This window comes from Hemiscyllium ocellatum, chromosome 13 (assembly GCF_020745735.1).
Source record: "Hemiscyllium ocellatum isolate sHemOce1 chromosome 13, sHemOce1.pat.X.cur, whole genome shotgun sequence".
NCBI lineage: Eukaryota > Metazoa > Chordata > Chondrichthyes > Orectolobiformes > Hemiscylliidae > Hemiscyllium > Hemiscyllium ocellatum.
The window spans coordinates 76,390,588-76,534,766 of NC_083413.1; the positions used below are offsets into that span (position 1 = coordinate 76,390,588).

Here is a 144,179-nt window from a genome sequence, read left to right on the forward strand (position 1 = left end):
AGAAACTTACACAGACACAGGGAGAGTGTGCAAACTCCACACAGATAGTCACCCAAGGCTGGAATCAAACCTGGGACCCTGGTGCACCATAATTCTATTAATTTTAAAATACTGATGGAAAAGGACAGACAGAATCTAAAAGTTTAAGTTCTCAATTGGAGAAAGGTGAATTTTAACAGTATTAGGCAAGAACTGTCAAAAGTTGATTGGGGGCAGATGTTTGCAGGTAAAGGGATGGCTGGAAAATGGGAAGCCTTCAAAAATGAGATAACGATAGTCCAGAGACAGTATATTCCTGTTAGGGTGAAAGGAAAGGCTGGTAGGTATAGGGAATGCTGGATGACTAAAGAAATTGAGGGTTTGGTTAAGAAAAAGAAGGAAGCATATGTAAGGTATAGACAAGACAGATCGAGTGAATCCCTAGAAGAGTATAAAGGAAGTAGAAATATACTTAAGAGAGAAATAGGACGGCAAAAAGGGGACATGAGATAGCTTTGGCAAATAGGATTAACAGTATCCAAAGGGATTTTATAAATACATTAAGGACAAAGAGTAACTAGGGAGAGAATAGGGTGTCTCAAAGATCAGCAAAGCAACCCATGTGTGGAGCCACAGGTGATAGGTGGTTACTGTGGAGAGGACATGGGAGATACAGAATGTGGGGAAACAAATGGTGACAACTTAAAAAAATGTCCATATTACAGAGGAAGTAGTGCTGGCTATCTTAAAAAGGATAAAGGTGGATAAATCCCCAGGATGTGATCACATGTACCCTAGGACAATGTGGGAAGCTCAGGAAGTGATTGCAGGGCCCCTTGCTGAGATATTTGTACCATCAGTAGTCACAGGTGAGTTGCCAGTAGACAGGAGGTTGGCTAACATGCTGCCACTGTTTAAGAAGGATGGTAAGGAAAAGCCAAGGAATGATAGACTGGTGAGCCCGACAACAGTGGTGGGCAAGTTGTTGGAGGGAATCCTGAGGGATCGGATTTGCATGTATTTGGAAAGGCAACATGACTTTGTGCATGGAAATCTTGTCTCACAAACTTTAATTGAGTTTCTTTTTGAAGAACTAACCAAGAGGATTGATGAGGGCAGAGCGGTTGACGTGATCTATATGGACTTCAGTAAGGCATTCGACAAGGTTCCTCATGATAGACTGATTAGCAAGATTAGATCACATGGAATACATGGAGAACTAGCCATTTGGATACAGAACTGGCTCAAAGGTAGAAGACAGAGGGTGGTGGTGGAGGTTTGCTTTTCAGACTGGAGGCCGGTGACCAGTGGAGTGCCACAAGGATTGGTGCTGGGTCCACTGCTTTTCATCATTTATATAAACAATTTGGATGTGAACATAGGTGGAATAGTTAGTAAGTTTGCAGATGACAACAAAATCGAAGAAGGTTACCTCAGACTACAACAGAATCTTGATCAGATGGGCCAATGGGCTGAGAAATGGCAGATGGAGTTTAATTTAGGTAAATATGAGATGGAAAGGCAAATCAGGGCAGGACTTATACAGTTAATGGTAAGGTCCTGAGGAGTGTTGCTGAACAAAGAGACCTCGGACTGCAGGTTCATAGTTCTTTGAAAGTAGAGTCTCAGGGAGGTAGGATAATGAAGAAGGTGTTTGGTATGCTTTTCTTTATTGGTCAGAGCATTGAGTATAACCAGGAGTCAGAAGGTCATGATGCGGCTGTACAGGCCATTGGTTAGATCACTTTTGCTTTTAATTCTGGTCTCCTTTCTATCAGAAGGATTTAGAAAAGATTTACAAGGATGTTGCCAGATTTGGAGGGTTTGAGTTATAGAGAGAGGTTGAATAGCTCGGGGTTGTTTTCTCTGGAGCATCAAAGGCTAAGGGGTGATTTTATAGAGATTTATAAAACCATGAGTGACATAGATAACATAAATAGACAAAGTCTTTTCCCTGGGGTGGGGGATCCAGAACTAGAGGGCATAGGTTTAGAGTGAGAGAGGAAACATTTAAAAGGGACCTAAGGGGCAACTTTTCCATGCAAAGGGTGGTGTGTATAGGAACTGAGTCACCAGAGGAAGTGGTGGAGGCTGTACAATTGCAACATTTAAAAGGCATCCAGATGGGTATATGAATAGGAAGGATTCAGAGAGATATGGGTCAAGTGCTGGCAAATGGGACGAGATTAATGTAGGATATCTGGTCAGCATGGACGAATTGGACCAAAGAATTTGTTTCTATGCTGAATTTCTCTATGACTCTCAGGTAGCCTCAACCCTACCTCCTCCTTATTTTAAAGACCGATGTGAATTCTCTCATCCAGATATGATGCTACAGGTCAAACAACATTAAGGAAAACACAATTTATTTATACACTGTGGTTAAAATACAACCAAAGAAGGAGGAATTCAGAATAACTTAACTCGATTGTGCATAATCTTGTCTCACAAACTTTTTAAGTGAGTTTTTTTGAAGAACTAATCAAGAGGATTAATGGGGACAGAGTGGTGGACGTGATCTATATGGACTTCAGGCAGATGTTCGACAAGGTTGCTCGTGGTAGACTGGTTAGCAAGGTTAGGTCGCATGGAATACAGGGAGAACTAGCCAACAGAATAACAGATCCAGTAACTATTACTAATTAGCTGTTCCAATAAAGTAACATCCCATCAGCATACCCTTTGGCAAAACAGGCAGTTCTCCAATCCAGGAGGAAAGCATCGAGAAAGTTCAGAAAGAGTTGCAGCCAGGAGACATTCACTGAAGCTTCTAACTCTGTTGAGACCCCAATAGCTTCTGCTTAAAGCTAAACCTCAAAACTAAAAGGAAACTAGAAAGGCTGGTCTGTGAGGACTGGCCACACCCAGGCAGCCTCTATTCTTCCAACTTTAAAAAAACCCCGAGGACTCACAAGCTGTTTACTCAAGTTGTCTTCAGTAGCTGGCTCAGTACGTCTGCCTTATAACCTCTCTTCAAAAGAAAACCAGGACAAAATAACCTCTTGAAAGCCACAACATCATCATATTAGCATTTTATGAAGTTTTTTTTATCTGTTTGTGGAAATATGAGACACTAATACCCACTTATCTGGATTTCTCTGCACTCAGTTTCAGGATGTGAAATTTTAAATCTTAAGTTGTTTCATGGAGAACAGGACTCCTATTTGATGTTGGATGCCTATCCTCTGCCTGACACTTCACTTTAATAAGGTATTTTATTAAAAGGGTGGATTCTAGAATTTTCTTTTGTCATTGCTTTATCAGTTTGAGCACCATAGCACATTTAATTACAGACTACCTGTGTTTAGTTGAACTGTTTTCACGGTTTTAATTGATATTATTTGATGACAAATGAATCCCTTATGTACCAGATTTCCCAGAATAAATTAATATGTCTGGGATGATTGGTGTTTCCTATGGTTGCTTTCCCTCTTGCGTTAGACTCTATCTGCTTCAGATCCTCATAGATGTATATGACCAATGCTTGAAATAATCATCTCAGAATTGGTTTTACAGACAATGTGTTGATAAAAACATGTAGTAAATACAAAGTAATGACACTATAGCTGATTATATGTCTAACAGAAGGTCCGACATTAGGTAATACCTATGAGAACGAGCATTGTACAGTCACACTCAAGCAGTTAGGTATACCCTATCTTAAGGAAAGGGTAGCTCTCTCAGAAAGGAGGCCTCATGAAGAGAGGAACGAGCAGACAAAGGATTTTGTCAACCAGATGTGAGCTATCATTGAATTCTCACAATTTAAAAGAGAACATTAAGGCATTGTGAATACATTGGCTCTGAGCATTTTAAATTACTGCCAGTCTCCTGCCTTTACCCAGTAACCCCGAACATTGACTAATCATCTCATACTCTCAACAAAATTTCTCTACTAAATTTCCAAAAAATGTATTTTTCTCACTTCTCGTTTGCTTCATTTGTCAAATGATTTAAAGCTGTACCCAGTGGTTCTTGATTTGTTTACAGAGGTAAAGGTTTCTCCCTATATGCTCCATCTGGACCTGCTATGATTTTGAAAACTTCAATCAAATTTCCTGCTAGCCTTCTCCTGTCCCAGGAAAACAGGCCCTATGTCTCCAATCTATCTTTGTAACTGAGGTGTCTTATCCCTTGAGCCATTTTGGTAAACCTCCTCTGCACTCCCTCCAAAGCATTCACACCTTTCCTATAGTACAGAATACAAAGATGAAGTAGCTGAAAGCTAACCAATGAGCTAATCATAACCTCCCTGTTCTTGTGTTTTGTTAATGAAACCTAAATGTTGTATTTGTTCTTAACCACTGTCTTAAATTATTTACACATACACTCAGGTCTATCTGCTCCTGCACACCCTTTAGAAGAGTAGCCTTGACTTTATACTGCCTATTCATGTTCTTTTGGACCAATGTGTATTAGCTCACACTTCTCTGCATTGAATTTAATCTGCAATTTATACATATATAAATATATACTTATATATAGTCTTACAGCATGGAAACAGACCCTTCGGTCCAACTCGTCCATGTTGACCAACTTTCCCAAATTATTAACTGGACCCACTAGCCTGTGTTTGGCCCATATCCCTCCAAACCTTTCCTACTTATATATCTGCCCAACTGTCTTTTAAATATTATAACTGAGCCTGCATCTACCACTTCCTCTGGCAGCTCATTCTACATATGAACTATCCTCTGTAGAAAACATTGCCCCTCAGGTCCCTTTTAAATCTTTCTCCTCTCGGCTGTTCAAAACGTCAATGCGATAATGACCAGACATTTTAATTTTCTGATACTGATTGAGGGATAAAAGGACACTGGAGAGAACTTTGCTCAATTTCTTTACAATTGTGATACTGGACTTTCCCATCTGAAAGATGGCAAGTATATTTAGGAAGTTTGAAGGTCAATTGTGAAGAGGCCAAAGTAACGTGCAGGATATTTCTTAAATGACATGAGGTTGGAAAGTGTAGATATACAAAGAAACTTGGGTGTACTGGTTGGTAAGTCACCAAAGACTAACATGCAGATGCAGCAAGTGATTTAGGAAGACGAACAGAATGTAAACATTTATGACAGAAATATCCATGTACATGAATCATGAAATCTTGCTTCAAGAGCATAGGTAGTTGCTTAGACTGCACCTGGGAGTAGTGTGTGCAGTTTTGGGATCCTTACCTCAGTTAAGATATTGTTACCATGGAGGAAGTGCAACTGAGATTCAAAGACTTGATCCAAGGTAGATGGGGCCGTCCTATGGAGAGACATTGGGTAAACTGGACCTGAATTCTCTAGCGCTTTAAAGAATGAGAGGGTGATCTCACTGAAATTTATAAAATACTTAAAGGGGTAGACAGGATAGAGAAAGGTAACATGTCTCCTCTGGCTGGGGAGTCTAGACCTGGGGAGCCAATTTAAAAATAAGCGAGAGGGGGTTGCATTTCAGAGTTGTGAACTTTCGGAATTCTCTATCAGAGAGCTGTGGGTACTCCGGTCTTTGGGCATGTTAAATTAGGATTCTGTTAGACTTCTGGGGTTGAGTGAGTAAAATGCATTGAAGTTTCCATCAGCCATAGTCCTATTGAATAGCAGGGCAGGCTCAATGGACCAAATGGCCACCTCCTGTTCCTACAAAAATAGCAGGGGAATGGGACTGATTCTACATGAATCGGGTATGGACTTGATGGACCGGAGTGGTCTCTGTCAGTGCTATAACAATTCTGACAGTTCTGAAGTAAAGTTTCAATAAAAGGATAAAACCCGATGGAAACCTTTTACATTTTAAATTCTCAGTTTTGTCCGAGAAAGAAGGCAATTTGTTGAGACTACACTTTAAAAAAAGGATAAATCTCCAATTCTCACCTCTTCACCCTCGAAGAAGAGTGGTCAGTAAACTAGTGAATGACCAATGAAAAGCTGTCCATGCTGTTCACCTCCAGACATCTACAAATAAACTTTAAATCCACTAGTTCCACAACATCTTTCAGCAATCCAGGTCTCGCTACCTGTTAATATTTGCCAGGATATCAAAACCAGGCCCTTTCCAAATCTCCTGGCTCCCAAAATAAGGAATCCAGGAAGAGGCATTAATTAAATCATGGTTGATCTGTTAACAAACTCCATTGACCCAACTCTTCGAATCCACAGACCATAAAACCCTTTCCCAAGAATAAATACCTTTTTTGAACAAAAAGATCGATCAAACTCAGTTTTCAAATAGTTTCATTAGCTTTTTGAGGAGGGCACATGGGAAAATGGATCTGGTTTAAAAACAGGATCAAACTAGTGACAATAAAATGGCAGATCAGGTCAGGCTGGGTTTTAATGGTTACACAGCAAGTGTTTGTTTGGGGGAACTGGGCTTGAAGCCATCTTTAGTTCAATTGGACAGCCCTGCCTGTAACACCTAGGTCTGCATGGTGGCTCAGTGGTTAGTACTGCTGCCTCCCAGTGCTAGGAACATGGGTTCAATTCCTTCCTTGGGTGACTGTCTGTATGGAGTTTGCACATTCACCCAGTGTCTGCATGGGTTTCCTTTTTTAGTCCAAAGACTGGGGGATTTGCCATGCTGAAATTGTCCATAGTGTCTAGAGATGTGCATAAGGGGATTCGCTATGGGCAAAGCAGAGTTACAGGGAGAGGATTGAAAGGTGGTTCTGGGCAGGATGCTCTTTGGAGGGTCAGTGTGGACTCAATAGACCGAATTACCTGCTTCCAGGCTGTCGGGATTCTAACGTAAGATTCAAAAGGTGGGGGTGCATGCGGGCACACCTCTCCCTGCGATTGTCAAACCCCTTCCCTGCCCAGAAGTGCACAAACTTACCAGTGAAGAGCTGGCTGACGTTACTTTATCCAAAGATCAGAGAATTGGACCAGCTAACCAGGCCACCGTCAAGCTGCTTTTCAAGGCATCTGGATTGCAGGCAATCCTTCTCGATCCGATGCACAAATTCAAGTCGCTCTATTTGCACAATACCTTCACAACTTGTCAAAGTCCTTTGGAGGTTCTAAACTGTGCTCCTCGCAGTTTACAATACTCCAAAGTTTTGTATTATCCACTAACTTTGAAATTGTTCTCTGCATGCCAAGATCTCGATTTGTTTTCTCTATGTCAGTAAAAGCAAAGATTCTAAACCAAGATCAGGGAAAACCACCACAAGCCTTTTTCTAGCCTGAAAAGTATCTATTAACCATTACTCTCTATTTCCTATTGCTCCTTACCTTTTTATTCCATGCCTAAACGTTCTCTCATAAGTCTGCCACTGTATTGAAAGCCTTTTGGAAGGCTGTGCTCACCTCATTAATACACTCTGTTAGCTCGTCTGAAAAAATGCCAGCAATCTAATTAGACACAATTTTACCTTAACAAATCCATGCTGTTTCTTCCAAATCAACCCATGTTTTGCCATGTGCTATTAATTCTATTCTGGAGGTTTACCCAGCCCTGAAGTTGAATTATCTGGTCTGTAATTTCTGGTCTGATCTCCAAAATCTTCTCTGAAAAATATAATGTTTGCAATTCCCCAATCCTCTGCCAATATCCCAAAATCCAGGGAAGATTAAAAGTTGTTTTACTGGTGCCTCTGCAATTTTCACTCCCAGTTCTTACATTGTCCTGAGATGCATCTCATTCGGTCTTGGTACCTTATCAACTTTAAGTCATGGCAACTCATCTAATACCTCCATCCTGATCAATTTTAAATCCTTTGAGTAACTGAGTGAGTTTCCTCCTCTGTCAATTTGGCCTGGGCAGCTTCTGCCTGGCAGGTAAAGACAGAAGTAAAATACTAATTTAACACCTCAGATATGCCTCTTGACTCCATGTGAGTCCTTTCTTTAGTCCAAATCCGTACTCCTTCTTTTACTGCCCCTTTCCCTTTATGTTATCTGTGATAAGGTAAGGGCTCATTTTCGCAGAATCACTACAGTGTGGAAACAGGCCATTTAGCCCATCAAGTCCACACCAACCCTCCAAAAAGTGTTCCACATAGGCCCACCCTGCCTTGCAACACTGCGTTTCTCATGGCCAAACCACCTAACCTGCACAGCTTTGCACTGTGATGCGAAACTGGAGTATACGGAGGATATTTACATAGACACGGGGAGAATGTGCAAACTTCACACAGGGAGTTGCACAAGGGTGGAATCGAACCCAGGTCCTTTGTAGTGTAAGGCAGCATTGCTAAGCACTGAGTCACTGTAGTCACTTTTGCTTATTGTATTTGCTTTTTGACCTCCTTTCTGAGGCTTCTGCATCCATCTTGATTCCCAGTTATATTTACTGCCTGACACCTGTCATAAGCGTATATTTTCTTTTTTAAAGTAATAGTGATCCCACTTGTTGTAACTCTGGGATTGCCCTCATTACTGTGAGAGGAAAAGATCGTGTTGACATGCAGATTGCCAATTTTAGTGAGACCAATATTTACCATCAAGTGAGACTAGCCAATGATGACCCCTTAAACATGCCTTGGACAGACTGGAGTAGACATCTCCAGCCCCATTTCAAAGATCATATTTGATCAGGCCATGCTCCTCCAAGGTCTCAGCACTGCTGTCCAGCTACAGTGGAGTTGCACTCATCTGGTTCTACTGTTGTCTACCTACTGCAACATATCTATTATCTCCTCATGGGTACCTTTGATATTCCCAAGGATCTCTCCTTGGCTCATTCCTATTTCATATCTTGTTATCCCTCCACAACCTCATACAAAAACATTAAACACAAAAACAAATCACATAGAAATGTAGGTGCTGGAAATCAGAAATCACAAGTAAAAATCTCAGCAGGTCTGGCAGCATCAGCGGAGAGAAAGCAGAGTTAGTGTTTCAGGTTCAGTGACACTTCTTCAGATGTCAGACACCCAGTGGTGAATGAACAGAGATTTCCTCCAACTAAATATTGGGAAGACCAAAGCCATTACCTTCAGTCCATGGCACTTCACCTCATCCCCCGACTCCATCCCTGTGTGTGTCTGAGGCTGAGCCAGATGGTACACCCCCTTGCTGTCACAGGCAAACCCATAGGATTGGCTTCTAACCACAATGCCTGTACCATTTCCTAATCATCTATTGATGTGATATCACTGAAGAAGAAAATACAGTAATAGACATGTAAACAGGTTGGAAAACATCTGACTAAGGGCACACATTTGTAGCACACAAACATAAGGCTCTACAGCTGTGTTTCTCTAACAAATCTGAAGGATGAGAACACTTTACTACATCATTAAATAAGCTCAACTTACCACTCCTGGTGTGAGATTTTACTTTCCTTTATTATTTTCATGGCTGTTGCCTGTCCTGAATTGCTGTCGAACACAGTGGCTTGCTGGACCATTTCAGAAGGTAGTTAATAGTGAACTACATTAATCTGGGTCTGGAGTCATAGACAGGGCGGACAGGTAAGGACTGTAGACAAACAAAATAGAGACAGGCTTCAGAACAACAGTTTCCCTCTGGAGTTGCTTACTCACAATACTCAGAGAATATTGTATGTTATTGAGTGTAAGCCTCTGGGGAGATTGATTTTTTTTTCAATGCAGATCAACTACATTCTAATAGTATGTATTCACAATGTTTACATTGATACATATGCAGTACAATCAATTCCAAATTGATTATTTCAATCAGTGGCCATATCACCACATGACCTCATCCAGATGGTCATTGACAGCAGTACTTCCTTATGGTTATCCAACACTCTACTGTCCTAATTCATGCCAAGTCCTATTCATCCATCACTACTGTGCTCACTGACCGACACTGGCTTGTGTTCAAGCACAGAGTCAGAGAGTCATAGAGATGTACAGCATGGAAACAAACCCTTTGGTCCAACCCGTCCATGCTGACCAGATATCCCAACCCAACCTAGTTCCACCTGCCAGCACCCAGCCCATAATCCTCCAAACCCTTCCTATTCATGTACCTATCCAGATGTCTTTTAAATGTTGCAATTGTACCAGCCTCCACCACTTCTTCTGGCAGCTCATTCCATACACATACCACCCTCTGCATGATAAAGCTGACCCTTATGCCTCTTTTACATCTTTATCCTCTCGACCTACAACCTCTAGTTCTGGACTCCTCCACCCCATGGATAAGATCTTGTTCTATTTACCCTGTCCATGCCCCTCATGATTTTATATATCGCTATGAGGTCACCCTTCAGCCTCCAACGTTCCAGGGAAAACAGCACCAGCCTATTCAGCCTCTCCCTATAGCTCAAATCCTCCAACCCTGGCAACATCCTTGTAAATCTTTTCTGAACCCTTTCAAGTTTCACAACATCTTTCCGATAAGAAGGAGACCAGAATTGCATGCAATATTCCAACAGTAGCCGAACCAATGTCCTGTACAGCTGCAACATGACCTCCCAACTGCTGTACTCAATACTCTGACCAATAAAGGAAAGCATACTAAACACCTTCTTCACTATCCTATCTACCTGCGACTCCACTATCAAGGAGCTATGAACCTACATTCCAAGGTCTCTTTGTTCAGCAACACTCCCTAGGACCTTATCATTAAGTGTATAAGTCCTGCTAAGATTTGCTTTCCCTAAATGCAGCACCTCACATTTATCTAAATTAAACTCCATCTGCCGTTTCTCAGCCCATTGGCCCATCTGATCAAGATCCCGTTGTAAGCTGAGATAACCTTTCTCACTGTCCACTGCACCTCCAATTTTGATGTCATCTGTAAACTTACTAAATATACCTTTTATGTTCACATCCAAATCATTTATATAAGTGATGAAAAGCAGAGGGCCCAGCACCGATCCTTGTGGCACTCCACTGGTCACAGGCCTCCAGTCTGAAAAGCAACCTACCACCACCACCCTTTGTCTTCTACCTTTGAGCCAATTCTGTATCCAAATGGTTAGTTCTTCCTTTATTCCGTGAGATCTAACCTTGCTAACCAGTTTCCCATGGGGAACGTTGCCCAACGCCTTACTGAAGTTGCTACAGATCACATCTACCGCTCTGCCCTCATCAATCCTCTTTGTGACTTCTTCAAAAATACTCAGTCAAGTTTGTGAGACATGATTTCCTATGTACAAAGACATGTTGACTATCCCTAATTAGTCCTTGCCTTTCCAAAAAAAAGTACATCCTATCCCTCAGGATTCCCTCCAACAACTTGCCCACCACCGACATCAGGCTCACTGGTCTACAGTTTCCTGGCTTGTCCTTACCACCCTTCTTGAATAGTGGCACCACATTTGCCACAGTCTTCCGGCACCTCACCTGTGACTATCAATGATACAAATATTTCACAAATATGTCCCCTTTTGCCCTCCTGATTTCCCTCCTAACTGTATTCCCACTGCCTTTACACTCTAACGATTCACCTGATCTATCCTGTCCATACCTGACATATGCTTCCTTCTTTTTCTTAACCAAACCATCAATTTCTTTCGTCATCCAGCATTCCCTATACCTACCAGCCTTTCCTTTCGCCCTAACAGGATTATACTTTTTCTGGACTCTGGTTATCTCATTTCTGAAGGCTTCCCATTTTCCAGCCGTCCCTTTACCTGCAAACATCTGCACGCAATCAGCTTTTGAAAGATCTTCGGCGAAAGTGAGGACTGCAGATGCTGGAGATTAGAGTCGAGAGTGTGGTGCTGGAAAAGCGCAGCAGGTCAGGCAGCATCTGAGGAGCAGGAGAATCGATGTTTCAGGCAAAAGCCCTTCATCAAGAATGAGGCTGGGGTGGAGAGATAAATGGGAGGGGTGAGGCTGGGGGGAAGGTAGCTGAAAGTGCAATAGGTGGATGGAGGTGGGGGTAATGGTGATAGGTTGGAGGGGAGGGTGGAGCAGATAGGTGGGAAGGAAGATGGACAGATGGGGCATGTCATGAGGGCAGTGCTGAGCTGGAAGGTTGGAACCGGGATAGGGTGGGGGGAGGGGAAATGAGGAAACTGGTGAAATTCATATTGATGCCATGGGGTTGGAGGGTCCCACGCAGAAGTTCAGGCGTTCTTCCTCCAAGCATTGGGTGGTAAGGGATTGGTGATGAAGTGGGAGGGGGAGTTGAAGTGTTCAGCCACAGAGCAGATTGATGAGGGCAGAGCAGTAAACAGGATCTGTGTGGACTTCAGTGGGGCATTCAACAAGTCAGTCATCGTGCTGAGAGTCTGAAGTCACATGTAGGCCAAACCAGACAGTTTTCTGTCCCTAAAGGGCATGAGGGAACCAGTTAGGTTTTTCTGACAGTCAATAATAGGTACACGGTCATCATTAGACTCTTAATTCCAGATTTTTTAATTGAATTCAAATTCCGCCATCTGCCATGTCAGGATTTGAACCCAGGTCCCCAGAACATTAGCCGAGCCTCTGGATTAACAGTCTAGTGATAATACCACGAGGTTGTCACTTCCCCAGCTTGATGGACCAGGTAGTGCCATTTTGAATAATTGGGAGGAGGCACTTTACAATCACCAAAGTCAATGCTGCAGCTCCTCAAGGAGAGCTTCTTAAAGTTGTTGACACATTTTCTTTGTCTTCCCCAGAACACTCACCATTTGAGAGTTGAGAAAACCAAATATAACCAGAGGAGATGTTTTGTCGCACATTCAGTGTGTCATAGTTGATTTTGCAGTAGGTTTAGTTGGAGCTAATTCCTAAAAGGACAGCTGTGTTTATTTGCTTGTTTTATCCTCCCTTTTGAACTCCTTTGAGGCTGCAGTGGAGACAGTGCTGATGGAGTTTCTCCAGCACTCTTATGCATTGCTGATGCACTGACCAGATCTCACTGTGATAGGGACATACAACTGCATTGTAACATGAGACTTTGGTCAAACACTAGCTGCTGAAGTTGGGAGAAGGCTGAGATGGGGAGGTTAATCCAATGTTAGATCTCCTCGTCAATAGATCAGTTGTTCCCTATTTTGATTGGGAGATTAAGTACACATACAGATAGGCTGTTTTATGTGTATTTCCACCATTTTTCAATTTTCAACAGTCATGGCCTGTTTCAAAACAATCTCAAAACTCCCTAATATATAACTTTTGCCTTGTAACGGACTGAAACAAATCACCTGCATGTCTCATTAGTCCTGGGTCTGTCATGAAGGGCTTTTGCCCAAAACGTCGATTTTGCTGCACTTTGGATGCTGCCTGAACTGCTGTGCTCTTCCAGCACCACTGATCCATAAATGTTTGTAGCTGAGCAGTTCCTTGATCATGTTTCACCTTTCTAACGCCTTCCCATTCTACTAAAGTTTTGTGAAGGTTTCACTTGGGTTAATAAAACCCTAGTTGTAGCTTCATATAAAACACTGAAACATCTTTTGTGATTAAAAACTTGATAGTGTTAACTCCATCAAGAGCTTCGTGACACGTAGTGAAAGCCTGTGTTAATGTATACTGCAAAATGGAAAGCAAAAAATAGTTTTTCGCGTGTTTGTCAGAGATGTCCAGCATTTGCAGTATTTTAGCTTTAAGTGAAAAATGAACCTGGGGCCAGATGTAGACTGGAAGGAAGAAAGGACTGCAGTTGCTGGAGATCAGAGTCAAAAAGTGTGGTGCTGGAAAAGCACAGCCGGTCAGGCAGCATCCGAAGAGCAAGAGTCAACATTTCGAGCATAAGCTCTTCATGAAGAGATAATGTTTGAAACATCAACTCCTTGGATGCTGTCTAACCGGCTGTGTTTTTCCAGTGCCACACTTTACGCCAGCTGTAGACTGTAGGAAAATGCCAATTGACTGGTCAGATGGGGGAAACTGTGCAAAGTGGTGTTCAATTTGAACAACTCCAAAGTAAAGTGTTTAGGGAAGGCTAACAAGAAAGGGAATACTCACTGAATGTGAGGATAACATTATGAGGGGTCCAGATAGAGTGGGTAACAAGGCCATCACCCGGGAATGCAGAATTAGGTAAAATGTTGAAAGTTCTGAGGGGTCATTTCACTCACTGCTTAAAGGGTGGTAGAGGCACATTTGAAATCACCTTGGTTATCCACATGAAATGTTATAACCTTCAAAGCTGAGACCAGAAAACCAACCTGGAAAATGAGGTTAAACTGAATGACTCCTTATCCTCTAGTGCAAGCACTGAAAGCCAAATGGCTCCATTCTTTTGTAGGGGTGCTGGTTGGTTTGTGCATCATGCAGAATAACATCAACAATGCAGGTTCAATTCCTGAACTGACTGAGGTTACTCTGAAAGTTCTGCTTTCTTAACCTCAATTCTTGGCTGAAGTGTGGTGACTCCCAGGTTAAAACTCACCACCAATTGTCACTCTCTAATAAGAGAGTAGTTCTGCATTGTAATTTTATGTGATTCTGTGGTTCGTTTTGACTTTGGCCAATTGTTTAAAACCAAACAGCTATCTGTGATACATCTTTGTCAGTTTCCAGTAATGTTAATGAAATGTAAAACTGAAGAGAACTGGTGACCTCTCCCATTTTAAAGATTCTTCTAAAATCAAAATTATTGCTAGTGACTCTCCTGGACCTTTGATGTAGCCCCCTTCAAATGGGAAATTAAGCATCTTTTCCCACCTGGCCTAAGCAAATAACATGCAAATGGTCTTCATTCCAAACAATCTTTCAGAGAATCCATGGCTTTGTATTGTTAAGCGACTTTTGGCTGATTCTGCTGTGCTACAGGAGAGCAGAGCTTCATCAGGAGGCAACATTGACTAGGTCCATGATTGTTTTATTCACCAACATCTCTGCTATTCCCATGCAACTATCTATAGGAACCAAAGCACATGCCCTTGAGTGAAGAGTCAACTACAGTTAAATCAGAATAGAAATGGGATTTATTCTCGGTGAAACTTCAAAAGCACATTTGCCGAAAAACTCTGCTTAGAACGTTTAGGATCAATCACGGTTTCAAAAGTTTAGATAAAATGAATATTAAGGTTATTCAACATTTATATTGTGCAAGGTGAAGATGTGTGGGGCAACATGACCATTACCCTAACTGAAATGTGGTGTGGTGAATGTGGTGAAAGTATAGGTGTGCAGTTTCAGTGATATTCCTCCATGGTCAATGTCCTCTTCATGAAATTATTACTTTTCTCCTGTGCTAGCTCGAGACACACTGCTCAAGTGGGTTAGTGTGTCATCTGACACACCATAAAGAGTCGATTATTCCGCAGTCAAAATCTACAGACACTCCTGCTGTGATGGGGATACTCTTTAAAATTAGATAATTTGCTTTTAATACAGTTATCATTGTCGAAAAGTGTGGTGCTGGAAAAGACCTGCTGCACTTTTCCAGCACCACACTTTTTAACTCTGATCTCCAGCATCTGCAGACCTCAATTCCTCTTTTTTAAGACAGTAATGCAAGGCTATACATGAGAATATCGCTGTCTGAACACACAAGCACTTATCATTCTGACCCAGTGAACATTTACTGCCCCAGCATTTTTGGTTGGTGCTTCTGTAACAGACTCCAACTTGTCATCCCATTTCTTTGTTGCTCCTCACTTCCTAATAGAGACAGCTATAACTGACTTTGACAGAGCAGAGGATCTGTTCTTTCTCTCAAACCTGTGTGGATCTTTGGGCATGGCTAGATCTCAAAAGTTGTCAACACTCTGCTGTTACTGTTAAGCAGAATGAGGAAGGGATGTGTTGTTCCTGGGTCCAGAGATGGCGTCTGTCCATCTATGAATTAAAGGAAAAATCATAGTCCGTCACGCCTGGTGGAGAGACTCTGCGTGGTAAAAGTAATGGGAGCCTGGCAAATAACTCCTGACAGAATGACTGAGAGTTTTAAAAGCAGTGACCCAATTCCCATGCCACCCTTGTCGATTTCTGTGTGTTCCCACGTGAACCTGCATGTTTAAATCTGTCTGGGCAATGCTTGGAACGGAAAGATGAATCTCAATTGCTTCAGTTTCTATTGGGTTAGTGTGCATGGCCAAAGTCAGGGACACAATATTGCAATGGGTAGACAATACACGTGACAAATGATGGAGTTCTAGGTTATGTGTGTTGAAAGGAAATTGGCAACCAAATTAACGTAAGAAATAGATGAAGCAATAGGCCATTTGGCCCCTCAGGTCTGCTCACCCTTTGAGAAGAATATGACTTCTTTGATTGTAACCTCAACTCTATCTTCCTGTATACTCCTCACATCCTTCAACTCTGCAGCCAATCAGGAGCCTATCTAACTCAGACTTAAAACTGGGGTCCTTGCTCCCCTGTTTTCAGGAGAAATGTGAGGTGTTGTATTTTGATAAGAGGAGCAAGGGCACGATTTATACAGTTAATAGTAGGACCCTGGGGAATGTTGTCAAACAGAGAGACATAAGGGCGTAAGTACAAATTTGCATTGCAGGTAGCCAGAGTTGTTAATCAGACATTTAGCTCCTCCATTTAGCACACTGGCCTTCATTGCTCAAACTGTTGCGTACAGGAGTTGGGAGTTGTGCAACTTGCTGATGAGGCCACTTTTGGAGTACAGTTCTGGTGACCTTGGAATAGGAATGGTATTATTAAATAACACATGGTGCAGAAATGATTTACGAGGATGTTGATGGGACTGGAGGATTTGGGTTATAGGGAGAGACTGGATAGGCTGGGATTTTTTCACTGGAGCATAGGGGGTTGAGGGGTGACCTTATGGAGGTTTGTGAAATCATGAGGGGCATAGATAATGTGAATAGCATATGGTCCTTTCCCTAGGGAAGGGGAGTTCAAAACTAGAGGGCATACTTTTAAGAGAAGAAGAGAAAGGTTTGAAGGGGACCTGAGGGGAAACTTGTTCTGACAGTAAGTGGTTTGTATGTGGAATGAACTGCCAAAGGAAGTGGTAGATGCAGGTACAGTTACAACCTTTGAAAGATATTTGGACAGGTAGCTGAATAGGAAAGGTTTAGAGAGCTGTGGGCCAAAAGCAAGCAAGTGAGATTAATTTAGTTTGGGAAACTTGGTTGGCATGGACAAGTTGGGCTGAAGGGTCTGTTTCTGTAACTCTATGACTCTAAGTGAATTCCACAGACTAATGACTCTTTACGAGAGAATATCTGTCAGCATTGCCATCTTAGAGAGGAGACTCCTTAGTTTAGGCACTAGTTCTAGTGTCTGTCATTAGGAGAAACATTCTTTCAGCATCAACCTTGATAAGTCTTCTCAGGACACTATATGTTTCATGATGATCACCTTTCATTTTTTCTAAATTCCAATGCATGTAGGCTTAACCTGCCTAACATTTCTTATGATATTCATTTCTTAAATCAGCCAAGTGAACCTTTTCTGAACAGTGTCTGTCACAAATATAAACTCTCTTAAATAAGGAGACCTAAGCTGTATACAATATGCCATATGCAGTCTCACTAACACTGTATACAACAGTATGAAAATGTCCTGGCTTTCATACTCCAGTTCTCTCACAATAAATGACAGTTAAAATTCCTTTCCAATTGTTTACCATATCTTAACACATTTTTTTGTGATTCGTGTACCAGGGCATCCAGATCTTTCAGACTTGCAGAGCTCTGTAACCTCTCTCCATGTAATTCACACGAATCCCCCCATGATTAACACTATGGGATTACCGTTCACCAGAAACTGATCTGGACTGGGCATATACAAAGGCAGTCAAAGCTAGGAATTAAGCGTAAATGAGTAACTCACCTCCTGCCTCCCAAAAGCCTATCTACAGTGCACAACTCAGGAATCTGTTGAAATACTCCCTATTTGCCTGGATGAGTGCAACTCTGACACCATGCAGAACAAAGCAGCCAGTTTGATCGGTACCATATTCACAAACATTCCAACACCAATTCAGTGACAGTTGTGTCTGCTATCTACAAGATGCACTGTAGAAGTTAGACAAAGATCTTTAAACAGCAACCTCTAAAGTCACAGTCACTACCATCTGGAAGGACAAGGGCAGCAGATACATGGGAACACCACCACCTCAAGATCCCCTCCATCTCACTCACTATCCTGACTTGGAAATATTTAGACATTCCATCCCTGTCAGTAGGTCAAAATTCTGGAATTTCCTCCCTAAATTGCATTGTGGGTCTACCTACAACACATGGACTGCAGCAGTTCAAGAAGGCAGCTCATCATCACCCTCTCCAGGGCGATTAGGGATGGTCGAGCAAATGATGCCCACGTGTCATGAAAGAATAAAAACAACTTCTATTCTTCCTGCCAAACTCGAGAATTCTACAGCAATTCCCAACTGATTGTCCTCTCAGTCAGCCTATCTAGATCCACTTTCAGACTCCTTATGTCTTCCTCACAGCTTTATCTCTGACCTATCTTTACTGACGTCATTTGGATCCTGCATCCAAGTCATTGATATAGATTGTAGATAATTGAGGTCTTAACACTAATTTGGCAGCACTCCATTGGAGCACCCGGGGGAAACCCACGCAGAAAGTGAGGACTGCAGACGCTAGGGATCAGAGCTTAAAAATGTGTTGTTGGAAAAGCGCAGCAGGTCAGGCAGCATCAAAGGAGCAGGAGAATCAACGTTTCGGACATAAGCCCTTCTTCAGAAATGAGGAGGGTGTGCCAAGCAGGCTAAGATAAAAGGTAGGAAGGAGGGACTTGGGGGAGGGGCGTTGGGAATGCGATAGGTGGAAGGAGGTTAAGGTGAGGGTGATAGGCCGGAGTGGGGGTGGGGGCGAAGAGGTCGGGAAGAAGATTGCAGGTCAAGAAGGCGGTGCTGAGTCTGAGGGTTGGGACTGAGAAAAGGTGGAGGGAGAGGAAATGAGGAAGCTGGAGAAATCTTCATTCATCCCTTGTGATTGGAGGGTTCTTAGATGGAAGATGAGTTGCTCTTCCTCCGGATCGAACCGGATCGAACCCGGATCCCTGGCGCTGTGAGCCACCATGCCGCACCCTACTTGTCCCTACTCTACCATATGTTAGCTGACTAATCCTTAATCTATGCAATACCATAGAATTATGTAAAATAACCAGCACAGAAACAGGACTGTCATTCCATCCAACATTTATGAAGAGACTCAAGTTATCTTTCCTGAAGAGTGTAACCTCAATTTCTGGTGTCACCTTTCGAGCATTTTCTCACACTCTCTGCTACCTCTTTCTAATATTTATTATACTGTGTCCAGAACTGTACATGTATATCAAATGTAATGAAACAAAGCTTCTTTACAAATTTTACATTTACCACAGCCTCTGCTGTGGTAGTCATAAATCCTAACCGTGGGTTTACCTGGTTAGATGGCCTTTCTAACCTACATCACTATTTTTAGCAATTTCTGTATTTGTACTGCCAGATTTCTTTATTCCTCTGTCTCTACATGACTTGTTTATTCTGATGTAATAGAGCAAATTCATCAGTGTTGAAATTAATCTACAAAGCAACTTTATTAACGGCTTCTTAATCAGTTGCGGTATCCCACAGTGTTGGTCATCCCAAATTTGTGTCATCTGCATATTTAGACCTTTTAAAATTCCAAAATTGAAATCATTTATATAAATTGTACTCTGAGTAATGAACATGGTGGAACTCCACTTATGAATTTTATTGAATAACTGCCTTTTAGCTCTTTTGTCTCCACTCTGTTATTGTGCTATTTGTCCTCCGACTCTATGTAATCTGGACTCATTCATTTCTGGATTGTGCAGCAATTTACCATTTAGAAGTTAAGGCCACATAAATGTATTGCATTACCCGGTCCAATTTCCCTTTTACCTCTTCAAAATATTTCAATTAAGTCAAATCACTTCTTTCCCTCACGGTGACCATTGCAATAAAATGTTTTAATGTTTAAATTGTTTCTAATTTTTTCTCTGCATGGGTACCCATTACTTTCCCTACTGGCAATATTAAGATGACAAGTCCATAATTCCATGGACATATTCCATTCTCTTTCTTAATCATAGGCATAATAGTCATCTGGCATTAGGCATTCTTTTAATGAATTATTAAACATGTGTAAAAGTGCCTCTGCTATCTCAGAATTCCTACAAAATGCACAGAGTATTATGGGCTTGACAAGAGGGTTTGTTCTCTTTGAGTTTGATTATTTAATATTTCTCTACTTTTTATTTTGAATGCACTGGTATCATTTCTTATCTCATCTTCCTATGTCAAGTGCACCTGATCTCTTGCTCTGGTCAATACCGAAACAAAATAATTATTTAGTGTTTTATGACATTTTGCAATTGCTGCTGTGATTTTATCCTGCCAGTCTCTCAGAAGCCCATTTCATTTCCTGGCCTTCCTTTTGTTATTTATGTGCTGGTGGAATATTTCACTCTCTTGTTTTATGTATGTTTGATAATGTAATTTCATGTTCCACTTTTCTTTACTTATCGGTTTTTACGTTGCTTCTAATCTCTTCTCCCCCTTGTCATGCTACACCTCTGTACTCCTGGTAGGTGTCTTCCTTTCCCTCCTATTCATCTTCCTAATAATTTCCCCGTATGTCCTTCTTCTTCCACAGTATCTCAACAATGTTTAATTCATTATTGTTCATTAGCATAATATGTTTTTCTTGGACTATACCAAACTGTAGTTTAAATATTTCCCATTATTGTCCTTTCAGCTGTTGGTCAATATTGCTGCTGAGTTCAATATTAATCCATATTCTCTTCTCAAACTCTCAATTTAAGTTCATATCCAATGCGTCAGTCTGGGCTGCGTCATTCTTATATTCTTCTAAACCTTTTTATCCAAAACTGTATTACACTATGGTCACTATTTCCCAAATGTTTCCCCACATTAACTTCTCTCATCAGCTCTGGCTTATTAGGTGGAAGTGGGTACTGCAGATTCGAGTCAAGATTAGAGTGGAACTGGAAAAGCACAGCAGCTCAGGCAGCATCCGAGGAGCAGGTCAGTCAATGTTTCGGACAAAAGCCCTTCATCAGGAATGAGGCTTCATTCCTGATGAAGGGCTTTTGCCTGAAACATCAATTTTCCTGCTCCTTGGATGCTGCCTGACCAGCTCTGAGTTTATTCCCTAGTCCTAGATCAAACAGTAAATCCTCCCTTGTTAGGTTAGAAAGAGGTTTTGCACTAGTTGTAGGAACACCATTCCCCATTCCCTTATTTATTTCTTCTAGTCAATTAATTTCAGTGTTTTCAAAATGAGTCACATTTACTATTCAATCTTTGTCCCTTTTCTGTTGATAAATTTGTTCCTTCACTTCCCTTCCACTATTAGATGTGCTGTAGAGAGTACCTTTAGAATGATTGATCCTCGATTATTTTATGTCTCTGTCCACATGAGTTCTCTTTCTGTAGATCTTGATGGTTGCTTCAATTACTTTCACTGCCTTTATGTAATCTCTAAGAAAAGCTACTCCATCCCCATTATCCCCTCTATCTTTATTGCTTTTACCACTAAAGATGAGTGGAGGCAACAGTTATGCCCCATTAGGAGAAAGTGCATTCTGCAGATGCTGGTGAGTCAGAGTCAAATAGTGTGGTGCTGGAAACGCACAGCAGGTCAGGCAGCATCCGAGGAGCAGGAGTGTCAACGATTAGGGTATAAGCCCTTCATCAGGAATTCCATATGCCCGAAACATTGACTCTCCTGCTTATCGGATGCTGCCTGACCCGTTCTGCGTTTCCAGAGCCACACTTTTCAACTCATGCCCCATTCATTTGTTTGTAAACAATATACGTTTTTTAAAAGGAAATCTTTCCACAAAATGTGGTCCATAAATAAAGCATGGCTTAAGGAAGAATTGATTAGGCTTTTGAAAAGGTGCAGGCCTGGATCGTGGAATCTTTAAAGGTTTCATCTATGCTGGGAGATGAGATAAATTGCGTATTTATTTTAAAATATTGTGTTTAGAGCATTCCTGACTGTTTTAAAATACTGCGATTGTCTCAGATGCTGTCAAGACCTGAGCAGAGTTTTCAAAGCAGCTTGCTGGATGACTGTGAAGTCGCTGCAGAAATAGTTTGCATGGTTGAAATAAGGAGATTTAATGTGTAGAAGCGTGTGTTCTCTCTTCATACAAGTATTAAGGTGATGGAAGCTTCAGAAAGTTCAGAGTGCGCTCCTAGAATTACACACTCAGTACTTGAGATATTACAGATCACTGTAAATCATTTTGGAATTGGGGTTAGCGTAGTCAATAAAGTGTGGCACTGGAAAAAGCACAGCAGGTTAGGCAGCATCTGAGGAGCAAGAGAGTTGATATTTTGGACATAGGTCTTTGATCTCACTGAAACATCCTCAGTGAGAAGGAAGCTTTGAACAAACAGATTTTTTTTAAAAATATTGTCGTTACATAGCATCACCCAGACAGGGAACAGCTTCAAGGATGAGCTGTAATTGTAACAACCTGGAGTTAACACAATGTAGTGGAGGCCACACACAATCTCAGGAGGATAAGCCTTCACTTTATACCTTCCAGTTAGCTTCCATGACAAAAAAGCCCACCTACCGGTGGAATATAGTTCCCACAATGGCGGCTCCCTCTCACACCTCTACCCTAGTGGTTGCCCAGTGGGAGCCCTGCAATGCTTTTCTCTGGGAGGCCCATGATGAACAGGCACCTATCCACAGAGAATCAGGCTAGTCGTGTAGTTCTCCATTCCAGTAAGTGCTCCCTGGAGTAGTGGTGGCTGGCAGCCATGCTCTGAGGTCTTCTCCAGGCATCTTCGCTGGTGAGGGAGGTGAGGGTCGCAAGGAAGGGGATTTGGCAATTCAGATGCAAGGTCAGGGGTCCAGGTTTCAGTAAACACCCTCCCTCCTGATTCTGGGTTCATAGATTGGGCACAGGGACCTAGGTTCCTGTGAATAAGGGACCTACCTGGATTTGCAAGCAGCCTTCAGAAGGTGCCGCAGATCCCAGGTATGTCCCAGCTAAGTCCCTGAGTCACCAGCAAATTTTGATTGACTTGGGCGGGGGTGTGGGGGGGTGGGGGGGGGCGCGAGGGGGGGAGTGGGGGTGGGGTAGTTGAATTTAAGTGGCACACGAAGGAACTTCATTGGCCTCCTGACACCAGTGGGTGAGATTCCTATGTCAGGCCTTTCACACAACTCCCTGCCAGACTAAATTGCTGGCCCTCTTCCCAATGCTGAGCATGGGATGTAGATGCTTCAGTCTGACTTCCCCACCATCTTGCACGCCCTGGAAAACTCAGTTCAACTCATTCCACCGAACACCGAAAGAACTGCAGATGATGGCAATCAGAAACAGGAACAGAAATCGCTGGAAAAGCTCAGCAGGCCTGGCAGCATCTGTGGAGAAAAGCCTGAGTTAATGTTTTGGGTTTAATTACCCTTCCTCGGAACTCATTGTATGTGTTCATTCCTAAACCATTTTACTGGAGGCTGCCCAGGAATCAGTAGTAAGTTGAAGCTTATTTGTTGTGCCTCTGATGAACGTTTCACACGTTATGAATGAAGGGTGTGAAGCTGGTTTCCACTTACCTGGATGCAGTCAAGTGAAATCCCTGTCATGAAAGAAACAAAGAAAAACTGAATTCGACAGAATATGCAAAATGCATACTAGGGAATGAGAATTTTGCTGGGATTATGGAATGGCAATTAACAAGGACAAATCTCACGACCAGTTAATTGCATTTTCAATTAAGCAAATAACGCAATTTTATATATACATTTTTCAAAAGCACTTGCTTTTTAAAAATTGCGAGGGGGCAAAGCAGTCTTTGGGTGCCCCTTGGATACCCAAAGCCTGAATGTGAGGTCAGTAACATACCCTTCTGTTTCCAATAGCAAGTTCCTTCAGTGTGTGAATTGTGTCACACTAGGGTGTGAGAAACACCTTGCAATACTCAGGTGAGAATGGGCAGAGCATGTCATGAGTCTGTCCAACCAATCCATTTCAGGCCATAGGCTATCTAATCAGCAAACCTAAAGCAGGTCCATGAACAATTGTCATAAAGATGAAACCAGATGGTAGAACTTAGAACTGTAACAGGTTTAAGATATGGAAGGAGGGGCATTTGCCCGTTGTATTGCATGGCTGAATTAAAACTATCCATCTAATCCCACTTTCCAACTCTTAGGCTGTAGCCATGACTAATCGCAGTGGTTAGGGGAAAATTACTGATTCAGTCAGCCACTAGGCCAACCATGTGACTGCCTGTTGTGATGAAGAGGCTGTAGACCTTCTGTTCTCCATCAGCTGATGAGCCACAGTGGGATAGGAGACATTGAGGTCTGCAGATGCTGGAGATCAGAGTTGACAGTGCATTGCTGGAAAAACGCAGCAGGTCAGGCAGGATCTGAGGAACAGGAAAATCGACGTTTTGGGCCCAAACCCTTCATCAGCGATGAGCCACAGTGGGATACCCAAGGTAAAGCTGAAATAACATTGGAGATAAAACTTCATACCCAACGTGGGCAGTGCATAAGACATCAACAAGTAAAAGCAAATCTTATCAGTAGCATGTAGCACCTTACACTACACCAACCCTTAGGAGATAATGAGGACTGAAGATGCTGGAGAAGTCAGAGTGGATAAAGTATGGCGCTAGAAAAAGCACAGCAGGTCAGGTAGCATCTGAGGAGCAAGAGAATCTACATTTCAGGCTTAATTTTTCATCAAAGGCTTATGTCCAAAACATCAACTCTCTTGCTCCTCAGATGCTGCCTAACCTGCTGTGCTTTTTCCAGTGCCACACTTTATCGACTACGCTAACCCCAATTACAAAATGATTTACAGTGATCTGTAATATCTCAAGTACTGAGTGTGTAATTCTAAGAGCGCACTCTGAACTTTCTGAAGCTTCCATCACCTTAATACCTGTATGAAGAAAGAACACACACTTCTACACATTAAATCTCCTTAATTCAACCATGCAAACTATTTCTGCAGTGACTTCACAGTTGTAGAAGCTGGATTGGATGTGGCAATGGTTACATAGATAATCTATAGTCTGTGGATGCCTTTCAAACATTCACAACTACCTGACAAAACAAATCACTGCTGGTCTCTATCTTAAATGGGAAATGTTTTATTATGCCCACTAATTCTATATTCCCCGAGAAAGTACCTACTCTGTCAGGTCCCCTCAGAATCTTACGAGTTTCAATAAAATCTCCATTGGTTAGCTCATTTGGCTTAATGGCTAGTCTGTGGATTGGATACATGGGGTTTGTTCCTCATGTAACTGAGGTAAACATAGCCTATCCCCTCACCTCACAGCTCTTTACTGTGGTTAGGCAAATAGCTAATTGTCAAGGATTTCTCTTTGAGGCAGAGATCTCAGCGAGTGTAAGATTGCCAGCTCTCAGTTCACTGCGACCCAATCACTCACCAATCAGCAATTCCTATCAATCAGGACTCACATGAAGCATTTATATCCTTCTCTGCAATCTCACATTGTGAGCAGTCCCACAAACCTCACACTCACATCTCACAGCATGAACACACTTGCAACTCAGTCAAACAGATTGCACATTGTTCACTGGCAAGCTGGTCTTTTTCTCACAGAGTGAGGTGACACATAAATGAAGACAGCATCACCTTGAAGCAGAGTGACCAGTTCCTAATATCTCATTAAAGAAAAGGATATAGAGTCACTGAAGTGACTTCAAAAGAGATCCCAGAACCATCAGATTATAGCTAAAAGGGTAGGTGGCAAATCTCTGATTTTATTTTTTCCCTTGGAAAGAATAGATTGAACGATGACCAAATAGAGATCTTTCAAAATTTGAAAGGATTTAATAGAATAGAAAGAATGTTTCTACTCTCGGGGTAATGCAAAGCCAAAGACTATAGTGTGAAATGGTCACCAAGAAATCAAAAGGGAATTCAGAAGAAGTGCCTTTATGCAGAGTGCCAATAATGTGGCACTCGCTGCAGGAAGTTGTTAATACGTATATTATAAATAGGGGAAGTTCAATAAGCTTAAGAGGGAGAAGGGAATGGAGAAAAGCAACTTTAAGTGAGAAACAATGGGTGGAGGCTTGAGTGGAGCATAAGCACAAGCATGGGCTATTAGGCCGAATGTTTTGGTATCTCCCATGTATTTCTACGTAAAGTAGCAATGTCTGCCTCTTAGAAGCCAAAGTCATCTCAATCCCCACTTTGCTGCATGAACATATCTTTTGCACCAATATTCAGCTGCTGAGGCTGGCACTCATTTAGACCCATGAGCCAGAAAAGCAAAGTGACACACCTGGGTGGTGTGGTGGCTCAGTGTTTCGCACTGCTGCCTCACAGTGCCAGGCACACGAGTTCAATTCCACCCTTGGGCAACTGACTGTGCGGAATTTGCATGCTCTCCCTGTGTCTGCATGGGTTTCCCCCAGTTGCTCCAGTGTCCTCCCATAGTCCAAAGATGTGCAGGTTTGGTGGATTGGTCATGCTTAATTGTCCTGTAGTGTCAAAGGATGGATGGATAACATCAAGGGATGTGCAGGATGGGTGGATAAATCAATGGAAATGTAGGCTTATGGATATAGGGTGGGGCTGGGTCTGGGTGGGAGAATCCTTGGAGGGTCAGTGCAGACTCACCTTGGTAAAATGGGAAACAATATAGTCTCTTGGCGTGATACCTCCCTGCAAATTTGGCATTGCCATAGGAGATGACTAGTCACTGTTAAGAAACTGCTTGGAAACTCAAGAAGCACAATTTCCCATTCAGAAAATCCAATGTTGTCCACAATGAAATGTAAATGCTATTTTCTTATTAAAGTAAACAATCTGGTAATTTTGCAAAAGTTTATTGCATGCTGCTGATTTCAAATACACCAGAATACTTTACATTCTGAAGAAGGTCCAGAGTTTCTTGAATATTGATGATGTTAATCTTGGTCATGGACTTCTGATTTTCCAATTTTTTTTCTATCATTGGAATAGCAGAGATACAATTACTGCAAGTCATTGTACTTCTGGTTGCAATTTTAACTCAAATGCCTTTTCACAAACACATACATACCTTCAGCTCTTTCATTGCTTCACTGGTGCTAGTCAAGTAGTGACCCTCATGATCTCTTAAAAAAAGCACAGAGATTGCAGGTGCAAACTTTATCATCCTTACAATAAAGCTCTTGATGCTCTCAGCATTTCCCAGCAGTTTCCATTCACAGTGGGATCTGGAAGAGGGTGATTTGCAAAAGTTATGTTTTCTTGATGGGTCTTGAGGTGACCAGAGCACATTGAGACTTCACGTCACAGTAGGTTTTAAAGCAGCTTGTTTTTTTCTCATTTGTGGGACTTGGGCATCGCTGGCTGTCCAGCATTGATAGCCCATCCTATTTGCTCTTGAGAAGGTGGTGGTGAGCTGCCTTCTTGAATTGATGCACTCCATTTGCTGTGGGTTGACCCACAATGCTGGTAGGGAGGAATTCCAAGATTTTGACCCAACGACTGTGAAAGAACGATGATATATTTCCAAGTCAGGGTGGTGAGTGGCTTGGAGGCAAACTTACAGGTGGTGGTGTTCCCAAGTACCTGCTGCCCTTGTCCTTCAAGATGGAAATGGTTGTGGGTTTGGAAGGTGTTGTCTAAGGATCTTTGGTGAATTTCTGCAGTGTACCTTATAGATAGTACAATCTGCTGCTACTCAGTGCTGGTGGTGGAGTGACTGAATGTACATGTGGTGCTAATGAAACGGGTTGCTTTGTCCTGGATGGTGTCAAGCTTTTTGAATGTTGTTGGAGCTGCATCCATCCGGGCAAGTGAGGAGCATTGCATCACTCTCCTGACTTCTGCCTTGTAGATGATGGATAATCTTTGGGGAGTCAGGAGGTGAGTTACCCACTGCAGTATCCCTAGTCTCTGACCTGCTGTTGTAGCTACTGTGTTTATGTTGTAAGTCCAGTTGTGTTTCTGGTCAATGGTAACCCCAAGGATGTTGACAGTGGGGGATTCAGTAATACCATTTAATGTCAAGGGACGATGGTTAGAGTGTCTCTTACTGGTGATGGTCATTGTCTGGCATTTGTGCGGCATGAATGTTACTTGCCACCTGCCAGCACAACGCTGGATATTGTCCAGATCTTGCTCCATTTGAACATGGACTGCTTCACTATCTGAGGAGTCACGAATGGTGCTGAATACTGTGCAATCATGGGTGACCATCTCCACTTCTGACCTTATGACAGAGGGAAGGTCATTGATGAAGCAGCTGAAGATTGTTGGGCCTCGGACACTACCCTGAGGGACTCCTGCAGAGACGACTGACCCTCCACAACCACAACTATCTTCCTTAGTGCCAAGTATGACTCCAACCAGTAGGGTATTTGCCCCCTGATTCCCATTCATTCCACTTTTGCCAGTGCTCCTTGATATCATACTCAGTCAAATGCAGCCTTGATGTCAAGGGCAGTAACTCTCACCTCACCTGGTGCAATAAAGACAGAGAACTATAATCTGAGACCCGGCCTGGCTCTTGTATATCTGAACGATTTTCAGTAGTTGCAAGTCCTTCTCTAAGAGTTTTGTCTTTGCAGTGATTAGAATGAGATCAACCAGGTAGACCTCATAGAATATGAGTTCCCTGATTGGGGCTGTTAACCTGCTCCAATCAGGGAGCCCAGGCTGACAGATATAAATCAGAGTGTTAGGGGTTCTGTTCACTCTAGGAGTCAGCTCTGAGCTAGCTGGGTCAGTGTCATGCACTGTGCACGTTTAAGTAAAGGGTGGCTTGGTGACAGGATACTGGCCTTCGTGGAGTTAGTTCAGTCTTGAACCATTTTCAACAGTATGGAGGAGTAATAGCCACTACTGGTCTTTTCCCACAAATCTTCAATGCAAGTCTGACAGGAATTGGGGTTGCAGTTGACTGTCACTGAATCGGTGTATTCTGGAGGCAGACGGAGCAGGTTAGTTCCACTCTGAGAGACTCAGGCTGGGCAGCTGCAGCTGTACATCATATGAACCTGAAGGTTAAATGTTTGAACAGCGCTGGGACAAACTGATTGGTGTTGAATTGACTTAGATATCATAATCAGGAGTCAAGTATCCAAGTTGGACGCAAACATTTATGATGCAAATCATAGAATTCTTACAGTGTGGAAACAGGCTCTTCGGCCCAACAATTCCACACCAATCTTCCGAGCAGTAACCCACCCAGGCACATCCCCTTACCCTATTATCCTGGATTTCCCCTGACTAATGCACCTAACCTACACATCCCTGAATACAATGGGCAATTTAGCATGGCTAATTCACCTAATCTGCACATCTTTGGACTGTGGGAGGAAACCAGAGCACCTAGAGAAAACCCACACAGACACCGGAAGAATGCACAAACTCCACACAGACGGGGGCTGGAATCAAACTCGGGTACCTGGCACTGTGAAGCAGCAGTGCTAACCACTGAGCCATTGTGCCACCTCAAATGTAGACAAGAGTATAAAATTACAATGAGCATTTGATTAAGGTAAGTGGCAGATATATTTCAGAATGGGTCAATACCAAGCCATCTACTGTGGAGCAAAACATGGAGTGAGCAGTTTTTGAAAGCCTTAAAGAAACTTGGCACTGCATCCATGGTTGAATCCATAGACAATGGAGAAATTGGAAGTAGGAAATCAAATTGCTCTATAGAAGGATTAATTTCAAATTTTCGTACAGCTTTTGTTGCAGTCTGAGTGCTCCTGAGCCTCCAATGACCACATTCAAGCTCAGCACCTTCTCAGAACTGTGTGAAATAACCTGGTGCAGCCTAAAAGTCTTATCTATTAAGGAGTTTGAGGGTGTCGCTAAGCATTTTGAAATGATTCTGCCCATAAAGTGAGGAGACACAAATTATTATTACTTGTGTGGTCAACCATTTCTCAATTGAACTGCATGGAGAGCTGCATGGAATCTGAAGCAGACAGGCAAGCTTTGACAATGATTCTGCTGGAGCAGTCGAGGTCAGGGCTAGAATTCCAAGCAAAAGAAAGAGAAATACAAGAGAAAAGGTGGGGTAACAGAAAGAAGGAGAGAAGAAAAGAAAAGGCAAGAATTTCAATAAAAAGAGAGAGAAGGAATGAAAGAAGGAGAGAGAATTCCAGCAAGGCAAATGCAGTGTTGGCATTCGTTTGAAAAGAGCTAGAATATGAGAGCAGGGATGTACTACTGTGGCTGTAGAAGGCTCTGGTCAGACTGCATTTAGGATATTGTGAGCAGTTTTGGGCTCCATATCTAAGAAAGGATGTGCTGTCCTTGGACGGGGTCCAGAGGAGGCTTGCAAGAATAATCCTAGGATAAGGGGATTGCCATAAGAAGAGAAGTGAGGACTCTGGGTCTGTACACCATGGAGTTTAGAAGGAGGAGGCGGGGATCTGATTAAAACTTACAGAATACTGAGAGGCCTGGATAGAGTGGACGTAGAGAAGATGTTCTACTAGTAGGAAAGATTAGGACCCCAGGGCACAAACTCAGGGTGAAAGGATAGTCCTTAGGAATTGAGATAAGAACGAATTTCTCCAGCCAGAGGATGGTGAATCTGTGGAATTCATTGCAATAGAAGGCTGTGAGGCATTGATGGTGTTTAAGTCAGCAATAGATAGGTTTGTAATTAATAAGGGAATCAAGAGTTAGAGAGAGAAGACAGGAGAGTGGAATTGAGAAACCTATCAGCCATGATCCAATGGCAGGGCAAACTCAATGGGCTGAATGGCCTGCTCCTATATCTTATGGTCTTATGAAAGAGAGAAAGAGCCAAAACAAAAGCAAGAAAAGGAAGTTGAGGCAGCTCAAGCTGAAGGCCCAAGAGTCTATTATACTCAGTGAAGACACTGCTGTAACGAAAATAGTCCTGGTTCAGGACCTTGTGCTGAATTCTTAAACTGTTCACAACTGTCACCGAAGTTCAGTCAGTGAGGTGTAGAAGTATGCTTTGCTTCATTTGAAATGCAAAGTAGCTCAAATGGCCACAAGAGTATGCATTTCTGATGTGAGGCAAATGACAGGAAAAGCCCATCATGTTTATTCACTGTTATTTGCCAGGCTATGAGACAACCCCAAAATGCTCTCCTGAGTGTACATGAGCAGGGACTGGAGGAGTGACAGCAAAAATTCCAGACTTCTCATAAATATTTTGAGCAAACTTATGTTGAATTCGAAAGGGATAAGCAACTTCTTACTGACCACCGTGCATGAGTATTTAAGCTTAGAACTTAGAGAACCTTAGAGCTGTGTTTTTCCTTGAGAAATTCAAAAGCTTTCTGCCCCATTCCATAAATAAAATCCATAAAAAAGATGCAGTATTCCGAAAGCTTGTGATTTCAAATAAACCTGTTGGACCATAACCAGGTGTCGTGTGATTTCTGACTTTGTGCCAATATAGTAACATACCAAAAACACACTCTTGGCAAATTCAGAAAGCAGATTATCTCACGTGCAATTGTCTCATCAGGCAGAGAACCCCCAGCTTTTGGCTGTAACTAAGAGAGGGTAAAAAAAAGGCTTCCACTTTTTTAAGACCCCACCAGCAGTGGCTGAAAGCTAAACCTAGAATCCCTGGTTCTATGGGAGTTTGACCCCACCCATTCAGGCTGCTTTTATTGTTCAAACTTTTAAAATACCCCAAGACCTCACTAGCTGTTTACTTTATCAGCTTTCCAAGTAGACAGCCTGTCACCTCTGTCTTAAAACTTCTCTTATATAAAAAAAGAACGAAATTACTTCTTAAAGCCTCAGCATTGTCTCACTATGTGTTTATGTTTTGGTCAACTTCTCTGTGTTTTATACACTGTCCAATCTTCTGACCTACCACCTGTCTTTGCATTATTACGACCTTTTTTGTTTAGTTTGATACAATCCTTGTCACAACTAGTTAAATATGGATCAGAGACCGGTCTCTTGTATTTGTCTTACTCATTGGAATTTGTCTATTCTGTATATTGTGAAATATCCACTTAAATATCTGCCACTGCATCCCTGTTGACTGTCCCTTTTATGTTTTAGCCAGTTCTGTTTGCATAGCCTTACAATTGCCCTCAGTTTTAAAAAATGTAATCCTGGACCCAGTCCTCTCTCCCTCAACTTGAATGTAAAATGGAATCATATTATGGTCACTGCAACAAAGAGTTGCCTTCACTATGAGATCATTAATTATCTCATCTGATTGCACAATACATTCTCATCTCTGGTTGGCTTCAGAATATGCTCTTCAAAGGAACTTTCTTACAAACATTGATGAATTCCTCATCTAGGCTATCATTGCCCATCTGATTTTTCTAAGCAATATATTGATTAAAATCTCCCTTGATTATTACTGTTCCTTTCTGACAAGTTTTTATAATTACTTCCTTCATATCCAATGCTTCCATTTGGTGAGAGGCTTGTACGCCACGCATCCAAATAATTTTTTACCTTTATTATTTCTCATTTCTATCCAAACTGTTTCCATATCTTAGCTCTGTGGTCATTCCTCTTCACTGTCCAGATAGCATAATTAATTAAAAGAGCCACCCCTCTGTCTTTTCCTACTTTCCTGTTATTCCTAATTGTCCTGTATCCTTGATTATTCAGATCCCAATCTGTGAAATCTTGCCTCAGTAACAGCTGCTAGTTCATACTATTCATTCCTCCTTGCGGTCTCAGCCCAAGTTTTTTTTTGAATGCTGCAAACAATCATACACAGATCCTTTAGTTTTTATGTATTCATTTTCTTTGTAAATTCTTCCAAAGGTACATTAATGGATTAGGCGATCTTGCCTACCCTGGGGAGACTAAACACAGACGCAGTGACCTGCTTTCTGCAACAGCCATGATCTGTCTGCAAAAATTACCCCAAGCTTCCAGTTGCCCGCCACTTCAACTCCCCACCCTGTTCCAGGACAACATCTCTGTCACAAGATGCTGCAGTGCTCCAGTGAAGCTCAGCACAAGCTGGAAGAACAGCATCTCAATTTCTCCTTGGGGACCTTGCAGCCTACTGGACTCAACATTGGGTTTAACAATTTCAGAGTGTGAACACTTCCATCCTTATCTATTTAATATCTCTTCTACCAAGGTCCTATCATAAAATGGACTTCTTTATGGACAGCCAACTGATTTTCAACTATTAATTGTCCTCATGTCATCTAGGGGCTTATCTTCTTCCCTGGCTTATTATCAATAATCAACTATCAACAATTGAATGCCTGTGCATTTTTTTTATCTCTCTCAGGGCTCCTTCTCCACCTATCTGCTCCCTCCATCACCTCCTCCCACTGCCCTTCCCCATTATCTGCATAAGTATCACTTTTCACAGCTGCTTCTAGTTCTGAAAAGGGGTCACTGGGCTCGAAATGTGAACAATATTTTCTCTCCACAGATGCTGCCAGACCTGCTGAGCTTCTCCAGAATTTCTGTTTTTAATTGTTTCCACTTTTTGATCCCTTGCCCCCATTATTTAGTTCAAAATCCTCTCTACTTCCTTAATTATGCGTTTGATGAGAGTACTGACCCCCAGCACAGAGACTGTCCCATCCATACAGATCCCACTTCCAGCAGGTTTTATCATTGGAAAGTGTTCGGGATGTAATTTGTTGGCCACTTGCCCAGGAAGCCCCTGACTATCAGGCTGGACTGATCTGTCAAATGTGAAGCCAGTTAGAGAAGGTTATAAGTGTGGAAAGTCATTGGTGGCCATGATGGTGCAGATGGAGCCAACTGGGATTGGGGTTGTTGTATACAGTGGGGCAGGGATTGGCAGATGGGGGTGTTCCAATTAGATGGAAAGAATCAGATTGGGGTGAAGTCAAAGGCCTGAGTATCAAGAACAGTCTAGACTCCATGAAAATGGATTGTCAGCAGGAAGGGGTGAACAGAGTGTTGGGGGGACTGTATGATGCACATATTGAGATTTTAGGGGATCAGAGGATTGAGTGGGAAAGAAATTAAAATTGTTGCCTGAGAGTGTAAAATATAAGAGGCATTGTGTTGGAGTTAACATGAGTCAGCATCTGCTTAATTTTTAAAATCAAATGCACTGAAGTAATACCTTTAAAACACTAACCCATTACACAGCACTTCACAAGAGCATTATTAGTCAAATTCTGCATTGAAACATTAGGCATTATTGGGGAAGTTTGGAAGGTTGTACAAAGATTCATGGTTTAAAGGAGGAAAATGGGGTGATGAGACAGAGGGATTTGGTGGAAAAAGTTCAGCGCCTGGGGCCCAGGTAGGTCTTTGACACATTTGCAAATAGTGATAAGATTAAAATCAAATATGCTCAAGTTGCCAGGTTGAGCTGAATAGAGGCATCTCGGAAGGGGATTGATCTGGAGGAGATAACAGAGAAAAGGTGGTCACAAACCATTGCAAAATTTGAAAAAAAAGATGAGAAATGTTAAAATGGAGCTGGGGACAGAAACCACTAAAGGTCAGCAAGCATATGGAGAATCAGTGAGAGGATATGATGCAGGTCATACAGTCATAGAGTTGTACCGCACGGGAACAGACCCTTCGATCCAACTCGTTCACACCGACCAAATGTTCTAAATTAATCTAGTCCCATTTGCCAGCGGTCTGGATCCAAGGCAGAGTTTTGGATGAACTGAAGTTTGTAAAGCATAAAACATGAGAGGGTGGCCAGAAATTCATTAAATCACAGTGCTGGGACAGGGAGTTGGAGGGTATGGTGGCTCAGTGGTTAGCTTCACAGTGCCAGGGACCCGGGTTCGATTCCAGCTTTGCGTGGCTGTCTGTGTGGAGTTTGCGTATTCTACCCTGTCTGTGTAGTTTTCCGCTGGGTGCTCCGGTTTCTCCCCATAGTCCAAAGATGTCCAGGTTAGGTGAATTGGCCATGCTAAATTGGCCATACTGTTCAGGGATTTGTTGGTTAGATACATTAGTCAGGGGAAATGTAAAGTAATGGGGTAGGGGAATGGGTCTGGGTGGGTTATTCTTCGGAGGGTCAACGTGGACTTGTTGGGCCAAATGGCCTGTTTCCACACTGTAGGGATTCTATGATTCCATGAAGTAACCAAGTGTAGGACAGTTGCCCATTATTGTCAGTGATGCTGAGGATGAAAATACTACTGGCACATAGGGAGGCCTACCACAAGGAACACAAATCAGTTCACTGATAGAGGTGAGTGTGAAGATCATGGAGAGGCCCCCCTCCAAGTTCACCTCTAGTGGGGCCTCACATTTCACAGCTACAGACATCATGGCACAGAATAAGGCCATTTGGCCCATTGATTCCAGGTCACTGATCACATAAGTATTGTTAATGCAAACTTAGGAATGGCAGGTCGTGTTACCATTTAGAATATATTACAAATAGCTCACTGAAGCTTTGTTTGGTTTCTTCATACTGTTTGGAGTTCAGATCTGGAAAGGGCTCTACCATGCAATAAAAATGTTTTTTTTGTATTCGGTTGAGGAGTAATACATCTTGATTAATTCAGTAACACCCAGAGCACTGCACTTTTTACTTAACTTCTTGGCAGGCTAGGAAGTGACAATAAAGCAGTGAAGTGGTTTCAACTGAATAATAATAACTGGACAGTTCGAGTTAGCCAGAATCTAGATGATTTACAAAAGATGCTAAAGCATCTGCAAATATGGGTCAATCCACAGCATTTTCTACTCACGTTTTGCATTGTTTTTTTGTCCCATGCCCACTATGTGCCAGTGTATTGGTACGGTATATAGTGGAAAGATTTGTTTTCAATACATCATAGGCTGACTATCAAGCAGTCAGGGTGTTGCAAATATGGTTAATTCACTTTGAACAGTCGGAAGTCACGTGACACCAGGTTGTAGTCCAATAGGTTTATTTGAAACCAGAAGTGTTTGGAGCACTACTCCTTCATTTGACAAAGTAGTGCATCAAATGCTTGTAGTTTCAAATAAGCATGTTGGACTATACCCTGTTGTTGTGTGACTTCTGACTTTGTCAACCTGTAAAATGCCAGCTCCTCCACATTATCACTTCGAACAACGGAAGAAAAATTGATTTGAACATTTCCTTCCAGGTGGCAGGAAGCTTCTGAGAATATATTGCAGGATTCTACTGAAGAATGCAATGCCTGGCTTGACTACATAAAAGAATAAAGAAAAGCTTGCATTTTACAGAACCACCAGACATCTCAATAGGCTTTGCAACCAATTAAATACTTTTCAAGCACTTGTAACGTAAAAGAAAATGCAGCAGCCAATTTACACACACACTCCAATCCATGATGACTGGATAATCTGTTTTCAGAATCTAGTTTGATGAATAATTATCAGCCTGGACACCAAAGACGTTACCATGTTGAATGGCAATTTCCGGGTCAACTGCACTGCCACTGTCCTTGCTGATGGCTCCATTTCTGACTTGGAGGGTGTTCAAGAGGTTGTAGATGCGAAATGTATGTCACCCAGAAACATCAAACGAAGGGGTAGTGCTCCAAATACTTGTGATTTCAAATAAACCTATTGGACTATTACCTGGCGTGGTGTTACTGCTGATTGTTCAAAGTGAATCATTTATATTTGCAACACCTTGACTGTTTGATAGTCTGCCTATGATGTTTTGAATATTCATGCGTAGGGAAGAGAAAAACAACCACCCTGCAGGATGAAGGAGCGTCGCTCCGAAAGCTAGTGCTTCCAATTAAACCTGTTGGACTATAACCTGGAGTTGTGTGATTTTTAACTTTGTACACCCCAGTCCAACACCGGCATCTCCGAATCAGAAATCCTGTAGAATTTCCTCATGAATAGGCAGATCCAAATTATTTACTCTTATATTCCACTCCTTTCCTAACATTTTCTCTCAGCCTGTAACCTGCCTTTGGCTTTTCATTTGATCCTTCTTTGATCATGCAACTGAGTTTCCATCAGCTACAGGCAATGTATTGATAACCAGTTTGTTGTCAGATAAAACTGTGACACTCTCTCTGGTACTTTGTTCAAAACTGGTAATATGCCCATTGCTATATTTATATCTGGATTCCAGAATGTATGCTTGGGGTTTGTTGCTATCCTGGTAGATATTCTTCAAATTCCCTTTGAGCCTATGGTGAGAGAGCTCTTAGTTTGGCACATCTTCCTAAAATGACCAATGTGCTTAAGCAAAGAAAGCATTCTGCAATGTTTTCAGAATATTCTTTATGTCTATGGGTCTTCTTGGTGCCATAGCGTTGGCAGAATTCTATGATGTCTTGCACTTTCTTTCCCAATTATTCCTCCTTCTCTGGTGTTCCTTTTGCCTCCCTGTGCTTAAGGAACTGGGGCTTTCCTGAGTAAAGGTCTTTCTTGACCAATCATTGTTACCTTATCCTGTTTTAAGGACTCAGTTCATTTCACAAGCTGTACTGCCTTTTCCGAGTTGAGATAGCCCCTAGATTGTAATAAGTTCCACTTGGGATTCATAAGCAACATCGACTGTCATGTTGTGGTGAATTAATTCTGCTCTCAGCTCTCCAAACTCACATCCTTCAAAGAACCTGTTGTTGTGACCCTTTCCAGAACCTTATTGCTCTTCAGATTGAAATAGATGGTGAAGGCTTTTAAGATTCCTTCAAATTTATCTCAATGCAATAACATTGTTTCTATAGAGCTAAATAATATGATAAACTGTTCAGCTTCAGACTGAATGTCCAATCTTGAAGCAATGTGACACCTTGAGAGTCTTTTTCTCCAAGGTTTGAGTTTTGGTTTACATCTTCCAAGTGTACAAACCAGCCTGCGTGTGTACGTTTCAGATACTGTATACAGAGGAACCTAGATTATCTGAACGAGATAGGCGGGCACTTTTTCATTCGGATAATTGATTATTTGGTTAATTTATTCAAAGCCTCTCCTCTGAGGCTCAAAGTTTTCTGTTAAGTTCGCTCCCCTTTCAGGAGACTGGCAGGAGCACACCACGCATGAATCCCCGCCCCCCCCCCCCCCCCCCCCTCATCTGCCCCCTGTCCCCTCTCCAGGGCAGACAGACTGGACACCAACAAGACTGCTGCTGCTGCTGCCTTTTGAGGGTGAGTCACACAAGTTTTTACTGCAACTTTTTGACAGGTTCCACCCGTACAGGACAATGTTGGGGAGATTATCTGGGGAAGAGGTGTTTAGGGTATAGAACTCCAGGGAAAGTGTGGGGAGAGAGAGAGTGCAGGCGGTCAGTCATTTGGAGACAGTGCCTGGGCTCCCATTGATGTCCAGGACTGTTCTGGGCAGCATTTCAGTAAGCTGGCTTCACTTTTAGTCGCTGTAAACAAAGAAACGATCAGTATTGGAAACACGTCTTTGGTGTATTGTTTCTATTGGGACTTCGAGATCCCTTGGGATAATCCAATATTCGGATAACTGATATTCGAGGTTCCTCTGTATACTCAAGTAATAGTTGATCTCATGTACAAGTCGATCCCTATTTTTGGCCAAATAATCTAGAATTTTCCACATATCTCGTGTAAAATTTCTTCACAGATAACAGATCAAAATTTATGAGTCAGTGTGGACATCACGTCCCACTCCAGTGTTCCAGTTTGCCGGTTGTTCTGCTTCCCGCCTGGTCTTCCAATCCGCTGGCTGTTATGATCCGCTCTGAGTTTTCAGAATTACCGTAATTCATTGTTTATTTTTCTTTATTCATTTTAGAAATCTGTTGGCTTCTGCTAATGATATGGTATGAATTTTGACAGGCATGAATTTCAGCTCCTCAAAAGTAGTATCCATGTAATAGTCGACCCCATAAATTTAACCTTAAAAAGTAGTCTCAGGCGACTGTCTGTGTGGTGTTTGCACGTTCTCCCCGTGTCTGTGTGGGTTTCCTCCGGATGCTCCGCTTTCCTCCCACAATCCAAAGATGTGCAGGTTAAGTCATTTGGCCATGCTAAATTGCCCATGGCGTTCAGGGATGTGTAGGTTAGGTGCACTTGTCAGGGGTGAATATAGGATAATAGGGCAGGGGAATGGGTCTGGGTGGGTTACTCTTCAGAGGGTCGGCATGGACTTGTTAGGCATAAGGGAACTTTTCCACACTGTAGGAATGTTTGATTCTAGCAAAAAAAAGACTATTACTCGAGCATATATGGTACATTTTTTTTAGGCTTTTAGATAGCCTTGAATTTTTAAATTATCTTTCAAGTGTTTGAAACAACCTTTGCTACACATTTAACACTAAAATAAAACAGTTCCTGGGACCCATTCAGCTCCACTGATGGGAGTTGGCTGGAACTAAGGGAGGGGGGGATTTACAATGAGGGCTGGATGCTGCTTCAAGAACATTTCCTGCCAGTATAAAAGCTGGTGAAGTACAGACTGAGGTTCCAAGATTCAATGTAGATGAGGGTTTGGAAGGTGCTGTTGAAGGATCTTGGGAGAGTTGCTACAGCACATTATGTAGATAAGGATACACACTGGTGCCACTGTGAGGCAGTGATGGAGGGAGTGGAGGTTGAAAGTGGTGGGTGTGGTGCCAATCAAATGGGCTGCTCTGTTCTGGATGGCGTCAAGCTTCTTGAGTGTTCTGGGAGCAGCACTCATCCACCTAATTGGGGAGTATTCCACCACACTCCTTCCCTGTACCTTGTAGAAAATACATTGGAGAGACAAGGGTTGAGCTACTCACTGCAGAAGTCCCAGTCACTGACATGCTCATGTAGCCAAAATATTTTTATAGCTGGTCTAGTTCAGCTTCTGGTCAATGGTTATCTTCTAGATATTGATATCTGAGGGTATTTGGATTGAATGTCAAGGGATGATGGTTAGATTCTCTCTTGTTGGAGATGCTCATTGCCTGGAATGTGATTGTTACTTGCTTTTTAGTAGCCCAGGCCTGGATATTGTCCAAGTCTTGGTGCATACAGACAGGAACTGTTACAGTATCTGAGAAGTCACAAGTGTGATGAACATTATGCAATTATCAGTGAACATCCCTGCTCTGACATATGATGGTGGTAAAGTCATTGGATTTAGTGCAGACTTTCTACAGCAATGTCCCATGGAATAAATTCTATCAGGTTGCAAGTACAAATTTCACAGCTATAGCCTAGACTCCACAAGTTTTCCCCTTTCAGTTCCCAAGATACATGTCATAAAGGCAGGGAAGAAAATGAATACTTCTGGGTATTTCTGCTTTGTCCAGTATCTCAATCAATGTTGACCTCACACTTCCTTCACAGTGACTTGTCACTAAAACGGTCATGTCCCCATTAATGAAATCTGTGTTCAGCTCCTGGGTTAATCCTGTCACGGTTCTTTTTCCCTTTGCCAGTTTCCCATTTTGTTTGTGAACAAAAATTCCAATGCATTTTTGAAAGCGGATGTCCTGGATTTAGATAGCTTTACCAAGTGGCAACAACATCCCAGGGACTTTACATCTGAAGATGCACTGTATTAGACAATTACAATGCTCCATACAATCAACAGTGGGTAGTAACAATGTTGCAGATCACCCAAACTTGAATCAAAATATTGCCACGGAAGACTATTTTGGCTAAGAACCTTCACAGGCAAATTGCTCATCCTTGTTTGACAGGACAGGAATCGGTGTTGGGTCCAATTTGTTTGTCATTTGTATAAATCATTTGGATGAGAATTTAGGAGGCATAATTAGTACGTTTGCAGATGACACCAAAATCGGTGGTATAGTCAATCGTGAAGAAGGTTATTCAAAGATTATAAAGGGATTTTAATCAATGGATTGATGGAGTTTAATTTGGATAAATATGAAATATTGCATTATTGCAAAATAAACAAAGGCAGGACTTTTACAATTAATGGTCAGGCCCTGGGTGGTGTTGTCAAGCAGAGAACCTGTTCAGGAACCCCCTAGGGGTTCAGATTCATAGTGTAGGAGAAAATTACTACAGATGTTGGAATTCGTACTGAAAACAACAAATGCTGGAGATCACAGCAGGTCAGGCAGCATCCATGGAAAGAGAGCAACCTTCGTTTCCAGTCTAGATGACTCTTACCACCACCAAACACATTTTCCTCTCACTCTCCAATCCGCATTTCACAGGGATCATTCCCTCTGGGACACCCTAGTCCATTCATCAACCACTAACACCACCCCCCCCTTCCCACGGCACCTTCCCATGTAACTGCAGAAGATGCAACACCTGCCCCTTCACCACCTCCCTTACCATCCAAGGGCCTAAAACAGTCTTTCCAGGTGAAGCAACATTTCACCTGTATCTCCTCCAGTCTTGTGTATTGTATTTGCTGCACTCAATGTGGCCTACTCTCCATTGGAGAAAACAAACGCAGACTGAGTGACCTCTGTGCATAATCATGACTCTAACCTTTCAGTAGCCAGTTATTTTAATACAGCATCTTACTCGCATGCTCACTTGTCTGTCCTCGGTATGATGCAGCATTCCAGTGAATCACAGCACAAACTGGGGGAACAACATCTCATCTTCAGGCACTTTTCAATCTTCTGGATTTAAGGTTGAATTCAACACCTTCAGATTGAGAACTCATCCGAGCTGTTTCCCTTTTAGCTTTACTTGTTACATTCTCTACCACCATGTTCTCTCTCACCTTCCCCTACCCCTGTGGGACTGTCTATTCTTTCCAATCTGGCAAGTCGACACAGCATTGTTCTGCCATTCACACATTCCAATCACTCAATCTGAACTATCAACATCCTTCCTCCTCCAGCACCCTGCACTCCACACCCCTCCAACTATAGCATAAATGCTGTCCCCGCCACACTTCACTTCAGCTCTAATGAAGAGTCATTGACACTCGAAACTTTAGCTTGCTTCCTCTCCGTGGATGCTGCCTGATCCACTGTGATCTCCAGCATTTGTTGCTTTTTGGTTCAACCACATAGTTCTTTGAAAGTGGGATCACAGGTAAACGGGGTGATTAAGAAAGCATTTAGCACGCTTGCCTTCACTGCTCAGACCACGAGTATTGAAACTGGGACTTCATGTTGAGGCTGTACAGGACATTGGTGAGGCTACTTTTGGAGTACTGTGTATCGTTCTGGTTGCCATGCTATAGGAAGGATATTATTAAATTGGAGATGGTTCAGAAAAGATTTACTGGGATGTTGCCAAAATTGGAGGGGTTGAATTACAAGGAGAGGCTGGATGAGGAGTGACCTTGTGGAGGTTTATAAAGTCATGAGGAGCATAGATAAAGTGAGTAGCAAAGGTCTTAGCTATAGGCTGGAGGAGTTCAAAACTAGGGGTATCTTTTTAAGGTGAGAGGAGAAAGATTTAAAAGGAACCTGAGGGGCAACATCCTCATGCAGAGTATGGTTCGTACATGGAATGAACTGCCAGAGGAAGTGGTAGATGCAGGTGTAGTTACAACATTTAAAAGACATTTAGACAGGTACATGAATAGGAAAGGTCTAGAGAGATATGGACCAAATGCAGGCAAATGGGATCAGTTTAGTTTGAGAAACTTGGTCAGCATGGACGATTTGGACAGAAGGTTTTAGGAATGGCTCCAAAGGATAAATGAGCTAAAAAAAAAGGGAGAGTTTTAGAAAGGGAGCTAAAATGTCTACATATATAGCTGCTGATGGTCAGAGTAGGGGAAGTGTTGGTGAACAAAGAGACCTTGGAGTGCAGGTTCATAGCTCCTTGAAAGTGGAGTCACAGGTAGATAGGATAGTGAAGAAGGCATTTGGTATGTTTTCCTTTATTGGTCAGAATATTGAGTACAGGAGTTGGGAGGTCATGTTGCGGCTGTACAGGACATTGGTTAGGCCACTGTTGGAATATTGCATGCAATTCTGGTCTCCTTCCTATCAGAAAGATATTGTGAAATTTGAAAGGATTCAGAAAAGATTTACAAGGATGTTGCCAGGGTTAGAAGACTTGAGCTACAGGGAGAGGTTGAACAGGCTGGGGCTATTTTCCCTGGAGTGTCAGAGGCTAAGGGGTGACCTCATAGAGGTTTATAAAATCATGAGGGGCATGGATAGGATAAATAGCCAAAGTCTCTTTCCTAGCGTGGGGGAGTCCAGAACTAGAAGGCATAGATTTAGGGTGAGACAGGAAAGATATAAAAGAGACCTAAGGGGCAACGTTTTCAAACAGAAGGCGGTGCATATATGGAATGAGCTGCCAGAGGAAGTGGTGGAGGCTGGTACAATTGCAACATTTAAAAGGCATTTGGATGGGTATATGAATAGGAAGGGTTTGGAGGGATATGGGCTGGGTGCTGACAGGTGGGACTAGATTCGGGTGGGATATCTGGTCGGCATGGACGGGTTGGAGCGAAGGGTCTGTTTCCGCGCCGTACATCTCTATGACTCTAAGTAAAGCAGGGCAGAGTCAGAGGAAAGCAGAGTTTTCGGATGGTTGCTGAGTGTTACAGAGATGGACAGAATGCTATGGAGGGATTATAACATAAAGTTAAAATTGTATGATTTAAAGTGATTAGAAGCCTATCCACATCACAGCAAGCATAGTGTTAATGGCAATGTATTCCTTCACAACAGTTGGGCAGCTGATGTTTGGATAAAGTTTTTGGAGGATGGCAGGTTATCTAGGAGAACATTGGAATAGTCATGAATGTGGGTTTCAGCAGCAATTCAGCTGAGGCAGGATTGAGCAAAGCAATATGATAAAGTATGATATTTGCAGTAGAAACTATCTGGGTTTGGGATCAAACAGAAAATCAAAGTTGCGAATGTGAGTTCACCACGAGAAAATGGCCAGTGAGGGAGTAGGAACTGGTGGAAGGAATAGCAATGGCTCTGTACTTCACAATAATAAATCTTAAAGAAATAGTTAAGATGAGGAAGTCATGTTGAAACAGGGCAAGAGGATGTGGGTTGTGAGTAATTCTAGGAAGTGGTAGAGTTGGCAGGGTAGAATCTAGAAATGTAAAAAAGCAATTAAATAGAAAAGTCCGTTCTCTACAGTGACTCGATAATCACATTTTAACAATGAACAGAATTCCACAATCGGATATCATTCTCACAGTTAAAACCCACAACTGACCACTCACTATTTATAAAAACACCACTGTTGAAATATATTTATCTAAATTCACATCTTACCAAAACAATTCCTGCAGCCCCTTTTAAACTCATGAGCTCTACCACCATGAAGAAAGACAACAGCAGCACCAACAACCCCTGCAAGTTCCTTTCCATGTTACACATTATCCTCACTTGGAACTATATCAACATTCCTTCATTTTCTGGGTTAAAATCCTGGAACTCCCTCCCTAACAGCACTAAGGATATCCCTGCAACACAAGGGCTGCAGTTGTTCAAGAAGCTAAATGGTCCCCACTTTCTCCAGGACAATTAGGCATGGGCAATAAATGTTGACCTAGTCTGTGATGCCCACATCTAGAGAAAGAATAAAATAAAATTTTTATGCCTTAATGACTTTGAGACTTCTTTTTATTTCAAAGGCTTCTGGAAGAAGGGAAGAGACTTTCAAACAGGATAAAGGTGAATATGAAACAGCTATCTGCCTTCCCACTGCACTCAATACACAGATCATAAGCAGCAAATACTGTATATGCTAGCAACACAACAACATTATTGAAGGTTCTTAGTTGTTGGGTCAAACTATTCAGTTGAATGCAGGCTTCAGACACAATATCAAAACCTCAAGCAAAAATGTAGCAAAGGTATTGGAAGAAGCAAAAGATAACTAATGATTAAATGATGTGTTGTTGAGTAAATACATAATGAGAAAGTATGCATAGCTATTGCTCAAGTCTTTATTCTGGAAAAGAAAACTTTGAGTAAAGCTTTGGGTCATTCTGAAGAACATTGCCAAATCTGTCCCATCACACCACATAGTGGCCATAGGAGGAACAACATAGTCACACAGAAACATAGAAAATAGGTGCAGGAGTAGGCCATTCGGCCCTTCAAGCCTGCACCACCATTCAATATGATCATGCAATTTCAGTATCCTACTCCGCTTTCTCTCCGTACCTCTTCATCTCTTTAGCTGCAAAGGCCGCATCCATCTCCCTCGTGAATATATCTAACAAACTGGCCCCAACAGCTTCCTGTGCGAGAGAATTCCACAGGTTCACAACTCTCTGAGTGAAGAAATTCTTCCTCGTTTCAGTCCTGAATGGCTTACCCCTGTGACCCCTAGTCCTGGGCGTCCCCAACACCAGGACCACCACAACCTCATGTGGCCTGTCTGGTATCAGGACTTTATATGTCTCTATGAGAGCCCTCTCATTCTTCTAACTTACAGTGAGTACAAGTCCAGCTGATCCAGTTCCAAATAGAAGAATCCTATTTAAATAGATAGGACTCAGCATTCAAGATGTGGACATAATTATTGGTCAAAAATCCATAGTCACTGTTGTTATGGTATGTGATGGGTTGTATCATTTCTAAAAACATAGACAAACAACCTGCTGTTACAAAGTGGAGAGACATCCCAATGTGACTGAAGGGGCCTCATCAGGGGGATTAAAGACTGAAAAAAGGAGTGATGGGGCTGGGCAAAAGCTTTGCTAAAGAAGTGCATTTTAAACAAAAAGACACAAAATAGGAGGAGTAGGCCCTTCAAGCCTGCTTCACCATTCAACATGATCAGGCCTGATCTTCTGACTCAGCACCCTGCCCCTGCTTCCATTCAGTTTGAACCCTTTAGCCCAAAGAACTATTTCTAACTCCTTCTTGAACACATTCAGTGCTTTGGCTGCTTTTTGTGGCACAGGATTCCAGAGACTCGCTGTTGTCTGGGTGAAACCGTTTCTCCTCATCTCAGTCCTCAATGGCCCAGTCCGTACCCTTAAACTGCGACCCCAGGTTCTTCTCGGAAGAGAGAAATGGAGGACGTGGGGGATGGGGGTAGATGGTTTGTGCAAATAATTCCAGACGTTAGGGCCAAGTAACCCCAAAACTCCAACCATCACTGGTGTGTTTGAGGAGATGTGAAGCCAGAGTCAGAGCATTACTAAATTGTGTGGTGTTAGGCAGGATGGATCCTCAGAGGGAGATATGACGGAAGCCATGACAGACTTAAATATGAGGATGATCATTTTAAATTTGAGTCATTTAGGAAACCAGAAGTCAACTTTATTTTGTGAAGGAACGAAGTGAAGAGTGAGTGGGATTTGGTGTGAAATAGGTTAGGATTTCTGGTAATTTTAATAAACTTGTTTATGTAAGTGGAGAATGAGAAGCTAGGGTAGAGAATTGAAATAATCATGATACAGCAGTGAATAATGAGGGTTCCGTCAGCTGACGGGCAGAGGAGAGTTGAGCACAACACACACAAAGAACTGCAGATGCCAGAAATCAGAAACAAGGTCAGAAGTTGCTAATGAAACTCAACAGGTGGGGCAGTATCTATGGAGAGGAATCAGAGTTAATGTTTGGGGCCAGTGACCCTTCTTCAGAACCTGCCCTCTTCACATCCAGAGAAACCACTTCCTCACTCTGGAAAATGAAGAACAAAGTGAAGCCATCTTTAATTTTTTTCAAAAATGACATTAAAGAGTGAAATCAGGAAGAACTTTTTCATTCAAAAGGCAATGGAAATCTGGTTTTCTCCCTCCCAAAACGATCATAGATACTGGGGACACCTAGACCTTAGGACTGGCAGGAATAGATTTTTGTCAGGTAAGGAAGCAGTTAAATGGAGTTGATTTGCAAATCAGTCAAGTGAGTGGTAAAGCAGGCTGAAGGGGCTGAATAGTCTCTTCGTCCTAATTTTCTCATGTTTCAATCCTCAGCACTGTCCTTGATAGTGTCATCCTCAAACCTAGTTATAGTACATTCACTTCCCTCATCCGAGTGATCAGTGTACGTTGTAAATGATTGTGACCCCAACACTGATCCCTGTTAAACTCCACTGTGCCATCCTGAAAAAGTCCCCCTTATACTGACTGATTAATAAATAGAAAACAATCTCCTATCCGTGCCAATATACTACCCCTGAACTATAGGCTCTTATTAGAATGCAGGACAAGCTAGGCAATTATTGCTCCATCAGGCTACTCTGATCATTAGCACAGTGTTGGAAGGTATTGTCAATGGTGCTATCAAATGGTACTGACCCTGCGATAAACTCCTTAGCAATGTGCAACCGTCCAGCTCCTGGCATCATTACAGCCAATCATGAACAAAAGAGCTGATTTCTAGAAGTGACGAAAGATTGACCGTCTTTGAGAATAAGACAGCATTTGACCTTTTAATCCCTATCACTTAGAAAGATAAAGGCAGAATATCTAAGAGAACATCACAAATTGTAAGTTGTCCTCCAGGTCACACAGCACCTTGACTCGAACTATATTTCTGTCGCTGTATTGTCACAAGGTCAAAATCTTGGAACCCACTTCATAACTTCACTGTGAGAGTAGCCACACCAAGTGGGTGACAATGGTGTTAAAGCAGCTCATCACCTTCTCGGGACAATTAAGAATGGGCAACGAATGCTCGTTTACCCAGCAATCCTCACAATACATGAAAGAATTCACAAAATAAATCCTGACATTTTTCCTTTGTCCCCTCGCAAGCACTCTCAACGTAGTAGCCAGAACTGGACCCAATACTTTATTGATGGCCCAACCAAAGTGCTATAAAGATTCAGTATATTATCCCCGCTTTTCTACTCAGTACCTCTATTTATGAAGACTCAGAACCCAACAGCTTTGCCTCATGATTGTGTCATTACAAAATTACATTTTTAGAAGGAAGGCTAAGTTGTCATAATGGGCACAAAATGCTACAAAATGTCTCCCCGAAGTCTTAGAACTGTACTGTCAATTCCCCGCAGCCAGAAAGAGCAGGCAGGCTGATGTGTTATATCAGCAATAATCATAAGGGGAGACATTGAGAGTTCAATTCGCTCCTGACAATACTATGGATCCTTCTAAAGAAACGAGAATTTAAAATGTTCTGAGAGAAACATGACTGGAAATTCCAAAGTAATTGACTTTGCTTTGTGGAACAATGATTCATCAAAGTTACACACAGCAGCAATCTTTTGGCCTGAGTGGAACAGATAATGAGGCACCATTTTGGCAGAACTGTAAGAGGAGCTTTGGTAGGCAATATCAGAGGGAGAAAGGTTTTCAACAGGGAGGTGGACGAAAGTTACCCAGCTAAAGGACTGCTGCACTAAACCAGGTTAAAAAGGGTCACAACCTGCAGTACTGTCACAAAGTGAAATAAACGGCTTCCCTGCCTGTCAGAGGGCATTCTGCTCAATCTAACTGTGGGACAAACACCTAAATATGCAACTACAGAAGCTCGATGCTGACTTAAGGTTCTCAACTCTTTCACCTTGGACAGAGCATTTTCAAGCAAGTGACAGGTTTCTAGAAATGACAAACAAATCTTTGTGTTTTTGTATGTATCTTCGAACCCTATCACCTTTTAATCTTTGTATTTGGACCTTAGCCAATAACTGCAATACCTTTTACTTTGTAATTTTCAGCAATGGTTGTGTATATAATTCAATTTTTATTATGCTTAAGATTAAATCTTTGCTGGTTATTTTTAAAACGGAACATTGAAAGAAAACTAAGATAACGTTAAACTAGCTATACAAATTCATGATTCATGGACCACTGTGCGGACACACCCTGTGTGAACATGATGTTTGCTAATTATTCTCAATCTGTTCTTGTACCTATATGAACCCAAAGATCCCTCTGTCCCTGTACTCTCTTCAAACTATGTCATTAAGTCTATAATAAAACAGAAAGTGCTGAATCTATTCAGCAGGTCAAGCAGGATCTGTACAGAGACACAAACAGTCTTAACATTTTGTATCGAATGTAACAGTTCTTCCTTCAGAAAATTGCACCAATATTCTTTCTGGGTATTTCTTTCTGCCAAATGCATTACCTACACATGTCTGCGTTATATATTTGACAACATTACATATAGGAACACGTTTTAGATCAAGTGAAACTGTTTTTATTGGAAACATCAGCGTGATTTATTTTTCAAACTTCAATTCACCTTATAATATTAGTCATGTAAAAAAGTAAGAGTGAAAATCATAATTAGTGTTCCATACAAAGAGCCAACATTAAGAGATTTCTCGTTACAGCATCTACCTGCACAATCTCAGAGTTGTTGAGACAGGGTTTTGAATCAAGACAAGACAACCCACCCTTATTCTGTTTCTTTGGCCTTGGCTGTAGGACGGGGAGAATATTACAATAATAAATAAATAAAATAATAATAAGGTGTTCAATGCTGAAAGTTTGAGGTAGTGATAATGTAAAGAGGAAGGGGTTTCTGGCATAATGAGGTAGGTAGTGGGTTCTTTAGCTGTGGACATCTACTGTCCAGGTTCCCACCAAAAGAGAAAAGTCACAAAAGGACTTTGGAACTGTATCTGAGTCTGAGAACGGACACAGAACTGGACCAGCACCTGTACCGAGATCATCAGAACATCATCCAGTAGGTAATGGAGTTTGGTCATTGATCAAATCTAATGAAAAGGTGAGATGGGAAAGGATTGAGGACAGTATTACACACTGACAGGGAATTCACTTCAAAAAAAACATAGTCCTTTGCTCGTGAGGTGCTAAGGAAATGTAAAATATTTAAATAAATGCAAGCTCTTTATTCTTACCTGTAAATCAAACATCTTTTCTTTCAAAAATGTTGAAAGTTTTGTGTGAGTCAAGGGGGAGGGAAATGGTTCATTCAGAACCTTCAGTGTCACTGTCCCAAATCTTGTCAAGGGCAGAGTAAGAATGGTCTCCACTCTGTATTAACAATGTACCTCTATTCCCCCATAATGTCTCATTGAGTGCACTGACATAAAATAATACAGCTACTATTTACTTAAGAAACCAAAGCAAGTTGTGTTAGTCTGGTGGGGTACAGAACTAATAACCCAAGGTTTTACATTGGAATCATACCTTGGCAGGCTGCAATGCTGATTTCTGATAGGTTGTAGATGTTTCGAATTAACCTGATCAGATTTATTAGGATGTACCTCTGGGGCAGGTAAGACTTGAATCCAGACCTCCTGCCTCAAAGGAACTACTATATCACAAGCAGCCTCGATAGGTTGTAGATTCATTAAAAAAAATGAAGAATGACAATGAAAAAGAAAGGGGAGGTGAGGTCCTAGTGGTATTATCACTGGACTGTTAATCCAGAGACCCAGGTAATGTTCTGGGGACTCGGGTACAGATAATGCCATAACCAGATGGTGGAATGTGAATTTGATAAAATTTTGGAGTTAAGAGTCTTCTAATGACCATGAATCTATTGTCAACTTTTGGGGGAAAAACCATCCGAATCCCTTATGTCCTTTAGGGAAAGGAACTGCCATCCTTACCTGGTCAGCCCGACATGTGATTCTAGACCCACAGCAATGTGGCTGACTCTTAACTGCCCTCTGGGCAATTAGGGATGGGTAATAAATGCTGGCCTGGTGATCAAAGCCATCCATCCTGAATGAATTTTTTAAAAATCCTAATTGGTTCACTGCAGTGCTTCAAGGAGAGGAACATGCATCTTGTACATGTCTGTCCTACATGTAATACAAGTTCCATAATAAATGTTTGCCTCTCAGTGCCCAAAAAGCAACTAGGCATGAGTAATAAATATGGCCTATTCAGTCCCGTCCACATCCCTGAACAAAATCAAATGACTGAGACATTCCACAACGGGTACTGGGTTGGGAAGGAGCAGCAAGGGGTTGTATTGGTACACCCAGCACAAAACGTGAAGGTCAATTATTGATAGGCACTCTGGTGCATTTCTGTTTCTCATTCCACCAGGTCTTTTATGCTGAATTAGAAGTTGGCATGAAACTGCCTGGTCTCTTGGAGCTTTCCAGCTACCAGATGGAGGAGACTTTCCTTCTGTCAGGCTGGGTCAGAAACAAACTAGTGTCCAAATGGGAAAAGTAACAACTGAAATGATTCCACCGTCCACTAAACAGAAGGCTGCAAGAGCTCTGGAACAGTGTGACTTTTAAACGACTCACCAATTCAAATAACACTGGGATTTATTTACAAATCTGGTATTTGGATTTCATGGAATCACATTGGCATACTGAAAGCCCAATTACACCAGAGTGTATATTTCTGCTGAGTCTTCTACCAAAACTGGGGCCAAAACTGTTAAGATATGAGGCTTAGTTATACATCTAGGATTTGTATTGCTTTCAATATCAAAGGTCACAATGTGATTAAATTGATTAAAGGATTTGAAGAGAATTGATATTCTCCCTGGAAAGGAAGTCCAGAATTTGGGGCTTAAAGTTAGAGCTGGACTAGTATCAGAAAGAGCATCGCACCAAACATGCCTGAGGCAAACCTGCAATTCATTCCTCAATTAGGGGTCAATTACCAACTTCAAAAGTGGGAAAGACATATTTCTGTTAGGCAAGGATTTGGAACCAAAGTGGGTGGCTGGAGTTACCATACAGATCAACCAAAACCTAATTGAATGACCATATGGTTTAGAGAGGAGTTGAATGTCAATCAGAGAGTTGGAGGCATGTACACCAACGAGTTTGGGGTTGAGTGCATCACGTGCGCTGATATCAAGCCACTGAGACCAACACATCACAAGTTTGAGCTCCAAGATTGCGTTGATTATTGGTTAAACAGCTCACATTCAATACAGAATGTCTAGACTGGATCTGGGAGGTGTAGGGGACAGAGTGGATCAGTAAATGTTAATTATTAATTGCTAAAGAGAAAGATCAGGCTCAGTTGTTATACTACAGTTAATGAGCTAGGCAACAGTTGCAAAATTAGGCTATGATGTGCTGAGTGATGTACTGTCTGAAAGATATACAGAGCGGCACACATAATCTGTAAATATCAAATCTATGTCTTCCAATCTCAAAATCCTAAAAGTTCCCCACATTACGTTTCCAGAGTCAAAAAGGGTGAAGAATTTTCTTTGTGTTGTGACAAAGTGAGTGCATTCGTTGATCAGTGAGCATTACCTAACACTTAATTTAGAGGCGTAGCCATTTTAAGGGACAGAATCCTAAACTCCTTTGGAATGTGCAAAGTGAATGTAGGCTATGTCCATTAAACAGTTCAACACATTGTGTCCATTGAAATCCTTGAAGGTCCAGAATCAGATTCAGTCTAACTCCATAAACAGTATATCCCCGTGAACTTTTCATTTCATATTAAATTCTTTAAATACTTGTCCTGTCTCTTCCTAATTTAGAAGATACCGGTACTGTCAGGACTAGTCTCCAATATTCTGTCCAGTACTCAATCTCTCTTGATCAATGCAATTAGAAAAAATTCCCTGATATCATGAAGTTGTTTGTCCAACAGTTTGTATCGGTTTGCAGTCTGGATTCTCCTCCCGTGTCAGTGCTTGATATTGGCCGAGTAATGGCTCTGACTGAGGCAGAACCTGCACAACATGGCAATACTCGTGACTGAAATCTTCTTCACTCATGACGTCTACTTGAAGGTTATCAAAGCTCTGTAAGGGGAACGTAACACAAAAAGAGCACTTCATTACATTCTTGACTCTTCCTTTCCTTGTCTTAAATTATTCCACGTCCACCAGGCACACCTTTCTCCCAGTCTGGACCAAAACACTGCACAGTGACTGTTACTGCTGCTCTGGGTGAGATTTTTGACCTCCTCGCAAAAGTCAGGGGTATGTGCACGTGGGGAAGAGGCAACCACTCATATCACTTTAATCATTTAATGAGTTGTTCCAACAAGTGTGTGAAGATGGGATAGAGAAGGCGTTTGGTATGCTTTCCTTTATTGCTCAGAGTATTGAGTACAAGAGTTGGAAGGTCATGCTGTGGCTATACAGGACATTGGTTAGGCCACTGTTGGAATATTGCGTACAATTCTGGTCTCCTTCCTATTGGAAAGATGCTGTGAAACTTGGAAGGGTTCAGAAAAGATTTACAAGGATGTTGCCAGGGTTGGAGGATTTCAGCTACAGGGAGAGGCTGAACAGGCTGGGGCTGTTTTCCCTGGAGCATCGGAGGCTGACGGATAACCTGATAGAGATTTACAAAATCATGAGGGGCATGGATCGGGTAAATAGACAAAGGCTCTTCCCTGGTGTGGGCGAGTCCAGAACTAGAGGTCATAGGTTTAGGGTGAGAGGGGAAAGATATGAAAGAGACCTAATAGGCAACCTTTTCACACAGAGGTTGTATGGAGTGAGCTGCCAGAGGAAGTGATGGAGGCTGGTACAATTGCAACATTTAAAAGGCATTTGGGTGGGTATATGAATATATTTGGGTGGGTTTGGAGGGTTATGGGCCAGGTGCTAGCAGGTGGGAGTAGATTGGTATGGGATATCTGGTCGGCATGGACAGGTTGGACCGAAGGGTCTGTTTCCATGATGTACATCTCTATGACTCTAAGATGGTCAGATGTATGTTTGGTTTGTGGGCAGGGGGTCCAATTATTTCTCTGCAGCAACTTCCCTAAGGACTGCACCTCAGTGTGAAGGCTTTCAGTGACCCATACCCTGAGAGCTATGCTGACAAAAATATAATTCCTGGTTGGGGATAGCAGTTGGAAGTTTGTCTAGATTGTATATTCATCCATTAGCCCTCCAGGGTGGGATCAGTTGAGTCAGACTGACAAGCTGTCCCCTTTGAGATGCCTTTTTTGTTTCAGAAACATCCAGCAAAGAAAGTTGTTCCTGTTACAAATTGGCAAATATCAGCCGTGGAGTGTGTGCAGTGGACGCAACGCACAGTTGAACTCCAATAAAATATTTTGTTCTTGCAAGGCAGCAGTGAGTGAAATGGGTTTCCTCGCATTCTACTAGACACAGGAGAATCCTCCTAAGTTGTTGCAGTGTAAAGTGGACTCTCAATGCCAACCATGAAGGACCTGAAATTTCACAGAGTTGAAATATTGAAAAGTTCTTAGTTTTCTGTGGCCAAGTGACACATTGGAAAACTGGTATATTGAGAGCTCAGGTCTGTTTGATGCACAGCACTTTACCTCTAACATGTATCTCGGAGGTTAATGATACAGGCTTTCAGATGCTGGCCTGAGTGCCCTTCCTCTTTCTGTATGATGTCCCACATCTGGTTCAAGAAAATCTATTCCACTTCTGTTAAAAATTGACCCATTCACAAATGTTAAGGACATGATACCAAAGTGGAATTAACTTGCACATGAAATTTGAATTGTCCAAATTGTGCTTCCATCTTGCTTCCTGTCTAACTTACTGCCTCTATGATTTGATTGTTCTCAGTGCATTTATTCATGATCAGATGGTTTTATAGATGGATATTTAAAGTTTTCATCTTCCTTTCTAAATTCCAGTATTGCCTTGCTGGCAACAACATCATGCCTGTAAAGCTTCTCCTGTCTGACACTCCTCCAAGGTTTCTGTCTTCCTCCAACTCTGACTTACTGTTCATTCTTGACTTCACCATTTGGCAGCCTTGCCTTCAGCAATCTGGACTTAAAACTCTGGGATTCCCTCATCCATCCCTTCTGCTTCTCCAGCTCTGTCCCTACCTTCAAAATGTTCCTTAAAATCCATCATCTTCGGTCCACTTGCCTTATTGTTTCCTTCCTTACCTCATTGTTTCAGTACAAATGCCTACCTGTCAATTGTTTTGGGACATTGTATTATGTTCGACTCCCATCCTGTGAGCCCATCACATCACAGAATCTCAAACCAAGCTGATCACTTGCAGAGAAATTCATTGAGTATTTATAAGTGCAGGATATGGGAGCTGTATACAAGGGAATGAATGTGATAGGCACTTACTGGAATGGAAGGAGTTGAAATTTTGGGAAGCCATGCAGAATGGGTTCGACAGAAGAGCTTCCACGTGAGATACAGGGAGATTATTAGAATGAGGACCCCAAGGAGTAACACTGTAGTCACTGTTGTAAGGATCTCCTCAGATGTGGAATCTGGAAATATACAGTCAAAATCAGATCGACACTAATTAATAAGTACTTGGGTATCAAGAGTAATGAAAATGGATGAATGGAATTAAGGTATAGATTAGTCAGCATCTAAACAAGCTAATTAAGAGGCTGGACTGTCTAATAGTTCTCCTGACTTTAAGTTTACAGATTTCATCTCACGTCATTGACAGGCTAATAATTCTGTGCAGACTGAGTAGCAAGCTCAGTTGAAAAATCAGCCAAATGAAAGGGATTAGCCTTTTCTTGAATTCATTCACAGGATGTGGGGATCACTGGTTCAGCTAGCATTTATTGTCCATCCCTAATTATTTTGGGGAAGTAATGGTGAGTATCCTTTTGGAACCAATACGGTGCTCAGAGTCCTATTAGGGAATGAGCTCTAGAATTCTGACCCAGCAGCAGTGAAGGATAGCGATGCAGTTACAAGGCAGGATGGTGTGTGGCCTGGAGGGAGGTTTGTGGGTCATGATGGTGTTCCCATGTAGCTGCTGCCCTGGGTCTTCTCACAATAGAATTGCATTTGAAATTTCTTGCCCAAAGAAGCATTACTGAGTTGCTCCCTGTAACTGGTACCTAATGCTACCTTAGTAATAGAGGAAGTGAGGGCTGATAGGTGCTGAATGCCATTGAGCTTCTTGACTGTTGTTGGAGTTGCACTCATTAATGTGAAGGAGGAGTATTCCAAAACTCTCCTGATTTGTGCTTTGAAGGCTATTGGAGAATAACTTCAATCGGTGGGGAAATTTCCAAAAGCAATTTCTGAGGATAAAATTAACAGTCACTTGTTAAAATATGAATTGATTCAGAGAGCCATCATAGATTTGTTAAGGGAAAATTGTGTCTAATTAACTTGCTAGCATGTTTTTTGATGAAGTAACATAGAGGAATGGGAGGAGAAGGTTGTTGGTGATGTGGAGGTGCCTGTGTTAGACTGGGATGTAGAAAGTTAAAAATAACAACACCAGAACTGAAGCCAACATGGTCATTCTAAAAAAATGAGAGACGTAACAAACAATCCAGGTCTTTTTCAATATGTAATTTCAGTTACAACACACTGTAAAGCTTTGCTATAAATTCTATGTCTTACGATCTTATACGCCACAACCATCTGATGAAAGAGCAGCACTCCGAAAGCTAGTGCTTCCAAATAAACCTATTGGGCTATAACCCGATGTTTAACATCATGTGGTACACATAGACTTTCAAAAGACACTCGAATCAGACTAGTGAGAAAAGTTATAGATCACAGAATAAACCCGATGCCTCATTTCTTTTGCCTAGAAACCTTTGATGTAGCAAAATAAAATATTGGAAGCTGTTATGGCTATTTCTCAGTCAATTAAAATGAACTCACCATCATTGACTAACTTGCATACTGGGTCACTATAGTTACTGAATTTGTTGTATTCTGGAATGAAAAGTTGTGCTTGAAAACAATACAGGACCCCCTTCTGCAGGACGATATTGTAAGGATTCTGGTCCATGGAAGTATTCATAATCTGAAATTGAACACAAAAACAGGAATAGGGCAAGTAAATCATGTTCTTCAGTTAAAAAAGCCATAGTCATAGAGCTCAACTTAGAGACCAGCCATGGGTCATTCAAGCCTCGCCATCATTTCTGCCATTCAATTCAATCATAGCTGATCCATTACTCCAAATCCATTTTCTCAAGTGAGCTTCATGTCCTTTGATGGTGGTAACAGAGTGAGCCAAGAGTGGTAGTGAGAGGTTGGGTGAAGAACAGCTGAGGGGTAGGCCTACGTGGACTGCAGCCAAGGTCAATTAGGGGTGAGTGATCATTAGAGAGGTGTGGAACAGATCAGTGAGGGGAGGAGCTACATCTATGATGGTAGAAGTCAGAAGCAGTGAGGACAGGAGTTGCAAACAGTGAGGGGAAGAGTCACGATCAGTGAGGGAGGAGTCAGGAACATGTAGGGGAGGGGTCAGGAACAGTGAGGGGAGGGGTCAGGAACAGTGAGGGGAGGGGTCAGGAAAAATGGACAGGAGCAGTTTGCTGGGCTTTGGTGAGGATAAGAGAGACGGATGTGAAGAGTAGAACTAGGGGCACTCGTGAAAGGTAAAGATAGGAGCTTCTGTGAGTAGTGAAATCAGGAGTTTATCTGATGGAAGCAGAATCGGTAGAGCCTGGAATAAATAAAATGATCAATTATCACGTAATTTGAGTGGTAACCATAGCATATTGTGCCAAATACTGCTGGAGAATTAATGATGTTTTATAATGTCCATAATTATTAGTGTGCAAATCAGCCAGCAGATTAAAGCCTATGATTAAATTCTTTGTGATATGCTTGTAGAATTTATGTATTAACTGATAGTTAAAATTCACAACAGAAATTTCACTCTGGTGGTGAAGTGTTAAAAGCTCTTTAACAAAGTGATCATTGTTAATGGAAGGTAAATCAGCCTGTGTGGGCCAAGCAGAGAGCAATTTAAAATGTTGAGCTACATTCCTGCAAATAACAACAACTTAGATTTATTTAGTTCCATATAATGCTTAAATGTATGTTACACCAGTGAGACACATAAAGAGGTATGAGGCCAGTGACCAAAAGCTTGGTCAAAGACATAGGTTTTAAGAAGCCTCTTAAAGGAGCAAAGAGACATGGACAAGGAAAAGTAGAGAATTCCTCAAGACTTTAGCAAATGATGGCACTGCCACCAATAGTGAAGTGATTAAAAGTAGGGATGTGCAAGTGGTCAGAACTAGTTCAGAACATATATCCCAGAGATCCCAAATCCCATATATATTAAAACTGAGATGTTGCTCTACTGTGAACGAATGTAGGACTACACACATGGGGTGATGGATGAAAGGAATTGGGTGTATGTTGGGACAAGGACGGTAAAACATTTGAAAACCTCAAGGTTAGAGAGTGTCAAGCGGGAGAAACTAGCTAAGAGTGCATAAGGAGTGCATTACGATATTAAACGTCAAGAAGTCTTAAAGACATGAGTGAAGATGTGGTGAAGTGGGGAGATAGATATCACACACATTGAAATACGTTAGCTCGATGATGCTGTTTTTGGAAACACTTTTTGAGGTAAGATACAACAGACTAAAGATTGCAAACCCCCTGAGTCAACCAAGGAGAGACTGTTGGAGTCAGTGCTAGGGAGTGGCATCTGCGGCAGGAACTGAGGACAATGGTTTTGACCTTCCAAATATTTAGTTGTTAGAAATTTCTGCTCATCGAATATTGGGTTTCAGGGCAGCAGTGTGAAATTTGGAGGCAGTAAAGAGGGCAGCGAGGTGGATCGCACAAGGAAACGGATGTTGAATTTTCAGATGTTGTTGTTTGGGGGCTAACATGTGACTATGAAGTGGGAGGGGGTCGAGAACTGATCCTCGGAGGGTGCCAGGGTGAATAGCGGAGGAACAGGAAGCAAAGCCATTCCAGTTGGTCTTCTAGTGGTAATTCAATAGATATGTAGTGAACCAGGTGAGAGCAGACCCAGCCAGCTGGACCACAATACTGAAGGATCATGGATTCATCAACTGTGTTAAAGGCTGCAGACAGGCTGTGGAGGACAAGCAAGGAAAATCTAGCTCCGTCTCACTAAAGACATTGGTGATTTTCAGAAGAGTCACTTTGGTAGATGGGACAGAGCAGATATCTAAATAAAGAGATGAAAACTCAGATTTCCAGGAAAATGGGAACCAATCTGGGATGCAACAACACATTCAAGGATTTCAGAGTGGAAAGAGCATTGAAAAATGGGACAGTAGCAGGGTAGAGAGGGGCAAGGGTGATTACTTTGAAAAGAGGAATGATAGCAGCAATTAAGGGCTAGGGCACTAAATTGTTGGTAGATATTTTTAAAATATGTAATTTAAAATGTTTACTTTTATAAATTTTCCCTTCAGTCTTGTTTCTTTCTCCCTTCCTGTTAATTAACTCATTTCTCATTTCACTTACATTCACCCTGTTACCTTCTCCGATATTTCCCTGTTTTGTTATATTTCATTCCACGTGGAAAAACATTCGATCCCATCGTTCACTACTCCAAGGTATCCCATTGCTTTCACTGTTCCCTTATCCACTCATACGTACAGCAGATTACAACACAAACGATTTCCAAACTCAAGAATGCAGGCAGAAATATTAATGCTGTATTCTACATTCTGACTCCCATGAGGTTCATTCCTATGTTTCACATTGTATCTGATCCCAGGAAGTTGCTTACCTGATGCTCCACACCTTTCTCCCAGTAATAAATACGAGCATTAACGTTCTTCTTTACATCACTGACATCAATGGTTTGCAAACCACCGTTACTTTTCACCGTCAGCCTCGGTGTTGTGAGGTTAGCTGTAAAATGGAAGAGGTGCATTTACATAAGCACTCTTCACAACCACTGGACATCTCAAAACACATTATCTGTACAGCCAGTAATGTATTTTTAAAAATGCCAACACTGTTGTAAGTAGTATAGCAACCAATATGGACACAAATAACTGATAAACAGAAATGTAAAAATGACCAGATAATCTGGTTTATGTGATGCTTATTGAGGGATAAATATTTGCCAGGACAGCAGGGGGATCTCCTTTGATCTTCTTTAACACAGTGCCATGGGATTAATTACATCCACTCAAGCTAGGACCTAGGCCTTCAGTTTAATGTCTCATTGAAACCGCAACACTCTGACAGTGCCATCATCCCTCAGTATTGCACTGGAGTATCAGTCTAGATTAGATTGGAGAGGTGCTGGAAAAGCACAGCAGGTCAGGCAGCATCTGAGAAGCAGGAAAAATCGATGTTTTGGGCAAAAGCCCTTCATCATCTTTCCTGATGAAGGGCTTTTGCCCGAAACGTCTATTTTCCTGCTCCTCGGATGCTGCCTGACCTGCTGTGCTTTTCCAGCACCTCTTGAATCTAGCTCTGATTTCCAGCATCTGCAGTCCTCACTTTTGCCGATCAGCCTAGATTTTTTTTTCTCAAGCTCTGTAATGGCTTTGAGTGACTCTGAGATGGCATGGGGCTACCAACTGAACTGTTATTTATTGGTTAAGAAACCTGACATGTCGAGAATTCCAAATGTATTGTTTCATTATTCATCCAAAAATGCTGACTCTTTGTAGAGATGTAGTCCCATAGACACTGCCTCCTGCTGGATGATAATGCGCCCTTGCTGGGGTACCAAAAGACAAAATTTAACGTTGACAGATCAAACCATAAACCTAACTCCTTCATGATCTTTACCAAAGGGGCCTGCAACATTAGTGGTTATTCGGTTTTTGATAAGGATGATCAATGAATAGCATGCGTTGACAGAAACATGTAGGTCCATAAACAGCATCTAGATGCCAATAAATTTGATTTTGTATGAACTGAAATTTGGGCCCCTTCGTTTAAGGGGTAACTTGATAGTTGCAGAATAAATACATTTGATCAATTTCTAAGGATGAGGTGGGAGAGATGGGTTAGTTACTTGTGCTCATCAGTCCTTTCTCACAATGAGTCAGAAAGTTATCAATGCAAGCCACAATTAAAGAACTTAAGGATACACATAGACTGGCATGGCAAAGCAGGGCTGCAGCTGTGCTGTCCTCCTGTCTGATACAAAGAGGGTCTGGTTTCGTTTTGAGTCCAGTAATGTCTTCTTTAGCCTTGAGGTATTGCCTCTGTTTCGCTGTAGACAGATGCTGCCACACCAGAGTTTCTCCAACATTTTTTATTTCAGATTTCCAGCGTCTGTAGAATGTTGCGTTTGTTATTACCCTATCAGAATCGAGTCATGAAACCAAGGCCATGTGTCCTCGCTCAGTTGGCTAATGACGAAGAGGATCTTGTTTTAGATTTCTCCCTTAAGTAACATCATTCTATATTGCTGTGCTAAGCTGTATTGTTCCCTTCAAATTAAGTTCCAGGCCTCAAAATGCCATGGGCAAACATTGGCATTTGACTGAAAGTTGTTGGCATCGATGCTGTATATTATTAGACATGCCCACACAAAAAGATGCTGCCTAATATTGCTTAACCATGTTACTAGTGTTGCTGTTGAAACAGAACGATTAGAGTTCACTGCATGGGATACTTACTCTCCTTACGATTGAAGAGTTTGCTGAGGTTCGCCCATTTGGAAGTGATGTTCCCAAGTTCTGCCCGTACCTTCAGGTCATAATCCACATCTGATGCTATATCCATCGTGACATCACAAGATGTTTCAGTCATGCCAGAACATTCCGAGATCGCCACCCAAGTCTTCTTGTGATTTCTCTCAAACTCACTGAAACAGGGTCGGAGGAAGTACAATAAATGTCACATTAAATCTGCAAGGGTCTGGTCCCAACTGCTCCACACTCATCACTACCTTTGTTTCCACACATTGCACATTTACCTTAACTACAGAATGGCAAGGAAGCTGCTCAGAGAAGCAGCTTTGGCTTTCCCCAAGTCAGCAGCCATTTCAAGCTCTCCATATCTGTGCAAAACCAGCTACCATTGACCTCGGGCTCTTGTTCCCAATTATTATTCGTGTCATGGGACTCCATATTTGTGAATTTCTGATGAAGTTCATACTGAGGCTGTTTTTCCCCATTCATCTAATTACTTTCCAGTATACGCTACATAAGGTTCAAGCAGAGAGAAAATCAAAGTCAAGACCTACTGATAATAACTGGGGAAGGATGATCACATGGAATTCTTTTCAGAAGAGGCACGACTTTGAGTAATGAGAAGTGGGCTGCCATGAAGTAGTGGGATTGCAAGTTATTGCAAAATAAGACTTGTAAACTACATTACAATGTAAGTACCACTATATATTTCCTCTGAGATGGTACCTGGTCTAAACTACATGATTACAGATTGTAACAGACGGACTAGCTCCTTCAAGGGGCAGTCATATATACCCTAGTGGGCAGACTATCCCAAAGCTCCCCACAGAGTCATATAGCACAGAAACAGACTCTTCAGGACAGCTCTTCCGCACCAACCAGATATCCTGAACTGATCTAGTCCCATTTGCCAGCATTTGGTCCATATTTCTGATTTTGTCCTATTCATATACCTTTCCAGATGCCTTTTAAATGTTGTAATTGTACCAGCCTCCACCACTTCCTCTGACAGCTCGTTCCATACAAGTACCACCCACTGCATGAAAATGATCCCTCTCAGGTTCATTTTTCCCCTCACCTTAAACCTATGCCCTCTAATTTTGGACTTCCCTACCCTGGGAAAAAGACCTTGGATATTCACTCTATCCATACCAGTCACTATTTTATTGACGTCTAGAAGGTCACCCTCGATCTCCTATGCTCCAAGGAAATAAGCTCTTTCAAGCTGACCATCTTATACTGCAGGTATGAGCCCTACTCAGGCATGTGAGCATGTAGGAGTTTGTGAATTGAAGACCCCTGATATCTGGAATTCTGGCTGAAGAAATTTCTGACTGAATTCTGACTGAGGAAGTTAAAAATCACACAACACCAGGTTATAGTCCAACAGGTTTAATTGGAAGCACAAGCTTTCGGAGCGACGCTCCTTCATCAGGTGGTTGTGGAGCAGTGCTTTGAAAGCTAGTGCTTCTAATTAAACCTGTTGGACTATAACCTGCTGTTGTGTGATTTTAACTGTGTTCCCCCCGAATCCAACACCAGCATCTCCAAATCCTGACTGAGGAAAGTTCTCACAAAGTAGGACTATAGGAAAAAGCAGGGTTCTGAGGATAGCTAGACTAATTGGCTGCCTTCCGTATTATTGAGTCAATGATGTACTGAGCATTGAGAGGGTGACAACACTCAACTAGCTTTGAGATCATGATGATCGTCTCTCATTGTTACAGAATTGTTGGAATTCACTGTGGCCCAGTGAGGTATTGGGATCAGACGGTGGTGCAGAAGGAACTGTATAACTTTAACTGTAAAGGCTTTAACTCAACTCCGTAAACTCCCCATTCGCTGCCCAAGATAATCTTCACCAGCTACTCATTACTGTCTTGTGCTTCACATTTCATGGAAATCTTATTTAAGAGTGGACTGCGAGAATTTTTAGGTTCAGCAAATTGCCTTAACAATGAACAAATGTGATCCTTTTAGGAAAACAATTTTTAAAAACTCATCTACTGCCCATCTTCAATCCATCTGTGGAACTATGTTTAAAGGTCTCCTCCTCTGAAGGGTGGCACAGTGGTTAGCACTGCTGCCTCACAGCACCAGGGACCTGGGTTTGATTCCAGCCTCAGGTGACTGACTATGTGGAATTTGTACATTCTATCTGTGTCTGCATGGGTTTTCTCTGGGTGCTCTGGTTTCCTCCCACAAACCAAAGATGTGTTGGTCGGATGAACTGGCTATGCTAAGTTGACCTCAGTGTTCAGGGACTTATAGGTTAGGTGTGTTAGTCAGGGGAATGGATCTGGATGTGTTAATCCCTGGAGGGTCAGTATGGACTTGTTGGGCCAAATGGCCTGTTTTCACACTTTATGGATTCTATGATTCTTTTCATCCAACTTCCCAGCACCTTACTTTACAAATCAATCTGATTTACAAAAGATGGTACCTGCATTTTTATAGTACCTTTCATAATTTCAGTTCATTATTTTACAGTCATTGACGTGTCTTTGAGATGTGGTAATTATGGTAACGCAGCAGGCTCCTATAAACAGCAATGTGATAATGACGATCAGACTTGCTTTAATCATGTTGGCTGAAGGGTAAGTCTGGGGCATGCCCACATGCTCTTTACTGTAGTAGCTGAAATCCACACTACAGGGTAAACAGTTTAGTATCTCATCTGAAAGACCACCGTATGTAATACTGCAGCACCCACTTAGCACTGCACTGGTGTGTGAGCCGAGATGTAAATGTTGAAGTCTCCCTGGATTGGATCCTGATGCCTTAATCTCTTAACTTTAAGATAGGCGTATTCTGAGTGGCAGTTGACATTAGATTAGATTAGATTAGACTTACAGTGTGGAAACAGGCCCTTCGGCCCAACAAGTCCACACCGACCCGCCGAAGCGCAACCCACCCATACCCCTACATTTACCCCTTACCTAACACTACGGGCAATTTAGCATGGCCAATTCACCTGACCCGCACATCTTTGGATTGTGGGAGGAAACCGGAGCACCCGGAGGAAACCCACGCAGACACGGGGAGAACGTGCAAACTCCACACAGTCAGTCGCCTGAGGCGGGAATTGAACCCGGGTCTCAGGCGCTGTGAGGCAGCAGTGCTAACCACTGTGCCACCGTCCCGCCCACCGTGACATGATTATGGAATGTCAATATATAGTTAAAGAAACACCCTATCTTCTTCCTTTCCTCCTCAATGTTAACTTGTATTTCTTCAAACCTGACAGTTGCAATTAGCAACCTCAACCTTACTTTTTGAAGTATATAAGCCTGGCAAGCAGGTGCAGTTGCTCCTGAAATGAGATGACAGCTGTTTCTGAATCTAGAGGGCAGTGTTGTCATGGCTGGTCAGAGGATAAAACACCATCACAGCCACCAGTGGGCACTGTAAGCCCAAGAGCAGTGGACTTTCTTTGCAGATACATCTTTCAGTGGAGCAGGTGAGCAAGCAGTCTTTATCTTACAACTGGGCTATTAGGGCTTGGAGTGGTAGTATCCCTACCTCTGGCCCAGAAGGCATATGTTCAAAACCATCTGCTTGAATGGTGTGTCAAGAGATGTTAGAACACGTCGATCAAAAATATCTACAACTGGGCACTCCCTTTATTCTCCTTAGCCTCTGCTTTTCCCATATACAAGCATGCAACAATACAATTTTTAAGTTGTGATTTCTCACATTCATAAATATTGTGCAGATATTACACTTTTATTCTTTGTTTCTCATGGTTAAAGTTTGTTTTCAGATAAGAGAATCTTCTCAAAACCATCCTTTCCCCCCAACCACTCCCCTGTCTTTTTCTGTTCTTACGCTCCTTCTTTACCTCTATCTTTGCTTATACTCTTCACTCCAATATGATGAGAATGACCACATACCATGGCCAGACAATGACATGGAAGTTTCTAGGTCATGAAATGGTGCTACATAAATGCAAGTTCTTTCCACTTGGCTGAGGAGGAATGTAGGGTCAGGGGTTAAGGGTGAAGTGTTAGTCAGAGGGTAAATACTTCCTGTCAGATTGTTGGGATGGGTCAATATTCAGCTTGCGAGGGTTTTTGAGTTGAGGTGTTTATTAGGTTGGGAGGAGAAACAGTCATATTCAGTGGACTTCAGTGGCTAATCCCAGAGTTAGAACAGATTTTAACCAACGTAACATTCCAAGGTCCAGGACTATATGGTGAGGAATGCACTGAAGCTTGGTGCAGCTGCCGTCAAGGGGCAGTGGGAAAACACCACCATCTGAGGTCCTCCTGCTGAAGTTAATGGGGATCCGTTCAGTTAGTGGACCTTCTAGTGCCTCAAATGCATGGAAACTTTAGTTTGGTTCAAGTCAGAGATGCCTTTAGTTAGCTTGAATTGAGCCAAAGCCCAATGTGTATTGTTTCGTTGATATGGGTCTATACAGGAGTGAACGGCATTTGGGGTAAATGTAGGAGTATGGGTCTGGGTAGTATACGCTTCAGCGGGTCGGTGTGGACTTGTTGGGCTGAAGGGCCTGTTTCCACACTGTAAGTAATCTAATCTAATTTGTGACTATATTTATATATACACACATTTATATATAGAGAGAGACTTTAATGGATAAAGTTTATTTTTCAAATATAAAGAAAAAACATTTCCAGGATATGTGTCTACGTAAGTCCAAATCTCTGATCTTGAACACAACATTGATTGATTGTGTCAATCTGGCTCCTAGCCAACACCAATCAGACCACTAGAAGTTTAAATTCTGGACAGTTTAAACTCCAGAAGCATCCACTCCCTCCATCAAAAACACTCAATAGCAGTAAGGTGTGCTATCTACAAGATGCACTTCAGAAATTCACCAAAGACCTTCAGCCAGCACCCTCAAAATCCACGACCAGTTCCATTTCAAAGGACAAGGGCAGCAGATATATAAGAATACCACCAGCTACAAGTTCCTCTCCAAGCCACTGGCCATCCTGACTTGGAAACAGATCACCATTCCTTCAGTGTCACGGAGTCAAAATCCTGGAAATCCCTCCCTGAAAAGCATTGTGGGTCAACCTACATGATGTGGGCTGCAGTGGTTCATGGCGGCAACTCACCATCACCACCACCTTCTCAAGGGACAGGTGGTGAAATGCTGGCAAGTCAGCAATGCCCATGTCCCAAGAGTATATAAAAAAGAATGACAGCATTTGTGCTACATCAGGGCTGTTCATAAGGTGCCGATGTACAACAGAGACTTCAGTTCGGATTTTACATCCTGGAAACACACAACCTATATTTCTCTTTTTCTGTAACCTGGTGAAATCACAGACTCGCTGTCCACCACCATTCTGGTTAACGTTACTCCTTGTGATTATGCATTGGTTCTCCTCCACCATCCTAAGTCCTTTTGACCCCTGTGCAATATGAATTGTACTGCTCTGCTGCCAGTCACTTAGGCTGATCCCTACCTGACTCCAAGTCAAAGAATGTCCAATGCTTCGCTCTACTGCAATGAGTCTTCCATTGCCATTGACTCCCTCAGTGTTTTTTTATATATTAAACTGCAGTCAGTGAATGTGTCACTTTGTTTTCTATGTGGTGAACCTACAACTAGTAACAGCTGCAAATGTGTTGCTGGTCAAAGCACAGCAGGTTAGGCAGCATCTCAGGAATAGAGAATTCGACGTTTCGAGCATAAGCCCTTCATCAGGAATAAGAGAGAGAGAGCCAAGCAGGCTGAGATAAAAGGTAGGGAGGAGGGACTAGGGGGAGGGGCGATGGAGGTGGGATAGGTGGAAGGAGGTCAAGGTGAGGGTGATAGGCCGGAGTGGGGTGGGGGCGGAGAGGTCAGGAAGAGGATTGCAGGTTAGGAGGGCGGTGCTGAGTTGAGGGAACCGACTGAGACAAGGTGGGGGGAGGGGAAATGAGGAAGCTGGAGAAATCTGAATTCATACCTTGTGGTTGGAGGGTTCCCAGGCGGAAGATGAGGCGCTCCTCCTCCAGCCGTCGTGTAGTTGTGTTCTGCCGGTGGAGGAGTCCAAGGACCTGCATGTCCTCGGTGGAGTGGGAGGGGGAGTTAAAGTGTTGAGCCACGGGGTGATTGGGTTGGTTGGTTCGGGCGGCCCAGAGGTGTTCTCTGAAGCGTTCCGCAAGTAAGCGGCCTGTCTCACCAATATAGAGGAGGCCACATCGGGTGCAGCGGATGCAATAGATGATGTGTGTGGAGGTACAGGTGAACTTGTGGCGGATATGGAAGGATCCCTTGGGGCCTTGGAGGGAAGTGAGTGTGGAGGTGTGGGCGCAAGTTTTACATTTCCTGCGGTTGCAGGGGAAGGTGCCGGGGGTGGAGGTTGGGTTGGTGGGGGGTGTGGATCTGACAAGGGAGTCACGAAGGGAGTGGTCCTTGCGGAACGCTGATAGGGGAGGGGAGGGAAATATATCCTTGGTGGTGGGGTCCGTTTGGAGGTGGCGGAAATGGCGGCGGATAATACGTTGTATGCGCAGGTTGGTGGGGTGGTAGGTGAGAACCAGTGGGGTTCTGTCTTGGTGGCGGTTGGAGGAGCGGGGCTCAAGGGCGGAGGAGCGGGAAGTGGAGGAGATGCGGTGGAGGGCATCGTCGATCACGTCTGGGGGGAATCTGCGGTCCTTGAAGAAGGAGGCCATCTGGGTTGTGCGGTGTTGGAATTGGTCCTCCTGGGAGCAGATGCGGCGGAGACGAAGGAATTGGGAATATGGGATGGCGTTTTTACAGGGGGCAGGGTGGGAGGAGGTGTAGTCCAGGTAGCTGTGGGAGTCAGTCGGTTTATAATAGATGTCTGTGTTGAGTCGGTCGCCCGAGATAGAAATGGAAAGGTCTAGGAAGGGGAGGGAGGAGTCTGAGACAGTCCAGGTGAATTTCAGGTCGGGATGGAAGGTGTTAGTAAAGTTGATGAACTGTTCAACCTCCTCGTGGGAGCACGAGGCAGCGCCGATACAGTCATCGATGTAGCGGAGGAAAAGGTGGGGGGTGGTGCCAGTGTAGTTGCGGAAGATGGACTGTTCCACATATCCTACGAAGAGGCAGGCATAGCTGGGGCCCATGCGGGTGCCCATGGCAACTCCTTTAGTTTGGAGGAAGTGGGAGGATTGAAAAGAGAAGTTATTCAGGGTGAGGACCAGTTCAGTCAGTCGAAGGAGGGTGTCAGTGGAAGGGTACTGGTTAGTGCGGCGGGAAAGGAAGAAGCGGAGGGCTTTGAGTCCTTCGTGATGGGGGATGGAGGTGTACAGGGACTGGATGTCCATAGTGAAAATAAGGCGTTGGGGACCGGGGAAGCGAAAATCCTGGAGGAGGTGGAGGGCGTGGGTGGTGTCCCGAACGTAGGTGGGGAGTTCTTGGACTAAAGGGGACAGGACCGTGTCGAGGTATTGGGAGATGAGTTCGGTGGGGCAGGAGCAGGCTGAGACAATGGGTCGGCCGGGGCAGGCAGGTTTGTGGATTTTGGGCAGGAGGTAGAAACGGGCGGTGCGGGGTTGTGGGACTATGAGGTTGGAGGCGGTGGATGGGAGATCCCCTGAGGTGATGAGGTCCTGGATGGTCTGGGAGATGATGGTTTGGTGGTGGGAGGTGGGGTCGTGGTCAAGGGGGCGATAAGAGGAGGCGTCCGCGAGCTTTTGGCTTCAGCGGTATAAAGGTCGGTGCGCCCAACTACTACCGCGCCTCCCTTGTCTGCGGGTTTGATGGTGAGGTTGGGATTGGAGCGGAGGGAGTGGAGGGCTTTTTGCGGAACAGTCCATCTTCCGCAACTACACTGGCACCACCCCCCACCTTTTCCTCCGCTACATCGATGACTGTATCGGCGCTGCCTCGTGCTCCCACGAGGAGGTTGAACAGTTCATCAACTTTACTAACACCTTCCATCCCGACCTGAAATTCACCTGGACTGTCTCAGACTCCTCCCTCCCCTTCCTAGACCTTTCCATTTCTATCTCGGGCGACCGACTCAACACAGACATCTATTATAAACCGACTGACTCCCACAGCTACCTGGACTACACCTCCTCCCACCCTGCCCCCTGTAAAAACGCCATCCCATATTCCCAATTCCTTCGTCTCCGCCGCATCTGCTCCCAGGAGGACCAATTCCAACACCGCACAACCCAGATGGCCTCCTTCTTCAAGGACCGCAGATTCCCCCCAGACGTGATCGACGATGCCCTCCACCGCATCTCCTCCACTTCCCGCTCCTCCGCCCTTGAGCCCCGCTCCTCCAACCGCCACCAAGACAGAACCCCACTGGTTCTCACCTACCACCCCACCAACCTGCGCATACAACGTATTATCCGCCGCCATTTCCGCCACCTCCAAACGGACCCCACCACCAAGGATATATTTCCCTCCCCTCCCCTATCAGCGTTCCGCAAGGACCACTCCCTTCGTGACTCCCTTGTCAGATCCACACCCCCCACCAACCCAACCTCCACCCCCGGCACCTTCCCCTGCAACCGCAGGAAATGTAAAACTTGCGCCCACACCTCCACACTCACTTCCCTCCAAGGCCCCAAGGGATCCTTCCATATCCGCCACAAGTTCACCTGTACCTCCACACACATCATCTATTGCATCCGCTGCACCCGATGTGGCCTCCTCTATATTGGTGAGACAGGCCGCTTACTTGCGGAACGCTTCAGAGAACACCTCTGGGCCGCCCGAACCAACCAACCCAATCACCCCGTGGCTCAACACTTTAACTCCCCCTCCCACTCCACCGAGGACATGCAGGTCCTTGGACTCCTCCACCGGCAGAACACAACTACACGACGGCTGGAGGAGGAGCGCCTCATCTTCCGCCTGGGAACCCTCCAACCACAAGGTATGAATTCAGATTTCTCCAGCTTCCTCATTTCCCCTCCCCCCACCTTGTCTCAGTCGGTTCCCTCAACTCAGCACCGCCCTCCTAACCTGCAATCCTCTTCCTGACCTCTCCGCCCCCACCCCACTCCGGCCTATCACCCTCACCTTGACCTCCTTCCACCTATCCCACCTCCATCGCCCCTCCCCCTAGTCCCTCCTCCCTACCTTTTATCTCAGCCTGCTTGGCTCTCTCTCTCTTATTCCTGATGAAGGGCTTATGCTCGAAACGTCGAATTCTCTATTCCTGAGATGCTGCCTAACCTGCTGTGCTTTGACCAGCAACACATTTGCAGCTGTGATCTCCAGCATCTGCAGACCTCATTTTTTACTCTACAACTAGTAACACCCAATTTGAAATCTTACTAAACACATTTCACAAAGAAACATCCCACCCGTCAATTCTGGATCCAGGTCCGAGGAGTGAAAGTATTTCATCAATACATTGCGTAATTTAGCAAGCAAAGTGTTTAAAACTAACCCTGAAGTAAAATTAAGCCCAGCAATCTATTCCACAGACAATCGAATGAAGAAAGAAACATGTTCATTCATTCAGCATCTTTCGTAATCACTTTACAGCCAGTAAAGTCCTTTTCCTTTTCGACATACTAGATTCCTACATGCTTGATATTAACCAATCTTCTTTCAGTTTCTGTCCAGGATTTCTTTCAATTTCCGTTTAGCTTGCCTCTGCTCTCTCAACACCTCTGACTGTGTCGAACTTTAACTATCAACTCCACTTACTGGTTCGCAATGTGACATTAATTTAATTTATCCTGATCAAAGACCCTGCCTCCCTTTGCTGTATCAGGGGGTTCAGTAATACCAGCAAAGCTTCTGACTCATTATGACTTATTCCTTCTTTGTGACTTTCAATATGGACTGTCAGAGGAATTTGGACATTTCTCATGCTCTCTTGACACTGACAGGATATTACTCTAATCTTTAATAGATACGTGAATGCATCTAGGAGAAAGTGAGGACTGCAGATGCTGGAGATCAGAGCTGAAAATGTGTTGCTGGAAAAGCGCAGCAGGTCAGGCAGCATCCAAGCAGCCTTGGATGTGAATGCATCTAGTCTCATTACAATAGCTCCAATAGTTCTCTTTAAATCCTTGACATTTTTCAACATAGCCTTCTGACCAGCACTGAACTAAGTTGGGTGAAATGAAGGTATCGGAGTGTGTTTCATACCATTCTTACTGAGAAAGATTTTTAACAACTCTGATGTAAACTAAGGACCCATTGCCAGAAACTTAATTATTCAGTAACCCATAAAGAGTAAACCAACGTCTCGAAACTTCAATAGTTTTGGTAGTTGTGCTACTGGGCACAGACTCAGCAGTGATCTACTTGCTACAGATATTGACCAACATAAGGTACAGTCTTTCCTTTCCAAATCTAAAAATTGAAATGTATCTGGTCCCAGGATGTTCTAAGCATTGAATGAAAGAAACCTTTGTTAGATTACTGCTCATTCTAAGACACAATTGGTAACTTTTCACCAAGTCTTCAATACCTCGATCTAGATTGGATACCAAAAATAGCTTCTTGCTACTGGTTTCATACAGACAATGCCTGGGTGTTTTTGATGAAATCACTCTTTAGTCTTAAACCCACAGGGAATAAACTTGACCTACACTCAGTTTATTTGTTTGTGTGAAATACTCCTGCGAGTTCTCATTATCCCACACGTTAGGTCAATCATTCGTGACATAATTAAGCACTTCACTGAACACCACACCCTTGTGAGTCTCTTCAAATGATTTCTCTGGCGCACATTGAAATTTCATTTGTAAATGTAAAGTCACTGACATATTCACAGGAAATCTACAAAGAACATCCAATTTTATGAGATCTAATGATTTATGAGATTACATTGATGAACGCTCAAAACCAACATCCATCTTTGAGGCCACGTTGCCACTCGGGATAGAAGACCCTTCTTTGAACCAACAGTGAGTGATCAAAGAGGCTTGGTGGTCAGGGAACAAAATGAATTTGATCCTGTGGAAGTATTTAGAATTAGAATTAGAGTTGGAATTAGAATTAGGTTGAAAGTATTTGTGCAATTCCTTAATGCCATTTAAGATTCCCAGCGTCTCAACTTTGGAACAATTTTGCTTCGAGTTTGTTAAGGTGCACAAAATCGAAGTACAGGCTTGCTCATACCATCTTCCAATCTATGAGATAACTCCACACCTAAACCTGTGGTGAGGCACCACAATCTAAAACAAAACATTTTTTTTTACAAAAAAAAAGTGTAGTGGATCAAACCAACACCACTAGCCCAGTCCTCTAATCACTTCAGCGTGTTTTTTTGACTTTCCACAGATCACTCATTCTTTTCAAACATTGGGCAATAGATACAGGGAAGACTATCTGCTAAAGTAAACTCATCTATTTAAAATGGCAGGGGGAAGGGAAACTAACCAGTGACACAGAAGGGAGGGAAACAAGGGCAAAAATAAAGGACAGACGAAGAAATAAGAAAATTGATAGGGAGAGAATTCAAGAACAAGAATCAAACAAGGCCACATTGCAACATAATGCAAACAGAACTAAGAATGTTAAAAAGACAATCCTTAAGGTTTTGTGGATCAATTCGCAAATTAGTTAATATAATGGAGGTGTGGCTACTGGATGACCAGGGTGGGAACTGAATATCCAGGGGCATTAAGTTTTTAGAAAGGACGGACAAACAGGCAGAAGAGGTGAGTAGCATTGCTGGTTAATGAGGACATTGATGCTACGGCGAGGAAGACAATAACTCTGTTAAAAAGTGTACAAAGTTAAAAATCACACAACACCAGGTTATAGTCCAACAGGTTTAATTGGAAGCACTAGCTTTCGGAGCGCTGCTCCTTCATCAGGTGGTTGTGGAGTCCAACCACCTGATGAAGGAGCGACGCTCCGAAAGCTAGTGCTTCCGATTAAACCTACTGGACTATAACCTGGTATTGTGTGATTTTTTTTTAAACCTTGTACACCCCAGTCCAACACCAACATCTCCAAGTCTGTTAAATGGAATCTAATGGATAGAGCTTAAAAATATTAAGAGGCAGAAAACGATAGTACGGGTTCCATACAGACCCCAAACTGTAGTGGTAATATTTGGAAGGCATTAAACAGGAAATAAGGGAGGCAAATAATTAAAGTACAGCTGTAATTATGGGCAACGTTAATACGCAAATGGATTGGGCAAAACAAATCAGTAACGATACTGTTGAGGAGGAATTCCTGCAGAGTGCTGGAGATGGTTTTCTGGATCAATATGTTGAGGAATCAGCTAAAGAACATGCCAGCCTAGACTGGGTGTAATAAGAAAGTAATAATTGGGAACTAAACTGTATGAGGCTTCTCGGTGAAGAGTGGCCATGACATGATAGAATTCTTCATTAAGGTGGAAAGGGATGCAATTGATTTGGAGGCTAGGGCCCTGAATTTAAATAAAGGAAACTATACTGGTATGGGAGACAAGCTAGCCACGATGAATTTGGGAAGTTTCTTTATAAGATATTCTAAAGTACGGTTTTAGATAAGTGTAATAAATCCCAATTTATCAATCATGAGAGGGTTGGAAAGTCAAACGGTAAAGGTTCTAAAGTGACTTAGATCTGTTATTTAGTTGGGCAAGAAGATGGCTGATAGAGGATAATGTGGGTTGTGAAAAAAGTGTACACTTTGGTGGAAAGAATGGAAAAGCAGAAATACTTTCTAAAAGGTGAGAGACTAGTAAATGTTGCACTTCAGTTGGATTAAGAACATAAACGTCCAAGTACAGCAAGCAATTACAAAGCCAGATGGTGTATTGATCTAAACCACAAGGAAGTTCAGATATAAGAGTTAGGAAGCTTCTTGCAATTAGTCGGAGCTTGATTGAAACCACACCTGGACTAGTGTGCACAGTTTTGCTGAAGAAAGAATAGATATTTTCTTAACTTATTTATAGGTGTCATGACACACCTCTAGAACAGGAGAGACTTGAATCCAGGTCTCATGCTTCAGAGGTTGGGACACTACCACTGGACTCTAAGAGCCATAAAGGAGGAATAAATATTGTTAAATCAATGCATGTAGGTGTGTTATGACATACATACACACACACACACACACACACACACACACACACACACTCATAATCCACATCCAGCTGTGGTTCCCAGTTCTGTGTCACGCCACCCTTTATGGTCATCTTCCAGCTCCATCCTTGAACTCTAACACACACAAAATGTTGGAGAAACTCACCAGTTTTCGCAGCATCTGTGGAGAGGGCAACAGAGTTAACATTTCAAGTTCCCTTCCAATAAAGAATCAAACTGGAATTGAAATGCTAACTCTAAATCCCTCTCCAAGGAGGTTATCAGAGCTATTGAGTTCCCTCCAGATATCTCCTGTGTTGGTTTCAGATTTCCAGCATTTTGCTTTTATATAATGACATATTGCTGGAATAGGTGGGATTCGAACCCAGGCCTTTGAGCCCACAAGTAGGGGCATCATTAGAGTATCAAAATATACTTGTTTTAAAGAGGGTACAATAAAAGTTCATTAAATTAATTCGCTGAATGACCGAGGTGGGAGAGAGTTCAAAATGAGGAGAGACTGAGTAAATTGTGTTCTCTGGAATTTACAAGAATGAGACATTAAAACATACTGAACACGTTACAACATCTATTATTATCAGAGGGTTTGACAGGGTGAATATTGACGTCAAATTCCCCTGTCTTGAGAGTCTAGAGCGAGGGATTGTAGTCCAATGTTCCAGAGTCTGTCATTTAAGACTCAGATAAGGAGAAATTCTTTCCCTCAGATAACTGTAAATCTTTGGAATTCTCCACCCAAGAGTTCATGGATGCTCTGCCATTGAACTTAGTCAAGACTAACATTGACAGATTGTTAGGAACTAAGGGAAACAAAGTGGGAGAGAGCAGGAAGGTGAAATTGATGAAAACATTCGGCCATGATCTTACTGAATTTTGGAGCAGGCTCATTGGACTTTGTGACCTGCTCTGGCTCCTATTACTTGTTAAGTGATGGTTACAATAGAGGGAAAACAGGACAGCCAATGTGCGCAAAGAAAGATCCAACAAACAGCAATAGGTAAACTGCTCCTCAACATCATCACAAAGACAGATTAAAGGACAAATATTAGTCAAGGTTCCAAGAGTGCGTACAAATTCCAATCAAAAGACTTGGGTCCATAATTTAGTCTGCACTCCAATCCATTTATGAAGGAAATGCTGCACTGTCAGAGGCATTGTCTTTGGAAATGATGTTAAACTAAGGCAACAATGGCCAATTCCGATGGATGTGAAAGGTTGCATGGCACTAGTTTGAAGTCAAACTTGGTATATTTCAATGAATATCACTAGAACAGGGTTACATCACACCATTACATTGCTATCTGTGGGATTTTATTGTGTGCACATTGGTTACTGCATTTCTTCTTTTACAACCATATATCATTTGCTGTTAATAGGGTTTCCAACTGTGACCATAAATGTATCCCTCGAGGTTTTGTCACATGACTTGGCCAATTAGTAGGCCAACACATCCATCCTTGTGGTTTAATGACTTTCAATACAAACTGGAAATGAAAAAGCCTCATTACCCTGTTGGACGATGGTGAAATGCCAGCCACCCATTTTCAATAATGGTGAGGAGAGATGTTCAAAGGAGGATACAAACAGAAATGCAATCCTTTATAATGTCCCTGTGACTTTTCTCCAGTGTTACACACAGCAGCGTGCTGGAGGTCGACCTTCAGTTCCTGGAGACTCCAGACTAACCGTGGAGGATTGGCGACTCTTTCTGTCACAAGCGTCCGAGTCAATGCAAGTCCTTTAATTCTGTAAATGCTAAAAGGGATAACTCATGGACCTTTCACACAATCACTCACTCATTTGGTATCGTACGTACCCTTGAAACTTTACTGAGTAACTGATCTCTCCCACAGGAACTCTCACAGGGCTCCACCTCAGGATGTGCCTCATGTTGGTCGAATTTACAAATACGTTCTTGGGCTTTGGCAGTTTTTCAAGGCCTACAGGTTCAAGAGGCAAGTAATCAAATCCACTTGAAACATACACAAAACATGCAGATTATAATGTTAATGAAAATTTGTAACCATATCCCTTCGTACATTTGTCGAGAGGATGAAGGGAACCTAACATGTAAAGACTGGCTGGAAACTGTTCCCATGTGCCATTCGGGATTTGGACATTGTATCTGCAACTGTTAGTGAACACAAACTCTGCACCTGGTTCCACATGGGGGCTAAGTGCCAGTATCACATTGCTAAACAGGATAGATTTCAAATAGATCCAGCAATCCAAGACTGGGCATGCATGAGGCATCATGGGCCAGAAGCAGCAGAATTGTACTCCAGTACAATCTATAACCTCATGGCTCAGCATATCTCCCTGCTCAACTGTTACTGCCAAACTGGGTACAAATGTTGGTTCATTGAAGAGCACACAAGGGCAAGCTAGGAGCTACACCAGGCATACCTAACACTGAAGTAGAGTGTGGGGTGCTGAAAAAGCACAGCAGGTCAGGCAGCATCCAAGGAGCAGGAGAATCGATGTTTCGGGCAAAAGGCCTTTCATCACCCGACTCTTGACTCTAATCTCCAGCCCTCACTTTTGCCATAACCAACAGTGAAGCTAATACATAGAACTACTTGCATCCAAAAATCAGAAGTAACATGCAATAGAAAGGGCTAAGTGATCCCACAACCAATTAATCAGAGTTCGGCTCTGCAGTCCTGCAACTCTCCAAGACTCATCAAGATTAGACTTACAGTGTGGAAACAGGCCCTTCGGCCCAACAAGTCCACACCGACCCGCCGAAGCACAACCCACCCATACCCCTACATTTACCCCTTACCTAACACTACGGGCAATTTAGCTTGGCCAATTCACCTAACCCGCACATCTTTGGACTGTGGGAGGAAACCGGAGCACCCGGAGGAAACCCACACAGACACAGGGAGAACGTGCAAACTCCACATAGTCAGTCGCCTGAGTCGGGAATTGAACCCAGGTCTACAGGCGCTGTGAGGCAGCAGTGCTAACCACTGTGCCACCGTGCCGCCCATCAACAGTTTCCAAAACCATGAGCTTTATAACCTTGAAGAACAAAGGCAGCAGGTCCATGGGAACAGTAACAACTCCAAGCATTCCTCCAAGTCACACTGCTCTGCTTTGAAATTATATTACTCTTCCTTTATTGCCATTCAGTCAAAATCCTGTAACTCCTACTCCATGATACAGTGCAACGCAACAGACTTGTGATAAAAGTTACAGCTCATGGTATAAAAGGGAGTAGCAACTTGGATACATATTTATTGAGTGATAGGAAACTGAGAATAATGGTCAATGGATTTTATTTTATTGGGTTGGAAGGGGCTTGTTGTGGAGTTCCCCAGGACCTTTGCTTTTCATTTGCTTTATATTAATGATCCGGGCCTTGGTGTGGAGGAGATATTAACTTGGAAGAAATGTAAAATATGAGGAGGACAGAATTAAACACCACAAGTTGAAAAGCTGAAAAGTAGGAATGGACGCACTGACTGCAGATGAGCAGAGAAGTATGTGATAGGATAAATAGACAAAGTCTCTTCCCTGGGGTCGGGGAGTCCAGAACTAGAGGGCATAGGTTTAGGGTGAGAGGGGAAAGATATAGAAGAGACCTAAGGGGCAACTTTTTCACACAGAGGGTGATATGTGTATGGAATGAGTTGCCTGAGGATGTGGTGGAGGCTGGTACAATTGCAACATTTAAGGGGCATTTGGATGGGTATATGAATAGGAAGGGTTTGGAGGGATATGGGCCGGGTGCTGGCAGGTAGAACTAGATTGGGTTGGGATATCTGGTCGGCATGGACGGGTTGGACCAAAGGGTTTGTTTCCGTGCTGTACATCTCTATGACTCTAGGTGTCACACTTGGTCAGAAGAGCATTGAAAGATTGTATGAAATAAGGGGTACAACTCTAAAGGGGATGCAGGAGCAGAGCGACCTGGGTGTTTATTTGCAGTGAAGGTAACAGTTGGAGAGAGGAGTTAGAATCATAGTCATAGCCATAAACGACTACAGCACAGAAAAAGGCTATTCAGCCCAAGGAGTCTGCGCCAATCAAAAACAACCAGCTAACTATTGTAAGGCTATTTTCCAGCATTTCACCCACAGCCTTCGATACTGCTTTACCGCTTGTGTATCTGTAAATATTTAATTGTTATGAGAGCTTCTGCTTCTATCACCCTCAAAGGCAGTGAGTTCCCGTTTCCCACCATACTCTGGGGAGGAAAAATTCCTCACATCCTTCCTAAACATCCTACCCCTTACCTTAATCTGTGCCCCCTAGCCATTGATCCTCTGTGTATAAATTTACACATCTCAATCATGTCCCCTCTTCAGTCTCCTGGAAAACAACCCCAGCCTATCCAATCCCATGTCGTAACAAACTCTCCAGTCTAGGTAATATCCTGGTGAACCCACTCTGCACCCTCTATAGTGCTATCACATCCTTCCTATCATGTGGATTCCCGAGGTGCATACACTCCTCTAGGTTTGTGGCCTAATCAACTTTTTTTTATATAGTTCTAGTACAACCTCATTGACCTTACTCCATGCCTTGGCTAATAAAGGCAGATATACTAGGTGACATCTTAACCACTTTATCCCCTTGTGTCAACAACTTAAAGTCCCTCTGATCCTTGGTACTTCCCAGGCTCCTACTGTTCATCATGCAATCCCTTGTCATGACTTAATAAAGTGTACAGTATTCTCAGTGGTATTAATATGGGGAAAGATCAATAAGATGATATTGAACTTATAGAAGACAAGTATTAGACACCAGCTGGAGGAATGTGTGCAGTTCCAGACACCAGCTTTAAGCAAAAGTGTGAATGCACTGTACAGTGTGCAGAAGTGATTTTCAAGAATCATTCCATGGATAAGAAACTTCAGTTATAAGGATAGATTAATGAGTTTGGGATTATCCTCCTTGGACAGAGGAAGGTTGAGAGGAGATCTGATAGAGGTTTTCAAGTTGTTGTTGAGGAGCAGAGAACATGAAGCATGATGAGATGGCTGTGGTTGTAAAAAGGGAGCAAGGGGAGCCCCAGTAAGCTGGCAAGGTTCCATTTGATCTTGCAACCTGCATTTTACGATACAGTAAAATAGTAACATGACACGTGTCGTATGGATGGATTGGGAAGATCAATTGCCTTCAGGCTTATGGTTCCCAAAACTCTCCATCACTGGCATATTCATTCGCTCAAGTCTGGGACTACTGATAGAGATTGATAGCTATGATTAGTCAACCACTCCATTATTGCAGTATCATGTGACTACCAGGATAATAGAAGGCACACTAAGTGCACCCTGGTCTTCTTTTCATCTCACAATTCCAATTGTCCTAAGTCCTTGAATTGCTATTTCTAAGGCCAGACCCAATAGTTTAGGGACCTTCATGGATAATTTATCAATAAATTAGTGTCTAGTTAATCAATTAGATATAAGGGAGTAAATTTTATATTAAATAAAGAGGGAGATTTGTAATTAAAGGTTTCCTGATATTTTTTAAATTAAATCTTATCTGTATGTCCCAGATGTTAAGTTAAACCTTTATATTGTGTAACATATAAAATAAAGTGACATGAGCATAAAGGAAGGAATTGATTGACAGAAACATTAAAAAAGTGATAATGGGAATAGGAGTAGGCCATTCGAGTCTACTCTTCATTTTAATATGATCATCCAACTCAGTACACTGTTCTCCATTTCATCACATGACCTTTGATACTTGAGCCATAAGAGCAATCCCTCTTGAAAATATTCAATGTTTTGGCTTCAACTGCTGCCCATGATAGAGAATTCCATAGACTTATCATTCTCCAGGTGAAGAAATTGACCTGATCTCAGTCCTAGAAGACTTACTCTGTATCCTTAGACTGTGACCTCTTGGTTTGGACTTTCTGACCATTGTTCCTTCCTTCTTATTGTTACTCTGTCTAATTCTGTTAGAATTTGAGAGGTTTTGATGAGATTCACCCTCCTTATTCTCCAAAACCCCAGTGAATATAGTTCTAGCCAGTCTCTCTTCATCCTGCAGTCCTACCATCCCAAGAATCAGTCTGGTAAATGCTTACTGCACGCCCTCCCTAGTCAGAACATCTGTCCCCAGATAAAGAGACCCAAACTACACACAATACTCCAGGCGTGGCCCACTAAAATTGCAGGAAGACATCCCTGCTCCTGTACTCAAATCGTCTCACCATGAAGGCCAAGATACCATTTGCCTTCTTCACTATCTGCTGCACGTGGTGTTTATCTGCGTGTTGGGTTTATTTCTCATAACCTAGTAAATAGTCTCATAAACAGAAGCATAACAGTACACAACAGTGTCTTGGAATGCTTTTCCTGTTACATGAGGCAATTTCAGGATGCTTTCCATTTCCTAAAAGAAGCATGTGAGGATGAGTCACCAGCTGAAGGAGCTCGAGCTCTGGACTTCAGAATTTCAATAGAAGCTGGTATCACCGCAGTATATACATGGTAAAAGGTTTGCATACATGGCCACCACACAGTTGAGTGCAGGCAGGCAAAAGCAGAATGGGTGAGTGCTGGCAGCTAAGGAGGACAGATGGGTAGTAAAAGAGTACCCTGACTGCAGCTCAATCTCAAAATGGAATACTGGGGGCAGGAAGTGAGGCATTGATTTCCACTCAGAAATCCACAATCCACAAAAGGCCCTGACCTAGCTGACCCGTCATTTCAGCCTGTTACTGCCCCACTGCAGTTATACCTTCCCGCTTGACTGTGTTTTCTCTCCCTTCATCCAGACTTTTTCTAACTATATTCTTGATTTCTCTGCATCAGGTTCACAATGTAGAGTTTCCTGGCCTTGGCCATGTCCTCTTCATCACGGATTTGCAACCGGTCTATATGTCCATCTCCAATCTGGATGATCCGAAGGCTCTCCATTTCTTCCTCGAAAGGACAGCCGAACAGTCTCTATCCATTAGCACCATCCTCCTTCACATAACTTTAAAAAAATTCTCCTCTCACTTTCTCCAAATTAAAAGGTGGTGATCTGGCCACCAGTTAGGTCTTTCTCTTTGTGGGGTACGTGGAACATTCCTTTTCCAACAGTTCTTTCTCCAGTAAATTGATGACATCGTCAGTACTCCTGTCTGAAATTTGAAAAATTAATCAATTTTAATCCTAATTTTCATCCTTCTCTCCCTTAACTTCATCCATCTCGGACTTCTCCCTTCCCTTTCTTCACTTCTCTGTTGCCATTCCTGAGAATAGACTGTCCACCAATATCCATCAGAGGCCTGTCAAATCCCAGTTACCTTGACTATATTTCCTCACACCCTGCTTCCTACAAGATTCTATTCCATTTCCTGTTGCATCTATTCCAGTGACACCACATTCCAAAGGGCACTTTAATGATAAGTCTTCATTTTTCCTCAATCAAGGATTTCCTCCTACCGTGGCAGGCCCTCAGCCATATGCAACCCATTTCCTGCACTTTTGCCCCTTCCCTTCCTACCTCTCCCAGAACAAAATGATTGGGCTCCCCCCCACCCCACCCTCACTTTCTACCCCAACAAGCGTTGCATTCAAAGGATCATCCTTTGGCCTTCCTGACACCTCCAGCAAGATACCATGACCAAACAAATTTTCCCTTCTCCTCCCCTGTCATCATTCTGCAGAGTCCATTGCCTCTATGACACTCTGGGCCACCCCTTTGTCATTCCCCTCACTTCTTCAATATATCATTTTACCTTCTAATGTAAATGCAGAAGGTGTGACACCTTTACCTCCTCCCTCTTCATCCAAGGCCACAAACACACCTTCCAGGTGAAGCAGTGATTTTCTTGTACTGATGCCTCCTTTTCAGTGTCAAGACCCAATGCAAACTGGGTGACCATTTTGGAGAACATCTAGCTCTGGCCACAAGCATGACTCTAACCTTCCAGCTTCTAGCCATTTCAATACACCATCTTGTGCACACACTAACATTTCTATCCTGGATCTGCTGCAGTCTTCCAGTGAAGCCCAGTACAAGTGGAGGAAAGCATCTCACTTTCTGCTTCAGCACATCACAGCCTTCAGGACTCAACACTGAGTTCAACAACTTCAGACCACAAATACTCTACTCAATTTTGGATTACTACCCCTTGCCCACCATTCCATGCTGTCTTGCAATAGATTTAACCTTTTCTTTTAACAGCTTCCATTAACAACTACTGTTAACACCTACTCTTCACCATATCCCTCCTTACTCCCAATAGCACTCCCCTTGCCTCTTACTCTGGGCACTTCCACCATTTGTTCCACTTGCTCCTCTTCCCCCAACAGCATAAAAAAACACCACTTTTTCAGCTCCATTCACTTGCCAATAAGAGTCATATTGGACTCAAAATGTTAATTCTGTTTCTCTCTGCACAGATGCTGCTAGACCTGCTGAGTTTCTCCAATAACTTTTGTTTCTCGTATTTGAGAAAATAGTTGAACTGGGTATTAAATATTCCTGGATCCAAGCGTACCAGAAGAGAAGACCTGGGGGCAATTAAGGATAAATTAGTGTTGGATATCTTGAGTTCCCAAGGCCAGAATCTATTTAATTAGAATTGAAAAACCATTGAGGTACCATTATATGGTTGGGTATATTCCACAGGCCATCAACCTGTGGGCAAGAGTTATTGAAGTACATTTGTAGTGCATTTGCAGAATTGCACAGAAATATAGAGCATTGTTTTGGATGGCTGTAGTTGTCTAAGATAGACTGCAATAATAATAAGAAGAGAAAGACAGCAGCCTTCTTGAAGCATGTTCAGAACGTTTTACATCAGTAGCTCCCAACTCAACAAAGAGGAAGATTTCACTGGATCTGGTTCTGGATAGCGAGTTTGGTCTAGTGTTAGAAATCTATTAAAGCAGCGTTCTTTTTCTGTTCTGACTACACATGCACTAACCTTCGTAATTTTCCTACAGTATGATAAGTTATTGAGGGCTTTTGGAAATCAATTGTTTTGAGGTCTAGTGTTCTCTACTACCTCTTTTTACCTTTCTTTGTATGAGTGAGAGAATGCCATTTGGACATTAGATTTTACCTTCTTTCAGCTTTGCCAGTTTGTCAATTCTTTCCTCCCATTGTTTCAAAGATATTAGATCTGTTTGGATTAGATTACTTACAGTGTGGAAATAGGCCCTGCAGCCCAACAAGTCCACACCCACCCGCCGAAGTGCAACCCACCCATACATTTACCCCTTATCTAACACTACGGGCAATTTAGCATGGCCAATTCACCTGAATCCGCACATCTTTGGACTGTGGGAGGAAATCGGAGCACCCGGAGGGAACCCCCGCAGACACGGGGAGAACGTGCAAACTCCACACAGTCAGTCGCCTGAGTCGGGAATTGAACCCCAGTCTCTGGTGCTGTGAGGCAACAGTGCTGACCAATGCGCCACCGTGCTGCCATATTATTAATGTTTGTTTTAAGATCATCCTCTAGTGAAGTGTCTAGTTCTTTATCTTCCTTCTCAGAAATGGGGGTCAACTAGTTACTCAAGATTTGCGTCTTTTCTCTTTCCTTACTTTGATTTTCCTTTTAACACTTTAAGGTCGAACACTGAGTATTTCCTTTAACTTCCTTGCTAATTAGATTTCTTAATCCCCCTTTGCCTTTTTGATTGTTTTTGAGTCCTCTGTATTCCTTTTAACTCTCCTTCCTGTTGCTACCTAAATCCTTCTTATATGCCAAATAAAAACTGAAAGAATTTCAAAATGCTGTAAATCAGAAACGACAAAAAAAAAGAGAGACTGCTGGAAAAGCTCAGCAGGTCTAGTAGCTGCTGTGGACAGAAATCAGAGCTAACGTTTTGGCTGAGTATTCCTTCTTCAGAACAGTCCTGAGGAAGGGTCACTCAACCTGAAACATCGAACATAGTAAAGTACAGCACAGAACAGGCTGAAACTTAAACTCTGATTTGTCTCCACATTAGCTGCTAGACCTGCTGAACTTTTCCAGCAGTCTCTATTTTTGTTTCACTTTGTACATGCCTTTCTCTTTAGATTCAATATTTTCATGAATCACTTATCCAAAAGGCCCCAATATTTATTTGATTCCATAATTTCTCCTTCTTAATATAATGTTTCTCTTCTATTCTATTAATGATCCCTTTTAAATATTTACCTGATGCATTGTTTTTCAAGATTGGCTCATTTAACTTCTTAAGATGCTCAAAATTTGCTGTTTTCCAGTCGATTACCCTCATTTTATTCCAACTTGCATCACTCTTGGCCTGAATCTTCCGATTTCTGATGTTGTTATAGTTTCAAACCAAAACATTTTGCAATCTCACTTCTTTTACCTGTTCTAACTCATTACCTATAACAAGACCTAGCAGTGTTTCTTTTCTTGTTGACTTATCACATATTAAGTAAGAGGAGTCCTGAATGCACTTTAAAAATAATCCTTTAAATGCTATATCAGCAGTATTCAGTTGCCACTCCTGTGTTCTCTGAAATCATGCTTTTATCACCTCTAGTATATGCAGATCCTCTCTACAAATTATTGTCTCCAGTTATAGAGTCATGCAGCATGGAAACAGAGCCTTTGGTCCAACTTGTCCCTGGTGACCACACATCTCAATCTGACATTGTCCCATTTGCCAGCATTTGGCCAATATCCCTCTAAATGCTTCCTATTCATGTACCCATCCAGAACCTTTCAAATGTTGTAATGATACCCTCCTCCACCACGTGTGTTATTTTAAAGATTGCATATCAAACAAGGCCAACTTTCATTCCACGCTCTATTTGATCTCTGGCCATCCACGTTACTCTTATTCTCTCCTATAGTTATTTTCACGGATTCTTTGTCTTGTTAGGTTTCAATATTTCTTAAATTTCTCTATCCCACTCATCCCCCATTATTATTTGGGAGTCTTAATTACAGCTCCAGTTATTCTTTCCGCTAGGACCTTGATTGGAACTGGTGGAGCTCTTCCCAGTGATATAGCTTCTCCTTGCCCCAGTACTGCAGCCAATGTCCCATAAATATAAAATTGCTCTCCCCACATCAGTCCTTTAGCTATGTGTTTACAAATTTAGCAATAACTCCTGGTAGTGAAGAGGTCCTTTTAAGGGACTAATCACATTGTATCATTAGTTCTTAAATAGAGAAGGTGGAGTCACAGGTAGACAGGATAGTGAAGGCGGCATTTGGTACGCTTGCCTTTATTGGTCAGTGTATTGAACATAGGAGTTGGGATGTCACAGTGCAGCTGTACAGGACATTGGTTAGGCCACTTTTGGAATACTGCATTCAGTACTGGTCTCCCAGCTATAGGAAAAACGTTGAGAAATTTGAAAGGGTGCAGAAAAAAGGGTGTAAGAACATTGAACATTACAAGAACATTGCCAGGGTTGGAGGGTTTGAGTTATATGGAGAATAGGCTGGCACTGTTTTCCCGGGAGCTTTGAAGGTTAAGGGTGACTTTATAGAAATTTATAAAATCAAAAAGAGGCTTGGATAGAGTAAATAGCCAAGATATTTCCCCTAGGGTAGATGAATCCAAAACCAGGAGGGCATAGGTTTAACGTGGGAGGGGAAATATATTTCATACCAACAGAAGCAGGAGTAAGCCATTTGGCCCATCGAGCCCGCTCTGCTATTTAGATCATGGCTGTTCGAAAAAGGATCTAAGGGGCACCTTTTTCATATAGAGGGTGGTGTATATATGGAATAAGCTGCCAGAGGAAGTGGTGGAGGCTGGTACAATTGCAACATTTAAAAGGCATCTGGATGGGTATATGAATAGGAAGGCAAAATTATTGGGAAGAATAATTTAAATAGAACTTTTAAATAGCACAATGCCATGTCCAAAACTAAAATGTTTTTGACTTGTTAAGATTTTCTGTTTAGGATGTTGTGCTACTTCATCAATGAGAAGGGGTTAAGATTATATTTAGCATAAAACAAACTGCATGACTGTTTTAACAATGCTTTCGGGAGGCTTATTAAAATTTAAGTTGGTCTAATTTCCAAGTACTGCACAACCACTAGTTCCATTTCCAAAGAATAAACACGGTCACATGAATATTCTTGGTTCTATTTCTAATACATTGCCCATAGCTTCGTGCAAGAGAATAGGAATCTATTTAATGCATGTTAATGGATGGAGCTCTGAAGAAGTCTATATATGTCGTTAAATAGATAAATAATAGAGAGAGATAGATAAATAAATAAACAGAATAGGGAGCCCACGTTACTGGAAAGGGACAAGTCTTAACAGGATAGAGAAACAGAGGGATCTTAGAGTGTAAATATATCAATCACAAAAAGTTATGTTGCTGATTAGCAAGGCCATTTAAAAGAAAAACAAGCCAAGTACAAGGCTTCATTTTGTGGGAGTGAATTGAAGAATTAAGAACAGGAATAGGCCATCCAGCCTCTTGGGGCTCACCCGGTTAAGCAAATAAAAAAAATCCCGGCCGATCTGATTACCCCACTTTCCTGCCAACCCCAATGGTTTTTTCTTCCACAGCGTTTCAAGAATCTTTTCTCCCACTGCCCGAAAATTATTCAGAGTATTGGACCCCTCTGTCTTTCCAGGAAGACAAACTCACAATCCGCCGTCAAAAGATACATCTCCTCATCTCTGTCTTAAAACGGGTGAGCACTTATTTTAAACCAGGGCTCATTAGTTCTAGATTGGCCCACAACAGGAAACTTTTACTCCACATCCACCCTTTTGAGACCTCTGAGGATCTTGTATGTTTCATTCAAATTGCCCGGAGGACTGTGTAGCGTGGATCTTGCAACTTCTCCTGGGTTTCAGACTTATTTCTAGATTTCTTATCGTTATTACATTTCAGTAGCAGGAAATTTTTATTTTGATTCATTTTTAGTTATTTTATACATGAACAAGATAGGTTTAGAGGGATGTTGGGACTGGTTTAGTTTAAGAATATAATCAGCATGGACTGGCTGGACTGAAAGGTCTGGTTCTGCACTCTATGACTCCACCCTCTCGGATTCCAGCGGATACAAACCAACCCTGTCCAACCTTTCCTCATAAAGCAGCCTGCCCATTCCAGGTCTTAGTCTAGTAAACATTCCTCGAACTGTTCACAATGCATGTATATTCAAGGAGACGATGAATGCTGTACACAGTACTTTTGATGTAGAATCATCAGTACCGTATACTGTATAACTGAACTTCCCTACTTTTGTATTTTATCCTCCTCACAATAAGTGATAACATTCTATTAGTTTTCTGAATTACTTGCAGCCCCTGTATACTAACCTTTGATGATTCATACACAAACATATCCAGATCCCTCTGCATCGGAGCTCTGCAATTGCTCACTATTTATAGAATATGCTTTTTCCATTTTTTTCCTCACAAGATACACAATTTCACACCTTCCCACATTACACTTCATTTGCCAGATCTTTGCCCATTCATGTAACTTATGTGTATCCCCTCGTTACTTCTCAAGTCCTCCTCACAACCTATTTTCCTATTTATATTTGTTTCATTAGCAAATTTGACAACTGTTTCCTCATTCAAGTCATTTAAGTAAATTGCATAATGTTGAGGCCTCAGGACTGATTCTGTGGCACACATTACATCTTACCGATCAGAAAATAAGACTTTTCTGCTTACTTTCTGCTTCCTGTTAGCTAACCAAGTCATTAGCCACATTCTGGGTACAACTCCCTCTAAGTCACTGCCACTCAACGCCCAGTGTAGCCCAACATCTTATCATTGTTTAATGAGGGACCATCATATACTGGAAAACTTTCAAATGCCGCAAATGATTCAGCAACAGAAAACAAACATTTGTCTTTCAGAAGAGAGATAGACTGTAAATTTGCAAGTGCTTGAAAGGTAGGCAGTCAGTGAATGGTCACTGCACCTAGGTCTCATCTACTGGAGTCAATGTAATTCTTTCTGGCTTGTAGCATTCAACATTGCTGTTCTCTTATCATGCAGAAGCGATGTTTCTTCTATTCAATCTCCTCATCCTTCTCCCCAGAAAGTTGCTCCCACTCTCTCAGCTCCATCATCCTCTATCATACACTCTCCTTACTGGCTCTAGTTCTACCGAGCACAGCATGCTTGGATTATGCAGCACGCTCTGTCCAAAGTGAACTGGAAGTCCTGCACTCAACTCTCAGCCAAGCTGAAGAAACCTCACTTTCAGGAGGACTCCTGACTGCTCCACCACGGCCCTGGTTGAAGAAAGGGCCGCTCTGTATCTGCCTCGTTCATGGAACCACATAACTTTTCAGGTTACCTGCAATTATTATTTCTGCTTCACAGAGATGACTATCTTCCATCTGCTAAGACCCTCAATAACAATGGTCAAGACTACTTGTCACCAGCAAGTGCACTTCCTGTGCATTTCCCAGGCAAAACGCTACAATCACATATTGTCAACCTGCACTGCATAAGCACAGGATGGATAACATTGCTCCTTAAAGGGCCTCCTGTCACTCACAAGTAGAATCTACACAACGGGTCAGAAGATAAAACTCACCCCGCATGATCTGGGTGGCGTTGCAGCCATTTTCCAATTGGAGATCATATTTATGTATCAAGTGAATTTGGCCAGAAACACAGGTCATTTTTGGTACAAGGAATAATAGGCTCAACCTGATGACCAAGAACCCTACCCTTAACCTCCATATCCCTCACTTCCTAGCACTTTTTAGACACCCCATCAGAGGGTAGCTCTTCTCACCCAGTAACCAGCCATGTAAGGGCTTCCGGCCTCTCAAACACAGCAGGAAAACGAGAGATCTCAAGAATCTAATAATTGTGGCAGCTCCCAGGTTAGAATTAGAATTAGATTTTATTGATGTGTGCACTCAAGTATAGAGATACAGGAGTACAGTGAAAAGTGTACGCAAAGTCGCCATTCTCCAGCACCAAATTAGTTAACAAAAACCAGAATTGGAAAAAAAAACACAATAGCAGAAATAAAAGAAACAGATCCAAAAGGAAAGAAAAAGTATTCAGATCTAAAAGAAAGAAAAACGCCGATCTCAGTAAAGGTGTAGGAAACATTCAACTTCTGATGCAGGCACCTGGCCTCGCCAAGGCCTGAAGTCTCCAAACGCAGGGTGGAGCTTTGCCACTGCTGCCCTCTACTGTCAGGAGGAGTCACAAACTTGCTGCTGCTGTGCCTGCCACCACCAGGGGGTTGTTGTAATTCCATTGTCCCACTCTCACTGCTGTGGCTATGCCGATGACCCCACCGCATAAGGCTTTAAAGAAACAAAAATGACAAAGAAAAGAAGACCTAAGATGGTCACAGATGAATTGTACATTTAGGTGAGCTGATAGCCGAGTGGTATTACCACTAGACAATTAATCCAGAAACTCAGTTACTATCCTAGGAACCTGGATTCAAATCCCACCATAGCAGATAGGAATGGCCAATATATTTTGGCCTAGTCAGAGACACCCGTGAGTGAATTAAAAACAAAGGACATTGATGGAATGGCCACCATTTCAGTTGATGAACTCACCTTCACGTGATATGTTGCTCTCAAGGTAATGTGTGTCTAGTCTGTAGCGCCCGGTGTTGGGTAGAGCCTCCTGACTGGGCTCTTGTCATAGGGAAGCAAGGTGAAGGGTCTGATCAGGCACAAATGACATCAGTAGCAGTCTTAATATATTTCTGGGTGACTCATTTGAGACAGGACTCCAATGGTTCTTGGCAGTCGCATTAAAGATGGGACATTGAAATTTCTGCATGAGTACTGAAATCTTGTGCTCTCACTTTACCTAAGAAAGGCATTGTTGCATCTAAGAGCATATTGGTGAATTCTTACAGTTCAAGGTGAGGGAGGATCAGCTCTGTGCAGAGATCTTGCAGTATCTCTGCGTTTTGTGACCCCCAGGTGCCACTTTTCAGGTTACCGGTGATTATTATTTCTGCTTCACAGAGATGACTATCTCCCATCTGATATGACCCCCGATAACAATCGTCATGACTACTTGTCACCAGCATGTGCACTTCCTGTGCACTTCCCAGGCAGAATGCTACAAGCACAGGGTGGATAACATTGCTCCTTAAAGGGTCTCCTGTCACACATAAGTGGAACCTGTGTAACAGGACAGAAGCTAAAACTCACTCCACATGCTCTGGGTGGCGTTGCAGCCATTTTCCAATTGGAGATCATATTTACAAGTCAAGTGAATTTGGCCAGAAACACAGATCATTTTTGGTACAAAGAGTAATAGGCTCAACCTGATGATCAAGAACCCCACGCTTAACCTCCATGTCCCTTTCTTCCTGGCACTTCTTGGACACCCCATCACAAGCACCTTCCACATGCCCCCTGGAGTTAGGGCTGCAACTCCCTCCGTACGCTCCAAGCCTACAGTTTACTCCTACTCTCTATCTCGGTGATCACAATCCCACTCTCAGTGGTGATGTATGCCACTAACAGCTCACCATTCTCTCCCCTCAGGATTCTCTTCCTCTTGAAATGTTGAATTTCTCCTCCACTATCCTGGTCCCTTCAGCATCTCAGCTCACTGCCTCCAATCCCCAGCACTGAACTCCTCCACTTCCCTACCACAGCCATGTCCCCTGATAACTCCCATTGATTTTCATTCTGCTCACTCCCAGACTGGTCATGGCCCACCCTGAGTGGCTTGGACAGATATCTGAGTCTTTCTTTCTCAAATTACAACTCCTGAATGTTCCTGCTTCTCAGTGGCCTATTTGAAAGCAGTGCTGTTGTCAGTTAACTGACTCGGAGCCATGGAGCTTGTACACATTTACATCCTTGTAAGTTTGATTTTTCAGAATGTTAGTTCCCTGTATGCATTTGACTGTCAACAATCTCCATGGTATTCAAAGCGCTATTGCCAATAATGATAAGCTGCCCTTAAGTAAACATTTTAATAAATATTTCTTCCTGGAAATTTTTGAGAAGAGTTGTAGCTCAGGTTGATAAGTATGTACGTTAGCTCCCTGAGCTAATAAACGGAGAGATGGGACACTGTGCTTCACTGGAGACTCTCACTAGTGAGATTACCTGATATGGTGATGAAACATCTGAAAACAAACCTCCAAGCTCAGTGAGCTAACTTACATACATATCTCTTCCTGCTTGATAATTGACTCAACTAATTATTCTCCAACAAGACTCTGATAAGAACACTGTCGGATGAACCCAAACTTCAATTCCTCATCCCAGCTTCCTCCACAGTTCATCTTTCCTCTCCTGAGGGCATTAAAATTGCTAGTATTCAGAGTTCCAAACTATCTCCTCTAAATTATCTTCTTAAATCTGAGCCTATGAAATGCATGTTTTCGGCCTCTTTGATCCTTCAACCACTACAAGTTGGTTTATGGAGGACCTTTAATGTAATCAAGACCGATAGGAGAGGCATGAAACATAATATCAAGCGTCCAATCCAATCTTCATCCTGTTGACAGTTCATGGCCAAAGTCACATACGGAGACAAAGACAACAGCAAATAAGGACAGAAAATGGAGAGAGGGAACAACAGAATAGTACAGAGATTGGAGAACTAAGTATAGGATAGTGGGTGCATTGGGGTGGAGTTGGCCATGGATGGGAGGTCTGTACGATGGTCCACTCTGTCCATATTCTAAGGTTCAGTCTTTCATTGTCTCTATAATGTTAACTGGTTGGTTTCCCTTATTTACACAATAAATCTGCACATTGTCATTGTTGGGTAGTTCAAATTCATTATTTACATGATACACATCACAATACTGCATGCAACTTCTCCACCAGTCTCCAGCCGGAAGAGTGCTCTCCTTACATCGTGACTATATCAGTTTCATCTTGACGTGAAATCCTTGCTCTACATTCAGCAAAGTGGATTGCAACAGAGAAAGTGGGACAGATGGAGACAGAATACGAGGACAGAGAGTGGGAAGAAACGAAAGAATAATTAAATCAGCCAAAGAGAAAGGGAAGACCTGCATTTGTATCCGACCTTTCACAACCTCAGGACATCTGAGAGCATTTCTTGGGTCATGAATTATTATGGCATCGAGGTCAAAGAAATGAGAAAAAGTGGCTTTCAACAGAAAGAAAGGGAACAGAGGAACTTCACACAGTGAAGGAGAGGGATGGAACTGGTGAATTAAACATGACAGTACTGAGAGCAAAGTGCAAATGTGAAAGTGGCCAAGGAACCAAAGGTGGGTGATGGGGATAAAGGATGGGTGGATGGGGTTTAGCATAAAGCAGAGAAAACATAGTGGTGGAGTGTTCCATTAAACCTAACAGCAGAAGACTGAGAAATGTCTTCACTCCCCTGTCGGTATGGAAGCAAACCAGTCAAATGGAAAAATGTATGTCCCAGGCAACACCGCCTTTGCACTTGCCTGCACCAATGCTGTCGGTTGTCCAACAAAGTGGACTTCCTGCTTGACCCAGTGGAATCCCATTTAGAATCTTTTAGAAAATAAGGAAGATTTTCTAGGCCATGGAGCTGGGAGATGGGAGTAATGTGCTGGGATTGTGGAGGGCAGTGGTTGATGTGGGGGCTGGGGAAATCATAATGGCCTTGTGGTATGTGAGGTGATGGCCTAGTGGTATTATTGCTTGACTATTAATCCAAAGGCCCAGAAAATGATTCAGGAACCCAGAGTCAAATGCTGCTCCAAAATCAATAAAAATCTGGAATTAAGAGCCTAATATTGACCGTGAAATGATTGCTGGGGTAGACCCATTTGGGTGACTAATGCCCTTTAGCTCCAAACTCTCAGTAGATTAGATGACTTACAGTGTGGAAACAGGCCCTTTGGCCCAACAAGTCCACACTGACCTTCCGAAGAGCAACCCAGCCAGACCCATTCCCCTACATTTACCCCTTCACCTAACACTACAGGCAATTTAGCATGGCCAATTCACCTAACCTGCACATCTTTGGACTGCGGGAGGAAACCGGAGCACCCGGAGGAAACCCACGCAGACACAGAGAGAATGTGCAAACTCCACACAGACAGTTGCCCAAGGCGGGAATTGAACCCGGGTCTCTGGCGCTGTGAGGCAGCAGTGCTAACCACTGTGCCACCATGCCGCCCAGTAATACTGGTAGATGAAGGGCTTTTGCCCGAAACATCGATTTTCTTGCTTCTTGGATGCTATTCCAGCACCACACTAATCCCCATGCCCAGTAATATGGTTGACTTCTAACATCCTTTAAACATCCTTCTAACATTCTAACTGCAGATGCTGGAAACCAGATTCTGGATTAGTGATGCTGGAAGAGCACAGCAGTTCAGGCAGCATCCTCGGATGCTGCCTGAACTGCTGTGCTCTTCCAGCACCACTAATCCAGATTCTAACATCCTTCTAACAGCCCTGTTGGCAAATAGGAATGTGCAACAAATGCTGGTCCAATGATGCCCACACCCTTGAATGAACAAAAATAAACAGTACCAGCAAGTTTAATGGCAAAAACTCAGCATCAAACAAATATTGCTCAAGATTTCAATGTGGAATCTTAATCTTTCCAGATAGATAAACTAAAGTGGGCGAATGGCCTCTCACATTGGTATCTCAAGAGCACTTCCCAAATCTGAGAGCTCTGACATCTGGAAGAACAAGGTTAAATGAACTTGTAAGAACACACCCAGCTCCAATTCACACACCGTCCTCGCTTGGAAATATACTGCCTTTACACTTCAATGGCATTAGATCAAAGATATTGGATTTCCCTGCCCAAAGGCACTGTGGGCCTACTCTCACCAATCACAGTTTAGTATTTTAAGAAGGCAGCTCTGCCATCACATTCTTAAGAGAAATTAGGAATGATCAACAGATTCTGGCCCAGCCTGCAACAGTGACATCCTGCAAGTGAATAGAAGAAGAATATAAGTTGCTCTCATGCCGTGCACGTGGCTGTCAACTAGCTGGTCAACATGCCAGATCAAACAGGACCTTCTAGCCACTATGTGAGATGATAGCATTGCCATTGATTTTTGGCCCACCTCATGTCGCTAACATTAAATAAATGTAATAGTTGTCAAATTCTTCCTGGCAATTTGTGAAATCGAGCAGCATTTAACAACTAGCTGCTGGCAATCTCCAGAATCGTGTTGACAGGTAAGGTGTGATAAAGCCTTTTCTCTGTAAGGGCAAAAAGCACTGGTGATTTACATTATTACCTTCATCCCATTCAGGTTGCTTTCAGAAGCAGACTATTGTGTGGACTTTATTCAAGTGCATTTATTTATTTAATTTCATCATCTTTGAGAACATCCCCAAAGCCCTATACAGCCGAGTACTTTTGCAGCACACAGTCACTGTAGAAAGCATAGCAGCTAATTTGTGCACATTATCCATAAGCAGTGATGTGATAATGGCCAGATATCCTGTATTTTTGTTTGGAATGGAGATTGAAGGATAAAGTTTGGGAGAAGATTTGTAGCTCGGGTGCTCGTTGTTGTGGTTCTGTTCGCCGAGCTGGGAAGTTGTGTTGCAGATGTTTCGTCCCCTGTCTTAGGTGACATCCTCAGTACTTGGAAGCCTCCTGTGAAGCGCTTCTGTGATGTTTCCTCCGGCATTTATAGTGGTTTGTCTCTGCCGCTTCCGGTTGTCAGTTCCAGCTGTCCGCTGCAGTGACCGGTATATTGGGTCCAGGTCGATGTGTTTGTTGATAGAATCTGTGGATGAGTGCCATGCCTCTAGGAATTCCCCGGCTGTTCTCTGTTTGGCTTGTCCAATAATAGTAGTGTTGTCTGAGTCGAATTGCTAGTCATCTGCGTGTGTGGCTACTAAGGATAGCTGGTCATGTCGTTTCGTGGCTAGTTGGTGTTCATGGATGTGGATCGTTAGCTGTCTTCCTGTTTGTCCTATGTAGTGTTTTGTGCAGTCCTTGCATGGGATTTTGTACACTACATTGGTTTTGCTCATGCTGGGTATCGGGTCCTTCGTTCTGGTGAGTTGTTGTTTGAGAGTGGCTGTTGGTTTGTGTGCTGTTATGAGTCCTAGTGGTCAAAAGAGGAAGAAGAACACCTATACAATGTATTCGCCAAAAACAGATACCCGCGCAATTTAATCAATAGAGAACAGCCTAAGGGAGAGACAATGGATGGAGGACATGCCACAACCCAAAGGACTAGCCACACTACCATACATCAAGAGCATTTCCGAACTGACAGCCAGACTACTGCAATCACTAGGACTCATAACAGCACACAAACCAACAGCCACTCTCAGACAACAACTCACCAGAACGAAGGACCCGATACACAGCATGAGCAAAACCAATGTAGTGTACAAAGTCCCACGCAAGGACTGCACAAAACACTACATAGGACAAACAGGAAGACAGCTAATGATCTGCATCCATGAACACCAACTAGCCACAAAACGACACGACCAGCCACACGCAGATGACAAGCAACATGAATTCGACTGGGACAACACTACTATTATAGGATAAGCCAAACAGAGAACAGCCAGGGAATTCCTAGAGGCATGGCACTCATCCACAGATTCTATCAACAAAAACATCGACCTGGACCGGATATACCGGCCACTGCAGCGGACAGCTGGAACTGACAGAGACAAACCGCTATAAATGCCGGAGGAAACAACATAGAAGCGCTTCACAGGAGGCTCCCAAGCACTGAGGATGTCACCTAGACAGGGGACGAAACGTCTGCAACACAAATTCCCAGCTCGGTGAACAGAACCACAGCATTGAAGGACAAGCATTGATTGACCAGGGAGAACTTCCTCCTCCTCTTTAAAACTGTTACCATGGATTCACATGGGTGCACCTAAGAAAGCAGACAGCCTCACAGTTTAACATCTTAGCCAAAAGGACTCATCTCTGATAGTGCAGCACAGCTGAGATTTTAAGTGTAGGCCTGCAGAGTCAGATTGGAACCCCCAACCATCAGATACAGAGGTAAGTGCACTATCCACCGGACCAAAGCTAGCACCAGAACGTACAAGAACTACCTATATTTTCTATCTTAAAATAGTTCCTTTCACACAAGCTACTAATGCCAACAAGAAATTTTGGTAAGGCTGCAGTTGTTTCCCTCACAAACTGGACTGGATAATGGAGAGGGTGAGACAGAAGGAAAGAGTCAAGGAGGAAGGCTGAATAAGCAAACCTGGTCAATTTCGTTCCATACCCTTCCTATCTTTACATGCAACCCATTGCTTTGCACAACCTGTAAAGCAAGGAAGCTTTTTAAACAGTTCCTCAAATGGATTTCCCTTTATTTCAACATGTGGTCATGTTTTATTTTTCAAACTAATCAGGGCAAGACATCAGAAGAGGAACGGTGTTTCTGCCCATGCCAATGACACGCAACTAGTCAGCTGTAAAGATACAACCCTATCTCTGGCCGATCGACGGCCCTTAGATACAACTTCTCACCAATACCCAAGGCCTGTGTTGCTGTCACATCTTCACTCTCTGAGAGTCAGCTCCAAGTGATTTCTTACCAACTGCAACAATTACCTCGTAATGATTAATACCATAGTGCAGTTGTCATATTTACAAAGAAGACAGGATACTCTGTGCTTGCACTCATGAGATGGCAATCCCAATCACTCAATCATCAAGCTAATCCGTGTTGGGCTGGATCGGGTCCCTGTCCAACTGAAAATAAAATTCAATACAAAAAGCAAAATACGGTAGATGCTGGAAATCAACCTCTCTAAGCAATTTCCTCTCTAAGCATACTCAAATAATACTGAAACAGACGATCAACTCATTGCAGCTCAGGAGATCTTGCTGTGCTCAAACGGATTAGTGTCTTTCATGAATTACAGCACTAGCTAGAATTTAAAACAATAAATTGGTCAGAAAGCATTTTGGGGCAGTAAATGGTTGTGACAGGTGCTATAAAAATGCAAGCTCTTTCTTTTGTGAACATCTTTAATTTCTGAAACCCCTTAAAAGACTTATCAAAGTGCATTTTGTTTAAATAGGATTTCAGCTGCCATCCCATATATCTCTCTCACTGGCCTACTGCACAAATTTGCTGACAGCTATTTAGGAGGAAAAGCTGCACGGGTCTGGCAGAGGAATCAGGCAGCGTTTCAGGTCCAGTGACCCTTCCTCAGAACTGAAGATATCAAGGAAAATGTTGTGTTTTATGAGAGGGGGAGGGGGGAGAAGTAAATGATAGGTGGAGTTACAGCCTAAAAAAGACAGAACAGTTGAACAGACATAGAAGTGAAAAACAATCAGCCTAGGAGAATTAATAGCTAATTAATAGCCTCTAATAGTCCCCATTTAGTAGCTAACAGTGAGGTGTGTGTAATAGCAGAACATGTGGATACAAGGCCTGGTGTGTGTGGGTGTGTGTTGGGGGTAAGACGTGGGACAACGTGCCTCAAGTCCTCAAATTATTGAGTTTGTTATTAAGAACAGAAAGCTGTGGAGTTTCCAAGCAGAAAATGAGGTGCTGTTCTTCCAATTTCTGCTGAGCTTTGCAGGGAACACTGCAGCAAGCCAGAGACAGAGATGTTGGCCAGGGAACAGGGTAAGGTGTTGAAGTAGCAGGCAACTGGAAGCTCAGGCTCTTTTCGGTGCATAGAACGTAGGTGCTCTGCGAAATGATCACCCAATCTATGCTTCATTTCCTCAATATACAGGAGACCACATTGTGAGCAGTGAATGCAATAGACTAGATTGAGTGAAGTGCATGTAAAGCACAGATTCACCTGGTGGTTGCGTTTGGGCTCTTAGGTATCAAGGAGAGAGATTGTAAACAGGCAGGTGTTACACTTTCTGTGGTTGCGGGGTAAGGTGTCATGGGGAAGTGGGTGCTGGGGGAAGTGAAGAAGGAGTGAACCAGAGTGTCCAGGAGGAAGTGGTCCTTGTGGAAGGCTGACCAAGGAGGGGAAGGGAATAGGTGTCTGGTGGTGACATCCCACTGGAGGTGGCAGAAATGGTAGCTAATGATTCTCTGGATGCGGATGCTGGTGGAATGGTAAATGAGGACAAGGGAGACCCTATTCGCTGTTGTGGGAGGATTGAGAGGGGTTGAGGGCTAAAGTGTGGGAGATGAGTTAGAGCACTATGGTCAACGACAATGTTCGGGAATCCTCGGTTGAGGAAGAAAGTGGATATTTCGAATGTCCCCTTGTTGACGTTGGCACCATCAGAATAGATGCAATAAAGACAGAGGAACTGGGAGAATGGAATTGAGTCTTAACAGGAAGCACGGCATGAGGATGTATGCTCATGGTAACTGCGGGAATTGGTTAGTTTGTATTGGATCTTGGTGGCCAGTCTATCCCAGAAATTGAAACAAGGAAGAGAAAGGAGGAGTCAGGGATGGACTGGATGAAGGTGAGAACCGGGTGAAAACTGCAAGTGAAATTGACAAACTTTTCCAATTCCGGGTGAGAGTAAAGCAGCACTGATGATATCATTGATATACTGGAGAAAGCTTTGTGGCTGGGGACCGAATAGAATTGGGCCACCTTCTTTTAGCAAATCGTTTTCCCAGACTGATCACTCTTTTATCTGTCCAACTGTTCTCCTCTCTCCTTGGGCTCTATTCCTCAACTATCGTATACTCTTACTTTCTACCCCAATCCTATCTTTTTCCTAGGTACCAACAGTTCTGAGGAAGAGGCACTGGAGCCATGCTGTTAATTTGGATTTCTCTCCACAGATGCTGCCAGATCTATTAAACTTCTCCAACAATTTCTGTTTTGTATCTGATTTCCAGCATCCGTAGTACTTTTGGTTTTTACTTATTTATAAAAAGGTGCGGGACATATCTTTCTATTAAGCTTGTCGATCCCAGGGGTGATAATGTCAATGTGCAGACACATGACTTCACTGCACAATGTTTAACTCACAATACATCCTCAGGGCATATCACTGTTTATTGGTTCACAAACACAGGGACATGTTTCTGTACACTTTGTCAACAGACAGACGCATTCTAAATTAACAGGAATGTGTATATTGTTCCCTATCGGTACGTTACCTAATAATTAAATATTGCAAACAACAAATACACAATGCTGCAAGCCCAAGATATCTGAATATTACTTGTTCATACACTCGCGAGATCTGTCTGATTGCCAGAACACACACATTTCCTCATATTTGTCTTTACAGCATCTGCTCCTTTCAAATCGGTTTGTGCCAAAACAATTCACATAACCAGAAGCAGAAAATACCATCTACCAAAACTATTGCCCTTAATACATTTCAAGGAAAGAGATTTTGGCAGTACAGGGACTGAGGAAGGGTTGAGTTTAGAACTTTCCTCAACTTCTCATAATCATTTTTAATTTTTTGTTCTTTATCTCTTTGTCCATTCACTTCTCCAGCTGTGTATGTTTTTTGGTGTTCTTACGGATATTTGCCACTGAGGGAATGCAATGAAGCTTCAGCAGATGATTGAAGCTTAGGCCAACATGTCATCCCATCAGGAGGGATTGTGAGATTGTGTTTGCATTCTCTATAGTTTAGAAGTATGAAAGGTCGTCTTATTGGAGTGTACACAATTCTTTCAGGTTTCAATGGGGTGGATACAGGAAGGATGGCTAAGGCTGGTGGATCTAGAAGTAGGATTTACAGTCTAAAGATTAAAAGGGAGGCCAGTAGGACCAGAATAAGGAGGCACCTCTCTGCTCAGGTGCATGGTGAGTCTTTGGAATTCTGTATCCTAGAAGCTTGTAGGACATCAGGCATTGAGTTCATTCTAAGCGGACAGTGATACAATTTCTACATATTAAAGAGATCAAGAAAAATCTGGGATAGTGTGGAAAATTGGCATTGAGATAAGAGATGAGCAATGATCTAATTGAATAATGGAGTGGGTTCAAAGGGCACAATAGAAGCCTCTTGCTCCTATTCTTATGCTCCACCGTCTCATACAAATTTTACCATCTGGAAGCTCTGTTTTCAGCAGCATTGCACTGGAATCGCTGTGACATTTCTGTGGCTCACTGAGGAGGGATAGCGCCACTGCATGAGTATATCACAGGAAGCTGCCTAATTCACAACAACGATAGATAGAGCGACACAAATTTGATGGACAGGAGGGATGCAGGTTTGGCGCTGGGCACATTGAGGGTCTCCTACTCAGTTTCAGGAGAGAAATAAAGTGAACGGGAGGTAAAACAAATTAAGATGCAGGCTACTGGACAGAATGTTGCACCAGTTGCTAAGCCCAAGGATTCTGAAGACACAACATCCACGACCATATGTTTTGTGCAAATTAGAATCAGATATAGACCTTTCGGCCTTTCAAGCTTACTCTACCATCCATTAAGAACATGGCTGTTTTACTTATATTCAAATACATCTGCACCTACATCTCTGCGGTGATGTGTGACCATCAAAGTGAGCTGGCATAACACTATGGGGATCATGGACACAACATTCCCCCTTGTCTTTCCCCCAGACTGTAAAACCCAAGAGTTAGCAACAACAGGAATTTCTACCTGACCTTTAACATTGTAAAACATCCCAAAATGATTCACAGTTCAGCCATGACAGAAGATTGGACGATGACATAAGACCTTGGCTAAAGAGGTTGGGGATTGAAGAAATCATAAAGGGGGTGGGGGAGAAAGAGAGAGAGAGCCAAATACTTTAAAAAGAAAATTCCACAGCGAGGTGTGTAGGCAGCCAAAGGCACCAGTAATTATAAGTCAGGAATGTGCAAAAGTTGTCATTTTCAGGTGAGGTGTTAAACCCAAAGTTGGCCTGCCCTTTCCACTTACATGGACGTGATCCCACGACCTCATTTCTCCCTGGTCACTGGGCCAGTATCCAGCTCTCAATCAGCACCGGAAAACCAGATCATGTGGTCGTTATCACATAACTGTGTGTTAATCCTTGCCGTGTGGAAATTGGCTGCTATATTTCCTACACCGCAGCAGTGAACACGTTGAAAAAAAAGTACTTAATTGGCTTTAAAACGCTTTAGGACATAGTGAAATCATGAAAGGCGCTGTATCAAGGCCTTTTTTTAAAAAAAAATCATATTTGGCCAATTCTTCTGGAAAATTGGTTGCAGCTCTGGTGATTCTGTGCATTGGGTGCAATCCCCTTCAAGGAATTAATGATGTACCCTCAAAATACCTCTCTCGTGTGACAGAGGAAGCGTCCATTGCAAGATGGTTCATTTGCACCTTCAGTTGCAAGAATACTACTCTGTTTAACTTCAGGCAGCGCGTAAAGAATTTCACGAAATTCAGTGAAACGATATCTTGAGCTTTGAAACAGTTGGTTTGAAAGATTGCTTCCAGTTTGAGGGTGGCTTTTTACGCGTCTCCTCGGTCACCTGCTTCACAGAAGAGGGATTTCAGTTGCCTCCCACTAACTTCTGAATTCTCTGAGAAGCCCCGAGAGAGTGCAGTGACCCTGAGCGCTGTCGATCAGCAGCCAGGGTGTAATTCAATCCCTCACACCCCATGCACTTACCTCTCCCTGGCGTTGAAACGAGAAAGGCTGATGTGAACATGACATTCAGAAACTGCCTTAAAACCATCCTGAAATAAGTTCTTCCCTTTTGCCACGCATTTTCCTCTTTGATCTCTGTCGCTGTTCGCGGTCTCAGTTTGAGAAACATACCACGGTGCTGTATTCCGGTTGTGCCAGTCTCGGGGACTTCTGTTTATCAAGCTTTGTCTTGTTTCATGTTGCAGAACATGACTGCGGTTGGGGGGGGGGGAAATGCAACTGGGAGGACGTTATGCAAATATCTTGAGGGAAGGCGAGCAAAAGTGTTTCTCCGTAAGTTGCTTTAATACTTGGTAACTGCTGCAAGTCGCCCTTTGTTGCTGCTCGTTAGAAGTAAATAAAAACTTGCATTTATATAGCGCTGCTTACAATCTCAGAGTGTTTTACAGACAATTAAGTACCTTTTGAAGTTATCATCCCAGTTGCAAGATAGAACATAGGACTGGACAGCACAGGAATCGGCCCCTCAGCCCACCATGTTGTGCCAAACATGACGCCAAATGAAACCTAATCCATATCACACCAATTGCAGAAAGTGAACAATCTTTCCAGCACTGCTTGGGGGGTCTAAGGAACAGGCATGTTTTCTCCAGGACAAATATGTTTACCTGTTTAATTGCTTTTCTCCCCTCACAACCACGATCTCATTCCCTCAAATACCACCTTGCCCCTCCAATCTGCTTGTGTCCTCCTGACATATCCCCTCCAACTCTAACAAGACCTCTCAATCACCACTAAATTCCTTGTACTCTGAGTTCTCACTGCCTCCCTTGTGCCATGGGTTTTCCTGCCTGGCAAGTAGGCAACTGCCATTCAGTGGGGGTACTTCAAATAGGAAAAACAGCAGAAAAGGCTCAAAAGCCATCCTGCAGTTAAAACAATGGCAATTCAGGAAACTTAGAATTCCACTTTCTTCTCCCTAACTCCAAATACCCTATTCTGATCATACAACCTTATAAACCTTTGAGCGGTGCTGTAATGGCTTCCGTCTTCTGGAACTGATCCTCTGTTTACAAGTTGGGCTTCCTCAGTCCTTACCAAGCAAACGCTAAGACTCTAGGACTGCCAAAATAAGTAAGGAGTGATACAAACCATCTGATTGTCCAGACCTGGAATATGCACATGTGCACAGGATCCTTACATTATGAATGCGACAAATAAAACTGAAGTGATCCAAGTAGTAAGTAAATAGAAAGGCAAATGGAATTTTGTCTTTTGTCACTAGGGGGTTGGAGTTTAAAAATATAGAAGTCTTGTTACACCTGTACAGTTGGTGAGGCCACCTGCAGTACTGTGCGCAGTTTTGGTCCCCATATCGAAGAAAAAAAATACAATGGGATTGGAGGCCGTTCAAAAGAGATTCACTAGACTGACTTCTCGGATGAAAGAGTTGACTTATCAAGGACAGCTAAATAGATTAGGCCTTTATTCATTATGTAAAAAATGAGGTCTGCAGATGCTGGAGATCACAGCTGAAAATGTGTTGCTGGTTAAAGCACAGCAGGTTAGGCAGCATCCAAGGAATAGGAAATTCGACGTTTCGGGCCCGAAACGTCGAATTTCCTATTCCTTGGATGCTGCCTAACCTGCTGTGCTTTAACCAGCAACACATTTTCAGCTTTATTCATTATGGTTTAGAAGAATGAGAGGTGAGGTTATTGAATCTGAGGGGGCTTGACAGGGTAGATGTTGAAAAGGTGTTTTCATTGTTGGGAGAGGCATGAACTAGGAGGCACAGTTACTGAATAAGGGGACATGCATTTAAAACTGAAGTGTGAGGAATGTCTGCTCTCAGAGGGTTATGAACATTTATATTTCTCCAACTAGATCAGCAACTATTTAAAGAGGAGGTGATAGATTTATGAAATAGCAGGGAGTTGAGGGCCGTGAGGTGCTGGCATTAAAGAGGAGTTGATGTCTGAGGCAGATCAACCATGATTTGGTTGAATGGTGGGGCGTGTTTGAGGGACCAGATGGCCTATTCTTATGCTCTTAAAGACATACCAGGTGATTTTGAACAGGTCAGTGTTACATTCTTGTGCAAAGATTTGGAATGGGAATCTCTCCAGTAAAGGAGGGTGGAAGCTAGACTGATTGTATTGTCTAAAATATGGAATGAAGTGGGGAGAAATAACAGAAACAAAAACCTGGTGCCCTCTTGCAATGACAATACATGGTATAACCATCCTCACAAAATATAAAGCCCTTTTGTTTCCAAGACAATCTTTTGTCCCAGAATAATCTCACAATGGAACATGTGACCATAAGAAATAGCCAGAATCCTATCACTTAAAAACCTCTGGACCCAGGTAAAATATTTCTTGATTGACAGCTCTGGCTCACTGATTGATCTGTCCATTGACAAGGTTTAGTTTTAAAAGCTAAAGAGCTTTCAAAAGTTTCCAGTTTTTGCTGTTGATTCTTGAAAGAGTCATGATGATTGCCATTTTACTGGCTTATAGTGAAAGGCATTTTATAAGATAGTGTAATCTGTAAAGGAAACACTTAAACTTTTTTAACACATCCTATTGTCTCTATAGGGTTCATTAGTCCTAAGCAGCAAGTGAATGGGTATGCAGTGCCATAGCTTGGCCCAGCAGAGTAGTCGGAGGAGCATGGCTTGGCATAGAAGGTATGACGGGTGGGCGGAAGGATTAGGTGGTGTGGATAGAGCATGGGAAGTGTTTGCAGGTCAGAGTGTGTGCAGGCCCTATTCCTGAAAAGACAGGTGATGTAGAAATGTTATATGACTTTAAGGCAGAGATAGAGGGATCTTTGATTACTGGGGAGAATGAAAGACTTTTGGGGAAATTCAGGAATGTAAAACTGAAGTTGAGTTCTGACAAAGGGTCACTCAACCTGAAACTATGGCGTCTTTCCACAGATGCTGCCAGACCTGCTGAGCTTTTCCAGCCACTTCTGTTATTGTTGCAGGAAGATTTACAAGAATGTTGCCAGGGTTGGAGGTTTTGAGCTATGGGGAGAGGCTGAACAGGCTGGGGCTGTTTTTCCTGGAGCTTCAGAGGCTATGGGGTGACCTTATGGCGTTTTATAAAATCATGAGGGACATGGATAGGGTAAATAGACAAGGTCTTTTCCCTGAGGTGTGGGAGTCCACAACTGGAAGGCATAGGTTTAGGGTGAGAGGGAAATGATTTAAAGGGGACCTGAGGGACATCTTTTTCACTCAGAGGGTGGTACGTGAATGAGCTGCCAGAGGAAGTGGTGGAGACTAGTACAATCACAATATTTAAAAGGCATCTGGATGTTTGTATGAATAGGAAAGGTTTAGAGGGATATGAGCCAAATGCTGACAAATGGGACTAGATTAGGTTAGGATATCTGGTCAGCATGGACAAGTTGGACCGCAGGTTTTGTTTCTGCGCTGTACATCTCTTTGACTCTATGAATGTAAAGTTAAACGTTAAAATCAGATCAGCCATGATCTTATTGAATAATGGAGCAGGTTTGAAGAGCTGAGCAGCCTCCCTGTTGTTCCTTGATTGTATGTTTGTATCTTACTGTTCTTATTATAACTGGGACAATGTACCTCGGCACTGAGATGGGTCCCTTGAACAGCCCGCCTGCACATCTGGCAACACCTGCCACCACTTTTAAATCATTCCCGGGGCATTGGGCCCAACAGTGGGTAGCACCCTTACCCAAAAATTGACATCGTTCCTCTGAAATCACTTTTCTCTTGTCCCAGGCCCTGCTGAGCCAGGAACTTTCCCAACTCCCACTAACTACCCAGCTGAAAAGTTGGAAATCCAGCTGGTAATTTCTGAAGTAGAGTTAGCATGCACCAGCTTCCAACTTCAAAGCAAGCGTGTTAATAAGTAAGCTAATGATAGCAAACTAATCAGTGCCCTCAACACATCCTAGTCTCTTTTGAAGTGTGTCAAACTGAACGTGACCCCAGTTCCGCTGGACGTAGTCTCACTGCTGCTTCGAAGGTTTGTGCATTTACACATGATATAATGATTGGCGCCTGTAAGCTGGACTGACGTTCCAGAGCAGTATGGAGGGAATGCCACCCCTGTTAAGGGACTATCCTTCAATAAGACTAAACTAAGGCTGCAGCTGCACCATCCAGAGCTTCATATGGGGACCTAAGATCCTGTGACACTTAAGAACAGCAGGGTGTTGCCTCATTCAACATTTCTACATGAACTATTAAGCACCAATGATTATAGAGGTTTTGCTGGTACAAAATAATGACTGCGGCACTTAATTGGAGCACAGTCCTCAAATACTTTTAGAGTTTCAACAACAACAACAAGGGAAGCTGGGATTGTTCTCCTTAAAGCAGATAAAATCAAGAAAGTAAAAGACAACATCTTTAAGGGGATATTGATTTCACTGGCAGAAGTTTCAGGAAGCAATGTTCACAGTAGTAAGTTAATTGGCAGAAAATGCAGGATGTAAATGAAAATAATTATTTTCTTATATCATGACATGAAATGCATCGCATGGCAGGGTGATGAAAGTAAATTCAGTTTTAACATGTAAATGTGACTGAATATACACATGAAAAAGAAAATAGTTCTAACCTGGGGAAAACAAACAGAAGGGATGGATTGATTAGATAGCTCTTTCAAAGGGTAAACCTGGGCATGATCAGTCAAATGGCATCCTACTGTAATGTATGATTCACTGATTCTCTGAGCGATATGAACTGATAAGCAGGGGGAAGGAGTTGGTGAACATGGGGTGGCTAGGGAAGGTATATCCGAAGGAGGAACATGGGTAGAGTACAAAATGGTTTAGCAAATAGTGCGGTAAAGGGAAGGGGAGACTGTGCAAGAGGTCAGATCGTAAAAAGACCTCAGCGCTGTGAGAGGAAACCATACAATTGCAAAAGGTCAGAGACATAGGCCATTAAACACAAAGTTGAGAATTTTAAGGGTGAAGTGCTGGGGGACTGAGAACCAGTGTAGATCAGCAACGATTGGAGCTGAACGTGGTGACCAACATGAACTCCAGAGTTTTGGTTTAGCTGAGTGACAGTACATAAGGAATGGAATACTCACCAAGGGAACAAGGGAATACTTGAGTCCAACAGTGACAAAGACATGGGAGATAGTTGGGCTGAGGCAGGGACAAAGAGAATGTGAGACCAAACAACCAGACAAAAGTTATGGTCAGTCTTACTCAATTTTGAGAATTTGCCAGTTAAGTATTGTAGAGTAATATGAACCTGTAGATTACAACCCACGAAGATCCCTATCCCAATAACAGAAATAGCTGGGGAAACTCAGCATGATGAGAATAGGATGGGAGGAATGAGTGAACAATAAATGGAGATGGAGCCCAGAGAGAAAAACAGTTGGCCAGACAAAGTGTGGCATGGTGGGTCAGCGGTTAGCACTGCTGCCTCACAGCACCAGGGTCCCAGGTTCAATTCCAGCCTCAGGTGACTGTCTGTGTGGAGTTTGCACATTCTCCCTGTGTCTGTGTTGGTTTCCTCCCACAGTCCAAAGATGGCTTTTTTTTCATCCAAAGATTTGCAGGTCAAGTGAATTGGCCATGCAAAATTGCTCGTAGCATTAGTCAGAGGGAACGGGTCTGGGTGGGTTACTCTTTAGAGGATCGGTGTGGACTGGTTGGGCCAAAGGGCCTGTCCACACTCTAGGATCTAATCTAATCAAGAAATAAGTAAGGGTCAGCCTGGGAGAATCAAGAGCTGCTAATGGGGACCATTGGTGGCTCACAATGGATTGTTTGTGGTAGCAGCCCATATGATGAATACCACCCACCACATGAAAAGCAGATACTCATGTGACTCAGTCAATGTTGTCTATCTCATGTGCTGCAGGCAAGGATACTCCGAGGTGTGGTATATTGGTGAGACCATGCAGAAGCTATGACAATGGATGAATAGACACTATACAACAATCGTCAGACAGGAATGTTCCCTCCCAGTGGGGAGGATAATTCAGCAGTCAAATACATCAGCCTCCAACCTTCGAGTAAGCATCCTCCCAAGGCAGCCTTCGAGATACACAACAACACAGAATTACTGAGCAGAAACTGATAGCCAAGCTCACGCCTTGTCGCACTACATCCAACCCCACCACACTGTTCTGTATCTGTAAAATCTTCCTTACTGTTCTGTTTTGACCATCACCTTGTTATGATTTCTCTACCTTAATTGGTTTGTACAGTTTTGGATTACTTATTACTTTGGTTCGACCCTCAACATGTGACTCTAAACCTATTATGTTATTTCAGTCATTTGGAATTTGTCTCCCACACTTACCCCTTACCTAACACTACAGGCAATTTAGCATGGCCAATTCACCTGACCCGCACATCTTTGTGACTGTGGGAGGAAACCGGAGCAAACCCATGCAGACACGGGGAGAACATGCAAACTCCACACAGTCGGTCGCCTGAGGCGGGAATTGAACCCAGGTCTCTGGCGCTGTGAGGCAGCAGTGCTAACCACTGTGCCACCATGCCGCCTGTAGAGACCTATTATTGGGCCTGTTGACACTCCACTCCCACCATTTGTATGATCTTTTGATCTCTCTGCCCATGATCTCTTTGCCTATGAACTTGTGTCAGTGTGCATCTCTCTCACTTCACCTGAGAAAGGGGCTACGCTCCAAAAGCTTGTGATTTCAAATAAACCTGTTGGATTATAACCTGGTGTCATGTGACTTCTGAGTTTGTCCACCGCAGCCTGGGCACCTCTGATGACAAGGTCTGGTGTAGGCTAAGAATATGGGAGAAGGTGCTCAGGTCCTAAAATTATTGAACATGATATTGAGTTCAAAAGGCCATAGAGTTTCAAAGTGAGGTGCTGTTCTTCCAGCTTGCACTGAACTTTTCTGGAGCACTGCAGCAAGCCTGAGACAGAGTTGTTGGCCAAGGAACATGGCGGTGTGTTGAAGTCGCAGGGAATAGGAAGCTCAGGGTCATTTTTGAGGACAGAGTGTGGGTGTTCTGCAAAGTGGTCATCCAGTCTGTGTCTTCTTCTCTCCTGTACAGAAAGGATCACGTTGTGAGCAGCGAATACAGTAGACTGGAATGTGTGCTTGGGCCCTTAGATAGTGGGCAGGGAGGAAGTAAACGTACAAGTTTTGCACCTTCTGTGATTGCATGGGAAGGTGCCATGGGGCAGCGGGAGATGCTGGGAGTGGAGGAGGCGTATCCCAGACAGAATGATCCCTGCAGTAGGCTGACAAAGGAGGGGAGGGGAATATATGTCTGGTGGTGGCATCCTGCTGGGGATGGCTGAAGTGGTGGCTAATGATCCTCTGGATGTGGATATTGGTGGGACAAGGGGGGGTGGTGGTGCTATTATAGGTGTTATTGGAGGGAAGAGAAGGTGTGAGGTCTGAAGTGTGGGTCAGACATGGCTGAGGGCCTTTCAACCACGGTGATGGGGAATCCTCGTTGGAGGTAGACAGTGGACATTTTGGAGGGCCCCTTTTAGAAGCTGGCATGTCAGAACAGATGCAAAAGAGACGAAGAAACTGGGAGAATGGAATAGAGTCTTTATATGAAGCAGAGTGTGAGGATATATATTCAAGGTAACTGTGGGAGTCAGTGGGTTTGTTGTAGATGTTGGTGTCATTGCAGAAGACCCTCATTCTTTCTACAAAATGACCCTGAGCTTCTTGTTGCCTGCTACTTCAACACAACACTGCGTTCACATGCCAACATTTCTGTCTTGGACTTTGGTTTAAGTGGCATTTGTGTCAAGGCTTTTACAGCTTCTTGTCATTGCAGAGCCTCCACTGCAAACCATATCTTTCCTCATTAACTATCTGCTCTGCCCCTTATCACATCCCATTCCCAGAATGACTTGCCTCTGACCAGACATTCACTGAAAGACCAGCATCTGCTTCACCTTTAAAAGGCCTCTGTGTACCCACTCAATCATTGGGAATCCAACGTTGCCCCTCACTGGCACAGCAGCTTCAAGACATGCGGCTCATGGCATGTAGCCAACATGGCTGGCGCCCCCTCACATATACAAGCTCCACTCTCTCTCTCTGTTCAACCAATTACATGTCCTCAATTACACCCTGTCTAGACTCCCCAAGTCATCACTACCCTGTCCGCACTGCACATGGTAGATCTACAGCTTTTCATTGTCCAGTAGGGCAATATCACATCCAGAGTCAAAGGTTGTGGTGCTGGAAAATCACAGAAGGTCATGCAGCATCCAAGGAGCAGGAGAGTCGACGTTTCGAGCATAAGCTCTTCACCAGGAATGACATTCGAAACGTCGACTCTCCTACTCCTCGGATGCTGCCTGACCAGCTGTGATTTTCAGCATCATACCTTCTTGACTCTGATTTCCAGCATCTGCAGTCCTCACTTTCTCTAAACATCACATCCAGGCAAACAATCAAACAATTTATTTATTTAAGACCATAAGACCATAAGACATAGGAGTGGAAGTAAGGCCATTCGGCCCATCGAGTCTACACCGCCATTCAATCATGGCTGATGGGCATTTCAACTCCACTTACCAGCGTTCTCCCCGTAGCCCTTAATTCCTTAATTTGTAGCTAACAAAAGCAAAACAAAATGAATAGAGCTTGCAGTTGATGTCCCGGTGTTGGCATGGTGACCAATGACTATTAAACATTTCATGTTGATCTCCTGCACCTGCTGGAAGCGAGGGTCAATGTGTTTCTATCTGGCATGTGGAACGCAATGCAGCTGATCTGTCATGCACAAGGGGACCTTCACCCTCCACAATGTCCTTGTCATCTCCTTCCCAGAAGACTGCTCCTTCCCCCCACTTCCTCAGCATCTTTCACATCATCGTATTGACTGCTCCAATTTTGCAAAGCACAGTCCACCAGGATAATGGGGCACTCTCTAAGCAGACTTTCATGGAGGCCCCACTCACCCCTAACCCCAGACTAGTCCATGCAATGGATCCACATCTTTTGGAACCACATTGTGTCCTCCATCTTGGACCTGGTCACTTGGGGTGAAGATGTCACTCTGATCAGTGCAGAGATGAGGAGGAACTCTTTTCTCTCAGACAGTAGTGAATCTGTGGAATTCTTTACCACAGAAGGCTATTGAATATTTTCAAGGTTAAATAGACAGATCTTTAATCAATAAGGGAATCGAGTGTTATAGCGTAAAGGCAGGAAAGTAAAGTTGAGCCTTATCAAATCAGCCATGATCTCATTGAATGGCGGAGCAGACTCAATGGGCAGAATGGTCTACTTCTGCTCCTACATTTTATAATCTTATAGACTGCATTTGCAAAGTACTTCATTGGCTGTGGAGGGCTGATGGCTGTAAAAGGTGCTACATAAATGTAGTAATGATATGGAGATGCCGTGTTGGACTGGGGTGTACAAAGTTAAAACCACACAACACCAGGTTATATTCCAACAGGTTTAACTGGAAGCACTAGCTTTCGGAGCACCTCTCCTTCATCAAGTGCTCCTTCACCACCTGATGAAGGAGCATCGCTCCGAAAGCTAGTGCTTCCAGTTAAACCTGTTGGAATATAACCTGGTGGTCTGTGATTTTTAACAAACTACATAATCGTAAGTTGCTCCTTTTTTCAAAATTTCAACTGTTTTCATGTAAACCTCACAGCCTGAGCACCAAGGATTCTTTCCCTGGTTTACTTTTGCGCTTCCAACATTTTCTGTTTTTATTGTGAATTTATCAGGGTTCTTTTTGCCTTGGTCCATCAAATGCGGCCATGAGAATGGAATGATTGCTGTGGTTGAACAGATAGTTTAAGAGCAGAGGTTATGCAGGTTGGGTCTATACTCAATGGAATTTATGTGAGCGTATCATATTTAGCCACAAAGTTCTGATGGGTCTTGGCAGCGTAGGTTCAGAGAGGATGCCACACCTCATGTGGGAATCTAGAACTATGTATCACAGTTGGATAGTAAGGATGAAGAGAAAGTTCTTTTCTCAGGGAACCATTAGTTATTGGAACCTTTTTCCCCAGTAGGCAGTGAAGGCTGGGTCAGCGAATATATCCAACAGATCTTTGAGCTACTGTACAAGTGAGCAAAGAGAGGACTGACCCGGAAGTGGAGCTAAGGCCACAATCAGATCCACTAAGATCTGTTGGCAGAAAAGGCTTGAGGGAATTCCTGTTCCAATTTCTTCTGATCATAGGTCATCATTAGATGCAAAGTAAGTCAGCAGAGTCTGGTAACCAATATTGTAAATTGCTGTGGTTCTGTTCGCCGAGCTGGGAATTTGTGTTGCAGATGTTTTGTCCCCTGTCTAGGTGACATCCTCAGTGCTTGGAAGCCTCCTGTGAAGCGCTTCTGTGATGTTTCCTCCGGCATTTGTAGTGGTTTGAATCTGCCGCTTCCGGTTGTCAGTTCCAGCTGTCCGCTGCAGTGGCCGGTATATTAGGTCCAGGTCGATGTGCTCATTGATTGAATCTGTGGATGAGTGCCATGCCTCTAGGAATTCCCTGGATGTTCTCTGTTTGGCTTGTCCTATAATAGTAGTGTTGTCCCAGTCGAATTCATGTTGCTTGTCATTTGCGTGTGTGGCTACTAAGGATAGTTGGTCGTGTCATTTCGTGGCCAGTTGGTGTTCATGGATGCGAATCGTTAGCTGTCTTCCTGTTTGTCTTATGTAGTGTTTTGTGCAGTCCTTGCATGGGATTTTGTACACTACATTGGTTTTGCTCATGCTGGGTATCGGGTCCTTCGTTCTGGTGAGTTCTCTGAGAGTGGCTGTTGGTTTGTGTGCTGTTATGAGTCCTAGTGGTCGCAGTAGTCTGGCTGTCAGTTCGGACAGAACCACAACAACGAGCACCCGAGCTACAAATCTTCTCCCAAACTTTGAATATTGTAAATGCTCTATAAACAAGTAATATAAAACAAAGAGCTGTGAATTCTGGAGATCAGACAAAAACAGAAACTGCTGGAAAAACTCAGCAGCTGTGGGGCAGGGGCGTTGGGGAATGCCGAATTAACATTTCAAGTCTGTGGCTCCTCAGAAGGGTCACTGGACTTCAACTGCTCGCTCTGCTTTCTCTCCACAGATGCTGCCAGACTTGCTGAGTCTCTCCGGGAATTTCTGTTTCTGCTAAGAAACAGGGAGAAAAGTGAGGACTGCAGATGTTGGAGATCAGAGTCGAAGAGTGTGGTGCTGGAAAAGCACAGCCGGTCAGGCAGCAACCGAGGAGCAGGAGAGTTGACGTTTCGAGCACAAGCGCTTCATCAGGAAAGAAACAGCAATACTTCGAAACTAACATACTAGTCACACTTGGAGCACTGATCTGACTCATACAAAACAAGTTCAAGCAATTCTGTGCCATTGGCAGGTTTTTCTGGTTTTTCCTACGAGAATGTTGTGTGGCTGAACCATACACCACTGAAGATCATCAATCAGCCTTCAGCTGGTCTCACCTTGGTGGGAACTGAACACATAGATTGCTGGAGGCATTCATACACAGCCTTCCAACCATTTCTAGTAGTCACACATGTCCAAACTGCACTTATTCCCCAATCTCCATTTCCTTTATAATTATAACCAAAATCTTTAAAGTAAATGGAGAAAGATACATCTTCTTAAAAATTATTTCTACTATTTTTTTCACAAGCAGGAGATTAAAACCATAATTCTCGTAGATTCGAGGATAATCCTGGATGGGTTCATTTAAGCTTAGTGACTAAATGCCAGGCAGCCACTGTGATCCATTTATTAATCTGATAAATTTTCATGGCGATTGTCACTCTCGTATCTTCTTGTGTCTGACACAAAACTACAGCTCACACTGACACAGAACAATAAACTAGCAGTAGCCCAGCACAGAGGCCATCTTTAGGGCCTCTACATTTGATAAGATCTTGACTGCCTGGTGCTTTGTAAAGAGCTTGGAAACTGCTCACATTAGGCCTAATGTGCATATACTATAGAAAATAGCCTTGTCTAAACTCCCTGACGCATGAAGAGGGTGTGAATGAGCACAAGCAAGGGGGGCAGATGTTTCTATTGTTCTCTTTCAGAGCTCCTCAGCAAACTAGCTTGACAGGTCAGGCAAGAGTGTGTCACTGTGTGGTTTGATATTAAAAAACATTCCTTTCCTTCGATTCAGCATGCAGTCCAGAGCTGCAATTAAGCCTCACTCCTGCATACATGCAAACTTACATTCATTACACATATTACATACACACACACACACACACACACACACACACACACACATATATACATAATACAATGCTCATTTTGCTTTTGTGCCCCTTCTTTGCAGCTGTAACTTTGTGCTCCTCGCTCTGTTCAATCACCCCATGATCTTTGTATGGTGTGATCTGCCTGTACTGCGCACAAACCAAAACATTTCCCTGTACCTAGTTACATGTTACAAAAGTAAATCAAATCGACACCCCCATCTACATTAACAGAATGGGTCGAGAACGTCAAGTTCCTGGGAGTGACGATAATCAACAGCCTGTCCTGGACTTCCCACGGAGATGTGACAGTCAAGAAGGCACAACAACACCTCTTCTTCCTCAGGCCACTCAGGAAATTCAGCATGTCCATTCAGACCCTCCCCAACTTTTACAGCTGCACTATTGAAAGCATACTGTCTAGGTGCATTGCAGCCTGGTACAGCAACTGCTCTGCCCAGGATCATAAGAAACTACAGAAAGTGGTGTGCACAACCCAAACCATCACAGAAGCCAACCTCCCATCAATGGACACCGTTTACACTTCTTGCTGCTGCAGACATGCTGCCAACATCATCAAAGACCCCTCCCACTCCGGTGATACTGTTTTCCAGTCAGACCCCCAATTAGGCTGCTGAACTGACTCTAACTTCAAATCTAACGTTGATCTTACTAATGCTGATCTTGCTATGCACATCTCCTGTGCAGCCATAACCTTGTAGGCCTCGCTCTGTCTGAGCACTGTATGATCTATATGTCTCCGTTTGTTATGATCTGCCTGTACTGTTCACAAAATAAAGTTTTTCACTGTACTTCAGTACATGTGACTATGATAAATCAAACCAAATCAAATCAAAGAATATGCTGGAAAAACAGAGCAAGTCTGACAGCATCTGTGCAGGGAAGAAAACGAGTTAACACCTTGTGGCTGGTGTGATTCTTTTTCAGAACTTTGCTTTTACCGGACAAGTGTATTTTTGGGCCTGTATGCTGCTGCTACTATTTCGAGCCAAAAAGGAGTTGCTTGATTAATAGTTGCACATGAAGACCACGCTGCTTTAAGTGACTAGGATGGAAGTGACACACAGAATATTTTGTATGTAAGTATGTTTCCAGATTTTGGACTTTATCAGTAGTTTCGATCACAAGTTCTGTAAAATGATATTAGCTAGCATGAACCTTGCAGTGGCCATTTTAGATAATATTGTTATTGCGTTTTTACACAGAGGATGGTCATGCGTGGAATGATTTTCCTGAGGATGAGGATACAGTTACTACATTTAAAAGACGCTTAGATATGTACATGAATAGGAAAGGTTTGGAGGGATATGGGCCAGGACAAAGCAGGTGGGACCAGTTTAGTTTGGGATTATGTTCAACATGTTCTGGTTGGACCGAAGGTTGGACTTTCAATGCATTATCTGGGCCAACATGGCACCTATTAGAGTCATAGAGATGTACAGCATGGAAACAGACCCTTCAGTCCAACTTGTCCAAGCTAACCAGATATCCCAACCCAATCTAATCCCACCTGCCAGCACCCAGCCAATATCCCTCCAAACCCTTCCTATTCATATACCCATCCAAATGCCTTTTAAATGTTGCAATTGTACCAGCCTCTACCACTTCCTCTGGCAGCTCATTCCATACACGTGCCACCCTCTGTGTGAAAATGTTGCCCTTTAGGTCTCTTATAAATCTTTCCCCTCTCACCCTATACCTATACCCCTCTAGTTCTGGACTCCCACACCCCAGGGAAAATACTTTGTCTATTTACCCTATCCATGCCCCTCATGATTTTATAAACCTCTATAAGGTCACCCCTCAGCCTCCGACACTCCAGGGAAAACAGCCCCAGCCTATTTAGACTCTCCCTGTAGCTTAAATCCTCCAACCCTGGCAACATCCTTGTAAATCCTTTCTGAACCCTTTCAAGTTTCACAACATCTTTCTGATAGGAAGGAGACCATAATTGCACACAACATTCTAACAGTGACCTAACCAATGTCCGGTACAGTAGCAACATGACCTCCCAACTCCTGTACTCAATACTCTGACCAATAAAGGAAAGCATACCAAACACCTTCTTCACTATTCTATCTACCTGTGAATCCACTTTCAAGGAGCTATGAACCTGCACTCCAAGGTCTCCTTGTTCAGCAACATTCCAAGGACCTTACCATTATGTGTATAAGTCCTACTAAGATTTGCTTTCCCTGAATGCAGCACCTCGCATTTATCTGAATTAAACTCCATCTGCCACTTCTCAGCCCATTGGCCCATCCGATCAAGATCCCGTTGTAATCTGAGGTAACCTTCTTCACTGTCCACTACACCTCCAATTTTGGTGTCATCTGCAAACTTACTAACTGTATCTCTTATGCTCGCATCCAAATCATTTATATAATTGACGAAATGTAGTGCACCCAGCACCGATCTTTGTGGCACTCCACTGGTCACAGGCCTCCAGTCTGAAAATCAACCCTCCACCACCACCCTCTGTCTTCTATCTTTAAGCCAATTCTGTATCCAAATGGCTAGTTCTCCCTGTATTCCATGAGATCTAACTTTGCTAATCAGTCTCCCATGGGGAACCTTGTTGAACGCCTTGCTGAAATCCATATAAATAAGATCTACCGCTCTGTCCTCATCAATCCTCTTTGTTACTTCTTCAAAAAACTCAATCAAGTTTGTGAGACATGATTTCCCACACAAAAAGCCATGTTGACTATTCGTAATCAGTCATTGCTTTTCCAAATACATGTACATCCTGTCCCTTAGGATTCCATCCCAACAACCTGCCCACCACTGACGTCAGGCTCACTGGTCTATAATTCCCTGGCTTGTCCTTACCACCCTTCCTAAATAGTGGCACCACGTTAGCCAACCTCCAGTCTTCCGGCATCTCACCTGTGACTATCGACGCACAAATATTTCAATAAGCAGCCTAGCAATCACTTCCCTAGCTTCCCACAGAGTTCTAGGGTACACCTGATCAGGTCCTGAGGATTTATCCACCTTTATGCGTTTCAAGACATCCAGCACTTCCTCCTCTGTAATGTGGACATTTTTCAAGATGTCCCCATCTATTTGATGTTAAAGTTCACTTCAGAATGTAACTTTAAGAAAGTTCTGGAATTTACATATGAAAGAACTGAAACCGACATGCCTATTCTAAAAGATGAGAGACTTAACAAACAATCCAGTTCTTTTCAATATATAATTTCAGTTACATCACCCCATAAACTTTTGCTATAAATTTTGTGTCCTATGATCTTATACTCCACAACCACTTGATGAAGGAGCAGCGCTCCGAAAGCTAGCATTTCCAAATACAGTAAACCTGTTGGACTATAACCTGGTGTTGTGTGATTTTTAACTTGGTCCACCCCAGTCCAACACCGGCATCTCCACATCATGACTCAAGGTTGGAATACAGGTAGACTCTAACCTCACACCTTTAACGCATTGTCTGTGCGGAGATGTCATTTTTTTCAATAAAACCTTAAGTTATCTTGGGAATGTGACTTGAAAGTAGTTCTGGGGTTTACATGTTAATCAATTGAACCCATTCTTAGTGATTAAAGATTTAACAACAATCTAGGTGGTTCAATACATCGCATCAGTTATGACACTTTGCTCTTTTACTATAAATTCTGTGTCCCATAATCTTGCCCCATTAGCTACCTGACGAAGGAACAGGGCTGTGAAAGCTTGTACTACAAATAAACCTAATGGACTCTAACCTGGTGTGTGATATTTAAGTTCGCCCACCCCAGCCCAACACCGGCACCTCCACATCATTTCTAATATTAAGCAAAGTTTAAAAGGAACAATATGCAAACAGTAAATGTGCACAGGGAATCCATAAATATTTAGTTCAGCTGCCAAAATTTCAGATCAGAGTCTTTTGCAACTGAAGGAAATAATTTATTTGCCTGGTTGAATGCGAACAAGATAATTTATAACAGTAAGAAATGAAAGCATTGTATTGTAGAACATTGTCTAATAAATGGAATACCTGTTCCAATAGACTCTGCTCTTCAGTCTCATTCTGTCTGTCGTGACAGAATGAGCCAATGCTGAGCTAGACTGTTCAAGACCTTGGCAACCTCATTATCCCTGAGCTGTTCTCTCAACACCATGCTTGCTCTATTACCAACTTCAAGACTCAATAATTCCAAAGCTCTGCAAGCTGGCTTCCCATTTTGAACTGTTCATAAACTTTGCTTCAAAACTTGAAGAAGAACATGAGAAATAGAAGTAGGAATAGACTATTCAGTCCTCTGAGCCTGCTTTGCTATTCAAAGAATACACATTTTGATAAATCCATACTGACTCCATCTAATTGTACCGTTATTTTCTAAGTGTTCTATTATCACATTCTTTATTATAGATCCTAGCCTTTTCCCAATGATTGATGTTGAGTTAACAGGTGTATAGTTTCCTTTTTCTTCCTTCCATTTTTTCTTAAATTGTGGGGTTTCATTTGCAACTTTTTAAACTTCAGGGATCATTCCAGAGTCTATACAATTCAATACTCCAGGATGTAGATCATCAGGTCTAAGGGATTTATTTACTTCCAGTTCTATTAATTTCTCAAGGACTACTTTTTTTTTAATAGCAGCAATATCTTGTACTTCCTCATTAACACTAGACCCTCAATTATCCATTATTTCGGGAAGGTCCTCTGGGAAGTTCAGGTACTAAGTATTTGCTTAGTTTTTTTCTGCCATTTTCTTATTTCCCTTGCAAATTCTCATGGCTGATTGTATGAGCCCACATTTGTTTTTGCTAATCTATCTCCTTTTCACTTACCAGAAGATGCTTTTATAGTTATAATGTTTCTCGCCATGATTCTCATATTCAATTGCCCACTTTGATTGAACATCATCACCTTCTATCATATTATGATGACTTTTTTTCCCCAATTGCCCCTCTACAACAAGGTTGTTCAGTTATCACGCACAATGCAAATTTGCCTGTAATGTGATTGACGAATTGATGATTAGATTAGATTCCCTACAGCGTGGAAACAGGCCCTTCGGCCCAACAAGTCCACACCGACCCTCTGAAGAGTAACCCACCCAGATCCATTTGCCTCTGACTAATGCACCTTACACTATGGGCAATTGAGCATGGCCAATTCACCTGACCTGCACATCTTTGGACTGTGGGAGGAAACCAGAGCACCCGGAGGACACGGGGAGAATGTACAAACTCCACACAGACGGTCGCCCGAGGCTGGAATTGAACCTGCGACCCTGATGCTATGAGGCAGCAGGGCTAACCACTGAATTGGGGACACTGTTTCCACAGTGCAAACTTTAAAAATGTGCGTTGACTGTACATCGCCAACACTTTAATTGCTGTTTCTAAAGTGCAATTTTTCTATATCACAGTGTTGCACAAGAATGTAATCATCGCATTATAGAAGAACTGAGTGCATATCATTGATCTAAAATAGCCTAGTCTCTATTTACCTGTCGTTCCTAAATGTACTGCTCTAGAAAACCATCTTGCATTTTGCTTTCAGAAAGAAAATGTCCCTAACCTCCCTGTAAACATTGATGTGTGTGATCCGCAAGGCCATTGAGCTCTCTGATTAAGCTTGACACAGTAAACAATGATGAGGCAAGGCGAAGTTAAGCCAATGTAATGTGAGACATTTACAAAAGAACTTGCGTTTCAAAAGCAGCCATTAGGATGATTCTAATCACCCATTCACTAAATCAGGAAGCTGGAGTCAATCTGTCTTCCACAACTGTTTATTTACATTTCAGAGATCAATACTAACTTTAAGCTGGAGACAGTGGCTCTCTCCCATTTCCCAGAGTCATAGAGTCATACAGCACAGAAACAGACCCTTCAGTCCAACTCATTCATGCTGACCAAGTTTCTCAAACTAAACTAGTCCCATTTGCCTGCTTTTGGCCCATATCCCTCCAAAGGTGGCCTCACCAATGTCCGGTACAACCACAGCATGCCATTCCAACTCCATTACTCAATGGCTGGAGCAATGAAGGCTTGTGTGCCAAATGCCTTCTTTACCACTCGCTTTGCCTGTGACTCAACTTTCAATGAACTATGTACCTGAACCTCTAGATCTCTCTGTGTTTTACAAGACTCCCTGGGGACCAGTCTTTCATTTTAAACAAGCCACCACCAAACTACCTGTTTGACGAATTACGCAAATAACAATATACAAGCATTGTTGGTGCAACAATAACAATATAGGAGGGAAGGAACTAAATTTAAATGGAGTTTGAGGAGGAAGTAAGGCATTGCAGCCCCCCTTGCCTACATCTCTCTAAAGGCCTCAAGGGTGTGAGTCAACTTCCTTTCTAAAATCACCTGGACAGGAACCTAGAATAACCAGCCTTTAAAAAATGATCCAGTGAAGTGCTTCTCTCTCACACCCTTCCATAGGATTCCAGGTGGATGCTGGAACGTAATACTAAACAGCAACACAGGAAGAAGAGTAGGTCATTCAAGCTCTCAAACCTGCTCCATCAGTCATTTAGCTTGTGGCTGATTTATAACTGCTGCATCCACACTGTCACATCTCTATTAACTCACACACCCTGGTTAGATTATGGTTCAACCTTCTAAACTCAAAGAAATGTAAGCTAAATTTATGTAACCTTCTTGCATAATTTAACCCTTCAGTCCCTGCTTTGTTTTTAGTGAATCTCCACTGTATCTACACGCCAAAGTCAATGTACCTTTCCAGAACCTTGTTGCCCAGAACTGAACAAATTGCACTAGATTGGATTGATCAAGGATCAGCACAACTGAAGCATAACACTTTTGAAATCTGATCACCTGGTGCTATTGGGTTTTTAATGACTTTCTGTACCTGTAAATAATGTTTTGGATTATTTGTAGGGATATATCTCCTCCCCATTATTTTCTAGTCACTCAGTAGAAAACATTTCAATTTGCCTTTCTCAGATCCAGTATGGATAATTTCACCCTTACCTCACTGAATGTCATCTGCCGCAGTTCAGCCACTTATATAAGGTCCAACACATTACCATTCGCTGTAAAAAAGTGTTCTTTCTTACGTGCTGTCTTGTATCTCTTGCCCAAAACCTTAAATATGTTTCCCCCTGTTCCATCAGTTAATAAGATCTCATTTCCTTTGTCCACTTCATCCACACCTGTCATGAACTTGTACTGCACTGTCAAATCTTTCTTTTGCTCCAAGGAGGACAACGTCAGTTCCTTCATGCTAACCTTGTCACTTTAGAATGAAAGCAACAGCAGAAATAAGAGAAAGATCAAACTTGTACAACATTTTTCATGAGTCACAGGTAGACAGGGTGGTGAAGAAAGCTTTTGGCGTGCTTGCTTTCATCAGTCAGAGCATTGAGCGTAGGAGTTGGGACATCTTGTTGCAGTTGTATAAAACATTGGTAAGGTCACATTTGCAGCTCTGGTTGCCCTACTATGGAAAGGATATTATTAAACTGCAAAGAGTTCAGAAAGAATTTACTAAAATGCTATCTGGAAGGTTTGAGTTATAAGTAGAGGCTGGGACTTTTTTCCCTGGAGCATAGGAGATTTGAGGAGTGACCTTACGGAGGTCAATAGAATCATTGGAGGCATAGATAAGGTAGATAGCCAATAGCTTTTCCTTCTGGTAGGGGTGTCTAAAAACTAGAGGGCATCGGTTGAAGGTGAGAGGGGAGAGCATCCAGATGGGTAACCTTTTCACGCAAAGGTTGATGAATGTCTGGAATGGGGTGCCGGAGGCAATGGTATAGGCGAGTACAATTTGGTCATTGAAGAAACATTTGGACACGTACATCGATGGGATTGATATAGAGGGCTATGGACCAAACACAGACAATGGGACTAGATTAATTGTGAAAACTGGGCAAGTTGGGCCAAAGAGCCTGTTTCCATGCTGTAAACCTGTATGATTCCAAGACTATGATCAGGACATCTCAAACCATTTTCTAGGCAATGAAATACTTCAGAAGTGTAGTCACTACGGTAGGAAAGGAAGACAGGTGCCAAAGTTCACAGGACAACATGATAATGAGCAAGTAATTTGTTTTAGTAATGCTGATTGAAGAATAAATATTGACCAGGAGTAATTGGTCTTCATTGAAGAGTGGATGGGGATATTGTATATCCACCTGAGTGGACAAACAGGGTCTTGGTTCAATTTGTTACCAAGAAATCATAGAATTCCTCCAGTGTGGAAACAGGCCATTCAGCCCAACAAGTCCACACCGACCGTCCAAAGAGTATCCCACTGAGATCTGTTCCCACCCATATTACTCTATATTTCCCCTGACTAATGCACCTAACCTAACATGCCTGAACACTATGGGCAATTTAGCATGGCCAATTCACCTGACCTGCACATCTTTGGACTGTGGAAGGAAACTGGAGCACCCAGAAGAAACGCACGCAGACACGGGGAGAATGTGCAAACTCCACACAGTCGCTTGAGGCTGAAATTGAACCCGGGTCCATGTCGCTGTGAGGAGCAGTGCTAACCACTGAGCCACCGGAATGGCAGCTCAGGCGGTAGGTTACATGATGATGTCTTTTGATGGGACTTGAGACCATAGTCTCTGACTCAGTGGTGACAGTGACAGTCAGCTTTGGCTGAACCACAATGGGACTGTACAGTCATTCCTCAGTGTTCCTGGGGGTTGTTTCCTGAGAATGATGAAGTTCGCAAGTCTGTAACTCATTGAAATGTAGATCAAAAATAGGTTGAAATGGCTGATATGAGAGCTTTATCTGTTGAATTTTGTTGCACTTATGTTTTGGTGCAGATGGGCAAATTTGTGATTCATGATTTTGCAGATACAGAGGATTTGCTGTAAAATCATAAATAGTGTGGGTAGTATGGTGGCTCAGTGGTTAGCACTGCTCCCTCACAGTGCCAGGGACCCAGGTTTCATTCCACCCTCTGGCAACTGGCTGTGTGCAGTTTGCACATTTGCCCTTTGTCAGCATGGGTTTCCTCTGGGTGATCTGGTTTCTTCCCACAGTCAAAAGATATGTAGGTTAGGTGGATTAGCCATGGGAAATGCAGGGTTACAGGGATAGGGTAGGGGGTTTGGTCTGGGTGGGATGCTGTGTGAAGGATTGGTGTGGACTCAATGAGCTGAATAGCCTGCTTTCACACTGTAGGGATTCTATGAAGATCATGGAGTTTCAGACAACATAAAAAGACTGGCAAATGAAAAAGGCACTTGGCTGATGTAGCTTAATGCTGATATACTTCACGTGACACACTTTAGGCGAGATGACACAGGGGACAGTTTTGTCGAAATGGAACTATATCAAGGGGATGCAAATGCAAATTTACAAAACTGAATTGACAATGCAATTACGAAATGTATGACGTACTTGGCTTTATAAATAAGGGCACAATATAAACTTGTTAAACTTTTACAAATCCCTGATATGGTCTCAGTCTGGAAGATGATGTTAACTTCTGTACATCATAATGTAGGAGGATTGCTAGCAGCTTAGAAAATGTACAGTAGAGGTTGTTAGGAATGACAGACTTGAACGATGTGGAGAAGATGGGATTGTTCCTCTTTAGCAAAGAATATTAAGTGAAACTTAACAGAAATATTCAAGATTATGAGATGGTTTAATAGAGCAAATATGGACAGAATGTTTCCTCTGCTATGTGGGAGCAGTAACCAAAGGTTATCGGTTTAAAATAATTGGGAAAAGATTTACAGGGGAAATAGCTGGAAACGTTTTTGCACTGAGAGCTATTGTATTCTGGAATGAGCTAAGGTGGTCAAAGCAGAAATCTATTGGAATCTTTAGTTATCTCCTTGAGGAGAACTAAATTATGGAGTAATTTTTGATTTGATTTGTTATTGTCACATGTACCTCGATAAGGTGAAAAGTTTTGTTTTACGTGCAGAAAAGGCAGATCAGACCATACAAAATGCATAAGGGTAATAGAAGAGGGCAAATGTTAGTGCTGCAGAGAAGGTGCATGAAGTGCGAGATCAACATTAAATTAAAATTTGAGAGGATGTTCGGAAGTCTGATAACAGTGGGGAGGAAACTGCTCTTGAATCTGTTGGTACGTGCAGTTAAGCTTTTGTATTTTCTGCCTGATGGAAGAGGTTGCAAGAGATTATAAGCAGGGTGGGAAAGGTCTTTGATTATGGTGGCTGCCTTCCTGAGGCAGTAGAAAGTATAGGTGGAGTCAATGGATGGAACGTTAGCTTGCATGATAGATTGGGTTGTGTTGACATCTCTCTGTAGTTTCTTATGGTCCTGGGCAGAGCAGTTGCCATACCAAGCCACGATGCATCCAGATAGGATGCTTTCTGTGATGCATCTATAAAAATTGGCAAGAGTCTTTATGGACATGCTGAAGTTCCTTCACCTCCTGAGGAAGTAGAGGCATGATTGTGCTTTCTTGACCATTGCCTAAATGTGGGTGGACCAAGACTGAATTAGTCAGCAAAAACTGAATTAGTCAGTTCTTTCAAAGGGCTAGAATTGGCATGATGTACGAGTGTGGTGCTGGAAAAGCACAGCAAGTCAGGCAGCATCAGAGAAGCAGGAGAGTCAACGTTTTGGGCAAGTGCCCTTCATCAGGACCTCCTTTTGTGTGGTAAGGCTCTATGAAAGGAAATCTGACTTATCCCTGAAGTAGCATGACAAAACAGGGAGCAGCCAGTTTTACAACCTTTCCTTCCTGGACAAAGAGCCTGGATGTCCTGTACCGTTAATGGAAGCAAAGTCAAATTGGGAGATGTTCAGACATACTAATCTAAACATAAACTAAATCATTTTTTATCAACCTCTTTTATCAAGTTGCGACACACCCCTGTGGCCGTTACATCCTGAGGTGAGACTTGAACCCAAAACATCTGGGCCCCGCATTGTGATGTACACCCTTGCGTTGTTGTTGACTGAATCAACAAACTAATTACTTGTAAAGTGTTCATCCACATGACTACTAGTTCATAACAATGAATGAATTAAAAAGGGAGCAATTCTCCGTTCTCAGTGAGGACTGGCACAAACAACAAGTGAGTCTGGAGTTTACAGATTACAAGACAAAGCTGGTAAGCATCAGTGCAGCTTCAGTGATAAAACCAGAAACATCCTCAATATTATCCAAATCCATCTGCAGCTTCTAAATGAGAGGCATGCAGCAACATCCCATCCCCACCCCCCAGTGCCTCAGGAAAAGAAAGCATTTAACAGACAGGAGGAGGAACAAATTAATGTTGGCTGAAACCAGCTTGAAACGTTTACATCGAGGAAGCAGCTGTTCAAGGAAGGACCCACAGAACAACCCAGTTTCCCACTTTATTTTCCCAGTAAAGAGCCCAGCCCACTTGCAGTGTGTAGTCTGTAAATAACAACCAGACTGCGTGGGATGGATCAGCTGGACCGTGCAAGCCAAGTCATGTTTTACTAACATTGCATTCACATTGTGCAACCAGGAAGATAAAAATTAGGTGAACGTTTACAGAAGACAGTTCATGGAGGGAACAACCTCCCAATGATTCAAACTGTCATAGAAAATCGTTAAATTAAAAGCCTTAAGTACTTTGGTGACAATATGTTTCAGTTTAGATTCTCTGGGTAAGGTTAAAAAAAGTTACACTTATATCATGCTTATTTCATTCTGAAAACATCCCAAAGCATTCAATAGTTAAACACTAGTTTTGAAGTGAATTTGTCACATCACTGAAAGCAATGCTAAACTGTCTTGTCAGCAAATACTGGAAGGGAAATGGAAGAGCAAATTGGTGCTATATACAGGAAGGTGCAAATACTGCAGTATAGTGATCATGTGAGACTTGAATTATCCTGAACCAGATTAGGTTAGTAACAACGTACTATATAGGACAAAGAGTCATAGAGTCCTATAGCACAGGAACAGGCCCTTTGGCCCACACTGGTCCATGTCAACCATTATGTCCATCCACGCTAACCCCATTTCCCTGCACTTGGCCCATATCCTTCTAAACCTTTTCCTTCCCTGTATACTTCCACTGGCAGCTCATTCCAACTACATACCACTCTCTGTGTAAAAACGTTGCCCATCAGGATTCCTTTTATTCTTTCCCCTCTAATCTTAAACTGATGCCCTTTAGTCCTTGATTCCCCAACCCTGGGAAAAAGATTGAATACATCCACCCTATCCACGCCTCTCATGATCTTCTACACCTCTATAAGGTCCCCCTCAGTCTGCTATGCTCTAGAGAAAAAAATCCCAGTTTGTACAACCTCTCCCTGTAACTCAGACCATTGAGTCCAGGAAACATCCTTGTAAATTTCTTCTGCAATCTTTCCAGTTTAATAACGTCCTTCCTATAACAAAGTGATCAAAACTGAACACAATACTCTAAGTGCGGCCTCACCAACGTCCTGTATAACTGGAACATAACTTCCCAACTTTTATACTCAGTGCCCTGACTGATGAAGGCCAGTGTGTCAAAAGCCTTCTTCACTGCCCTGTCTACTTGTGACTCCACTTTCAGAGAACCGTGCACCTGAACTCCAAGATCCCTCTACTGCATTACATTCTTCAGGGACCTACCATTCACCATTAAAGTCCTACCTTGATTTGACTTTCCAAAATGCAAGACCTCACACCTATCTCTATTAAACTCGATTTGCTGTTTCTCGGCCCACTTCCCCAGCTGATCAAGGTCCTGCTGCAATTTCTGATAATCTTCCTCACTGTCCACAATACCACTTATTTTAGTGTCATCAGCAAACTTACTAATCATGCCTTGTACATTCTCATCCAAATCATTGATACAGATAACAAACAGTAATGGGCCCAGCCACCAACCCCTGAGGCACTCCACTAGTCACAGGCCTCCACTATCCTTCCACTATCACCCTCTGCTTCCTACCATCAAGCCAAATGTGTATCCAATTTGCCAGCTCCCCCTGGATTCCATGCAATCTAACCTTCCAGAGCAGCCTACCATGTGGAAGTTTATCAGAGACCGTCCTGAAATTCATATAGACTATGTCTACTGCCCTACTCTCAACCTTCCTGGTCACTTCAAAGAGTTCTAACAAATTTGTGAGGCATGATCTCCCACTCACAAAGCCATGCTGACTACTCCTAAGCAAGCTGTGTCTTTTCAAGTGCATGTATATCTTATCTCTCAGTATCTTCTCAAGTAACTTACGGATGTTAAGCTTACTGGTCTATAGTTCCCAGGCTTGTTCTTGCAGTCCTTCTTGAATAATGGCCCAATATTCCAGGACCTCAAGAACAAGAGCAAGAAGAATCTCTGAAATGAGCACAAGACAATCTTCTTAATCAGTATAAGTCTAACTCAGCAAGGAATGAAGAAATGTTGGATCTAAATCTGGGACATGAGTTGGTGGCAACTGGAGCACTGTTCAATTAGGGAGCATATGGGGAAAAGTGATCTTTACATAATCTGACTTTGAATAATTACGGAAATGATAAGGCCAATCAGGCCTAAAGATAGATGTGTTAAAATGGGTCTTGCCCAGATTGAGTGGAATCAAAACCTGGTAGAAAAAAATGGTAATTAAACACAGTGAGCAACAAAATAAGACACAGATTCCACTACACAGTAGACACATTCTCATAGTAGTAAAGTTGGAATGGATGATAAAAAGTATCAAGATTAAAAGGAGAAGAGATGCGTATGACAACTGTAATGTGCTAGAGAACCAAGTGAGATGTAGAAGGTAGAGAGGGGATATAAAAAGTTAAGAAGAGAAGAGAGAGGGTGAGAATAGATTAACAGCATAAAAGGGAATCTAAAAGGACTTCTGTAAATAGGGAGGTTAACATAAAATCAATGGCATAATTTTTAAAAGGCTGGAGGGATAGAAGGACTATAGAGTATAAGTTTAAAAGTCTTTAAAAGATGCAGAATAAGTTGAGATGGCTATTTAGGAACAAACATGTGGGACCCTTCATGTGATTAATGGAGCCACAGTGCATAAAAGAAAAGATGTAATGCAAACCTTTATAAAACAATGGATACATCCCCTGTCTAGGTGACATCCTCAGTGCTTGGGAGCCTCCTGTGAAGCGCTTCTGTGATGTTTCCTTCGGCATTTGTAGTGGTTTGTCTCTGCCTCTTCCGCTTGTCAGTTCCAGCTGTCCATTGCAGTAGAATCTGTGGATGAGTGCCATGCCCCTAGGAATTCCCTGGCTGTTCTCTGTTTGGCTTGTCCTATAATAGTCGTATTGTCCCAGTCGAATTCATGTTGCTTGTCATCTGCGTGTGTGTCTACTAAGGATAGCTGGTCATGTCGTTTCGTGACTAGTTGGTGTTCATGGATGCGGATCGTTAGCTGTCTTCCTGTTTGTCCTATGTAGTGTTTTGTGCAGTCCTTGCATGGGATTTTGTACACTACATTGGTTTTGCTCCTGCTGGGTATCGGGTCCTTCGTTCTGGTGAGTTGTTGTCTAAGAGTGGTTGTTGGTTTGTGTGCTGTTATGAGTCCTAGTGGTCGCAGCAGTCTGGCTCTCAGTTCAGAAATGCTCTTGATGTATGGTAGTGTGGCTAGTCCTTTGGGTTGCGGCGTGTCCTCGTTCCGTTGTCTTTCCCTGAGGCATCTGTTGATGAAATTGCGCGGGTATCCGTTTTTGGCGAATACATTGTATAGGTGTTCTTCTTCCTCTTTTTGCATTTCTGGTGTACTGCAGTGTGTTGTGGCCCTTTTGAACAGTGTCTTGATGCAACTACAACCCCAGGGACGCCAAGACAGCAGACTTCCTAGCAGCACTAGAATACACACTCAGGAACAATGGACTGACAGGAGAGACACAACAAACAGTGAGACAAAGTATTGGACCCCTGATAACAAGGAAAAGACAAACACATACCTCAACACCATGGAGAGGGAAGCACTAAAATCCCTAAGAAATGATAAGAACATGATCATACTACCAGCAGGCAAAGGCAGAATGACGGTCATCCTGGACAAAGCAGACTACATCCAAAAAGCGCAGAGACCAACACCTACCAAAAGAGGGAGTTTGACCCCACCCCACAGCTCACCAATAGGATATACAATACACTGAGGAACCTACAAAAAAACAGACAGATAACCAGGTCTGACCTACAGAGAATGAAACCTGAAAGCAACAACACTCCCAAATTCTCTGGACTACCTAAAGTGCACAAACCAGACATCCCACTCAGATCCATAGTATCACTACCAGGGACACCATCACACAAACTGGCTAAAGAGCTACAATAGAAACTGAAACACCTGATCAGCGGATCCAGACACTCTATACAATTAACACAGGAATTCTGGGACATCATCAGAAATATAGACATAGACAAGGAAGAAACAATGGTCTCATTCGATGTAACGGCACTGTTCACTTCTATCGACAAAACCCTAGCCAGAGAAACAATAGCCAATCTGCTGGACATACAGAACAGACAACAGGACGGGGAACCTATCAACAAAGGCAGCATACTCAAACTACTGGACCTGTGCCTCACAACACACTTCACATTCAACAACCAAATATATGAACAAATCAACGGCACACTCATGGGCTCACCCATCTCTGGACTCATAGAAGAAGCAGTAATGCAAAGATTAGAATAAACAGTCTTACCGCAAATTCAACCCAAACTCTGGGTCAGATATGTGGATGACACCTTTGTAATCATTAAAAACACAGAAATAGAGAACACACACTGGATCATTAACGCCACACTCACAGGAATCGGATTCACTAGGAGAGGAAGAAAAGGACAACCAGCTCCCATTCCTAGACGTGATGGTACAGAGAACACCGAACGGAGAATTCACCACAAAGGTATACAGGAAAGCCACACACACAGACCAAGTCCTAAACTACGAAAGCAACCACCCCAACACACACAAAAGAAGTTGCATCAAGACACTATTCAAAAGGGCCACAACACACTGCAGTACACCAGAACTGCAAAAAGAGGAAGAAGAACACCTATACAATGTATTCGCCAAAAACAGATACCCGCGCAATTTCATCAACAGATGCCTAAGGGAAAGACAACGGAACGAGGACACGCCGCAACCCAAAGGACTAGCCACACTACCATACATCAAGAGCATTTCCGAACTGACAGCTAGACTGCTGCAACCACTAGGACTCATAACAGCACACAAACCAACAGCCACTCTCACACAACAATTCACCAGAACGAAGGACCTGATACCCAGCAGGAGCAAAACCAATGTAGTGTACAAAATCCCATGCAAGGACTGCACAAAACACTACATAGGACAAACAGGAAGACAGCTAATGATCTGCATCCATGAACACCAACTAGCCACGAAACGACACGACCAGCTATCCTTAGTAGCCACACACGCAGATGAGTTCGACTGGGACTACACTATTATTATAGGACAAGCCAAACAGAGAACAGCCAGGGAATTCCTAGAGGCATGGCACTCATCGACAGATTCAATCAATAAGCACATCGACCTGGACCCAATATACCGACCACTGCAATGGATAGCTGGAACTGACCACCGGAAGCGGCAGATTCAAACCACTACAAATGGCGGAGGAAAGATCACAGAAGCGCTTCACAGGAGACTCCCAAGCACTGAGGATGTCACCTAGACAGGGGACGAAACGTCTGCAACACAAATTCCCAGCTCGGCAAACAGAACCATAACAACGAGCCCCCAAGCTACAAATCTTCTCCCAAACGTTGAACAATGGATACACTTCGGCTGGAGTATTGTGTCCAGTTTTGGGTTCCACACTTGGAGAAACATTTCAGGCCCTTAGAAAAGGTAAAGAAGAAATTTATCTGGATGGTAGCAATGAAGTGGGCTTTCACTTGTGTGGAGAGGCTTGGAGAAGTTGATTTTGTTCTCCTTACAGGTGCAGAATAATTAAGAAGTGAGTTAACTGAGCTGTTCAAATTCTAAACTGTTTTGATACAAGAAATAAGGGGACATCTTTTTCCAGTGGCTGAAGCTTTGATTACTAGGGACATGGAGTTAAAGTGATTCGAGCAAGAAAAAGAGGGGTTATTTTATGTAGCAGGTTGTTATGATCCAGAATGCGTTGCTTGAAAGGGTGGTGGAAGCAGATTCAATGGTAGCATTCAGAAGAGAGTTGGCTAACTATCTGAAGTGATGATTTGGAGGTTCAGTTAAACCTGTTGGACTATAACCTGGTGTTGTGTGATTTTTAACCTTGTACACCCCAGTCCAACACCAGCATCTCCAAATCATGACTACTATCGACACCACTAACCGTCGGTGAAAGAGGAGAGCACCTCCAAGAGGATCGCACATATCGACACAGACATCAAGTTTCTACGGAATTAAACCTGTTGGACTATAACCTGGTGTTGTGTGATTTTTATCTGAAGCGAAAAAGTGACAGCGGCTCTTGAGAAAGAGCAGGCGCTTGGAACACTTCCAGCATTGAGCCAGTATATAATGGGCTGACTGATCTCCTTCTGAAACATTCTATGGTAAGACCATAAAATTCCATTTTTATTACAGGCAGTCATAGGTGAGAATTGAGAGATAAGAAAGTTCCACAGTCTGGAACAAAATAAACACTTCAATTCACACCAATGCATTGTTCACAGCCATTAAATCTTCTATAAGACGTGGAATTCCTATGGAGAATGTCAGTGCAGATAAATGGAGTGTTACGGAGCTTTATGCACAGAGACGTTCTGGTAAATGAGCAGACAGAACACTTTAGAATCTTATTCTGAAGATGGTGTCTCAAAACGAGATAAAGTCTTACCTAGACTGGAACTGTGAACCTGAGGCTGAATTGCAAGGATGTGACCAGCTTGAGGCATATGTAGATCTCGGCAAATGTCAGTTCCAACAAAACTCATCCATTATATTTGCCAAAGCCAGAGGAACTTGTGTTTATAAAGTGTCTTCGACAGGAGGTTAAAATCCCATGGCACTTTACTGAAGAGCAGTCAAAATTTGACACTGAACCATTTAAGCAGTTATTAGTACAGGTGGCCAAAAACGTGGTCTAGGCTTTAAGGAGCAGCTTGAAGGAGGAGAGTTAGGTACAGAGACTGGGAAGATTGGGGCAGAATTTCAAAGTTGAGAGCTTGAACAGCTGATGGGCACAGTGGAGTGTAGGAAATCAGGCTGCACAATATGCCACAGTTTGAAGAATGTGATGTTCTCAGGAGGCTATAGAACTGGCGGAGCTACAGAGGTAGAGAGGGGCAAGGAGCACAAGAGCTGCACAGTGTCTTAATTTGAGATATATGACGAGGTATAGTCGTGTGGACATTCTAAGTGTATATAGTGAATATAGGTACATACTTCTCACAGAATTGAGTTATGACAGTTAAAGTCTAAACATCACTTTGTTTAAAAAATTGATGGCTGTGAGGAGTGTTCCTGTTAAACTGTTCACAAGCTCAGGGACATCCTGGGAGAGAAGTGAAAAGAAAGTACTTTAAACAACTTTCAAGGTGCTTCCCATTGAAAATAAAATTTTACTGCACACAACATTTTAAACATGACACTGCTTATTAGTTTCCAAAAATTGCAATATTGCCAGTAGTTCGAAACAGAGAAACATGATTTGGTTATTTAGCCCCTTGAGCCTGATCTGCCACTCCTGGCTCATTTGCATCTCCCTCAATTTCATTGGATAAAAGTGATCAATTTCAACAATTTACCTGTCCTTTTGTCGTGAGAATTTTCACATTTCAAACACAATTTGTGTTTAAAACTTTAAAACTTCACTTTGGAAAGTTGCAGCTGAAATCATTAGGCTCTGTCCACGATCCTAGACTCCTTAACTAGCAAACTATTGTCAACGTACCTTATCTGCTGCCCTTTGTATCTTGAAAACATTTTGAACAAATCGCCACTTAACCTTTTACGTGCCAGAGAACACAACCTCAGGCTCTATGAGGTAACAAGAAGTGTCAACAAAGAGGGGATTTATCCGCCTTTACCCGTTTCAAGACATCCAACACTTCCTCCTCTGTAATATGGACATTTTACAAGATGTCACCATCTATTTCCCTACAGTCTATATCTTTCATATCCTTTTCCACAGTAAATACTGATGCAAAATTCTCATTTAGCATCTCCCCCATTCTCAACGGCCACACACAAAGGCCGCCTTGCTGATCTGTGAGGGGAGAAAGTGAGGACTGCAGATGCTGGAGATCAGAGCTGTAAATGTATTGGTGGAAAAGCGCAGCAGGTCAGGCAGCATCCAAGGAGCAAGAGAATTGACGTTTCGGGCATGAGCCCTTCATTCCTGAACAAGGACTCATGCCCGAACGTCGATTCTCCTGCTCCTTGGATGCTGCCTGACCTGCTGCGCTTATCCAGCAACACATTTTCAGCTCTGATCTTTGAGGGGCCCTATTCTCTCCCTGGTTACCCTTTTGTCCTTAATATATTTGTAAAAGCCCTTAATTCTATTTGCCAAAGCTATCTCATGTCTCCTTTTTGCCCTCCTGATTTCCCTTTTAAGTATACTCTTACTTCCTTTATACTCTTTTAAGGATTCGCTCGATCTGTCCTGTCTATACCTGACATATGCTTCCTTCGTTTTCTTAACCAAACCCTCAATTTTTTAGTCATCCTGCATTCCCTATACCTATCAGCCTTTCCTTTCATAAGAGGAATATACTTTCTCTGAATTCTTGTTATTTCATTTCTGAAGGCTTCCCATTTTCCAGCTGTCCCTTTACCTGCGAACATCTGCCCCCAATCAGCTTTCGAAAGTTCTTGCCTAATACTGTCAAAATTGGCCTTTCTCCAATTTATAACTTCAACTTTTAAATCTGGTCTATCCTTTTCCGTTATTATTTTAAATCTAGTAGAATTATGGTCACTCACCCCAAAGTGCTCCCCCACTGACACCTCAGTCACCTACCCTGCCTTATTTTCCAAAAGTAGGTCAAGTTTTGCATCTTCTCTAATAGTACACCCACATACTGAATCAGAAAATTGTCTTGTACACACTTAACAAATGCCTCTCAATCTAAATCCATAACACTATGGCAGTATCCCAGTCTATGTTTGGAAAGTTAAAATCCCCTACCATAACCACACTATTATTCTTACAGATAGCTGAGACCTCCTTACAAATTTGTTTCTCAATTTCTCCTGACTATTAGGGGCTCTATAATACAATCCCAATCAGGTTAACGTCCCTTTCTTATTTCTCAGTTCCACCCAAATAACTTCCCTGGATGTATTTCCGGGAATATCCTCCCTCAGCACAGCTGTAATTTTATCCCTTATCAAAAATGCCACTCCCCCCATGCCTTCTCTTGCCTCCCTTTCTATCCTTCTTGTAGAATTTGTATTCTGGAACATTAAACTGCCAGTCCTGCCCATCAATTTTTTACATATTTTAACAATCTTCCCTTGTTGAACAGTGCAAAGGGTTAATAATGAGAGCACACAGACATAAAGTAATTTGCAAAATACCAAAATACCAAAATACCACATATTGTTTCACACGGCAAGTAGTTAAAGTCTGGAACTCACTGCCTGGAAGTTTAGGGGAGGGAGTTTCACTTAAGGCATTCAAGAGTGCATTCGATGAATATTTAAATAAAACAGTATTCAGGGTTTGAGGGTAAACTCAGGAGAATGGCATTGAGTGACGATGCTTATTCAGAGACTAGGTGCAGGTACAATGGGCTGAATAGCTTTTTTCTGCACCGTAAGAATTCGAAGACCACAACATTAACAAGGCCTTCCATACCAATCTATGACTGAAGGTTGACTGTTCTGACTCAGGAGTAGGGAACCTAGGTATTTTCTAACCAACCTGTTCAGAGATGCTGTTACACACACCTGGAGCAGGTGAGACTTGAACCTGGGTTGTTCAGGCTGGGGTAAGTACTTTTCCACTGTGCCATAACAGCCCCTTAGAAGCAGGGATACTACCATTAAACCAATTCACTTTGGGTGTAAGATGTTATATTTAAATGCCTTAATTGGTGGTGGAACCCTCTTGATGTTCTACCTCAAGGCTAGGAGGCCTAAGTTCAAGCCATACCAACTCCATAATGTGTATAATTCATTATCTATGAACAGGTTGATTAGAAAACATCTTAATTGTTTCTGGCTGTTCTCCCTGAGTCTACAAAGCAACCTCCATCTCATGTGGTCCAGCTCAGCATGACGATTGCATCCCCACACAATACATTTATCCAACATAGGAGCAGAGTGATAGACTGATTCCAGGGCTCATCTGCTTTAGTCTGCTTTCCTTCGCTGTTTTCTCCCGTTTCTTGTTTTTACTTTTTCTGTTTTCCTTCATTTTCTTTTCTTTAAAGCCTGGAGAGTGGCGGGTGAGGAAAGAGGTCTCTGGCAGGATGAATCAGACACAGTTCCACCCCTGCCCAGGGTACTTCGGTGAGCAAGGAGCAGGTCCTGAGCTGACTACCCCGGCCTGGGCTCACAGGCTGAGCTTAGGCTTCAGGCTTGCGGCTAGGCCCGGGGGCCTGAAAGAGCAGAAGCATTGACAAAAGGGACGACGGAAGGCCCTGATGACCAATGACCTGTAGCATCTGGACGAGCGTCGGATGGGGAACAGGAGATGTGGAACTCTCTCATACTCAGGCCCACAGCTCCAGCTTAGATATAGCGGTTACAGGATGGCAGCGGTGGAGGCCCATAACTGAGACCCCGGAGTCCCTTAGGGAGACGCAGGAGCCCATTTCCCAGACCCAGCTGACGTCAAGCAGCGACCGGTGGAGCAGCGGAGGAGGAACAAGAAGGAGAAGGAAAATGAACTCTATTGCAGTAAAATCTTGCATTAAAGTCAGTGTTTCAAGATGGTACATGTAACCTGCGAGAAAAACACTTTTCGCGGTGTTTTTGTATACATGTGACAATAAGTTTAATCTAATCAACAGTTTAATTCCAAGATAACCCTTTTGGTATGTGTTCAATTGCTCTAAATAACCTCAGGGTAATCACTTGGAATGTGCCTATTACCAATAACTATGTTGAAACAGCTGACAGCTGGTCTAGTTTGGAGTCTGGAGCACTGCTATTGGGTATACTGGCAGAGCAATTAGTGAGTCCTATCTGTATACGGGTAGCACACCAGCTACCCAGGAGCCCCAAGGGGCAGCGAGAAAACCCCTCACGCTAAGGCTGCAAATAAACTGAGCTGTTTGGCCATATATGCTTACCACCCTGCCTCGATGATTTAAAGATCCACCTTACCTTGACTTCTCCTGACATAGCAGAGCGAACATGGTTTTTGGCCATAGGGACTGTGTCCAGGACATTATCAGTGATTTTGTAGGAATTTTGCTTCAATACTTACAGAAACAGATGCTAGCTGTCCTCCCATATTTTTCCCAGGTGGCCGTAAAGAAGATGGACAATTGTCCTCCCACGCAGAGGACAATTGTGACACTTAAGATGCTGGTTAAGGGCATCTAGAGGTAAAAGATCCTGAAAGGGAAGAGATCTTGGCCTGCCTTCCATGATATCTCAACTGTAGATGGTGAAGCAGGCTACTGAGTGGGTTCTGGCAGAAGTTTCATTTTCACAAGTCTTCAGTTAAAGCAGGGATTAGCCAGTGAGCGAGGTAGGAACTGAACATTTCACAACATTAATGGCCCATTAATTTGTGTTTTTACAGATGTAGGGGATCTAATTCATGTGTATACATGACTTGGACTTCACCCTGATCCAATTCATGATTTGGCCAACCAGACACACGTGTACATTTTAAATAATATGGACCTGTGCAGAGCTCGTGAACACATAAGTGAGTTTGAATCAGTTCATAGACTGATTCAGGTCCATCAATTAGAAAACCACCTCAGCCTATACAGCAAATGGCTACTGAATCTTTCCCTTCCCTCTCCCAGAATTGTCTTCCATGTTGTTTCTGCTACAACTTTTGCTGTAACTGCTGAAGTCAGGAGCTGGCAGAAATAGTTCCGCTCAGCAAGCTTTCTCAGAGGGTTTCTGTAAAGAAAATGTTGCTTTGTGAAGCTTCTCAATAGTGACAACCATTGGGAAAAAAAACGTTGACAGCATTTTCATTTATTGGCCAATTTTATTTGTTCCTTATCTCTCCAGAAGGCATTGCCCTGGTAAAGTTCTACAGGCACCACTGTCATCATCAGCGACAGCCATTATTCACGGTTGACCTCTACATAGGGTCACATGTTGCTGCTATGGGACTTTGTGTGACAGAGCAGAACAACTGTTGACCCAGAGATCTTTGTATTCATGGCGGGGGAGGATGTTCCTGAGGTAATGAGACCCAGATTTTCTTCTTTTGCATTCCTTCTCTGCCACCACTCTGCCTCATAATTCTGGCATGTAGGCTGAAAATGTGGTGTACCTTGAGGGGCAAATTGTCGCCATTTTGGTCCTGGAGCTCCTGCCAGTCATTAACGTCAATGTTGTCATTCTTCAAGGAGAGTTTCCGAGAGAGGACAGCTAGTGTCTGCTTCTGTAAGTACTAAAGCAAAATTCCTGCTTCAATGCTTACAAAAGTCCTTGACTTCTTACCTTGATTTCTCCTGACATAGCAGAGCGAACATGGTTTTTGGCCATAGGGACAGTGTCCAGGACATTATCAGTGATTTTGTAGGAATTTTGCTTCAATACTTACAGAAACAGATGCTAGCTGTCCTCCCATATTTTTCCCAGGTGGCCGTAAAGAAGATGGACAATTGTCCTCCCACGCAAAGGACAATTGTGACACTTAAGATGCTGGTTCAGGGCCTCCTTGCTATGCCATTGGCATTGCAACAATGGCAGGAGGGCCATATGTTGTGTGGGAAGACAGCCTGGAAAATTCTGGCAGACTCAAGGAACTTGGCACTTGGAGGGAACCTCCCCAACAACAGTGGCTATCCGTGCAACAAACTGTCCTTACCAATTTGACTGACTGGCTCTCTTAATTGGTTGGGAGGATAGCCTGCAATTCATATTATACACTTCCTCCAAATGCAGAACGCAGCATTGACCAGTGTCCCCTGTGGCATAGCTGAGACTGTTAAGCTGCCAGTCCTCTGATAGGGAGGGGAGAATGGCAGCCATCCTCTAGAGGACTGGCAGTCCCAACGGCAACTAATCATTTGTTAGACCGCAGAGAAATGAAGCTGGGGTTCCACAAAGACACTTCCAACCTATTAGAGCCATAGAGTCATAGACTCCGACACCACTGGTCCGTGCCAACCAAAATGTCCATCCACGCTAACTCCAATTTCCCTGCAATTTGAGCATATCCTTCTAAACCTTTCCTATCTGTGGGTTTGTCCAAATGCTTTTTAAATGTTGCTAATGTACCCACCTCAACCACTTCTGCTGGCAACTCATGCAATATATGTACCACCCTCTGTGTAAAAAAATTGCCCCTCAAGTTCCTTTTTATTCTTTCCCCTCTAACCTTAAACTGGTGTCCTCTAGCTCTTGATTCCCCAAACCTGGGAAAAAGACTGAGTGCATTCGCTCTATCTATGCCTCTCAGCATCTTATACACTTGTATAAGCACCCTCCCCCCTCAGTCTCCTACACGTTAAAGAAACAAGTTCTGGCTTGTCCAACTTCTCTCAATAACTCAGTCCCTTGAGTCCTGACAAGACCCTTGTAATGGATGTTGGGATCTCTGACACAATGAGAATATTCAGCCCAATGTGTGGAGATTGACAGGGTGAGAAACAAAGTTTAAAAGCCTTGATCTTCCTGCTAACAACAATTTGAGTGTCAAGTGGAACTGACATTCAAAAGGATAAGAGGGGCAATGCAAGAAAACATTTAGAATGAATACAAAAACATTTCTATGTTTTGAAGGGTACGTGTGAGTCAAACCAAGCATCCAACATGAAAATAAAACAAGATTTAAAATGTCAAGATTTGTTTGGCTTCCTGCAAAACTGCTGACAGGTTAGGCGAACAAAATATTTTAGATAATATCGCCTCACATGAATGAAGTGCTACCCACATTTGCGTCAACTTTGTACAAAGAGAGGATTTCTATTTATCCAGCACTTTTCAGGACCTCTGGTTCTTCCCACACTGCCTGACAGCTCATAAGGTACATTTGTAGAATGGGGCGGCCAATCTGAACACAGCAATATTCCAAAAACAAATGTCACGTCATCTGCTTTAGTGGCATTTATTGAAGGAGCAATATTGGCCAGGATGAGAATCTCCTTGGCCTGCCATAAAATAGTGCCATGGATTCTTTTGGATTCACCAAGATGGGAGTCACTTTAATGTTTCCTCCTACTGCAGCATCTACTGCTCAACACACCGTCCACGTTACGTTTGCATCTCAACCAAGATTTTGTGGTCAGGTTCTGTCATGTGACTTAAGCACGTAATATTCTGACTTAGAGGCAAGAGTACTACCACTAGAGGGCAGAATTATTTAACCATAAGGAGACAATCATGCTGCAGGAATAACACCCCCTGGGGAATTGCCAGTGCTATTTTGGAGGGTCTGTCCTTCTCTTCGATAATGTTGAGCAGCTGTGACTGTCGTTGATAACTTACTAATCAGAACTGCTGTAGGACTTGTAGCACATAAGAATATAAAATAGGTGTAAATATCAGCCATCTGGCCTGCGCCCACACCACGAGCCTCACTTCCATCCAAGGCCCCAAGGGATCCTTCCACATCTGTCAGAAATTTACCTGTGCCTCTACCAATATCACTATGACCCCAAGGCGTCATGCTTTAAGATATTAGGAGGAAGGTATAGAGGAGACGTCAGAGGTAGGTTCTTTACACAGAGAGTTGTGAATGTATGGAATGCGTTGCCAACGGTGGTGGTGGAAGCAGAGTCATTAGGGACACTTAAGCGACTGCTGGACATGCACATGGACAGCAATGAATTGAGGGGTGCGTAGGTTAGGTTATTTTATTTTAAATTAGGAATAATCCTTGGCACAACATCGTGGGCCAAAGGGCCTGTTCTGTGCTATACTTTTCTAAGTTCTATGTTCTACGTTCTAATGTCACCTACTGCATCCGTTGCACACGGTGTGGTCTGTCTACATTGGGGAGACAGGACGCCTTCTTGCAGATCATTTCAAACAACATCTCTGGGACACCTGCACCCACCAACCCCACCGTCCTGTGGCTAAACACTTCAGCTCCCCCTCCCACTCCATCAAGGACATGCAGGTCCTGGGCCTCCTCCACTGCCAAACTGTTACCACCTGACACTTGGAGGAGGAACGTCTCATATTCCGCCTTGGGACCCTGCAACTACACAGGATCAATGTGGATTCCAACAGCTTCCTCATTTCCCCTCCCCCCACATTATCCCAGTCCCAAGCCTCCACTCGGCACCCCTCCAGACCTGTCCAGCATTCGCCCCCCCCCCGACCTATCACCTTCTCCCCCACCTCTAACCACCTATCGCATTCCCAGCTACCTTCCCCCAAACCCGACACCCCTCCCATTTATCTCAGCCCCAACCCACATGCCTCGTTCCTGATGGAGGGCTTATGTCCAAAAGGTCAATTCTCCTGTTTCTCGGATGCTGCCTGACCTGCTGTGCTTTTCCAGCACCACCCTCTCTCGAATCTGGCCTGTCAAGCCTGCTTCACCATTTCACAAGATCATGGTTGATCTTTGTCTTGGTCTCAGCTCCACTTACCCGCCATATTCCTTTAACTCCTTTAATGTCCAAACACCGATCTATCTTTGTCCTAAAAACATTCAATGAAGTAGCCTCAACTGCTTCACTGGGGCAGGGAATTACAGAATCAAAAATTCCTCCTCAACTCACTCCAAAATCTGCTCTCCCTTATTTTGAGGCTTTGCTCCCTAGTTCTAGTATCAGCCACAAGTGGAAACAACCTCCGAGCTTTTATCTTATCTATTTCCTTCATAATTTTATATGTTTCTATAAGATCCCTCCTCATTCTTCAAAATTCCAGTGAGTGCAGTCCCAGACTATTCAACCTCTCCTGATAAGCCGACCCCCTTCAACTCCAGAATCAACCTGGTGAAAGTCCTTGGGGTGCCTCCTTTCTCAAGTAAGGAGACGAGAGCTGTACAAATTTTTGGTGAGTTTGTATAGCAGGGAACGTGGAAATGCTTGTAGAGGGAAGCATTCACATTGTGATCACTGGTGGGGATGGGACTGAATGGGTGTCAGGTTGGGGGCATGCAAAGAAATGGAAAAGAGTAACATTCAAACAAATTAGGTGCTGACTTTAGAGGAACCCATATCAATACCTTCAAGGACTGTTGCTACCTGAATATCCATTCTGCTCCATTGATACCATCAGGTCCTAGTTGCCATCAGGACTCCAATTAACACATTGGAATGAGCTCCAAGCTGAAAAGCAAATACATGGTCCCACCTATCAGGACTGTAACTCTCTCTTTGCAAAAAACAAGGCAACAGAGTAAAAGAAGTGATTTTAACACCCAAAAGAAGGAGGCTTGAGGTCAGATGTGAGGTTGAAGTGAATCCTGCACTTCCAACCACGCACTTCTGCTCATACAGAGGCAGGATCTGGGCTGGGGGACAGGCTTTTCAAACAAGCCATTGCCAGGACTTGGTTCAGGGTTAGGGCTAGGGTTGGGATTAAATGAAAGATCATTGTCTCACCTCATGCTAACTTGAAGATATCTTTGGACATTTGTGGAAGCACACTCGCTTGTAGTATGTATCTATTTGTGTAGGAGGGGAGGGGCCTTTACCTCACTGTTTTCTATCAGCCTCTGACAGAAAGTAAATCCTGAAATGGTCAAATGGCCATCTGATGCTAGAATTGATCAATGAGAGTCATGGAGATATACAACATGGACAGATGTACACATCCTTCAGTCCAACTCATGCATGCCAACCAGATATCCTAAATTAATATAGTCCCATTTGCCAGTATTTGGCCCATATCCCTCTAAACCATCTCCATTCATATACCCATCCAGGCACCTTTTAAATATTGTAATTGTACCAACCTCCAGCATTTCCTCTGGCAGCGTATTCCATACATGGAGTGCTTTACGTTAAACAGTTGTCCTTTGGGTCCCTTTTATATCTTTCCCATCTCACCCTAAACCCATGCTGTCAAGTTCTGGACTGCTCCAACCCAGGGAAAAGACTTTGTTTATTTATCCTATCCACGCCCCTCATGATTTTATAAACCTCTATACGGTCAACCCTCAGCCTCTGATACTCCAGGGAAAACAGACCCAGCCTGTTCAGCTCCTCCCTATAGCTCAAATCCTCCAACCCTGGTAACATCCCTGTAAGTCTTCTCTGAACCCTTTCAAGTTTCACAACATGCTTCCCATAGGAGAAAGACCAGTATTACATGCAATATTCCAAAAGTGGTCTAACCAATATCCCGTACAGTCCACAACATGACTTCCCAATTCCTGTACTGAATACTCTGACTAATACAGGAAAGCATACCAAACGCTCTTTTCACTATCCTATCTACCTGCTACTCTACTTTCAAGGAGCTATGAACCTGCACTCCAATGTCTCTTTGTTTAGCAACATTCCCCAGGACTTTACCATTAAGTGTATAAGTCCTGCTAAGATTTGCTTTCCCAAAATGCAGCACCTCACATTTTAAAAATTAAACTCCATCTGCCACCCCTCAGCCCATTGGCCCATCTGGTCAAGATCCTGTGTAATCTGAGGTAACTTTCTTTGCTGTCCATGACATCTGTAATTTTGGTCTCATCTGCAAACTTACTAACTATGTTCACATCCACATCATTTATATAAATGATGAAAAGCAGAGGACCCAGCATCGATCTTTGAGGCACACCACTGGTCACAGGCCTCCAGTCTGAAAAACAACCCTGCACCACCATCCTCTGTGGTCTATCTTTGATTCAGTTCTGTATCCAAATGGCTAGTTCTCCCAGTATTCCATGTGATCTAACCTTGCTAATCAGTCTCCCATGGGGAACCTTGTTGAAAGCCTTACAGAAGTCCATATAGATCATGTCCACCACTCTGGCCTCATCAATCTTCTTTGTTACTTTCTCAGAAAACTCAATCAGATTAGTGAGACATGTCTTCCTACTCACAAAGCCATATTGACTATTCCTAATCAGTCCTCGCCTATTAAATGTCCCTCAGGATTCCCTCCAACAACTTGCCCACCACTGACGTCAGTCTCACCGGTCAATGGATCGCTGGCTTTTCCTTAACACCTTTCTTAAACAGTGGCACCACGTTAGCCAACCTCCAGTCTTTCTCACCTGTACCTATCAATGACACAAATATCTCAGCAAGAGACCCAGGAATCACTTCTCTAGCTTCCCACAGAGTTCTAGGGTACACCTGATCAGGTACTGGTGATTTAATCACCTTTGTCCTTTTCAAGACATTCAGCACCTCCTCTGTAATATGGACATTTTTAAAGATGTCACCATTTCCCCAAATTCTGTATCTTCCATGTCCTTCTTCACAGTAAACACTGATGCAAAACACTCATTTAGTATCTCCTCCATCTTCTGCGGCTCCACACAAATGCCACCTTGCTGATCTTTGAGGGGTCCTATTTTCTCCCTAGCTACCCTTTTGTCCTTAATGTATTTGTAAAAACCCTTTGGATTCTCCTTAACCCTATTTGCCAAATCTATCTCATGTATCCTTCTTGCCCTCCTGATTTGTCTCTTAAGTATACTCCTACTTCCTTTATACTCTTCTAAGGATTCACTCGATCTATCCTGTCTGTACCTGACATCTTCTTCCTTCTTTTTCTGAACCAAAACCTCAATTTCTCCAATCATCCAGCATCCCCTACACCTACTAGCCTTGCCTTTCATCCTAATATACCATCTCTGGACCCTCGTTATCTCATTTTTGAAGACTTCCCATTTTCCCTCTGTCTCTTTATCTACAAACATCCGCACCTAATCAACTTTTGAAAGTTCTTGGCAAATGCCATCAAAATTGGCCTTTCTCCAATTTAAAACTTTAACATTTAGATTCTGTCTACCCTTTTCCATCATTATTTTTAAAACTAACAGAACTATGGTCACTGGCCCCAAAATGCTACCCTACTGATACCTCAGTCACTTGTCCTGCCTTATTTCCCAAGAGTGGGTCAGGTTTTGCACCTTCTCTAGTAGGTACATCCACGTATTGAATCAGAAAACTTTCCTGTACGCACTTAATAAATTCCTCTCCATCTAAATCCTTAATACTATGGCAGTCCCAGTCTATGTTTGGAAAGTTAAAATATACTACCATTACCACCCTATTATTTTTACAGATAACTGAAATCCCCTTACAAATTTGTGTCTCAATCTCTAGCTGATTATTGTGGGGCCTGTAGCACAATCTCAATAAGGTGATCATCCCTTTCTTATTTCTCAGTTCCACCAAATAACTTCCCTGAACATTTCCCAGGAATGTCCTCCCTCAGTACAGATATAATGTTACCCCTTATCAAAAATGCCACTCTCCCTCCTCTCTTGCCTCCCTTTCTATCCTTCCTATAACATTTGTATTCTGGAACATTAAGCTGCCAGTCCTGCCCATCCCTGAGCCATGTTTCTGTAATTGCTATGATATCCCAGTCCCATGTTCCTAGCCATGCCCTGAGTTCATCTGCCTTCCCTGTTAGGCCCCTTGCATTGAAATAAATGCAGTTTAATTTAGCACATTCTCTGCTTTGTCACTGCCTGCCTTCACTGTTTGACGTTCTTCCTTTCCCAACTTGTACCAGTCTCAGATTGATCTCTTTCCTCACTATCTCCCAGGGTCCCACCTGCCCCACCTTACTAGTTGAAATCCACCCAAGCAGCTCTAGAAAATCTCCCTGCCAGTATATCAGTTCCCTTCCAATTCAGGTTCAATCTGTCCTTCTTCTAAAGATCACTTCTACCCAAGATGAGATTCCAATGATCCAAATATGTGACCCCTTCTCCCCTGTAACAGCTCCTCAGCCACACATTTATCTCCTCCATTCTCCTCTTCCTACCCTCACTAGCTCGTGGCAGCTGGAGTAATCCAGATATTAATAACCTAGAGGACCTCCTTTTTAAATTCCTGCCTAACATCCCATATTCTCCCTTCAGCACCT

The 144,179-nt window shown here is 42.9% G+C and overlaps 1 protein-coding gene and 1 long non-coding RNA gene across 4 annotated transcripts; both read right to left on the reverse strand.

Annotated features, from left to right (window-relative positions):
- Positions 1–48,646: 48,646 nt before the first annotated feature.
- crfb16 (cytokine receptor family member B16) lies at positions 48,647–101,318 on the reverse strand. Of its 3 annotated transcripts, none has more exons than XM_060834970.1 (7): positions 101,131–101,318; positions 75,435–75,558; positions 60,641–60,828; positions 58,783–58,907; positions 55,929–56,073; positions 54,408–54,556; positions 48,647–52,124 (listed from the first exon to the last, which is right to left on the reverse strand). In XM_060834970.1, the coding sequence occupies exons 2-7, from the start codon at positions 75,506–75,508 to the stop codon at positions 51,948–51,950; spliced, it is 858 nt and encodes a 285-aa protein (XP_060690953.1). In that variant the 5' UTR covers positions 75,509–75,558; positions 101,131–101,318; the 3' UTR covers positions 48,647–51,947. The 3 variants fall into 3 exon arrangements, with proteins under 3 accessions (XP_060690953.1, XP_060690952.1, XP_060690954.1); XM_060834969.1 differs by having other exon boundaries at positions 100,981–101,318; XM_060834971.1 differs by lacking the exon at positions 54,408–54,556 and having other exon boundaries at positions 52,046–52,124; positions 100,981–101,318.
- LOC132821951 (uncharacterized) lies at positions 93,758–100,340 on the reverse strand. Its single transcript, XR_009645371.1, has 2 exons — positions 100,278–100,340; positions 93,758–94,543 (listed from the first exon to the last, which is right to left on the reverse strand). It is a non-coding gene; the product is annotated as an uncharacterized LOC132821951 (long non-coding RNA).
- Positions 101,319–144,179: the final 42,861 nt, after the last annotated feature.

Bases quoted from the DNA above. Each gene is read 5' to 3' on its own strand.
- crfb16 (XM_060834969.1), bottom strand. From the start codon at position 101,128: ATGTTTCTCAAACTGAGACCGCGAACAGCGACAGAGATCAAAGAGGAA. The intron at 75,559-100,980 runs GTAAGTGCATGG...TTGAACCTGTAG, and splicing joins CGTTTCAACGCCAGGGAGAG to GCCTTGAAAAACTGCCAAAG. The intron at 56,074-58,782 runs GTAAGCAACTTC...GTTCAATTTCAG, and splicing joins AGAAAGGTGTGGAGCATCAG to ATTATGAATACTTCCATGGA.